This window comes from Anolis sagrei, chromosome 8, assembly GCF_037176765.1.
Source record: "Anolis sagrei isolate rAnoSag1 chromosome 8, rAnoSag1.mat, whole genome shotgun sequence".
Lineage (NCBI taxonomy): Eukaryota > Metazoa > Chordata > Lepidosauria > Squamata > Dactyloidae > Anolis > Anolis sagrei.
The window spans coordinates 2526439-2670617 of NC_090028.1; the positions used below are offsets into that span (position 1 = coordinate 2526439).

The 144179-nt window shown below is 43.9% G+C and overlaps 2 protein-coding genes across 2 annotated transcripts in view; both read right to left on the minus strand.

Moving 5' to 3' along the window:
* The window catches only part of PDCD2L (programmed cell death 2 like), a 20581-nt gene extending 20268 nt beyond the window's left edge, over positions 1–313 (minus strand). The window contains exon 1 of the mRNA XM_060787902.2: positions 189–313. Within this exon, the coding sequence (XP_060643885.2) occupies positions 189–290 (102 nt within the window). The 5' untranslated portion in view covers positions 291–313. The remainder of the gene's footprint in view (positions 1–188) is intronic.
* Positions 314–7275: 6962 nt separating this feature from the next.
* On the minus strand, positions 7276–45216 carry LSM14A (LSM14A mRNA processing body assembly factor). The gene is made up of 10 exons (XM_060787900.2): positions 44992–45216; positions 27967–28130; positions 23580–23712; positions 22719–22838; positions 21639–21818; positions 20136–20201; positions 15100–15279; positions 14821–14983; positions 12051–12324; positions 7276–8683 (listed from the first exon to the last, which is right to left on the minus strand). The coding sequence occupies exons 1-10, from the start codon at positions 45110–45112 to the stop codon at positions 8660–8662; spliced, it is 1425 nt and encodes a 474-aa protein (XP_060643883.2). The 5' UTR covers positions 45113–45216; the 3' UTR covers positions 7276–8659.
* Positions 45217–144179: the final 98963 nt, after the last annotated feature.

Below are 144179 nucleotides of genomic sequence, written 5' to 3' on the forward strand. Positions count from 1 at the left end.
AGGAAGCAGCCAGGCTTTGCAGCTGCAAGGCCATTCAATACTCACAAAGTTCTTTTTCCCACAGAGGATGCCTGCCATAGATGTGGGCGAAACGTCAGGAGAGAATGCTTCTGGAAGATAGCCAGGCAGCCCAGAAAACTCACCTCATGCCATTATTATTATGACTATGACGACTTCCTGTCCCTCACCGGAACCCCGCCCATCTTGCTGTGGCTCCCGCCTCCCTCGCAGGCCATTGGCGGGGCGGCGGCGTCCATCAGGCCCAGCAGAACCCTCGAAGCGGAAGACATGGCGCGTGTGGATGCGCCTGACACGCGTCCAGGGAAAGAAAGAGGCAAGAAACCGAAACCGGAAGTAGAGCCGCTGCTGCCACTTCCGGCACGGCTACGGCGAGCGAGGAGGGCCCAAACACTGCCTTAGGCGCGGCTGCGATGACGTCACGGGGAAGAGCCCAACAAGGAGATGCTTTGAATGGGGAGCTTGGGAGGGAAAGTCAATTGAGTTCAATGCAAAACAAGGTCATTAATGGCCATGGAATGAAAAGGCAGAAGGGTGGTGATGGGGTCTTTTGAGCCTTCCAGGATTCCCCCAGACAGCAGCCAGGCTTTGAAGCTGCGAGGCTATTCATTGCTAATCAGGGTGGCCAATGGCAACACTCACGCTTGCCTCCAAAAGACAAGAGTTCTTTCTCCCACCCTGGACATCACTCCACAGATATCTCAACCCCACTTGCTTAGTTCCTTGATCCTTGAAAACAGTGGAATTCCTGACATGGAACAATCAGGGCCAGCTAACACCTTCCAACAAAGGATTCTCCCAGGTAGGAATCAGCCAGTCTTTTGAGCCCTCCAGGATTCCCCCAGACAGCAGCCAGGCTTTGAAGCTGCAAGGCCATTCAGTGGCAATCAAAGTGGCCAATTGCAACATTGGCACCTGCCTCAAGCAGACAAGTGTTCTATCTTCCACCCTGGACATCATTCCACAGATACACACACACATATATCCCATTTTCCCAGTTTCCAGCAGATATCACAACTGAGTTGTAGGTTTTTTCGGGCTATATGGCCATGTTCTAGAGGCATTCTCTCCTGACGTTTTGCCTGCATCTATGGCAAGCATCCTCAGAGGTAGTGAGGTCTGTTGGAACTAGGAAAATTGGGTTTATAGATGTGTGGAATGACCAGGGTGGGACAAAGGACTCTTGTCTGCTGGAGCAAGGTGTGAATGTTTCAACTGACCACCTTGATTAGCATTTGATAGCCTGGAAGTGCCTGGAGCAATCTTTTGTTGAGAGGTAATTAGATGTCCTTGTGTTGGATTATGTTATACAATCATGCATGCATTTAGATACCCCTTTTCTCTGGTCACCATACTCTTGCTGAAAGCTAACACTCTAACATTCCAAACATTTTATTGCCCATCCTAAAGGTTGCATGCTGGGATATCAGAATCGACATTGCCTACATGCAAATGCTCAAGTAGATTCCCTCTTTGAAGTGAGAAAGTTATAAAAGGGACCTCCTAGTCCTTTGTCTTCCCAGAACGTGTTCTCAGTTAGAGTTAGCGGTAGTTATCTTCGTTATGTAACCATACTCTGCATCCTGATAGCGGCCTATCTGTAACACAGGCCTTAATGTAGTTCCTAGCTATATTTTGGATTACATGAAACTAAAATTTTTTACCTGTATGATGATCTTCATACATGATTTGTGAGTAAACTGTTTTATGTATTGTCGAAGGAATCACTAGGTTCTTGTGGGTTTTTTCGGGCTATATGGCCATGTTCTAGAGGCATTTCTCCTGACGTTTCGCCTGCATCTATGGCAAGCATCCTCAGAGGTGAGGTCTGCTGGAACTGGGAAAAAAGGGGTTTATATATCTGTGGAATGACCAGGGTGAGACAAAGGGCTTTTGTAAGTTGGGCTAGGTGTGAATCTTCCAACTGACCACCTTGATTAGCATACAATGGGCTGACTGTGCCTGGAGCAAACTCTTCTTGAAAGGTGATTTAGATGTCCCTGCCTGTTTCCTCTCTGCTGTTTTTGCTGTTGCAATTTTTGAATTTTTTTAGAATTTTTTAATACTGGTAGCCAGATTTTGTTCATTTTCATGGTCTCTTCCTTTCTGTTGAAATTGTCCACGTTTGTGTATTTCATTGGCTTCTCTGTGTCGTCTGACATGGTGGTTGTGAGAGTGGTCCAGCACTTCTGTGTTCTCAAATAATATGCTGTGTCCAGGCTGGTTCATCAGGTGCTCTGCTATGGCTGATTTCTCTGGTTGAAGGAGTCTGCAGTGCTTTTCATGTTCCTGGATTCTTGTTTGGGCAACGCTGCGTTTGGTGGTCCCTCTGTAGACTTGTCCACAGCTGCATGGGATACAATGGTAGACTCCTGCAGAGGTGAGAGGATCCCTCTTGTCCTTTGCTGAACATAGCATTGGTTGGATTTTCTTGGTGGGTCTGTAGGTGGTTTGTATGTTGTGTTTCCTCATCAGCTTCCCTATGCGGTCAGTGGTTCCCTTGATGTATGGCAAGAACCCTTTTCCTCTGGGTGGATCTTCATCTTGACTCTCATGGCTTCTTCTCGGTGGTCTTGCAGCTCTTCTGATGTCTGAGGTGGAGTCTCCATTGGCCTGGAGAGCCCAGTTGAAGTGGTTCATTTCCTCTTGGAGGAGGTGGGCTTCACAGATTCTTTTTGCACGGTCTGCCAAGGCTTTGATGGTGCTTCTTTTTTGACTTGGGTCAAAACCTCTGAGGATGCCTGCCATAGATGTGGGTGAAACGTCAGGAGAGAATGCTTCTGGAACATGGCCAGAGAGCACGGAAAACTCACAGCAACCCATTGGACTATTTGTTTGTAATTGTATGTTCTTTCTCTTTGTTTTAATGACTTGATCCAATTTTGTGCTTTACTTTGAATGAAATATATTACGGTCAAAAGATCAGACAAAACAAGTAGAACCAATCAAATAATATTAATAAACAGGCTTTTCATCATGGTAATATTCTAAAGCCTTTGACTGTGTGGATCATCATAAATGGTGGCAAGTTCTTGGTGGGATGGGCATCCCAAGCCCCCTTCCCTCTCTCCTGAGGAATCTGGACAAGGACCAAGGAGCAACAGTCAGAACTGACCACGGAACAGGAGACTGGTTCAAGATTGGGAAAGGCGTCCGGCAAGGCTGCATCCTCTCACCCAACCTTTTTAACTTGTATGCAGAACCCATCATGCGAGGATGTGCGGGGCTTGAGGAATGCAAGGCTGGGGTGAAAATTGCTGGAAGAAACATTAACAGCCTCATATATGCAGATGACACCACTCTGATGGCCGAAAGCGAGGAGGAGCTGAGGAGCCTTCTAATCAAGGTGAAAGAAGAAAGCACAAAAGCCGGGTTGCAGCTAAACGTCAAAAAAACCAAGATTATGGCAACAAGAATGATTGACAACTGGGAAATAGAGGGAGAAAATGTGGAGGTTCTGGATGCAGATGAACTACAACTCCCATCATCCTATCATTTCCCCTCCAAACACCGCCAGCATGTACAGTTGGTCATGGGAGGAGTGTGTGTGTGTTCAGAGTAGGGGATTGTGTCTGCGTTCAGACTGCCCTCTGGATCCGGGTGAACTACAACTCCTAACATCAAGGGTCAATCCAATCCCAAACCCCTCCAGTATTTAAAGTTGGTCATGATGGGTCGGTGTGCCAAGTTGGGTCCAGATCCATCGGCAGTTGAAAAATACATACATATAAACATAGATATTTTGACTTTTTATTCTAAACATAGATGGCTGCCATACTCTGCTCCGATGAGGGGTTGATCCCATACGTCCTAAACCAACATCACCTGGGAAATAAGGTAAACCCTGAGACGGCAAAGCCTGGGTTGTCTTGTATAACAAAGAAAACAACTTCCACAAAGACTGGTGTGGTTTTTTTTGTCCTTTTTTTAATTGAACAGTTTTTATTCTGGCTTAAAACAGAAGGCTCTCTTTTTTCCTGTGGCAAAGTACACCGAAGGTACGTCACACGCGCCGCGTTCGACATCCCGACTCGTAAACCCAAAGGGACTGGCAGGCCAAGTGAGAAAACCCATTCACACCACTGTCACAGCGGGTCTCACTCGGGTATTTACAACAGGTGTCATCGTTCGAAATATCAACCCGGGACACATTCAGACAGTACGCAAGAGTTACTGCGACAGTACAGCACTTTCTCTAGAAAACTAAAAAGGAAACGAACTCAAAAACAACGGCGGTTCAGTGTCATGATTGGTGGATTTCCCCAAAAGGCCTTGTTGTTGTTGACATGCAAAAATTAATAATAATAATAATTAAAAATAGTACTAAACGAGAGTATCTAATCCTCTACGGTTGAAACCAATGACAAAACACTTCCTTATAGTGCTAAACAAAACAAAAAGATATAAAATTATGCGTTGTTGTAGGTTTTTTTCGGGCTATATGACCATGTTCTAGAGGCATTCTCTCCTGACGTTTCGTGTTGTAGTAGAGCCTGTGAGTAACGTTACAAACAATAGCATGGGTGGGTTGTTGTAGGTTTTTTCGGGCTATATGGCCATGGTCTAGAGGCATTCTCTCCTGACGTTTCGCCTGCATCTATGGCAAGCATCCTCAGAGGTAGTGAGGTCTGTTGGAACTAGGAAAAAGGGTTTATATATCTGTGGAATGACCAGGGTGGGACAAAGGACTCTTGTCTGCTGGAGCTAGGTGTGAATGTTTCAACTGACCACATTGATTAGCATATAATGGCCTGACATTGCCTAGAGCAAACTTTTGTTGAGAGGTGATTAGATTTGTTTCCTCTCTGTTGTTGTGCTGTTGTAACTTTAGAGTTTTTTAATACTGGTAGCCAGATTTTGTTCATTTTCATGGTCATGAACAAAATCTGGCTACCAGTATTAAAAAAAACTTTAAAATTACAACAGCACAACAGAGGAAACAAACAAGGACATCTAATCACCTCTCAACAAAAGTTTGCTCTAGGCACTGTCAGGCCATCAAATGCTAATCAAGGTGGTCAGTCGAAACATTCACACCTAGCTCCAGCAGACAAGAGTCCTTTGTCTCACCCTGGTTATTCCATAGATATATAAACCCTTTTTCCTGGTTCCAACAGACCTCGCAACCTCTGAGGATGCTTGCCATAGATGCAGGCGAAACGTCAGGAGAAATGCCTCTAGACCATGGCCATATAGCCCGAAAAAACCTACAACAACCCAGTGATTCCGGCCATGAAAGCCTTCAACAATAAATAGTATGGGTGCCATAAGGGGAAAAAGGGTTACTCAGGACCAGGAATCTGATGATGAGCAGCAGAGGAAGAGGATCCGGGGCATACTTACAGCACCTACAAATGAGGAGTCGTTTGAGGGATTCTTTGGGGATGGGTCAATGAGCAAAGGAGGAGGAGGAGACACCATGGGGTGGACTAAGCTAAGAGAAGTGCAAGCTATTGTGAGGAGCCAACAACTAGTGATGCCTTTATGGGGTTCTCTGGGGGTGAAGACTGGCAATCAGGAGAGCCAACTGAGTCTTGAGGGGACCGAAGTCTTGACAGGAGATGGAAGACTTGGACGGAAGGACAAGGGAGTTCACGTGAAGAGCTGGGAGCAGCTGCGGGGGATAATGATGGGACGGTGGTCAGTTCATCTTCTGAAGATGAGTTGTAAATAAAAGTGGGTTCAGGGGTGAGGGGTCCTTGCAGAAGGCAAGGTGTTAATGGGCGTTCGTGTGTTGGGTGCTGTGTATTGGAAAAGATTCTTGTAGACTTGTTGCTGCGTGTTTCGTGTTCGGCATTGGTTTAGGATCTGCATCGTTCGCGTGTTATTGACCCGGATTTGCTTCTTGTGAATGTGGACTTCTCCCTTCCTGGACCGGTTTGACTAAAGACGCTGCTTCTGTGGACACTGGAGCAGCGCTGTTTCAGATCTCTCCCTCTTCGATCCTAGACTTCGCCTGACGATGCTTCTCTTTCTGCGGACCCTCCTTTCTTTGTCAACCAGTTGTGTACTGTGCCTTTTTGTTTTGCCTCAGAGCACCTTGTTTGATTCGTTTTTTCTTTCCCTATCCAGTTAATCTGGATTATATTTCTGTTAACCTTTTTGGACCAGGTCTGGTTTGTTTCTGGAGTTTTAGCCAGTGGCACTGCATTTAGTACCTCTGCGTCCTTTTTCCTTTGTTTTCATAAACTCTGTTTTGAAGCCACTTTTGAGTCTGGCCCTTTAAGGTGTCTGGATTCCAACATTTCACCTGAATCTATGGCAGCGTTTCTCAACTTGGGGGTGGGGACCCCTGGAGGGGTCGCAAGGGGGTGTCAGAGGCCATCAGAAAACACAGTATTTTCTGTTGGTCATAGGGGTTCTTTGTGGGAAGTTGGCCCTGATTCTATTGTTGGTAGGGTTCAGAATGCTCTTTGTTTGTAGGTGAACTGTAAATCCCAGCAACTACAACCCCCAAATGTCAGAGTCTGTTTCCCTCAAACTCCACCAGTGTTCACATTTGGGCATATTGAGTATGTGTGCCAAGTTTGGTCCAGAGCCATCATTGTTTGAGTTCACGGTGCTCTCTGGATGTAGGTGAACTACAACTCCAAAACTCAAGGTCAATGCCCACCAAACGCTTCCAATATTTTCTGTTGGTCATGGGAGTTCTGTGTGAAACGTTTGATTCAGTCCCTCATTGGTGGAGTTCAGAATGCTCTTTGATTGTAGGTGAACTATACATCCCAGTAACTACAACTCCCAAATGACAAAATCAATCCCCTCAACCCCACCAGTATTCAAACTTGGGCATATTGGGTATTTGTGCCAAATTTGGTCCATTGAATGAAAATACATCCTGCATATCAGATATTTACATTATGATTCTTAACAGTAGCAAAATTACAGTTATGAAGTAGCAACAAAAATAATGTTATGGTTGGGGGTCACCACAACATGAGGAACTCTATTAATGGGTCGTGGTATTAGGAAGGTTGAGAAACCCTGATCTATGGCGAGCATCCTCACAACCTCTGAGGATGCTTGCCATAGATGCAGGCGAAACGTCAGGAGAGAATGCCTCTAGAACATGGCCATATAGCCCGAAAAAACCTACAACAACCCAGTGATTCTGGCCATGAAAGCCTTCGACAATACATATAAAATTATGATTATGTCGCTTCAATATTTCCTACGTTTCCCTCATAGTGAAGTCGTCCACGTATGGGTTGCTACCGAACATGACGGAGAAACAAATTAAAGATTTAGAAAAGGATGTTAAAATCTTTGGATCCCTTTATTCCTGGATACAAAACATACTTGCTGCTTCCAATTACAACATGTCAAAAAAAAAGGAAGTCGTAACTAGTCGTTCGGAACTGGAAAACGCATACCGAAACCACTCTGGGGATACGTGTCGAAGGAGAGCGCCCCCCAAGCTACACTTCCATCCAAAGCTCAAGCAAGAAATGGCAAACACTAAGAAATCGTCACTTGTTTTATATCATAATAATAATAATAATAAAGAATAGGCCAACAATATTAAAACAGAGTCAACGCCTGAAAGGATCGACACATGGGAGACATTTCATTTGAACGCCAGGAACGTCACAACTTGGTGTGCCTTGCGCCTTTTTCCGGAGGGGGGAGAAATTTCACAAATACGAACTGTGAATTGTGCCACCAAGTGCTAACTAAGGTTTGTCCTCATTGGAAATTATCAGATCAATTTCTAAAACGACAACAGGAAAAAATTGAAAAAAATAATATTTTTTTTGTCTTAATTTGTGTAATGACGGAAGAACGTTTCACAGAGTTGCTTCAAAATCAAACCATTACAAAAAAAACAAAAAACTAATCCCAAACTGGAAAGCTACAAAAAGAAACTAACTTGTTTGTGTGTGTCTTTACGTGTGTTGCATGTCTTGTGTTTTAAGCATTCTCAGCGCAGCAATAGACTGAAAAAAGGTAGATTCTTACAAAATTAGTTGCTTTTTATACAGCTATACAAAGTCACTAGCGTTTCTTTGGCAATGGGGTAAAATCACAGAATTGTACAACTATAAAAAAGGGTTTTTTTGTTTTCCTTCCTTTGCCTAAGAAACAGCATTTTTTCCCCCCACCGTGTTTATATTTCAATTTTTGTGTGTGTTTTCTACCGTCCTATTATGACAAAAAAGGTACAGCTATCTCAAAAGGGAGATGACGGGGTTTCCAAAAACAAAACAACACACTCACAGTACTGACGGCCTTTTTTCCGCATACGATTAATTGTCTTTGCAGCAATTATCAAATACGGTTTTGGTTCAGAAAAAAAACAAACCCTCTCGCGACAGAAAAAAAATACTGAAGTACGGCTTTAGATTTGTGTAACTATAGGTAAGAAATTACTTCAGTCTTCTATCTCAAATATATTTAATGCTTGTTGCTTTTTCGGACAAATGGCCATTGGTTTTTTTTTCTTTGTATATATAATAATAATAATTCTTCTTCCCAAAAGGCTCCTGCTCTGTGAAATATTTTTTTTAATAATAAAAAAACAACAAACAGACCCCAGTGCTGGTGACAGGTTGGACAGGAAAAAAATTATTTCAACTCTTTCGCAAAAAAAAAGGCCGACACATTCTCCGTGAAGATCTCCGCAAGACCTCTCTTTTGCAGACTACGCGGCCACTTTGTTGTCTTTCTGCAAAACAGAAAAGGAAACGGGAAGCACCGTTAGTTGTGCTTCTTGTGGATCTGGAACAAAGTCAAAACAATCCCGGAAATACATCTAAAGGCCTAAAAACCAGGGAATGGAGTCGTGTATTTTTCCATATATTTTTCCATTCCAGGAATTCATCCATATTTTTTTTAATTTATTTATTATTTATTTATTATTCAAACTTCTATGCCACCACTCCCCTGGGGCTCGGAGCAGCTTACAAGAACAGGCTAAAATCTAACACAATTTAAAAACAATATCAAAGATCAAAGGCCTGTCGAAACAGGTATGTCTGACATGCCCTGCGGAAAGCTGATAAGTCCCGCAAGGCACAGACTTCAGGTGGCAGAGTATTCCAGAGTGATGGTGCCACTGCTGTAAAGGCTCTGCGTCTGGTTGCTGTTAGACGCAAGGTCTTGACACTGGGAATTTCCAATAGATCTTGGTCCTCAGAACAGAGGGATTTCTGGGGTTGGGAGGGGGTGAGGCGGTCCCTCAGGTCCATCAGCCCCAGACAATGCAAGGCCTTAAAGGTGAGTACCATCCCTCTGAAAGTGATCCGGCGCTCAATGGGTAACCAATGCAGCTGCAGTCATATTGGGGTGATGTGGCATCTCATCGCAATTCCCGCAAGAAGCCAAGCAGCTGCATTTTGTATCAACTTGAGCTTCCGGATCACCGACAGAGGAAAGCCAATGTAGAGGGTGTTACAGTAGTCCAGTCTTGAGATGACCGTGGACTGGATCACCGTAGCTGGGTCGTCCCTGGAGAGGGAGGGGGGCAGCCGTCTAGCCTGCCGCAGATGAAAGAAGGCGGTTTTGCTCACGGCGGAGACCTGGGCCTCCATCCTCAGCAGAGGGTCCAAAAGGACTCCCAGACTTGACCAACGATGATGGGCGTAGCGCCTCACCATCCAGGGTAGGCAGCTGGACGTCCCCACTGCCCGGTTGACCCAGCCATAGGATCTCCGTCTTTGCTGGATTCACCCTCAACCTGCTGGCACGCAGCCATCCAGTCACAGCCTCAAGGCACTGATGGAAATAATCGGGTGCAGAGTCTGGTCTGCCCTCCATCTTCAGCATCAGCTGAGTGTCATCATTATAATCCGGCCCTCCAACAGTTTGAGGGACTGTGACCTGGCCCTCTGTTTAAAAAGTGTGAGGACCCCTGGTATAGTACAATATAGTGGTGTATAATACTGATATTTTGCTATGGTAATAATATAATATATAGTATTCACATATTACTTGTACCCCACTCTGAGTCCCCTTCGGGGTGAGAAGGGCGGGATATAAATGCCGTAAATAAATAAATAATAAATAACGGGGCTGTCACAAACTAGGTGGAATTGCTCGAGACTCAGTTATGAGTTATTCATTGAAAGACTATAGCAAAATGTGCTTATAGCAGGATGTCCCTCCAGCAGAAACAAAGTCTGTGCATTTTAATAAACATTTATTTATTTATTTACTTATGACATTTATATGCCGTCCTTCTCACCCCGAAGGGGACTCAGAGCAGCTTAAAAGATATTTATACATACAATATCTTATATTATTAGCATAGTACGTCAGTATTATATATTACTATATTGTACTACACCACTATATAATAATAATATTAATAATATTGCATGTCATATAAAATATATAATGATAATATTGAATTATTATTAGTATTATATTGTATTACATTATAATATTATAAATATTACTAGCCGTGCCCTGCCACACGTTGCTGTGGCCCACATGGGGGATGTGTGTGGGAGGTTTGGCCCAATTCTATTGTTGGTGGGGTTCAGAATGCTCTGTGATTGTAGGTGAAATATAAATCCCAGTAACTACAATTCCCAAATGTCAAGGTCTATTTCCCCCAAACTCCATCTGTGTTCATATTTGGGCATATGGAATATTCGTGCCAAGTTTGGTCCAGATCCATCATTGTTTGAGTCCACAGTGCTCTCTGGATGTAGGTGAACTACAACTCCCAAACTCAAGGTCAATGTCCACCAAACCCTTCTAGTGTTTTCTGTTGGTCATGAGAGTCCTGTTGTGCCACGCTTGGTTCAGTTCCATCATTGGTGTTCAGAATGTTCTTTGATTGTAGGTGAAATATAAATCCCAGTAACTACAATTCCCAAATGTCAAGGTCTATTTCCCCCAAACTCCATCTGTGTTCATATTTGGGCATATGGAATATTCGTGCCAAGTTTGGTCCAGATCCATCATTGTTTGACTCCACAGTGCTCTCTGGATGGAGGTGAACTACAACTCCCAATGTCCACCAAACCCATCTAGTGTTTTTTGTTGGTCATAGGAGTCCTGTGTGCCCCGTTTGTTTCAATTCCATCATGGGTGGAGTTAAGAATCCTCTTTGATTTTAGGTGAACTATAAATCCCAGGAACTACAACTCCCAAATGACAAAATCATTTTTTTTTTGAGTGAAGGACATACATTGGGTTGTTAGGTGTCTTGTGTCCAAATTTGGTGTCAATTCTTCCAGTGGTTTTTGAGTTCTGTTAATCCCACAAACGAACATCACATTTTTATTTATATAGATATGTATGTACAATATATTATATTATTAGTAAAGCACAGAGCAGCAGTTGGTGCTGGGGCGGGGGGCTCCCAACTTATGAAACTTTTCCTACGTTCTCACCAATTAGGAAATGGCACTTATAACCCAGGAACCAAATCGTGTTACAGAGTGTAATTAGGAATTGTGGGAATTGAAGCACAAGACACCCAGAGGGCCAAAGTTGGTTTGTATCGGTTTGTATGAAATATTTTATGGGTTTTAATGGTTTTATTGGGTATGGATATGTTGTTCTGTTGTTGTTTGCTATTTTGCGCTATTGTGTTTTTATCATTGTTTATTTATTTATTTATTTACTTTACTTGTATACCGCAGTTTCTCAGCCCAACAGGCGACTCAACGCAGTTTACAACAAGGATAAAAACAATCAACGATATACAATTTAAACCCTAAGAGCATAATATATAATATTGACACAACAATAACAACACAATGCATCTCATAACTAGAGTCGTGATCCAATTCGTCGTCCATATTTCCATTCCTGTAATCATCACATTCATTGCACTGATTAACCGAATGCCCGTTCAAACATCCAAGTTTTATGTTGTATGTTACGGGCATCGAATTGTGCCTTGGATATGTAAGCCGCCCTGAGTCCCCTTTGGGGTGAGAAGGGCGGGGTAAAAGTAAACCAAATAAATAAATAAATAAATAAATAGTTTGCCCATGCCTCAAATAACTAAACTGTCGGTGAAATTGAGAGCCAGTGACCTTTGGCTGCAAATGATGAAGATTGTTGGTATACGTTACCCTGTATTCGAAGTCTGCAAACTCCCGTCCGCCACGGCTGCCCCGGTATCCGCCCCGGAAGCCTCGGGGGGCGCCACCGTAATTCCCCCTCATGCCGCCTCCACCGCCACCGCCTCCTCCTCCACGTCCTCTTCCGCCACGGAAGCCGCCACCACCTCCGCCGCCTCCCCCTCGGCCTCGGTAGCCCCCTCCTCGGCCGCGGTTCGAGCGCAAGGGGAGCCCAAAGGTCTCTGCGTTTAGCCTCCGCTCCTCTGCCCAGGTTGGTCTCCGGTCTCTGAAAACAGGCCAACAGGGACAAGAAAGTTGGACCTTGGGGGGCACGTGGCAAAACTGCAGTTTGTGCGAGAAAGAGCACTAAAGTTCCAATTTCCGCAATGCTCTGGTGCAGGCCGACTATTAGGAATTGTAGGAGCTGATATCCAAAACACACAGAGGGCCACAGTTTTCCCATGTCTGGGTCCCTCCTCCCCAGCTCTAATCCTGTTATAGGTATCTAAAAGTATTATAGGTATTTAAAACTATTTAATAGTTATAGGTATTTAATAATAATAGAATAATAGTATTCTGTTCTTTCCCTCTGTTTTAACCCTGCTGTACTCTGCCTCAAGCCACAAGGGGAGGCAGGTAATACAATGATTGCTGTTGAAGGCTTTCATGGCCAGAATCACTGGGTTGCTGTGAGTTTTCTGGGCTGTATGGCCATGTTGCAGAAGCATTGCCTCACAACCTCTGAGGATGCCTGCCTGCCATAGATGTGGGCAAAACGTTAGGCGAGAATGCTTCTGGAACATGGCCAGACAGCCCAGAAAACTCAAAGCAATTATTGTTGTTGTTATACAATTCTTTCACTCCTACGAATATCTCACCAAGCCTGCAGGCACATTGCACCAATTTTGGACTTCCACTATTTATTTATTTACAACATTTATATGCCACCCTACTCACCCCGAAGGGGACTCAGAGCGGCTAACAAGATATACATACACAGAATATATTATATTATCAGCATAGTACAATATCATTATTATATATTACTATATTGTACTATACCATTATATTGTAATATTATTAGTAATATTACATGCAATATAAAATATATAATTATAATATCATATTATTAGTAATAGTACTCTATTGTATTACATTATAATATCATAAATATCATATGTATATACATTATATTATATTATATTATATTATACTATACTATACTATACTATATTATATTATTAGCATCGCACAGGAGATAAGGTAGAACTATCCCCTGGTCCCCTTTCTCTTCACTCTGGCCCAGAGTGGCAATTGGTGCGGGGGAAAGTAGAACTGTGAATTGCCCACAAACCACACTATCTCTCCTAGTATGATACCTTCCTTTTAAGTCAGTGTTTCTCAACCTGGGGGTCGGGACCCCTGAGGGGGTCGCCAGGGGGTATCAGAGGGGTCACCAAAGACCATCAAAAAACACAATATTTTTTGTTGGTCATGGGGGTTCTATGTGGGAAGTTTGGCCGAATTCTATCATTGACGGAATTCAGAATGCTTTTTCATTGTAAGTGAACTATAAATCCCAGCAACAACCAACTCCCAAATGTCAAGGTCTATTTTCCCCAAACTCAACCAGTGTTCACACTTGGGCATATGGAGTATCCGTGTCAAGTTTGGTCCAGATCCATCATTGTTTGTGTCCACAGTGTTATCTGGATGCAGATGAACTACAACTCCAAAACTCAAGGTCAATGCCTAACAAACACTTCCAGTATTTTCTATTGGTCTTGTGCGCCAAGTTTGGTTCAATTCCATCGTTGGTGAGGTTCAGAATGCTCATTGATTGTAGGTGAACTATAAATCCCAGGAGCTACAACTCCCAAATGACAAAATCAATTCTCCCTCCTTACTTTACCTTACCCAATATGCCAGTATTGAAATTTGGCATATTGGGTAAGGTTAAGTAAAAGTTTTCCCCTGACATTAAGTCCAGTCGTGTCCAGCTCTGGGGGTTGGTGCTCAATTACTAGGCCAAAGAGCTGGTGTTGTCCATAGACACCTCCAAGGCTGACATGACTGCATGGAGCTCCGTTATTGGGTATTTGTGCCAAATTTGGTCCAGTGAATGAAAATACATCCTGCATTTCAGATATTTTCATTATGATTCATAACAGTAACACAATTACCGTTAGGTAGTAGCAATGATAATAATTTTATGGTTGGGGGGGTCATCATAACATGAAGTGCTGTATTAAGGGATCGCGGCATTAGGAAGGCTGAGAAACACTGTTTTAAGTGAAGGATCACATTTTTAAACGTCCCCCAATACATGATCCCCACATAATAGAACATTAGGAGAGTTAAGGAAGGACAGAGTTCACTAGTCTTCCATGCAAAAGTAGCTTATACAACTTGCATTGTGCTGAAACATTAAAAAAAATGCCGGCATGCAACAATGGCGTCGCTAATTCTACATCTGAGTGTGGAACAAATTCACTCTTGCACTGACTTGTGAAATACCCTTTTTGTGCTACACAAGGACAGCATGACGGTTCCGCATTTATCTGCCATGCTGCCATTCTAGGATTTATAGTTTGGGGTGAGATGTTCAGGATTCTTTGCCTCCCCAAACCTCATCCTTCCCTAAGAAGCATCAAGATTCAATTCCCAGGGTAATGAAATCCCAGCCTTCCCTCCTCCAAGAGAACAAAGCACTGCCCAAAGGAAAACTCCCAGTGGCTTAACTTTAGCAGGTCTACCAGGGCTAGAAGGACACATCTGGTACCTATTGTCATCACAGGAAATGTTGTCAAAGAAGGACTTGGTTTTGTCGTAGTAGCAGTTGGCCGCAAGAGACTCTTCCTCGTCGGCGTTGCCCTCGCTGTTTTGGGTGTCGACCCCCGAATCCCCTTTGTCTTCGCCGTTGATAGGTTTCTCTGGCTTGTCTTCTAGAAGATTGGAAAGGGAGGGGAGGAGAATTATTTCTTTATTTCCTATATTTATACCCCGCTTTTCTCACCCCCAAGGGGGGGGGGGACAGGACTCAAAGCAACAGTTGGCTCACCTTTCAGTTTTAGCTTGTTGTGAAATTCACGGTCGATCTCCTCCTTATTGAACTGGGCATTTGCGCTTTCAAAGTCAAAGTCCTTCTCAAACTTCATGGGGACATCCCGCCTGATGCCGAACCGTCCCCTGCCGCCCCGGTGGCCCCCGCGACCCCTTCGGGCTGTTGGGACACCTGGAACTGCAGGAAACAAATGTTGAAGCATCACTGTTCTCTCGAAGTGAATTTTCCCATTGTCCCCCAAACACCCAAAATTTTTGTTTTTTTAAAGAAATTTTATTAGATTTTATATAGAATACAACGAAAGAGTGAGAACAATAAGGTATAGAAAGTGAAGAAAAAAGAAAGAAAAAAAGAAAAAAAGGAGAAAAACAAACAAAAAAACCTTCTAGATAAACCCTTAAAAAAACTCTTAAAAATATAAACTACAAAAATACACCCAAACACACACACACACAAAAGGGATAAAAAGGTGACTTCAATTCCATCTTCTTGGATAATATTTTCTTATTACTACAAAATGTAAAAAGTTTTATTAAGCATAAAACTTGGCCACGGTGGTACACGCTCTGGTCACATCCCGCCTTGACTACTGCAATGCTCTCTACGTGGGGCTGCCCTTAAAGACGGCCCGGAAGCTTCAGCTAGTCCAGCGCGCGGCAGCCATGTTGTTAACAGGAGCAGGACGCAGGGAGCATACAACGCCCTTGTTGTTCCAGCTCCACTGGCTGCCGATTTGCTACCGGGCCCAATTCAAGGTGCTGGTGTTATCCTACAAAGCCCTAAACGGTTCCGGCCCAAAGTACCTTGCGGACCGCATCTCGGCCTATGAGCCCACGAGGACCTTGAGATCATCTGGGGAGGCCCTTCTCTCGATCCCGCCTGCCTCACAGGCACGTCTGGCGGGGACGAGAGAGAGGGCCTTCTCAGTGGTGGCCCCCCGGCTGTGGAACTCCCTCCCTGCTGACATCAGACAGGCGCCCTCCCTTATGGCCTTTCGCAAGGGCCTGAAGACATGGCTTTTCGAGATGGCATTCAACTGAGTGCTATGTTACTGGAAATGACAACCGGAATGGATTACGACTACGAGATTGGTTATGATTCCACGATAAGACGGAGCGGATTATTTTAGTGTAATTAGATGTTGTGTATTAGTGATATGTTAGTTTTGCTGTCTTGGTTTCACTGTAAATTGTCTTTTATGTGCTGTACACCGCCATGAGTCACCCTAGGGCTGAGAGCGGCGGTTAATAAATGCAAGAAATAAATAAATAAATAAAATAATAAAAAATTGTCTCTTTTTTTTTAATTTTCCCAAATTAACTAGATAGTTATGAAGATTGTCCCAATTCGTTCTTCTTATTATCTTGCCTGTATATTTTTTTCAACAAAAAAGTCAATTCGTCCATATCCTTTATTTCTTTAATTTTCTCCACCCATTCCTGTATGGGTGGGACTAAACCTTGCTTCCATTCTCTAGCAAAGACAATTCTAGCGGCGGTTGTAAAATATGTAAAAAGTTTGTCATCTTGTTCCGACAGTTGTAGCTCTAGATCTGTGAAACCTAACAAATAGTACTCTGGTTTTCTTATAAAAGTTCTTTTTAAGATCTTTTGTGTCTTTTCATGAATTACCCTCCAAAACTTTACTGCTTGTTTACAAGTCCACCACATATGGTAGAAGGAACCAACTTGTTCTAAACATTTCTAACACTTATCAGAAACCTATACACTTTAGCCAATTGTTTTGGTGTGGTATACCATCTGTGGAACATTTTTATCCAATTTTCTTTTAAATCCGTTGCATATGTATATTTTAATTTTTTGTTCCACATCTGCTCCCACTCTCTCATTTGAATTGGTCTTCTTAAATTTTGAGCCCATTTTATCATACAATTTTTAACCTGTTCTTTTTCAGTCAGCCAAGTAAGTAATATATTATAAATATTCAATATTACTTTCTGTTCCAATTTTAAGATTTTATCCCACCCTGTTTCCTCCCAGGAGAAGTCTAATTTTTTATCTTGATTGTAATAATCTTTAATTTGCATATAATGTAACCAAGTAATATTAGAGAATTTTCGTTTCAATTCCTCATAAGTCTTAATATTATTTGTACTCTTATTTAGCAGATCTTTGTAGGTTGGCCATTTTCTCCATCCTAAAGGTCTTCGCTGATTCGCCTCCATAGGAGAGACCCATAAAGGTGTTTTAGAATAAAAATGTCTTTTATATTTTTGCCATACTCTTAATAAAGATGCTCTCACAAAGTGGTTACCAAAGCTCTTTTCTTTCTTTTCCCTATCGTACCATAAATAAGCGTGCCATCCTACTCTTAGATCATCTATATATATAAATTTGTTAGGGGCATCCAACGAGGAAACAAAACTCAAAAACCCCCCAACGAAACTTAACCAAAATTCCCATGCCCATAACACAACCCACAAGGTACAAACATATCTACGCAAAATGAAAAACAACACAACAACACACTCACAAAACGGCAAAACAACAAAACTCAAAAATCCCCCAACGAAACTTAACCAAAATTCCCATGCCCATAACACAACCCACAAGGTACAAACATATCTACTCAAAATGAAAAACAACACAACAACACACTCACAAAACGGCAAAGCAACAAAACTCAAAAATCCCCCAACGAAACTTAACCAAACTTCTCATGCGCATAACACAACCCACAAGGTACAAACATATCTACTCAAAATGAAAAACAACACAACAACACACTCACAAAACGGCAAAACAACAAAACTCAAAAATCCCCCAACGAAACTTAACCAAACTTCTCATGCGCATAACACAACCCACAAGGTACAAACATATCTACTCAAAATGAAAAACAACACAACAACACACTCACAAAACGGCGCACACACACACACGCAACCCCACGCTCCATCACTCTCCCCGCCGCCGCACACACACACGCAACCCCACGCTCCATCACTCCCCCCGCCGCTGCACACACACACGCAACCCCACGCTCCATCACTCCCCCACCCCAATCTTACCTCCTTTTACTTCACGCCACCTCCAAACCCCGCCCCGCCCTTCCCGCCCTGTCAAAATCTAGGAAAGACAGGAAGGAAGGAAAGAAGGAAGAAAGAGAAAGGGAGGTAAAGAAAAAGGGGGAAGGAAGGAAAGTTAGAGAAAGAAGGAAGAAGAAAAGGAAAGAAAAGGAAAGATGGAAGGAAAGAAAAGAGAGACAGCAGAAAAGAAAGAAAAAGGGGGAAGGAAAGAAAGAGATAGAGAAAGAAGAGGAGAAGAAAAGATGGGAGGGAAGGAAGGAAGGAAGGAGGGAAAGAAGAAGAGAAAGAGGGAAGATTGGCCACAGCAACACGTGGCGGGTAAAGGTTGTTATTTCTATTATTATTATTATTATGCTATTGTTCCTCTGAGACCCTTTTAGGGGGAATGGGAGAGGTGTCAGGTCCCAGAGGCAATGCATTGCATTATTGTTATTGTTATGATGGTGGTAAAATAAAAGGAAATAAAAAGTGAAAGAAGGAAGCAAACAGGGAGGAAAGAAAGGCAAAGGAAGAAAGGGGGAGGGAATGAAGGAAAGAGAGAAGGATGAAACCAAGTAGTGAAAGAAAGAAAGAGGTAGAGAAGGAAGAAAGGAGAGAAAGGGGGAGGAAAAGGGAGAAGGAATAGGTAGGGACCTCTCTTTCATAATAGTCCAGATATCTACCTCAACTTTGATAAGTTTTACTATAGGCCACAGCAACGCGTAGCAGGGCACAGCTAGTTTCCTTCTATATTTAAAAATTCTTCTTTGTTCAACAATATCCAGTCCTTTACCCATATCAATGCACAAGCATCATGATATGCTTTGAAGTCTGGGAGGCCCAAACCTCCTCTATTCTTCTTATCAATCAAATTATCATATTTTATTCTTGGTCGTCCTCCAGCCCATATAAATTTTAGTATCTCTTTTTTTCCATTTTATAAAAAGTGTTTGATTTCTAATTATTGGGAGGTTTTGGAAAAGGAACATCAACTTTGGTAATACATTCATTTTAATCAAAGATATACGGCCTAAAAGTGACAGCTTCAGATATATCCACTTTTGCAAGTCTTTTTGTATTTTTTTCCAGACTTCTTCATAATTGTTCTTTAATAGTTGTCCATTTTTTGTCGTGATACCTACTCCTAAATACTTGAGTTTCTTAACTATTTCCAGACCACCCCCATTTTTTGTTACGTGTTTTAAAATAAGAAAATGTACTTTATAAATAATGGATAAGGCATAAATGCACACTCATAATAATAATAATAATAATAATTATTATTATTATTATTATTATTATTTATACCACGCCACCATCTCCCCAATGCGGACTCGGAGCAGCTTACATGGGGCCAGGCCCGGACAACATATTACATATTAAAACATAAACAACAAGCATGGAACAATACAAAGATCAGCTTTAAAAAGGTAGAAGCACAAAGTTGTGGCAAGGAAGCACAAAGGGAAGAGGCAGACACATCCTTTTCTTCATGCTGTACTCATTCCAACCTCCCTCCCTCTCTTGCTGTCTTTCTCCCTCTCTTTCTTCATGAAGCTAAACAAACCAGGAATAAAAACCACACAAATCAACTAACACAAAGTTCCTCAAAGCGGTCAAGAGCAAAGCAGACAGCAATAAACTGGCCAAGAGCATGAGGCCCAGAGGATGCTCCCTTGAAGCCCTAAAGCCCTGTACTCTCACACTAAGATTCCCTCTGGCACTCACTCTTAACTGAAAATGCTGCTTGCATGTCAAAGCAAAACCAGGGTGAGTGACAGCTCTTAATTCAAAACACTCTTAAGTTGGGGCTCTCTTAAGACAAGGTCTAACAGTATTTGGCAACGGCCACATCAAACATAAGTGGCCCAACTCTGACCGATTCCCTATTGCATTCTGTTGAAGGTGCAGAGTGATCAGGAGAGCTCCAGGGATTTTTCAGCAAATCCTAAATGTATATACTATACTCTACAAGCAGACACGCTGAGGGGGAGAAACAACTCACCCATTTGACGTTTGTTCTCGTTTCTGAGATGCTCTGCTTCATTCCTTGAGACCTTATGCATTTCAACTAGGAAAGAAGAAGGCAGGAGGTGTTATTTCTACCCTATAAGAGTATGTATGCAACAAGTGGGCCCTGACACTGTTTCTGGGGGCCAGTTCTCTGCCCCGAGGACACTCCCAGGGCTGCACAGATTGCCAAACTGTTCTCCAAACAACAGTAAGAAACATTTATTTATTTATTTATAACTTTTATATGCCGGTCTTCTCACCTCCGACAAGGGACTCAGGCCAGTTCACAACAGAGGATTCATACACAATAGTTTAAAACATCACATCCCATAATACACTAATATAAAAACACATTAAAATACAATCATATAATTACATAAGGCCAAGTCGTCAGAATGAAATCACAATTCATCACCATCCATCCGTGTGGTCAAGGATTATTGACTCACGCATCAAATGCCAAATTCCAGAGTCAATTTTTCACCAGCTTTCTAAAGGTCAGGAGAGAAGGGGCAGTTCTAATCTCCAATGGGAGAGAGTTCCAGAGCCGAGGGGCCACCACCGAGAAGGCCCTGTCCCTCGTCCCCACCAGACGCGATTGCGAGGGTGGCGGGACCGAGAGCAGGCCCCCTCCAGAAGATCTTAACAACCTTGATGGTTCATAGGGGAGAATCCGTTCGGACAGGTAAACTGGGCCGGAAGGACATGGGAACATGGGAAGGAAGGCAGAGCTTTCCAAACATTTCATGCTGGGAAGACACTTTTTAGACATGAATCATTTTACGACACAGTAATTGAGTTTTCGCCAGCAAACCAGAGGTTAAACCAACCCCTTATAAGAGATATGGAGACATATATCAATTGTAGCAATGACATATATGGGGACATAACATATCTCATGAAAACCTTTCTCATACACACACACACACACACACACACAAATATACTAGCCATCCCCTGCCACGCATTGATGTGGCCCAGTTTGTGTATATGTGTTTTCTCTGTGTGTATATGTGTCTATATATTTGTGTATATATGTAGGGTTTTTTTATATGTAGTTTTGAGCATGTGTTGTAATGTATTTTTTGTTTTGTTTTGGGGCTTTTAAAGTATTTTCTGCTGTGTTTTTCAGTGTTTTTACGAATGATGGTCACTTGTTGGCCTGACTGGTGTATTGTGTCCAAATTTGGTGTCAATTTGCCCGGTGGTTTTTGAGTTATGTTAATCCCACAAGTGAACATTACAATTTTATTTATATAGATGACTGACTGCTTATTTCCCCCAGACTATAAGGTTTCACATTACATTTGTGTGACACATCTACACAAAGGTGTCACGACACACCATTTGGAAAGCTCTGCTATCAAGGCATCGTGAGAATAATAACTACCAGTCAACCTGAAACAAAAGACTCTGGGTTTCAGTGAGGAGAAAAACTTGCAGAAAAGGACCCAAGGGGATCCAAAGTGAGCCACGGTCAAAGCTCCAAGCCTACCTCTTCTGTGCTCATGATGTTCTAACGTTTTTTGGTTGGCTCCTCCTCCCAGGGGTCTGGCCGAGAGAGGGCTCCTCCTCCCAATGGGCGCCGAAGCAGCTAAGTGGGTCGGGGCCGTCTGCACCGCTTGCTCCAAGGTCGGGCTCTTTCTCAAATGGTCCAACGGGGGACTTGAACGCCCTGAAAGAAAGATGGAAATAAAGGATGGCATCCTCAGCCCAAGCTGAGCTTTCCCATGACTTTGACACTTATTATTTATTATTTATTTATTTAAAAGTTTCGTATACCGACCTTCTCACCTCTCTTGAGAGACTCAGACCGGTTTCTAACCATAATATCACATACAGTCAATAAAACATCACAATTCATATTACAATAAAACAGCAATTACATACAATAACTACAATGGTCAGTCGTCACACTAAAATCGTTGTTCATCATCCTCCATCCATATCTCAGGCTCATTCGTCGAATGCCTGGCTCCATAACCAGGTCTTCACCTGTTTCCTAAATGTCAGGATAGAAGGGGCGGTTCTGATCTCCAGTGGGAGAGAGTTCCAGAGTCGAGGGGCCACCACCGAGAAGGCCCTGTCCCTCATCCCCACCAGACGCATTGCGAGGCCGGTGGGAGCGAGAGCAGGGCCTCTCTCCAGACGATCTTAATAATCTTGATGGTTCAGAGGGGAGAATACGTTCGGAGAGGTAAACAGGGCCGGAGTCGTTTAGGGCTTTAAAGGTTAACACCAGCACTTTGAATTGTGCTCGGAAGCTAATTGGCAGCCAGTGGAGCTGGTGTTGATCTTATTGATCCCTGACAGAGGAAAATTGCTTCAGCGCTTTTAGACCCAGGCATGGGTGTTTTGGACTTCAATTTCCACAATTCCCAACAGCCTACCGAAGAAGGGGCTCTCTCTGTACCTCACCATTGCCTGAAACGGTATGGCCTTCAGGACACGATGCATACATTCCCAAAATGCACACTAACTCTGTTTTACTGATTTTAAGGCAAATGATATGCTCCATTAGTTCATCCTCCGGCAAACCCAAAATGGTGAGGAATCAATCGACACCAGTTTTTACCTTGTGAGAGCTGGGTTTTTAAAGATCTTGCATCCGTTGTAAAAGTCGAACCCACTGCGTTGCTCTGGGACAAATTAGCACCGGATGACGTTTCCGTTCCAAACGATGTCAGCGAACTTCCTGCGTGGAGACAGATTGTGTCAAGCTCTGCCTTTCGGACACAGCAACAACAACAACAACAACAAAAAAAAACTTTATTTATACCCTGCGACCATCTCCCCAAAGGGGACTCGGGGTGACTTACATGAGGCCGAGCCCAGAAATACAATAAAATAAAACAAAACAACAAAACTAATATCACAATAAGATGTCGGAGGTGTGAATTCATCCCAATGTTTTTAATTCCCAGTTCCAGGAGAAAGGTGGCACATAAATGAATGAACATACATACACATGGAGCACATTTTTTGGAATGAAGTTCACCCATGTTTACATTTGTGCCCTGAAGCAAGAAGCATAAACCTGTTTTTCACAGCTTTTTTAAAAAAGCTAGTATCTCCCAAATCTGTACTTTCATGTGGAAACACAGTATTCATAGCCTAAAGTTCAGCCAAAGTAAATAAACATGCTAAAGGGATTTCAGGGAATTGCCCACGCTCCCCTAGAAAAAAAAAACATCCTGCACTCCACGTGGTGCATGAAAGCACCGTTGATTCATGATTAACAGGGCTTTCAAAGGAGAAATTAAGGCAAGATGCTTGCTACGTCTAGCCTCCATGTGGACCGGCCTCTTCCATAAGTTCACCTCAATTTTCAGAACAAATAATATATTTCACAGCATGGGAATAGTATGCACTTGCAATTTTTTCTTTCAGTTGCTTGCCAAGAGCAAAAAAAAAATATGTTTAAATGCAAACATACCAACACCAACAGCTCCAAACTGCTGGCCCACTAGCGGACTTGGACTAAACTGGCTGTAGGCTGGCATCCTGCCGAAAGGACCATAGGATCCCACAGACTGGAATGAAGAAGTAGAAGACGACCCTAGAGAGGACTGAAGAAAACCACAAGCGTGAAAGACGCCATCAGAGCGAGAGAAAAGTCACATGAAAAAAGGAAGGAAACATCTTTATGCCGCACATTACAAGTCAGTAATCAAAGCAGACTCTGAAAACTCTTTTTATCAGAACAATGGCAGACAGGACCAGCTGTGGACTTGCAGAAACACACAAAATATCCACGAAATGTGGTCTAACATACAATTAACGGTTTCAGATTCCGGACTATGTCATCATATAGATTTGTACACATGGAATAATGTTTCTATTTAAACATTATTAAACATCACTTCTCACACGAGAAGTGACTTGCAGTTTCTCAAGTCGCTCCTGACATGACAAAAAAACAAAAAAACAAACAAAAAACAAAACAAGATGACATGGCCACAATTCACAAAATCATTAAATATTCCATCTGTCGTAAGTATTCGATCAAATACAAATGTGCACAACTTATTGGGTGCTTATGTTTTCCAGCAATGCTGTACAGGTTGTACAGAGCAATGTAAGCTTAAAGGCATTGAAATTGTCTTTCTTTTTGAATTTTACAAATATCCATGTTGAAAAAGTCTGAAGTTAGGGAGAATAATAATAATAATAATAATAATAATAATAATAATAATAACAACAACAATAATAATAAATAAGTAGTAGTAGTAGTAGTAGTAATAAATAAGTAGTAGTAGTAGTAGTAGTAGTAGTAATAATAATAATAATAATAATAATAACAACAACAACAACACTTTATTTGTACCCCGCTACCATCTCCCCAAGAAACAACATCATACGAAAGCTGACTGGCACAACCTGGGGATCACAACCAGACACAGTGAAGACATCTGCCCTTGGGCTATGCTACTCTGCTGCTGAGTATGCATGCCCAGTGTGGAACACATCTCATCACACTAAAACAGTGGATGTGGCTCTTAATGAGACATGCCGCATTATCACGGGGTGTCTGCGACCCACACCACTGGAGAAATTACACTGCTTAGCCGGTATTGCACCACCTGACATCCGCCGGGAAGTAGCAGCCAATAGTGAAAGGACCAAGGCAGAGACATCTCCAGCTCATCCCCTGTTTGGGTATCAGCCAGCATGTCAACGACTTAAATCAAGACATAGTTTTCTTAGAACTACAGAGACACTCGCTGGAACATCCCAGCAAGCAAGAGTCCAAAAGTGGCAGGCCCAAACCCAGCACCTCAATTCATGGGTGATACCAGATGAGAGACTCCTCCCTGGGCACTCAGAAGACTGGGCGACTTGGAAGGCGCTGAACAGATTGCGCTCTGGCACCATGAGATGCAGAGCCAACCTTCAGAAATGGGGCTACAGGGTGGAATCCTCGGCATGCGAGTGCGGAGAAGAACAAACCACTGACCACCTGCTGCAATGCACCCTGAGCCCTGCCACATGCACAATGGAGGACCATCTTGCGGCAACCCCAGAGGCACTCCAAGTGGCCAGATACTGGTCAAAGGACATTTAACCAAATACCAAGCTTGCAAAATGTGTGTGTGTGTTTTTTTCCCTTTTTCTTTTTAATCTGTGTGTTTGTTTTGCTTTGTTAGAATTGTAATACAATGGTTGCTGATGACACGATAAATAAATAGGAGACAAAAATAAAGATATTATTTTTAATTATCTAATTACAGCAGCCAGGATTGTTTACGCCAAGAGATGGAGGAAGAAAGAAATACCACAAATAGAAGAATGGCAAAGTAAGATACTAGAAATAATGAACATGGATGAGCTAACATACTGGCTGACACCGAATGAAGGAAAACCGAAAAAACACACAAACTGGGACTTGGTGAAAAATTATTTTAAACAACAAAAAATAGAGGTCGTTCCTTGATACCTAATAACACATAATACAAATAACTGTATCACAGGAAAACATATTGGACTACTTAAAATGAATGATATTTTTTTCATTTTCATTTTTTCTATATACCATGTTTTTGGTTTTTTCAATACAAATATAGAAGATCTTCAAAGAACAGATGGAAGTCCACCCCTTCTTTCTTCTTTTTTTTCTTTTTTATTTTTTTTAATATTGGACTTTTAAATTATTTTCTATTTTTTGTATCTTTCCCCACAACACTCTATGTTTATTATCATTTCCTACATTTCTCTCTCCTTCACAATTATTCCCACACTTTCCTTGTAACTACACTAAAACGCAATAAAAATGATTTAAAAACATTAAAAAATATATAAATGTGCACAACTTATTAGGTCCTTATGTTTTCCAACAATGCTGCACAGGTTTGTAGAAAGCAAGGTAAGCTTAAAGGCATTAAAATTGTCTTTCTTTTTGAATTTTACAAATATCCATGTTGAAAAAGTCTGAAGTTGGGGAGAATAATAATAATAATAATAATAATAATAATAATAATAATAATAATGTAGTAGTAGTAGTAATAATAATAATAATAACAACAACACTTTATTTGTACCCCGCTACCATCTTCCCAAGGGACTCAGTGCGGCTTACACAAGGCCAAGCCCAAACACAACAATACAAGCATTAATAACAACAATACAAGCAATAAACAATAAAATACACAACATTATCAATAAGACAACACACAATTAAAAACAGTAGTAGTAGTTGTTGTTGTAGTTGCTGTGAGTTTTCCGGGGTTTCAGGCTATGTTCCAGAAGCATTCTCTCCTGATATTTCGCCCACATCTATGGCAGGCATCCTCAGAGGTTGTGAGGCCTGACCACTCTAACAACTACCATGTCAGACAACACAGAGAAGCCACTGAAATCCACATGAAGCAATAGAAAGGAGGAAACTATGAAAATGAACAAAATCTGCCCCTTGTATAAAAAAACCCTCTAAAATCGGGACAGTAAAGAAAGAATGATACGCAAAAGGCATCAGAATTCCAGACAAAAGAATCAATCAGCTAACACCTCCCAACAAAGGATTTCACCAGACAGCAACTAGCCAGACTTTGAAGTTGCAAGGCCTTTCAGTGCTAATCAAAGAGACCATTTGCAACATTCATACTTGGCTCAAGCAGACAAGAGTTCCTATTACCACTCTAGACATTATTACACAAGTATATAAACCCCACTTGCCTAGTTTCCAACAGAACCCTCAACCTCTGAAGATGCCTGCCATAGATGTGGGCGAACGTCAGGATAGAGGGGTAGCATGACTTCCCTGGATCTAGACACTATGCTCTTATTGATTTTGGCCTACATCAATAGGAGCATAGTATCTAGATCTAGGGAAGTAATGCTCCCCATGCTCTATTCCGCCTTGCTTAGACCACACCTGGAATATTGTGTCCAAATCTGGGCACCACAGTTGAAAAGAGATATTGACCAGCTGGAATGTATCCAGAGGAGGGTGACTAAAATGATCAGGGGTCTGAAAAACATGCCCTATGAGGAGCGGCTTAAAGAGCTGGGCATGTTTAGCCTGAAGAAGAGAAGGCTGAGTGGAGACATGATAGCCATGTACAAATATGTGAGAGGAGGCCACAGGGAGGGGGGAGCAAGCTTGTTTACCGATGCCCTGGAGACTAGGAAGCGGAACAATGGCTTCAAACTGCAGGAAAGGAGATTCCATCTGAACATGAGGAAGAACTTCCTGACTGGGAGAGCCGTTCAACAGTGGAACTCTCTACCCCAGAGTGTGGTGGAAGCTCCTTCTTTGGAAGTTTTTAAACAGAGGCTGGATGGCCATCTGTCGGGGGTGCTTTGAATGCAATTTTCCTGCTTTTCAGCAGGGGGTTGGACTGGATGGGCCAAGAGGTCTCTTCCAACTCTATGATTCTAGGAGAGAATGCTTCTGGAACATTACCAGACAGCGTAGAAAACTCACAGCAACCCAGTGATTCCAGCCATGAAGGCCTTCGACAACACATAATAACAATACTTTATTTATACCCCACCCCCTCTCCCCAAAGGCACTCAGGGTGGTGAATGTTCAGAGCTTAGTTGATGTTTTCCAAACACAATCTAACAACTGCAGAGAAAAACATAACTTAAGCTAAACAATCATCAGTATTAGGGAAGGCCCAGGTTTGCAGACCACTCAGGTACACACTTTACATGAACTCAATGAGCTAGGTGTAAAGGTTTGAGAAGACCAAAGGTTTGGAACCAGGAGACAGAGTTGTCCACTGGACAGAAACTGTACTTATTCAAACATAAATACAAACATATTTACCACATTACACACCTAAGTGAAGCTACAGTGACTTCTGATTATGTGACTGTACCTGAACAATAGCCGGGTCCTGAGGCAGAGAACATTGTGGTTTGGGTGGTTCACAAACAGTCAAATCCTTAATATCGCTGCCACGGAATATAATGTACTCAAATACTTCATCGCGAGGCGGTATGGGCCGATCCGTTGGTCTGTCTTCTGTACCGAAGGAACGAACTGCAGAAGACAAATATACATGTTATTATGCATCTATATAAATAAAAATGTAATGTTCGTTTGTGGGATTAACAGAACTCAAAAGCCACTGGATGAATTGACACCACATTTGGACACAAGACACCTAACAACCCAATGTATGTCCTTCACTCAAAAAAAATTGATTTTGTCATTTGGGAATTGTAGTTGCTGGGATTTATAGTTCACCTGCAATCAAAGAGCATTCTGAACCCCACCAACGATGCAACTGAACCAAACTTGGCAAACAGTTCTCCCATGACCAACAGAAAATACTGGAAGGTTTCGTTGGGCAGTGTTCTTTGGTTTTAGAGTTGTAGTTCACCTACATCCAGGGATCACTGTGGGCTCAAACAATGATGGATCTGGACTAAACTTGGCTCGAATATTCCAAATGCCCAAATATGAATACACCTGGAGTTTGGGGGAAATAGACCTTGATATTTGGGAGTTGTAGTTACTGGGATTTATAGTTCACCTACAATCAAAGAGCATTCCAAACCCCACAGACGATAAAATTGGGCCAAATCTCCCACACAGAACCCCCATGACCACCAGAGTGGGCCACAGCAACGTGTGGCAGGGGACAACTAGTTGTTCAATATTTCTGAACTATGGCTAGTAACAACCATGTGTGAATGAGCAAGGATCTTGTTCTAATTGACCATAGGATGGTACAGAATATTTATCTCAGCTGTTAAACCAATCTCTTAGGAAAACGACCTCTCAAGAATTAAATACAAATGTATTGTCGAAGGCTTTCATGGTTGGAATCACTGGGTTGTTGTAGGTTTTTTGGGGCTATACGGTCATGTTCTAGAAGCATTCTCTCCTGACGTTTCACCTGCATCTATGGCAAGCATCCTCAGAGGTTGTGAGGTCACAACTTCTGAGGATGCTTGCCATAGATGCAGGTGAAATGTCAGGAGATAATGCTTCTAGAACAGTGCTTCTCAACCTGGGGGTCGGGACCCCTGGAGGGGTTGCCAGGAGGTGCCAGAGGGGTCACCAAAGACCATCAGAAAACACAGCATTTTCTGTTGTTCATGGGGGTTCTGTGTGGAAGGTTTGGCCCAATTCTATCATTGTTCATAATGCTTTTTGATTATAGGTGAACTATAAATCCCAGCAACTACAACTCCCAAAGGTCAAGGCCTATTTTTCCCACACTCCACCAGTGTTCACATTTAGCATACTGAGTTTGGTCCAGATCCATCATTGTTTGAATCCATAGTGCTCTCTGTAGGTGAACTACAACTCCCAAACTCAAGGTCAATGCCCACCAAACCCTTCCAGTGTTTTCAGTTGGTCGTGTGCATTCTGTGTGCCAAGTCTGGTTCAATTCCATCATTGGTGGAGTTCAGAATACTCTTTGATTGTAGGCGAACCATAAATCCCAACAACTACAACTCCCAAATTATGTTTCATAACAGGAGCAAAATTATAGTTATGAAGTAGCAAAAGAATGTTATGGTTGGGGGTCACCACAACATGAGGAACTGAATTAAGGGGTTGCGGCATTAGGAAGGTTGAGAAACACTAGGTTCTTGTGGGTTTTTCGGGCTATAGAGCCATGTTCTAGAGGCATTTCTCCTGACGTTTCGCCTGCATCTATGGCAAGCATTCTTAGAGGTATCCTCACTACCTCTGAGGATGCTTGCCATAGATGCAGGCGAAACGTTAGGAGAAATGCCTCTAGAACATGGCTCTATAGCCCGAAAAAACCCACAAGAACCTAGTGATTCCAGCCATGAAAGCCTTCGACAATACGTTGAGAAACACTGTTCTAGAACATGGCCATATAGCCCGAAAAACCTACAACAACTCAGTAAATACAAATGTACTGATATAATTGGAGAGCTCAGCAAATCACTTTTTTAAACACATTTCAACAGTCAATACTGAAATTGAGCCCATGTCCACAACTTGAAACAGAACAGCGAAACAACAATAGCTGAAAAGGATCAGAAGCACGGCTTGAAACAAGGTCCCCAAGGCTTGTTTAATAATGTATCTGCTTTTTAAAAAGAAAATAGTTTACAGGTTCCCTGTGTGATCACCTGTAGGCCGGTCTGATTTTCCATACGTGACCCCATGGCTATGTTGAGCCTTACTCAAAGCAGAAAGAGAGAAAACCTGAAGGAACACAACTGAGAGAGAAGGGAAGACAAGCAAAGCAGCGCTTGACCTCGTCTGCGCCTGGGAGAAGCTTGTTAGCGAAGCCATTGTGGGATGGCTGTCCTTTATCACTGCAGCCTTTGTTTGAAGGGAACCGAAGCCTGACCTCTCTCAATAGAGCAGCAACACTCCTCGAGAAAAATACTCTCTGGAAGGTTTGTTTTATCAAATGAGGGGGCCTCAACAAAGCTTGTGGAGCAACCACATTATCTTCTGGGCATATGACAGAAAAGCACCCTTGTGTCACATTGTGGGGGATTCTGCACACTTGTTTCAAGGCAGTTCCAAAGGAGAATTCTGTCACATATGCAGCCACTTCACTGCCACAGGCTGAGAGACAAGAGTAGGGTTTTTGAAAGGATTTGCTAAAGACTCTTATTTACCCAAAAATAGCACTCACAGTCAATCATTGTTATCGCTATTATCGCTGAACATAGGAATTGGTATAAAGGATTATGATTACGGATTCTGATTCTGATTTGTCTGCTGAGGCACACGTCTATGATAATGTTTGTTTTGACTTGATATGTTTGTATAATGTGTTTTTATTGCCTTTTTGATACTGTTGCGTTTACTATGTAAACCGCCTTGAGTCGCCATTTCGGCTGAGAAAGGCGGTATAGAAGTAAAGCAAGCAAATAAATAAATAAATATTATTTCTATTATTTCTAGTCTGAACCAGGATAGTTCAGACTAGAAATAATAATAAAACTTTATTTATACCCTGCCACATCTCCCCAAGGGGACTCGGGGCGGCTTACATGAGGCCAAGCCCAACAACACATTAGTAAACAACAAAGCAGCAAGCAAATAAAACAGTACAATTAATATAACTCACATATAGCAATAACACAAAAATTTAAAAAACCTTATGGCCGGGCCAGATGTGATAGATTAAAATTTTAAAGTAAACACTGGGCATGAACAGAGGTAGGATGTATCTAAGCAGGAGGGTTTTAAAGGATAATGTAGAGAGACCAACCCAATGTTAAGATCTTCCAGAGAGGCCCTGCTTTCAGTTCCACCACCTTCGCAAGCGCGTTTGGTGTGAACGAGAGACAAGGCCTTCTCTGTGGTGGCCCCTCGGCTATGGAACTCTCTTCCGAGCGAGATTAGATCTGCCCCCTCCTTCTTGTCCTTCAGGAGGCTAGTGAAATCCTGGTTATGGAACGAAGCATTCCCAGAATAATGGCTGAGACTGGTTACAGAGCAAAGTGAGTGACCACATATGCGGATTGAGTTGAACATGATTTTACCTTGGTGATTTGGTATATAGGTATTTTATCTATATGAATTTTAATCTTGTATTGTTGTATGATGTTTTAACTTATTAGTAGCATTGAATCCTTGCTGTAAGCTGGTCTGAGTCCCTCTACGGAGATAAGAAGATCGGGATATAAAAATTTTAAACAAACAAACAGGTAGTCAGGCTCCTCCTAAAGACTGCCAATGTGGGGGCTTGTCTGATATCCTTGGGGAGTGAGTTCCAGAGTCGGGGGGGGGGGCACCATATCCTTTGAAAAGTTCAGCTCAGGTGCCATTTTACCAGGCAAATGTAGTAGCAGTTCTGTGTTTTCTGCTCACATGAAAAATATACCCCTGGGTTGTTTTTCATCAACACCAAATAATATATAATCAGTAATGAAAACTTGGGCTGACAAGCTGTAATTTTAAGATTAGTAAAAGAATCTAATGTGTTTCTAAGTAGAGGAATGCTAGTATGCATATTCTGGAGAAACTGAAAGCAGAGATCTGTTGCCCATGCTCCAATGCTGGCAAAACAAAGGGTGTATCACCAGCAGACAAGTATGGCCCTTGGATGCCACTTTATCCACCATGTTTCTTGGGATCTGTAGTTTGATAAAGGTTGAAGCGGGGATTTGAACCTCAGCCCCATCGAGTTCTAGTTCAACATTCAATCATTATGCTACACTGGCATTCTAACCAATGCTTTATTTACTGTATATATTCGAGTATAAGCCAACCTGAATATAAGCCGAGGCACCTAATGTTATCACTAAAAACTGGGAAAATGTATTGAGTTGAGTATAAGCTGAGGATGGGAAATGCAGCATCTACTGGTAAATTTCAAAATAAAAATAGATACCAATAAAATTACATTAACCGAGGCATCGGGGATTGTGGTGCAGCTGGCTGAGTGTCAGCGCATTAAGATCACTCTGATCAAAAGGTCATGAGTTCGAAGCCAGCCCAGGTTGGAGTGGGCATCCAACCAATTGTGTGTAGCCTGTTGTCGACCTTTGCAACCCGAAAGACAGTTGCATCTGTCAAGTAGGAAAATTAGGTACCACCTTGTGTGGGGAGGCTAAATTAACTAAGTTATGAGGCCATAAAAAAGACTCCAGCAAAGCACGCTAGGTCGTGCTATTTTACCAGGTTTTTGAATCTAGCGGCCAGAAAAAGTTCAATAGCCTCTGTGTATGTCTGTATACGTTGTGTGTCAAAATTGGCATTGAATGTTTGCCATATATGTGTTCATTGTAATACGCCCTGAGTCCCCTGCGGGATGAGAAGGGCGGAATATAAATACTGTAAATAAAATAAATAAATAAATCAGTAGATTAAATATTTACATAAAACTGTAATTTAAGATAAGACTGACCAACTCTGATTAAACCATTATTCTAACCTTCTTTGATGTAAATGTGCTTACGTATCCTTCCAATAATAATAAAGAGTAAAATAATAAATGTAATAATAATAATGGAAATGTAAAAATACCAGTAATAATATCATAAAATAATAAATGTTATAACAATAATAAATATCATAAAATAATAAATGTTATAACAATAATAATAGAGTAAAATTATAAATGTAATAACAATAGAGTAAAATTATAATTGTAATAAAAATAATAACAGAGGAAAATAATAAATAACCTTGACTCAAGTATAAGCCGAAGGGGACTTTTTCAGCCTAAAAAAGGGCTGAAAAACTAGGCTTATACTCGAGTATATACAGTATTTTGTGTCAAAAGCATTGCATAAATAAGTATAAAACTGATACAAAATAGAAGCACTAGCAGCTAAGTAATTTTTGACCAAAAATGGGCAACAACAACTGCATTGTCTTTAGCCTTAAACAATTCTTCCTCTGTGCATGACGCAGGGCGCTGTGGGCAAGCATACAGGTGCGGAGTTGTTTGTTCTGCTCCACAGTCGCACCAGGTGGAGGATTCTTCTAGGTTGTGCTATTTTGCCAGGTTGTTTTTGGATCTGCCCACTCCACTTCTGAGTCTGTTCAGGGACTTCCAAGTGGCCCATTCTTGGTTTGGCCCTAGAAAAAAGATCCCCGTGGGGGGCCATCCCATTGGAATTGCCTGGTTTAGCTGCCCAGAGCGATTTTTTTGCTGTTGCTGGGGGATCAGCAACTGATAAACACTGGTCAACATACATTTTGGTGCCTCAAATGTTACACCAATTTCTGTTACTAGATCAAAACAAAGGGTTTTTTTGGGGGGGGGCTGTGTAGGTAGTAGCATTAGGGAAGAGCTCCTTCGGAAAAGCAGAGATTTGCTCTTCACTGTGTTTAGGGATTGCAAAATAAGATAGTAACTTCCCAATCTTCCCCAACCAAAGTCAGGAAAACACAAAGAAACGTTATGGTTATTGATTCAATTTTTAGTATCATGGAAATACTACAAAATTGACTAAAAGTATGCAGAGAAAGTACACAGGATTCACAGGATTGGATCAAAACACTGTAATAGGAAACTCACTTGAAATTGGCTAGTAAGGAGAGCAGATTACTCTTCTGAGTAATTTAACAGAACAAAATTAAGATTACAGAACTGAATAGTTTCAGAACAAAAATGAGAGGAAAAATATTTGTAATAATTAAATTTAAAATGTAATGGCCATTTGTCAGGGATACTTTGTGCTTTTCCTGCATGGCGGGAGGTTGGACTAGATGGCCGGATGGTCTTTTCCAACTCTCTTATTCTATGATTCTATGAAAATAAATATACAACACGTCTTCCCAGAAAAAATATATAAGAAACATATAACAAAAATATAATCATGAAAAAATGAAATAAATCAAAGGAATTAAAATAAAATGAGAGGAAAAATGAATAAATATAAAAATACTATTAAATAAAAAAGACGAAATAAAAGAAAAATTCATATCCAACTCATGTTTTCAGCAGAAATAGAATATGAATGTATGTATGTATGTATGTGTGTGTATATATATATATGTATGTATATGTATATATATATAAAAACAAAGAAATGTAATCATTAAAATAATATCAAATAAACAAAAGGAATTCAAATAAAAATAAGAAAGAAATGAATAAATGTTTAAAATATAAAACAATATTTAATAAGAAATATAAAATAAAATAGATGTCTAACTCCCATTCCCTGAAGAAATATAATCAAGAAATATATACTGAAGAAATTTAAGCATAAAAAATCAAATAAACCGAAGGAAACAATATTTTGTTAAAAAAATGACAGCAACAATAACATTAAAAATAAAATAATATTAAACTAGCCGTCCCCTGCCAAGCGTTGCTGTGGCCCAGTCTGTGTATACATGCTTTGTGTGTGTATATATTTGTGTATGTGTGTATATATGAGTGTTTGTGTATATTTACAATATGCATTTTAATGTGTTTTTTTTTTAAAAAAGGCTTTTAAAGTCTCTTTTGCTGTGTTTTTCGGTATTTATGAGTGATGGTCACTCGTTGGCCTGAGACGTGTATTGTCTCCAAATTTGGTGTCAATTCATCCAGTTGTTTTTGAGTTATGCTAATCCCACAAATGAACATTACATTTTAATTTATATAGATAAGAAATATATTATAAAGACTCTTAATCTTACCCTACCCAACCTTAATCTTAACAAAGACTCTTAATCTTACCCTACCCAACCCCCCCTTCCAGGCCTCATAGACAATCATTGACACTTACAAAAAGAGGCCTCATTACATGCCTTTTGACTCTTGGGCCCCTGGTCGCCAGCCAAAGACTCAGACTCTGACTCTACCGTAAGTGGGAGACTCTGAAACAGATGCCTGCATTCCCTACCTGCAGCCTACCTGGACTGTACAAGTGGAAGCTCCCCCTCGAATTTCCTCTCCCCCTCCTACCCCTTTCACCTGCCTATCCCCCTCCCATCCCTCACTAAAATGTTTTGCTAGCCCTTAATTTATATAACTCCATTAGATTGCTAAAGACTAATATTGGACTACTACTAAACAATTGACAGAGAAAGAAGGAGATTGGATCTTTCAGGAGGAGGAGACTACTCCCCCTCCCTTTCTCAATTTCCCCTTATTCCTTTATTTTTTTCTTCTCCCTCTTTTCTCTTCCTTTCTTTCTCCTCTCTCCTTCCTCCTCTATTCCCTTCTTTTCTCTTTGTTCTTACCCCTTTCCTCTCCCCCCCCCTCTCTTTCTCTTTTTCTTTTCTCCTTTTCTCTTCTCTTTCTTTTTCTTCTCTCCTTCCCCATTTCCCCTCTCACTCCCATCTCATCAGGACTGTATGATGTTACATTACTGAATATCCGAGTGGGATACTGATTTTGACATGGTCTGAAGCTAAATGTTGTAATCCACTGTTCTATACCTTACTTAGTTGACAGTACAAATTATAAAAGCTTGTATAGAAACATATATATTTTTTAAAAAAGTGGGATATAATGTCCAGTGTCTGGGAGATGCTGTATTGCATAATATTGTTGTGTTTTGCTATGTAATGCTTTAAGTAAGATTATTAGAGATTTGAGAGTCCAAGAAGGAAAGAAAGTTAGTCACCACAGTAAATAGCAAATAATAAACACGAGAATCAAACAGTCTAGAATTAGACCCCGAACCCCAACAATACCAAAACAAAGCAAGGAAGCATGGCAACCCTTCAAAAAGGGAAGCAGGAAAAAAATAAAGACAAAGACAAGGATAAAGACAAAGAACAAGATAAAGAACTAGAGAAAAAGATTCAGCTTAGTGCGAGGAAAGCATCTCTACCCGAAGAACCTACAATCAAAGACCTTATGAGAGAAATACTGAAAATACAGACAGAAATAAAAACGATACAGAACAACCAAAATAACCAAGACGCACAAGGAAAAGCAATACAAAATGAAATGGAAGTAATAAAGAAAGACATGAAAAACATGAAAGAAGAACTACAATCAGTATTCAAAGAAGAAATGAATTCAGTTAAAAGCGAAGTTGAGAAGTTGAAACAAGAAAATACAGAATTACTCAAAGAGAACACCACAATTAAAACTCATCAAGAGGTTATGAAGAAAAAAATAAAGAACTTAGAAGAGACAGTAGATCAAGTCAAAACTCAACAGGAAGCGTCCGAGACCAGAGAAAAAGAATTCCAATTAAGGTTTAGAAATGTAAAAGAAGAAGAGGAAGAAAATATAAGAGAGGTAATAGTAGACATGATAGCACAACTAACGAACAGAAGCATAACTGAAACCAATCCCGAGGTAGATAGGGTTTTCAGAATACAGACTACGCATTCGAGAAAATTCAAAACACCTAAAGATGTAATAGTCCAACTGGCAAGGAAAAGCACTCGTGATGACATATTAAAAGAACACTCCAAGTCTCCCATTCAACATAAAGGTAACAAAGTCGCAATTATGAAAGAAATCCCATCATCGGTACTACAAAAAAGACGCAAATATTATTTTCTAACTGACGAGTTAAAAAAGAGAAATGTTAGGTTTAAGTGGGAGAAGAGTGAAGGATTGATGGTGACCTGGAATGAAAATAAGCACTGGATAACATCTGAAGCCAAAGCAAGAAGCTTCTGGGACAAGTATCTGAGCAAGAAAAGGGAGGGAGGACACGACTGGAGAGAGGAAGAAGACAGAGGAAGATTGCCTCCCTACAATAGGGAAAGGGAAGATAACATAGTAAAGAAACTAACCCTCTCCGACGAAGATGAAGGCGAGAGAGGAAGAAAGAGAGCGAGGGAAATATCCCCGAAAGATTATACTGTCCAAGAGGGAAAAGCGAAAACAGATCAGGACTACCCTGGAGAAAAACTTAGAAATAATGGCAGGGAAAATTAGATTGTACTCAAATAATGTAAACGGGATGAACAACCCGGGTAAAAGAAAGAAAATATGGCATAATTTAAAGAAGTGTAAATATGATTTAATTTTATTGCAGGAAACTCACATTACCAATAAACACATATCACATTTAGAACAAAAAACGTTGGGAAAATGTTATTATGCGTCGTGTTCTGAAAAGAAAAGAGGTCTTGTAACATATGTAAATGAAAATATCGCCTCGAAACTAGTATTTAAAGATAACGAGGGCAGAATGTTAGGGGTATCAATAAGGGTGGAAGAAAAGAACATCTTGATTTGTAACATATACGCACCCAACAACACCAAAGGAAAATTCATCAAAAAACTGAGGAAAAATATAGCAGATACAGAATATGATGACCTGTTACTCATAGGTGACTTTAACGGGGTCATAGATGTAAATAAGGACAGATCGGCGCAGTTACAAAAAATAACACAGAACAAATCAGGGGCACTCCCTAAATCATTCATGGATCTGAAAGAAGAACTAGGATTAACAGACCTATGGAGATACCATCATGAAAAAGAAACTGATTTCACCTACTTCTCCAACAGACATTGCACATGGTCGCGCATCGATATGGCATGGGTGACCAACACAATTATACCGAGAACAACGAAGAGTAAAATACTTCCCATGCTAAACTCAGACCATGCACCCTTAGAAATAACAATACAAAATCAACTAGAAAGGGGAAGATTCTTTAAGTGGCGCCTAAATGACAACCTAATTACAGCTCAAGAAGAGATAGAAAAGAACAAAGAACTACTGAAGGAATACTTCAACTTAAATACAGAAAAAGACACTTCAATACAAACCATATGGGATGCGCACAAAGCTTTCATAAGAGGCCATCTAATAGAACAGGCCGCGAGGAAAAAGAAAAGAAAAATCGAAGAATTCAAAAAACTAGAAGGAGAAATCATAAAAGTGGAGAAGCAGTTAAAGGAAAACCCGAAAGACAAGAAAGCTCACCAACATCTAGAATTACTAAAGAGAAATATGAACACACTACAATTAGAAGAGATGGAAAAGAAATTGAAGTACGCCAAACAGTACCACTTTGAAAATGCGAACAAAATAGGGAAAGCCCTAGCAAAAAAGATTGCAGTTAAAAAACAGAACAGGCAAATAACAAAAATAGTTGACGGAGGGAAGTGCCTCTACAAAACAAAAGAAATTATAGACCAATTTGCAGTCTTCTATAAAAAACTTTACGAAGATGAAAAAATTCCAAGAGAAAAAATAATGCATTATTTAGGAAAACAAAATGTAGAAAGGCTGACAGATGGCCAAAGAGAGAACTTAAACAAACCAATTTCTAAAGAAGAAATTCACAAGATCATCCAAAATCTCCCGGCAAACAAAACTCCAGGCCCAGATGGCCTCACAGCAAAATATTATAAGATTTTTCAAGATATATTAACACCACAACTCCTCAAAGTTATGAACAGAGCTATGGAGCAAGGAGTACTTCCGGATACCTGGAAACATGCAACAATTTCATTAATACACAAGAATAATACAGATAGCACGTCGGTTAAAAACTATCGCCCCATTTCCTTACTCCAAACGGACTACAAGATATTTACAGCAATACTTGCTTCAAGATTAACGGAACTGGCAACATCAAGAATTGAAGAAGATCAGGTGGGATTTCTTCCAGGACGACAGCTAAGTGATAACATCAGAACCGTGATCAATGTGATAGACTACTACGAGAAGAATAATCAGAAAAAAGCAGCCTTGATGTTTTTGGACGCCGAAAAGGCGTTCGACAACGTCAACTGGAATTTTATTACAGATCTATTAAGAGAAATGGACATAGGACATCAATATCTAACTGCAATCAGGGCCATTTATACCCACCAACAAGCCACAATAACAATAAACGGTCAACAATCCGAATACATAACAATACAGAAAGGGACCAGACAGGGGTGTCCCCTATCACCAATACTCTTCATCCTAACATTAGAAGTTCTCCTTCAGAGAATATCCAGAAACACAGAATTAAAAGGGCTTAAGATCAAGAAACACTCATTTAAAACCAGAGCTTTCGCGGACGACGTGGTCTGCTTCATAGAAGATCCGCTAGAGAACATAAATAAGTGGCTAACGGAAATAGGCGAATTTGGAGATGTCTCGGGATTCAAAATTAATAAGGACAAGACGCAAATAATTGCGAAAAATATAAAGAACGAAGACAAACTAAAACTACAGGAAGCATCTGGGATCAAAATAGCAAAAGAAGTAAAATACCTCGGGATAAATATAGCTGCAAACAATGCACATTTGATCAAAAACAACTACGAGAAGAAGTGGATAGCAATGAAGAAGAAAATGACCTCATGGGACTCTCAAAATCTTTCCCTGTTAGGCAGGATCGCCTCGGTTAAAATGAACATTCTTCCAGACGCGTTATTCCTGTTCCAGACACTGCCTGTTCTAAAATCTAAAACTCTAATTAACAAGTGGCAAAAAGAGATCTCCAAATTTGTCTGGAAAGGCAAAAAGCAGAGAATCAACCATAAAAATCTAATAGACGACAGGAAAAGAGGGGGCCTAGCCCTCCCGGACCTACAACTTTATTACGAGGCAGCAACTCTACGCTGGACAAAAGATTGGATGACGTTGACTAAAAGGAAAATACTGACTTTGGAGGGCTTCGACCTTTCACAGGGATGGCACGGATATCTGTGGAGGGGAAAGGCGGAGAAGGAAAGAAAGTTCAGAAATCACCCAACGAGAGCCTCCCTCTTGCAAGTTTGGATCAGATATAAAGATAGATTCTACAACAAGACCCCCCTCTGGTTCGCACCTAACGAAGCACTCCACTTAAGAGAACTACCAAGAGAGTATTGGTTAACGTACGCCCAATTACTAAAGACAAACTCGCAAGAAACCAAATTGAAAACCCAGGAGGAACTGAAACAAATAGATCAAACCATTTCATGGTTTCAGTACCAGCAAATATTAGAAAACTTTAGGATAGACTCGAAAAGAGGATTCCAAACCAAAGAGACATTCTGGGATAAGATAATGAAATCGGAAAAGAAGTTAATTAAAAAAATTTACCAACAATTGCTAATGTGGGCTACCGAAACAGAACAAGTAAAAGGGGTCATGATACACTGGTCAAGAGATGCAGGAAGATCAATCCATATGTCAGAATGGGAGGATGTTTGGCTTTAAAAAATAAAATATACTTATGCAGTAGAAATGAGAGAGAACTGGTACAAATCCTTTTACAGATGGTACCTTACGCCCGACAAAATATCCAAGTTCAGTAGAGGTAAAATTAAAAATACATGTTGGCGATGCGAGAAACAAAAAGGTAACTATATCCACATGTGGTGGAAATGTAAGAAGATCAAGCCTTTCTGGCGAGAAGTTAAAAAAATAATGGAAGCAATTCTAAACGAAAAGATAGAACTAAAACCGGAGGTAATGCTGCTGGGAATCACTGATTCCATTAAAGATAGAAACTCAGAAAGACTTTTTTTTTACTTTACCACTGCCGCACGAACAGTGGCAGCCAGAATATGGAAATCTAAGGAAACACCAACAGTGGAGCAATGGTTACTGAAAATGTGGGATATTATGAATATGGATATCTTAACTCAAAAAATGTCGCAGAGCATAGCCAAATCTCCGAAAACCAACTGGGAGAGCTTTCTAGAATACATAAAAGGACAATACGAAGAAATATATATCAGTTCTCTACATTAAAGAAGCTCGAAGGTACTACAGCGCGAAGCTGGCGAAGGTGTGATTACCAATTCAAACAAGGGAAAATAAAAAGGGATATTAGTACAGAATAATTCCCAGAGCCTGACCAATAAAACTTGGAAGTCTTTTTAAACTCACTGGGGGGAATATATGTTGGTAACGGTAAATGTTGTGGTGGTTAAATGTTCAAATGTTTGTCTAGTTGTTTGTATGCCTGTCTGTACCGTACATTTGTTTGTACTGTCTTTTGTTCAAATCCACTTTCTCAAGAGTAAATAACGCAAATAAACACATATTTAAAAAAAAAAAAAAGAAATATATTATAAAATAAAATAAAGTGACAACAAAATGTAAAGAAAGAAAGACACAGTTCAAATAAGAAAAGGCACACTTTGTGAAGAAAAATGCTATTGCAGAGCTATCAACTATATGTCTTCATGCATATACTAGGAGTTACTCTTGTGTAACTTTGCAGCCTTGCAGGTTTAACTGAAACAGAACTATGCAGAAACAGGATTTGGAAGTATGCAAACAAAACAAACTGCATATGTTGAGAAAGACTGAGGTGGAGAGGAGCATAATAAACTTGTATGTTGACTAAAGACTCTGCCCAGTAAACACAGCAGCACACAGAGGAGAAAGGTTGGCTCACAGAGAAAAACAGAAGGGAAGATGTTTGTAAACCAAACATTTCAATGCAGTCTATGTCTAGGGATATTTTACTCCAGAAGCCATCAATAAAAAGAACAGAAAAGTTAATTGTTGCTGAACAGAGGCCCACTGTTTACAGTTTTAGCAGATGTTTTTACATCATTTTCCTTATGTTGATGACACAACAATCCTAAACTTCCTTCTTACTTCTGCAAATTATGGTTCGTACTTCCGCAAATATGTATTAAGGAAATATACACATACAAATAGCATGTATCAAGTTGCCTTATTCCACATCAGAGTTATTGGTCCACCCAGCTTCCCTACCATACTTTTTTGAGATCTTTTTGAATAGATGGTTTAAAGAGAGGGGCCATGAAGGCAGTTCCATCTTGTCTCCTGCACTGTACTTATAATATAATATAACTAGCCATCCCCTGCCACGCGTTGCTGTGGCCCACATGGGGGTTCTGTGTGGGAGGTTTGGCCCAATTCTGTCATTGGTGGGATTCAGAATGCTCTGATTGTAGGTGAACTATGAATCTCAGCAACTACAACTCCCAAATGTTAAGATTCTATTTTCCCCAAACTCCACCAGCATTCACATTTGGACATACTGAGTATTTGTGTAGAGTTTGGTCCAGATCCATCATTGTTTGAGTCCACAGTGATCTCTGGATGTAGGTGAACTACAACTCCAAAACTAAAGGACATTGCCCACCAAACCCTTCCAGTATTTTCTGTTGGTCATGGGAGAACTGTGTGCCAAGTTTTGGTTCAATTACATTATTGGTGGGGTTCAGAATGCTCTTTGATTGTAGGTGAACTATAAATCCCAGCAACTACAACTCCCAAGTAACAAAATTATTATTTTTTTTTTTAGTGAAGGACATACATTGGGTTGTTAGGTGCCTTGTGTCCAAATTTGGTGTCAATTCGTCCAGTGGTTTTTGAGTTCTGTTAATCCCACAAACGAACACTACATTTTTATTTATGTAGATAGAAGATTTTATATATAAACAAAGTTTGGACATTTCCCCTTTAAACATATGTTATGCAGTTGATTTCTGACTTCCTCTCTAGCCGCTCCCTGTGGTTCATCACAAACGCCACTGTCATCAGATTTCCTTTTCTTAATTCGAAACTTATCCATTGTCGTTGCTGCAACTCAATCAACAAATTGTGCAAATTATATGCTAGAACAGCAACAACTCCTGAACAGAACCAACACTCCACTTCTATAGAGATTAAACATCTCTGGACGTTTCTTTTAAACAGAGGCTGGGTGGTCATCTGTTGGGAGCGCTTTGGTTGTGCTTTTCGTGCCTGACTGAAGGGGATTGGACTGGATGCCCTTTGGTGGTCTCCTTCCATGGAGTCTCCCCTGTAGGTTTTTGAGCCCAATCAAAGCACTCCTGACAGATGACCATGCAACCTTTGGTCAAAAACCTCCAAAGAGGTTCAATCCTGACAGAAGTGGAGTGCTGGTGTTGTTCAAGCGTAGGTACCATAATAACTTCATAGTTTGCACAATTTGTTGATTGAGTTGCAGCAATTAAAATTGAAAAGTTTATAATTAAGATAATAAGATATGTTGACAATGATGTTTGTGATGAATTACCGGGAGTGCCAAGTCAGGAACCAACTGTAGAACAGAGACAGGAATGACATATAAAGGAAAGCTTATATGTGGTATGAAATTCATGTAGGGAGTTGGTCTAACCTCAGTTTGCTAGTAAAACCGAATCCCTGTGTCGTGACAGGATGCAGGTCTACGAAGCATGTCATTAATAGGAAAAGTTTGGAAAGCGCTGCTCAAGATGGTGGAATTGATAGCCTTGGAGCCAATTGAGCTGCCATGGCTCTTCCTTGCTGTGGGATCTTGGGAGTTATAATTTGACAAGGCCTAACCCTTCTTCTCTAGCAAAGGAAGATATCATCTGCATGGTGTCTGCCAAACTCTCATGTCCCATATACACTGCCATATAATCCAGAGTATCAAAGTACATAATCCACATTATATGGCTGTGTGGACTCATATATTCCTTTTCAAAGGAGATATTGTGCATTTTCTGCCTTGACATTCTGGGTTATATGGTTGTGTAGAAGAGCCTTGCATCCACACTGCCATATATTACAGTTCAAAGCCGATAATCCACATGAACTGGATTAGACAAATCTATGGTCCCTTCTACACAACTGTATAAAACCCCACATTTTCTGCTTTGAACTGGGTTATATGGCAGTGGGGACTGACTCAGATACATGGCTGCATTGAAGGGCTCTGAGTCCACACTGCTATATAACCCAGTTCAAAGCAGATATTGTGGGATTATCTGCCTTGTTATTTGGGTTACATGGCTGTCTGAAAGGGCCCTGAGTCCACAATGCAATATAACCCAGTTTAAGGCAGATATTGTGGGATTACCTACCTTGTTATTCTGGGTTACATGGCTGTCTGAAAGGGCCCTGAGCCCACACTGCTATATAACCCAGTTCAAAGCAGATACTGTGGGATTATCTGCCTTGTTATCCTGGGTTATATGGCTGTCTGAAAGGTCCCCAAGTCCACACTGCCATATAACCCAGTCCAAAGCAGATATTGTGGGATTATCTGCTTTATTATTCTGGGTTATGTGGCTGTGTGGAAGGGCCCTGAGTCCACACTGCCATATAAGCCAGTACAAAGCAGATATTGTGGGATTATATGCCTTGTTATTCTGGGTTACATGGCTGTCTAAAAGGGCCCTGAGTCCACACTGCCATATAACCCAGTTTAAGGCAGATATTGTGGGATTATTTGCCTTGTTATTCTGGGTTATATGGCTGTCTGAAAGGGGCCTGAGTCCACATTGGTATATAACCCAATTCAAAGCAGATATTGTGGTATTATCTGCTTTATTATTCTGGGTTACATGGCTGCGTGGCAGGGCTCTGAGTCCACACTGCTATACAACCCAGTTCAAAGCAGATATTGCGAGATTATCTGCTTTGTTATTCTGGGTTATATGGCTGTCTGAAAGGGCCCTGAGTCCACATTGCTATATAACCCAGTTCAAAGCAGATATTGTGGGATTATCTGCCTTGATATTCTGGGTTACATGGCTGTCTGAAAGGGCCCTGAGTCCACACTGCTAGGATAATCCAGATCAAAGCAGGCAGCCTGGGCTTTCTACGTCGAAGGCGGGCCTTACCTTTGGCCAGGGCCACGGTGGAGTTCTCGGTGTCGATGGTGTAGAGGATGCCCTCGTAGCGGATCTCGGCCTTGGAGATGAGGCTGATCTTGCTCCCGATGTACGGCGTGCCCCCGCTCATCGTGGCCGGCGCTCCGGGCCTCAGGCCTCAGGCGAGCGACTAGGCCGCGACTAGGCCGCAGCCGGGCCTGGACTCGAGTAGCTTCCCTCCCCGCTCCCCTCGCCTTCCTTTCCCCGCAAGGCCTCCCTCAGCAAGGCCCAGCCCTCTTCCTTCTCCGCCTACAGCCGCTCCGACGCTCCCAACATGGCGGCCGCCGCTCCGCCGAAAACCTCTTTTTTCCCCCTTCAGCCGCCGCCGCCGCCGCCACGAAATGGATGCCGGGAACAAGAAGCAGCCAAGTCTCGCGAGAGTTCGGGGCGGGGACAAGAGAAAAATAGGGAGACTGGGAGGAGGAGGCGGGGCGAGAGCTCAGGTCAGACCGCTAGGGGGACGCGAAGGACTCCATTTCCCGGCATGCCTCGACATTGGCTGGAGTGCCGAAGGGATGCTGGGAGTCGTAGTCCAAATGAAACTAGGGCATTTCCATGCTGTTGGGTCACTGTTTTTAGTGGAAAGGGAGCACAATGGCCCTTTCTGGACTTTGGAGAAACTCAAAATCAATATTTGCTACAAACACACACACATATTTTATTTATTTATTTACTTTGCTTATATACCGCTGTTCTCAGCCCGAAGGCGACCCACAGCGGTTTACACCCAATAAAAACAGCAATAATTCAATGCACATATAACAATTGACCACTTAACACATTATCCACTTAATAAACAACAAGCAATTACACTAAACAATTATTACAATAACCAACCCAATCGTCTCATCATCCAAGCGTAGTCCAGGTTCGTCGTCCATTGTTCCATTCCTATGTTCAATTACCAATATTGCACTAGATTACTCGAACGCCTACACAAACATCCAGGTCTTCAACTTTTTTCAGAATGCCATGAAAGATGGTGCCTGCCTAATGTCCGTAGGAAGGGCGTTCCACAGCCAAGGGGCCACCACCGAGAAGGCCCTGTCTCTCGTCCCTGCCAGGCGTGCCTGTGAGGCAGGCGGGATCGAGAGCAGGGCCTCCCCGGACGATCTCAAAGTCCTGGGGGGCTCATAGGCCGAGATGCGGTCGGAGAGGTATCTTGGGCCGGAACCGTTTAGGGCTTTGTAGGCCAACGCCAGCACCTTGAATTGAGCCCGGTAGCAAATCGGCAGCCAATGGAGCTGGTACAACAAGGGCGTTGTATGCTCCCTGCGTCCCGCTCCTGTTAGTAACATGGCTGCTGCACGCTGGACCAGTTCAAGCTTCCGGGCCGTCTTCAAGGGCAACCCCATGTAGAGAGCGTTGCAGTAGTCTAAGCGGGATGTAACCAGAGCGTGGACTACTGTGGCCAAGTCAGACTTATATAATAATAATAATAATAATAATAATAATAATAATCTCAGCCGGCAGATCGGCAGCCAATGGAGCTGGCACAACAGGGGGGTCGTATGCTCCCTGCGCTCTGCTCCTCATATACACACATATATACATATACAATATACCACATCAAAGTTATTGGTCCATATCCAATATACATAACATATATGACATATACTTATATGTTATACATATATAACACACACACATATACATAAATGCACATGATATATACTATACATATATGACATACACATACATGTATGATATACATATGTAATTAAAATACACATATAATACACATGCAATACAGAAGACATACATATATGATATACATGTATAACACACATATATACATAAATGCTCATGATATAATATATATGTATGATATACAGATACACATATATTATATACACATATATGTATGATATACATATATAACACACATTTATCTATACATTAAAATACACAATACATCTATAATATACATAAATGTACATGATATACATATATAACACACATATACATAAATGAACATGATATATACTATACATATATGATATACACATAAATGTATGATATACATATGTAATGTATATAGACATTAAAATACACATATAATACACATGCAATATAGAAGACATACATATATGATATACATGTATAACACACATAAATACATAAATGCTCATTATTATTTTATTTATCATGTCATCAGCAACCATACCATTGTATTACATTTCTAACAGAACACAACAAACAAACAGAAAAAAACCCACAAATTTTGCAAACTTGGTAGTTGATTAGATGTCCTTTGACCAGTATCTGGCCCCTTGGAGTGCCTCTGGTGTTGCCGCAAGGAGGCCCTCCATTGTGCATGTGGCAAGGCTCAGGGTGCATTGGAGAAGGTGGTCTGTGGTTTGCCTTTCTCCACACTCGCATGTCGAGGATTCCACTTTGTGGACCCATTTCTGAAGGTTGGCTCTGCATCTCGTGGTGCCAGAGCGCAGTCTGTTCAGTGCCTTCCAAGTCGCCCAGTCCTCTGTGTGCCCAGGGGGGAGTCTCTCATTTGGTATTCTGGGTTTGAGCCTGCCACTTTTGGACTCTCGCTTGCTGAGGTGTTCCAGCGAGTGAATCTGTAGATCTAAGAAAACTATTTCTAGATTTAAGTCATTGGCGTGCTGGCTGATACCCAAACAGGGGATGAGCTGGAGATGTCTCTGCCTTGGTCCTTTCACTATTGGCTGCTACTTCCCGGCGGATGTCAGGTGGTGCAATGCCGGCTATGCAGTGTAATTTCCCCCGTGGTGTAGGGCGCAGACACCCCGTGATAATGCGGCATGTCTCATTAAGAGCCACATCCACTCTTTTAGCGTGGTGAGATGTGTTCCACACTGGACATGCATGCTCAGCAGCAGAGTAGCATAGCGCAAGGGCAGATGTCTTCACTGTGTCTGGTTGTGATCCCCAGGTTGTGCCAGTCATGACATGAGAGACATGAGAGAAGCCTCCTCGCAGGATTGCAAGACATACGGGCGTCCCCTGGGCAACGTCTTCGTAGACGGCCGATTCTCTCGATCCAGAAGCAACCAGAGACAAAGTTTGATTAAAGCCTGACATTTCAGCATTGCTTTTTTATGTTTCAAACACTATTGCATTGCACTCAAAATTTTGCACCTCTGACATGATGTTGAATGGGCCGGTGCTGCCACCAAGTGTTTTGTAGGGGCTTTGCTCCATCTTCGCGCAGATTATCTGCTTTGAACCGCATTATATGACAGTGTAGACCAGTGGTTCTCAACCTTCCTAATGTCGCAACCCCTTAATATAGTTCCTCATGTTGTGGTGACCCGCAACCATCACATTATTTTCATTGCTACTTCACAGCTGTCATTTTGCTACTGTTATGAAACGTCATGTAAATATCTGAAATGCATGATGTATTTTCATTCACTGGACCAAATTTCACACAAATACCCAATACGTCACATTTGAATATTGGTGGGCTTGGGAGGGTTTTTTTGTTTTTTGGGGTTTTTTTTGGTAATTTGGGAGTTGTAGTTTCTATGATTTATAGTTCACCTACAATCAAAGAGCATTCTGAACTCCACCAACAATAGAATTGAACCAAATGTGGCACACAGTTCTCCCACGGCCAACAGAAAATACTGGAAGGGTTTGGTAAGCATTGACCTTGAGTTTGAGAGTTGTAGTTCACCTACATCCAGAGAGCACTGTAGACTCAAACAATGATGGATCTGGACAAAACTTGACACGAATATTCCATATGCCCAAATATGAACACAGATGGAGTTTAAGGGAAATAGACCTTGACATTTGGGAGCTATAGTTACTGGGATGTATAGTTCACCTACAATCAAAGAGCATTCTGAACTCCACCAATGATTGAATTCATCATTGTAATGTTAGTTCGTGCTACCATCAGAACATGGCATACAGGACTTCCATGACCAACAGAACACACTGGAAGGGTTGGTGGGCATTGACCCTGAGTTTGGGAGTTGTAGTTCACCTACATCCAGAGAGCACTGTGGACTCAAACGATGATGGATCTGGACAAAACTTGACACAGATACTCAATATGCCCATACATGGACATGGTGGAGTTTGGGGGAAATAGACCTTGACATTTGGGAGTTGTAGTTGCTGGGATTTATAGTTCACCTACAATCAGAGCGTTCTGAATCCCACCAACAATAGAACTGGGCCAAACTTTCTACACAGAACCCCCCATGACCAACAGAAAATACTGTGTTTTCTGATGGTCTTCAGTGACCCCTCTGACACCCCCTCGCAACCCCCTCAGGGAAACACTGTTGTAGACTCATACAATCCAGTTGAAAGCAGATAATCTGGGTCATCATCTTTGATAATATAGATTACATGGCAGAGTAGCTCCAGAATGTGTTATTGAAAAATCTAAGATGTGCCAAGTTTGGTTCAATTCCATCTTTGTGTATATATGTAAAGAGTTCATAGAGCTCATTGATTGCAAGTGAACTATAAATCCCAGTACTGACAACTCCAAAATGTCCAGGACAATTCCCCTCTAAACCCACAGGTATTCAAATGGGGGCCTATGAGGTATGCGTGCCAAATTTGGTCCAGATCCATTATTGTTTGGGTTCATGTTGTTTCTTTGTCAGTGTTGATGTGGAGATTGTCTGGTTTGCCTACTCTGGAACATGCAACATATCATAGTCCAAATCAGGGGTCCCTTTCAAATCTATGATACTATATCTCTCTCTGTGTGTGAATCATATCTATCTATCTATATTTATGACTGGATGGCTCTCTGTCAGGAGGGCTCTGATTACGTTTTCTTGTCCTGGTGGAGGGAGTTGGACTGGATGGCCTTGAGTATTTTCTGTTGGTCATGGGGGTTCTGTGTGGAAAGTTTGGCCCAATTCTGTCGTTGTTGGGGTTCAGAACGCTCTTTGATTGTAGGTGAACAGTGAATACCAGTAACTACAAACCCCAAATGTCAAGATCTATTTCCCCCAAACTCCATCTGTGTTCATATTTGGGCATATGGAATACTCGTGCCAAGTTTGGTCCAGATCCATCATTGTTTGAGTCCACAGTGCTCTCTGGATGTAGGTGAACTACAACTCCCAAACTCAAGGTCAATGTCCACCAAACCCTTCTAGTGTTTTCTGTTGGTCATGAGAGTCCTGTTGTGCCACACTTGGTTCAATTCCATCATTGGTGGCATTCAGAATGCTCTTTGATTGTAGGTGAACTATAAATCCCAGTAACTACAAATCCCAAATGTCGGTGTCTATTTTCCCCAAACTCCATCTGTGTTCATATTTGGGCATATGGAATACTCGTGCCAAGTTTGGTCCAGATCCATCATTGTTTGAGTCCACAGTGCTCTCTGGATGTACGTGAACTACAATTTCCAAGCTCAAGGTCAATGTCCACCAAACCCTTCTAGTGTTTTCTGTTGGTCATGAGAGTCCTGTTGTGCCACGCTTGGTTCAGTTCCATCATTGGTGTTCAGAATGCTCTTTGATTGTAGGTGAACTATAAATCCCAGAAACGACAACTCCCAAATGTCGGTGTCTATTTTCCCCAAACTCCATCTGTGTTCATATTTGGGCATATGGAATATTCGTGCCAAGTTTGGTCCAGATCCATCATTGTTTGACTCCACAGTGCTCTCTGGATGGAGGTGAACTACAACTCCCAATGTCCACCAAACCCATCTAGTGTTTTTTGTTGGTCATAGGAGTCCTGTGTGCCCCGTTTGTTTCAATTCCATCATGGGTGGAGTTAAGAATCCTCTTTGATTTTAGGTGAACTATAAATCCCAGGAACTACAACTCCCAAATGACAAAATCATTTTTTTTTTGAGTGAAGGACATACATTGGGTTGTTAGGTGTCTTGTGTCCAAATTTGGTGTCAATTCTTCCAGTGGTTTTTGAGTTCTGTTAATCCCACAAATGAACATCACATTTTTATTTATATAGATATGTATGTACAATATATTATATTATTAGTAAAGTAATTATTCATGCATTGTGTAGACATCACAATGTGCGTCACAAACTTCTACTTTTACATTGACTTCAATAGCATATTTTCAAACTCAACACCTTGTCAATCTTTGTTAGTGTTCTATCTAAAGAGTGACTATTAATGAACACCAGCGCCAGAATGTCTACTGGACCTGATAGCGAGTGTCTCCATCCATCCTAAGATAAGGTCTTCCTGAAACTTCTTAATGGACACTTCATTAGTCAAGCTTACGATAAGGTGCCTGGTACCGTACCTTATCGGCCTCTTGAAATGCCAGGCACCACATTCCTTTCCTAGATGCCGGCGTTTCTAATTTTGCAGCTTTTAAGAAGTCAAGTGAAATGGCCATGCATGCATACATTTCTCTTAGATATTTTCTAACTCCTATTTCTAATATGGTTACATCAAATATATTTTCCAATATGTGTATTATGTATTTTCTAGGGCTGGGCGGTTTCGTTTCGTTAATTCGTAATTCGTTAATAATTCGTTAATTTCGTTGATTACGAAGCGATAACAAACCATTCTGGAGCAATTTTTTTAAAAAACAAAATTTTAAATGCATTTTGTAAATGCTTCGTAATTCGTTATGTATTCGTTTCGTTATCGTTTTGAGGTCGTTTCGTTATTATTTCCGCATGTCTGGGGCAAGTTTTATAGTTGTTTTTTGTTTAATTAGTGAAAAAAATTTGAATATCACACCAACAGTCAACAACAGCGGGAGAGGGAAGATTCAGAAGTTCCCCCTGTCCCGTTTGGAGGTTTTTTAGCGTATTTCGCGGTTGCGTCCGCCATTAACGAATCGATTCGTTATTGTTTCGGAAATCGTTTCGTTAATGTTTTGTAACTTTTTCACATTTACGAAATTTCGTAAATATCGAACATTTTAAAAGGAAAATTTTGTAATTATTTTAAATAACGAAACGCAAAAACCCCCAAAAAACGAATCGATTTTAGAAACAAATTTTTCCGTTGTTACCCAGGCCTAGTATTTTCATCAAGGCTTCATCACTACAACTCCAGAACCAAAGGACACTGCCCACCAAAACCCTTCCAGTATTTTCTGTTGGTCATGGGAGAACTGTGTGCCAAGTTTGGTTCAATTCCATCGTTGGTGGGGTTCAGAATGCTCTTTGACTGTAGGTGAACTATAAATCCCAGCAACTACAACTCCCAAATGACAAAATCAATATTTTTTGAGTGAAGGACATACATTGGGTTGTTAAGCATGTTGTGTCCAAATTTGGTGTCAATTCTTCCAGTGGTTTTTGAGCTCTGTTAATCCCACAAACGAACATGACATTTTTATTTATAGACTAGCCGTCCCGTGCCACGTGTTGCTGTGGCCCAGTCTGTGTATATGTGCTTTGTGTGTGTACATATTTGGGTATATGCGTATTTATGTGTGTTTGTGTTTATATATGTGGTTTTGCACATGCGTTGTAATGTATTTTTTATTTTTTTGGCTTTTTAAGTCTCATTTGCTGTGTTTTTCAGTGTTTTTATGGGTGACTAGCTTTACCCGCCACGCGTTGCTGTGGCCAGCCTTATCTCCCTCTTTCTCTGCTTCCTTTCTTCCTTCTCTACCTGTTTACTTCCTTCCTTAGCTGTTTGATTTCATCCTTCCTTCTCCTTATTTCTTTTCTTCCCTGCGTCTTTCTCTCCTTCTTTCTCCTTTTCCTTTGCTGCATCTTTCCTCCCTTCCCTTTTTTCTTTCCTTCTCTCCTCCTTCCTTCTGTACGTCTTTCCTTCCTCCTCCCTTTTTCTTTTCCTTCCTCTTTGTCTCCTTTCTTCCCTCTCTTTCTCTTTTCTTCCTTCCTTCGCTCTGTAGTTCCATACTTCCTTTTTTTCTTTCTTTCTTTCTTTCTTTCTTTCTTTCTTTCTTTCCTTCCCTCCCTTTCTCTTCTTAATTTCCTTTCTTTCCTCCCTTCCCTTTTCTTCTGTCCTTTCTTCCTTCCTTTCCTTCGTTCCTACACCTTCCCTTCCGCTCCTTTCTTCTTCCTTCCTTCCTTTCTCCCTTGTTTCCCATGCTTCTACTCTCTTTCTTCTTTCTTTCCTACCTTTCTTCCCTCATATACTTTCCCAACTTCTCCTTCCTTCCTTTTTTCATACACCTTCCCTTCCCCTTCCCTCCTTTTGTTTATTTCCTACCTTTCTTCTCTGATATACCTTCCATCCTTCCTTCCTTCCTTCCTTCCTTCCTTCCTTCCTTCCTTCACCTTCCCTTCCCCTTCCCACTTTTCTTCTTTCTTTCCTTTCTTCCTTCCTTCCTTCCTTCCTACACCTTCCCTTCCTCTTCCCACTTTTCTTCTTTCTTTTCTTCTTTCCTTCCTTCCTTCCTTCCTACACCTTCCCTTCCCCTTCCCACTTTTCTTCTTTCTTTCCTTCTTTTCTTCCTTCCTTCCTTCCTTCCTATTTACACCCCTTCCCCTCATTTCCATCCTTCCTTCCCTCACCCGCTTCCTTCCCTCCTTCCCGTTCCTCATCGTCCCCGATGGTGGCGTCCTTCCTTCCCTGGAGCCAGACGCCGGTGTGCGGGGGCGGTTAGGCATGGGGGAAGGGGCGGGGCAGCGATGGGAGGGGGCGTGGCTTGCACGGAGGGGGCATGGTGCGGCCATGTGCGCGTGCCAGGCGACTCGTGCTGGGATTCCTCTGCGCATGCTCCGTTTTGTTGTGTAATTTGTTGTTATGTTTTTTTGAGTTGTGATAAGTGTTCTGCATACCTTGTGGTTTGAGGTATGCGTAGGCCAAGTTTGGTGATTTTTCGTCCGGGGGTTTTCGCGTTTTGCAGCCCCTAACGACGCCCTTTTGGATTTTATATATATAGATGGACACTCGTTGGACTGTGAGGTGTCTTGTGTCCGAATTTCATGTCAATTCGTCCAGTGATTTTTGAGTTACGTTAATCCCACAAACGAACATTACATTTTTATTTATATAGAAGATCATTATTGCTTGGAGTGTTACAATAATATCCACCAGTTCACCTAAAGGTGCGCTTGAGGGTTAGGCCCCCAAATACGAATTGGAAAAGGGACCCCTGTACCTTTAAAGGGGTGCAAATGAGGGGATTTTAGCAAATCTTGGTTGTAAAGGGAATTGAAATCCCCTCTATTTGCACCTCCTTTAAAAAAGGTCAGGAGCCCTCCCGAGTTTGACCTCTAGCAACCCCAATGAGGCATGCACAAGGCTTGGGTGATGTGCCATGTCTCCGACTGTGATGCGCCAAAGGTTCTATGGCAGTTAAGGCTGCAGCTGGAGACCAGGGAGCAGAAGTTGCCCTCATCTGTTGGGCACAAAGGACCCCGAAAGGGCCAGAAAGGGACTTCCAACCTCCAGAAAAGAGAACAAGAAGAAGGATTTCCCATCATCAGGTAAGTGAAGCAGAGGATTGATATCTTATAACCAGGTAAGAGAAGAGGAGGAAGGATACCCAACTGTCAGGTAAAGGATGAAGAGGAAGGACACCCAATTAACAGGTAGGAGAAGAGGAAGGCCACAGAATGATCAGGTAAGGGATGAAGAGGAGAAATACCTAAGACTCAAGGTGGTGAACCTCCGCCTCCTCCTGAGAAAAATGTATAATATCACAAAGGACGACCTCCTCACCCGCCTCATAGGAAACCTGCTACAAAACAGGAGCTTTTTTGTTGAGTTCCAGGGCCAGAGAAGCAGATGGCGGAAACAGAAGAACGGCCTGCCTCAGGGGAGTGTGCTTGCTCCATCCATGTTCAACATCTACACAAATGACCGACCACTGCCAGAAGGGACAGAGAGTTTCATCTATGCTGATGATCGTGCCATCACCGCTCAAGCAGGGAGCTTTGAGATGGTAGAACAGAAGCTCCCCAGAGCTCTAGGTGCTCTTACTGCCTATTACAGGGAAAACCAGCTGATCCCCGACCCATCTAAAACACAGACATGTGCCTTTCATCTCAAGAACAGAGAAGCATCCCGAGCTCTGAGGATGACCTGGGAAGGAATCCCACTGGAGCATTGCAGCGCACCCAAATACTTGGGAGTTACTCTGGACCATGCTCTGACCTACAAGAAGCACTGCCTGAACATCAAGCAAAAAGTGGGTGCTAGAAACAACATCATACGAAAGCTGACTGGCTCAACCTGGGGATCACAACCAGACACAGTGAAGACATCTGCCCTTGCGCTGTGCTACTCTGCTGCTGAGTATGCATGCCCAGTGTGGAACACATCTCACCACGCTAAAACAGTGGATGTGGCTCTTAATGAGACATGCCGCATTATCACGGGGTGTCTGCGCCCCACACCACTGGAGAAACTACACTGCTTAGCCGGTATTGCACCACCTGACATCCGCCGGGAAGTAGCAGCCAATAGTGAAAGGACCAAGGCAGAGACATCTCCAGCTCATCCCCTGTTTGGGTATCAGCCAGCACGTCAACGACTTAAATCAAGAAATAGTTTTCTAAGATCTACAGAGACACTCGCTGGAACACCTCAGCAAGCGAGAGACCAAAAGTGGCAGGTTCAAACCCAGAACCTCAATCAATGGCTGATACCAAATGAGAGACTCCCCCCTGGGCACACAGAAGACTGGGCAACTTGGAAGGCGCTGAACAGACTGGCACCACGAGATGCAGAGCCAACCTTCAGAAATGGGGCTACAAAGTGGAATCCTCGACATGTGAGTGTGGAGAAGAGCAAACCACCTACCACCTGCTGCAATGCACCCTGAGCCCTGCCACATGCGCAACGGAGGACTTTTTTGTGGCAACACCAGAGGCACTCCAAGTGGCCAGATACTGGTCAAAGGACATTTAATAGATTATTATTATTATTATTATTATTATTATTATCTTTATTTGTACCCCGCTAGCATCTCCCGAAGGACTCGATGCGGCTTTCAAAGGCCAAGGCCTCAAAACACAACATAGAATACCAAGCCTGCACACTTTGTGTTTTATTTGTTTGTTTGTCTGATTTTTAATGAAATACAACTGGTTTGGTTTGGTCCTGACACGATAAATAAAAGGTAAGTGACGAAGAGGAAGGACACCCAAAAATCAGGTAAGAGAAGAGGAAGGCTGCAAAAAATATCAGGTGAGAGAAGAGGAAGGACACAAAATGATCAGGTAAGGGATGAAGAGGAGAAATACCTAAGACTCAGGTAAGAGATGAAAAGGAAGGACACCCAATAATCAGGTAAGAGAAGATGTTCCGTCTTCCAGGAGCTTGGTTTGCATTGCTTTTCGGTTGCTTGCGATAGCATCCCTTTGCATTTTCCCTTTGGGTCTGGGGACCGCCTTTTTTCCTAGGGATGAGATCTCCATTTTGGAATCTTCCCTGCCTTCTTCAGTATAGAAAAAGCCTCAGATGTGCTGGTGGCCAGCTAGGCAAGTTCGGACAAGCCATAGTGAGTACGATTGAGATTGAGATTAGGGTCGAGGTTACCCTCTCGCCTTTGAAACTGGCATTGAGCTCAGATAGAGAAAGACCTGCTCTTTCTAGAAGACAGTAGCTCATTGCTGGGGTAGGGAATATCTCCAGATTTCTCTGCCATTACTTCATCTCCAAAACTAATCTTGAGCTTAGATAGGGGAAGACCTGCTCTTTCTGAAAGATAACAGCTCAGGGTTAGGGTAAAAGATCCCAGGATTTTTTCTACCATTGGGGATAGTAACTGAAGGAAAAAGGAAAGAAAGAACATCTATATGTTCTTGTGGGTTTTTTCGGGCTATAGGGCCATGTTCTAGAGGCATTTCTCCTGACGTTTTGCCTGCATCTGTGGCAAGCATCCTCAGAGGTAGCGAGGTCTGTCTGTTGGACAATGGGTTTATATATCTGTGGAATGGCTGGGGTGGGGCAAAGAGCTCTTCTCTGCTAGAGCTAGGTGTGAATGTTTCAACTGACCACCTTCATTAACATTTGAAGGCCTACCTGAGCCTGGGAGAATCATTTGTTGAGAGGTGTTAAGATGTGTCAAGGAACATGAAAGGCACTGCAGACCACTTCAACCAGAGAAGTCAGCCATAGCAGAGCACCTGAGGAACCAGCCTGGACACAGCATATTATTTGAGAACACAGAAATGCTGGACCACACCAACAACCATCATGTCAGACTACACAGAGAAGCCATTGAAATCCACAAGCATGTGGACAATTTCAACAGAAAGGAAGAGACCATGAAAATGAACAAAATCTGGCTACCAGTATTAAAAAAACTCTAAAATTACAACAGCAAAACAGCAGAGAGGAAACAACCAGGCACATCTTAACACCTCTCAACAAAAGATTTTCCCAGGCTCAGGCAGGCCTTCAAATGCTAATGAAGGTGGTCAGCTGAAACATTCACACCTAGCTCCAGCAGAGGAGAGCTCCTTGCCCCACCCCAGCCATTCCACAGATATATAAACCCATTGTCCTACTTCCAACAGACCTCACTACCTCTGAGGATGCTTGCCACAGATGCAGGCGAAATGTCAGGAGAAATGCCTCTAGAACATGGCCCTATAGCCCGAAAAAACCCACAAGAACCTAGTGATTCCAGCCATGAAAGCCTTCGACAATACATTGAACATCTATATAGTTTTCCAAATTGATTGTTTTTATTTGTAACTTCATCAAGCTGTGCTAAGTCTGCCAAGGACTTTGTAAAATAAATGTTCTGTTGATGTTCAATTCTGGACTGGCCTCAGTTGCTGAGAATCTGGAGCTTCTAAGAAAGGCACCCGCAGTTCACCCAGATAAAGAGAGAAGCACATCTTAGTTTTAACTTCATTGTGTCTGGGTGTGATGGCAAGGAAGAGGAGGAAAGATACCCCACTGACAGGTAAGGGAAGAAGAGGAAGAATAGTCAACAATCAGGTAAGAGAAGAGGAAGAAAGATACCCAATGATCAGATAGGAGAAGAGGCCTGATTTCCAATCCTAGGTATTTCTAATCTCCGAAGGCGTTCGAAGAAAGCCTCATGTTATGTAGCCAAGATAGTCTTCCGTGGATGATGGAGATGTGCCCTGGAGAAGATGGAAAGAGGGAGCATCACCCTTCATTTGTTGGGAAAGGAAAGGGAAAGGAAAGGAAAGGAGAAAAGAGAAAGGAGAAAGGAAAGGAGAAAGGAGAAGAGAAAGGAGAAAGGCGAAGAGAAAGGAGAAAGGAGAAAGGAAAGGAGAAAGGAGAAAGGAAAGGAGAAAGGAAAGGAGAAAGGAAAGGAGAAAGGAGAGAGGAAAGGAGAAAGGAGAAAAGAGGAAGGAAAGGAGAAAGGAAAGGAAGGAGAAAGGAAAGGAGAAAGAAAAAGAGAAAGGAAAGTTCTTTTCTTTCCTTCTCTTCTTTTCTTTCTTCTCTTTCCTTCTCTTCTTTTCTTTCTTTCCTTCTCTTTCTTTCTTTCTTTCCTTCCGTTCTTTTCTTTCTTTCCTTTCTTACCTTTCCTTTCCTTCCTTCCTTCCTTCCTTTTCTTTCTTTCCTTCCTTCAGTTCTTCCCTTCCTTCCTTCCTTCCTTCCTTCCTTCCTTCCTTCCATCCTTTCCTTCCTTCCCTTCTTTCTTGCCTTCCTTCCTTCCTTCTGTTCTTCTCTTTTTTCTTTTTTTCTTTCCATTCTTTCCGTTCTTTTTTTATTTATTTCTTTCTTTTCGTTCTTTTCATTCTTTTCTTTCTTTCCTTCCGTTCTTTTCTTTCTTTCTTTTTCTTTCCTTCCTTTCTTTCCCATGGCTATGCCTGCTAAGTGTGGTCCCTGTGGTTTCCTCCAACTCTATTATTCTATGATTTCAAGGCAAGCTGAGCTTTTCAAAACAACCCCAACCCCAAATGTGCTTGTCTGTGTGTTTATGTGAGTAAAATTCATTGGAAAAGAACGGGGATCACCATGCCGGCGAAACAGAAGAACACCTTCGAAAGCGCTGTCATTTTTCGCGCAAGGATTTGCATTTTTGTAAGACAAAACACAAAATATCAAAAGCCACCCATCGGTCCCTTTTCCTTCCTGGTTGCTGTAATTATTTCCACTGATTTCCAGGATCAGAGAAGAAGGGAAGAAAGGAAGGTGCCGGAGAGTTCGCTTCTGAAAGAGAAGAAGAAGAAGAAGAAGGCAAGAGCCTCTCTGTTTCATGATGCCGAGGATGGCCCTCAGCTTTCCTTGAGAGTGGAATCAAGAGTGTTGTTTTCCACTTTGAAAGTTGGGGGGGAAAAACACAACAGCCGAAAGAAGGGAGACGTGTTCTGATGTGCGGTGGCGGTTTTTGATGCGTTCCTCCCAGGAAAAGAAAAAGACGGAAGACGAGACCCTGGCTGACAGGTGAAGAACGCTCCGGGCGACCAAAACATACCTGGCCAAGCCTTTGAAGAGCACATTTTAGGTGAGTTTCTGTAGCAAGGGTGGATGGGAGAAACTAAAGCAGAGTTGCTTGGCTTTAAAATATATTCTGTGCATCTGTTGGGCATAATCGTTTGCTTTCGTTTGCATGATATTTGGCATGGTCAGCCCTATGAAGGTGCTTTGCTCCAGATGTGGTCCCTTTCGGGTGCATCTACACCGGAGATTAAATGCATTTTTACACTACTTTAATTATCACGGCTCCATGCTATTAAATAATAGGAGTTTGAAATTAATTTTAAAACTTTGGATATGTTTTAATGGATTTTAATTATGAATTGTTTATATTTTAATAATAATAATAATAATAATAATAATAATCTCAGCCGGCATTTGGAAACAATAAACATCGACAAAATCACAATCTGTCAACTGCAACAGGCCACCTGACTTGGATCTGCATATTAGGGCTGGGCGGTTTCGTTTCGTAATTTCGTAATTCGTTAAAAATTCGTTATTTTTTTGGTTACGAAGCGATAACGAACCATTCAGGAGCATCTAAAAAACAAAACGAATTTTTCAATTCGTTTTGTAATTGCTTTGTATTCGTTTCGTATTCGTTTCGAAATCGTTTCGAAATCGTTTCTTTATTATTTCCGTATGTCTGGTGCAAGTTTTATAGTTGTTGTTTGTTTTATCAGTGATAAAAAAATAAATTATCACACCAACAGTCAATAACAGAGGGAGAGGGAAGCTTCAGAAGTTCCCCCTCTCCCATTTGGAGGTTTTTTAGCGTATTGCACGGTCGCGTCCGCCATTAACGAATCGATTCGTATTCGTTTTGTATTCGTTTCGTATTGTTTTGTAATTTTACGAAATTTCGTAAATATAGAACTTTTTGAAAGAAAAAATTCGGAATTCTTTTAAATATTGAAACGCAAAAAACCCCAAAAAACGAATCGAGTTTAGAAACAATTTTTTCCGTGGTTGCCCAGCCCTACTGCACATACATCACACAGTCCTAGACGTTTGGGAAGGGTTCTGAAATGGCAGGGAGAAGGTTTGAGGAAAAGAGACAAAAGAGAGATCCTGAGAACTGGAAAGCACGGCCTTTGTTCTCGGTTGGCGCCAACCGGATATGGACCCTCCTGGTAAGCCAGGAAAGAAGGGTACAGAACAAAGGAAAGGCTTGGTTTATATACCTTTTGAAATAATTATGCATGCATCATATAGACATCACAATGTGAGTCACAAAATTCTACTTTTACATTGACTTCAATAGCATATTTTCAAACTCAACACCTTGTCAATCTTCATTAGTGTTCCTTGCTTTCTTGCATGCTGGTCGCTTCTGTGGCGAGAGAATCGGCCATCTACAAAGACGTTGCCCAGGGGACGCCCGGATGTCTTGCAATCCTGCGAGGAGGCTTCTCTCATGTCCCCCAGTATGCATGCCCAGTGTGGAACAAATCTCACCACGCTAAAACAGTGGATGTGGCCCTTAATGAGACATGCCGCATTATCCCGGGGTGCCTGTGCCCCACACCACTGGAGAAATTACACTGCTTAGCCGGTATTGCACCACCTGACATCCGCCGGGAAGTGGCAGCCAATAGTGAAAGGACCAAGGCAGAGACATCTCTAGCTCATCCCCTGTTTGGGTATCAGCCAGCACGTCAACGACTTAAATCTAGACATAGTTTTCTAAGATCTATAGAGACACTCGCTGGAACACCTCAGCAAGCGAGAGTCCAAAAGTGGCAGGCTCAAACCCAGCACCTCAACCAATGGCTGATACCAAATGAGAAACTCCCTCCTGGGCACACAGAGGACTGGGCGACTTGGAAGGCGCTGAACAGACTGCGATCTGGCACCACGAGATGCAGAGCCAACCTCAAGAAATGGGGCCACAAAGTGGAATCCTCGGCATGCGAGTGTGGAGAAGAGCCAACCGCTGACCACCTGCTGCAATGCACCCTGAGCCCAGCCACGTGCACAATGGAGGACCTTCTTGCAGCAACACCAGAGGCACTCCATGGGGACAGATACTGGTCAAAGGACATTTAACCAACTACCAAACTCACAAGTTTTGTATTTTTCTGTTTGTTTGCTTTGTTCTGTTAGAAATGTAATATAATGGACTGGTTGCTCTGACACGACAAATAAATAAATAAATTAGTGTTCCTATCTAAAGAGTGACTATTAATGAACACCAGCGCCAGAATGTCGACCGGACCTGATAGCGAGTGTCTCCATCCATCCTAAGATAAGGTCTTCCTGAACCTTCTTAATGGACACTTCATTAGTCAAGGCTACAATAAGGTGCCTGGTATTGCACCTTATCGGCCTCTTGAAATGCCAGGCCTCAGGACATTCCTTTCCTAGATGCTGGCATTTCTAATTTTGCAGCTTTTAAGAAGCCAAGTGAATTGAAGGAAATGCCTACATTTCTCTTTGTGAACTATATATTTTGAACTATATAACTATATATGCATCAAGAGGAGCCTAGTGTCTAGATCTAAGGAAGTCATGCTCCCCATGCTCTATTCTGCTTCGGTTAGACCACATCTGGAATATTGTGTCCAATTCTGGGCACCACAATTCAAGAGAGATATTGACAAGCTGGAATGTGTCCAGAGAAAGAGGGCGACTAAAATGATCAAGGGTCTGGAGAACAAGCCCTATGAGGAGCGGCTTAGGGAACTGGGCATGTTTAGCCTGAAGAAGAGAAGGCTGAGAGGGGATATGATAGCCATGTACAAATATGTGAGAGGAAGCCACAGGGAGGAGGAGGGAGGGAGCTTGTTTTCTGCTTCCTTGGAGACTAGGACGCGGAACAATGGCTTCAAACTACAAGAGAGGAGATTCCATCTGAACATGAGGAAGAACTTCCTGACTGTGAGAGCCGTTCAGCAGTGGAACTCTCTGCCCCGGAGTGTGGTGGAGGCTCCTTCTTTGGAAGCTTTTAAGCAGAGGCTGGATGGCCATTTGTCAGGGGTGATTTGAATGCAATATTCCTGCTTCTTGGCCGAATGGGGTTGGATTGGATGATGGCCCACGAGGTCTCTTCCAACTCTTTGATTCTATGATTCTATGATTCTATGATTCTAACACCTATTTCTAATATGGTTACACCAAATATATTTTCCAATATGTGTATTATGTATTTTCATCAAGCCTTCATCAGTTCGACTTGTGATTTTGTGATACGAAATCCAGCACAGAGATCTCGTTCTCTGTGACGTACTGTGTTTTTGTGTCAATAATAATCTATATAAATAAAAATGTACTGTTCGTTTGTGGGATTAACAGAACTCAAAAACCACTGGGGGAATTGACACCAAATTTGGACACAAGACACCTAACAACTCAATGTATGTCCTTCACTAAAAAAATATATGATTTTGTCATTTTGGAGTTGTAGTTGCTGGGATTTATAGTTCACCTACAATCAAAGAGCATTCTGAACCCCACCAACGATGAAATTGAACCAAACTTGGCACATAGTTCTCCCATGACCAACAGAAAATACTGGAAGGTTTTGGTGGGCAGTGTCCTTTGGTTTTGGAGTTGTAGTTCACCTACATCCAGAGATCCCTGTGGACTCAAACAAGGATGGATCTGGACTACGAAGACTCAATATGCCCAAATGTGAACACTGGTGGAGTTTGGGGAAAATACGAGGGGTATTTTTAAAGTAAGGTCCGTTGGAACATAAGTACACAACGAAAGTTTATTTCAAAAAAGTAAATTTATTTTCAGAAAGTACATACTTCACTCTATTTTTGGACATAGTTGCCAAGTTTGTTCAAACACTTATCATACCTCTGAACCAATTTTGAAATACCCTCTTCACAAATTCTCGCTTCAACTGAAGCCACCAAATCGTCTGTAATCAAAGAAGGGCGACCGGAGCGGTCCTCATCGTGGACGTTGTCACGGCCATCTTTGAATTGTCGTCCCCACGTACACACTTTGCTTTCACTCATAACAGTATCACCGTAGTATCACCGTAGTATCATCTGTCGATGAATTCACAGTATCATCACAGTATCATCTGTCGATGAATTTTGTCAGGTTCCTTGCTGACAAAAACCATATCACTGAGCGAACCTCACATGTGGCGCGTGAGTTGATAGTCTTAAACATTTTTAAAGCACAGAACAGAACCGTACAGGTGAGCTACAGAGCGGAAACTGAGCACAGTTGTTCCCGAGGCATGCCGGTACACAACACACGCGCTCGTTGCGGTATGCGCACGAACTACTAGTGTCTACAACAAAACGGACCTTACTTTAAAAATACCCCTCGTAGAATTTTGACATTTGGGAGTTGTAGTTGCCGGGATTTGTAGTTCACCTACAATCACAGAGCATTCTGAACCCCAACAACAATAGAATTGGGCCAAACCCCCAAACAGAACCCCCATGTGGACCACAGCATCGTATGGCAGGGGACGGCTAGTAATATAATATTTATTATTATACTATGTAACACGGAATTCGTTCCAGGGTCATTAATGTCATCTCCTAATTGGTTCTATCATAAAAACATGAGAAAAGATGGTTAAACTGCCAAAACTTTGTTTTTGTAGTCTGCACAAAAGGTTTAAAAATGGCAGCACAAAAATGAAGTTTTTGGAGTAGAACAACTACTTCGAAAGTAAGGACCGCACGATGAAACAGGAAATAACATTTCTAAACCAGGAACAGAACCGTTTGTCACTTATTCGTATTATTATGTTTATTTATACCCCCATTTTTCTCCCCTCCATAACCCTGCTGGGATAATCCCTTGAGACAGAACGGTCGGGCAAATCCCTCTGGCCATTTCCCAAGCCAGACAATTGCCAAAATTCAGGATTCTGTGCTATTGAGCCATGGCAAAGTGGTGCCAAAGTGCTTGGCAGTGTCGAGATGCACCCTTATGAGTTCCTCCCTTCTGTTAAACATACATTCCACAGCAGGATGTATATGGACTTCCCATAAAGAGTTCATAGAATAGCAACAATCCAGGAGAGAGATGGGGAAACCCGTTGGTTGGAGAATTCATTCAGTGGGAAGAGCTTGGCCAAACAGCGGCTCAACAGGGGACACGGGGAATGGCAAATATTTTAAGGAGATTAAACATCAAAGCCAGAGGATGAATTATTTAGAGTGGTCCAAGGGAGTTATGCAGGGAACAGTGGGATGGAATTAAGTAAAGCGGAAGCAAGGGAGGGAGGCAAGAGCGAGAGAGAGATATGCTGCTGATAGTGATGCTGTGTGGGGGGATCCTTCTCCTCCAAAGGAAGGAAGGGAGGAAGGGGGGAGGGGAGAGGAAGGGAAGGAAAAGGAAAAGGAAAAAGGGAAGGGGAAAGGGAAGGGAGGGAGGAAGGAAGGAAGGAAGAAAGAGGAAGGATGGGGAAGAAGGAAGGGAGGGTAGGGAAAGGCAAGGAAGGGGAAAAAGGAAAGAAGAAAGGAAAGAAGGAAGGAAGGAAAAGTGGAAGAGGAAGGGGAAAGGGAAGGGGAGGCAGGGAGGCAGGATGGGGAAGAAGGAAGGAAGGGGAAGGGTAGGGTAGGGAAGGGGAAGGAAGGGGAAGGGAAAGAAAGAAGGAAGGAAGGAAAAAAGGAAAGAAGGAAAAGTAGGGTAGGAAAGGGGAAGAAGGAAGGAAGGAAGGAAGGAAGGAAGGAAGGAAGGAAGGAAGGGAAAGTAGGGGAGGGGAGGGGAGGGGGAAGAAGGAAGGAAGGGTAGGGTAGGGAAGGGGAAAAGTAAAAAGGAAGGAAGGAAGGAAGGGGGCAGGGAGGGGATAGGAAGGTAAGGAAGGAAAAGGAAAAGGGGAAAGGGAAGGGAGGGAGGAAGAAAGAGGAAGGATGGGGAAGGGGGGTTAGGGTAGGGAAGGGGAAGGGCAAAGAAGGGGAAAAGGAAAGAAGAAAGGAAGAAGGAAAGGAAGGAAAAGGGGAAGAGGAAGGAGAAAGGGAAGGGAGGAGGGGAGGAAGGAAGGGGAAGAAGGAAGGAAGGGGAAGGCTAGGGTAGGGAAGGGTGAGGGGAAAGAAGGCTAGGGGGAAGAAGAAAGGAAGGAAGGAAGGAAGGAAGGAAGGAAGGAAGGAAGGAAACAGGGTAGGGAAGGGGAAGGGGAAGAAGTAAGGAAGGGTAGGGTAGGGAAGGAGATGGGGAAGGGGAAGAAAGAAGGAAGGAAGGAAGGAAGGAAGGAAGGAAGGAAGGAAAGAAGGAAGGAAGGAAGGAAGGAAGGAAGGAAGGAAGAAAAAGTAGGGTAGGGAAGAGGAAGGGGAAGGAAGGGGAAGAAGGAAGGAAGGAAAAAGAAGAGAAGGGAAAGAGAAGAAAGGAAGGAAGGAAGGAAGGAAGGGGAAGGGAAAAGAAGAGAAGGGAAAGAGAAGAAAGGAAGGAAGGAAGGAAGGGGAAGGGAAAAGAAGAGAAGGGAAAGAGAAGGAAGGAAGAAAAGGAGGGAAGGGGAAAGGGAAAAAAAGGGGGAGGCGAAGGGAGGACGGAAGGAAGGGGAAAGAAGGGGAAGAAGGAAGGGTAGGAAAGGGAGGAAGGAAGTGAAGTGAAGGGAAGTGAAAGAAAGAAGGAAGGGGAAGGGAAAGGAGGTGAAGGAAAAGGAAGGAAGGCAAACCCTGGAAGCAAATCTTTGTTGGGGAGAACACTTTCATTGATCTTTAGGAAGGCTTTGGTCCAGTGTTTTCCAACCTGGCGAATAATCCATCAAAGGTATATTATGTCTATATGTATTTCTGTATATAGTCACCATAGGTCAACAACAGGCAACTTAGCTGGATTATACGGCAGTGTAGATCCAGCCTGAGTCTACACTGCCATATAATCCAGTTCAAAGCAGATAATTTGGATTTAATATCACAGTGTAGATCCAGACTGTATTGTTGAGTTAATGCAGTTTGGCACAGCTTTAATTGCCTTGGCTCAATGCTTTGAAATAATGGGAGTTACAGTTTTGCAAGGTATTTAGCCTTCACTTCCAAATGACAACTCCCTTGATTGCCTAGCATTGATCTAGGGGAGTTAAATTGGGCTGGAACTGCATTAATTTGGCAGTGCGGATCCGCCTTAGGAGATGTGTGGGGCAGAGACACCTTTGCACCGCACATCTCTTCCCTTGGATCATTTCTGGTGCGGCTTGATGCCAGGCGGCTGCTCCTTTAAGCCCGGCACCGGCTGACAATGTGAATCTTGATGACGCCAATGCGACCCTACAAGGGGAAGCGCATGGTGAGTTAATGCTGCCAGTTTGCATGATGGCTGGAGCTTGAGATGACATTTATCTTCTGGAGTGAGCCTCCTGACATTATCCCAAGTGGCAGAGCCACTAGTGGACTGGCAAGTGTTCACTCAGGAGTGAAGAGGAAGGCCCGATCGGAGGAACGGCCCAAAAGGGACCCTTTCTTCCTTCATCACAATAGTCACATGCACAAAAGGAAACATTAATAATAATAGTAGTAGTAAATTGCTTCGAGTGCAAAAGACAAAGAGGGAATACCGTAAAAACACAATCCAGAAGAGAAGAGAAAACTGACGAAAGAAGGCTCTCTATTAGGGCTGGGCAACCACGGAAAAAATTGTTTCTAAACTCGATTCGTTTTTAGGGGGTTTTTGTGTTTCGTTTTTTAAAAGAATTCCGAAATTTTTCTCTAAAAAAGTTCAATATTTACAAAATTTCGGAAATTACGAAACAAATACGAAACAAATACGAAACAATTACGAATCGATTCGTTAATGGCGGACGCGATTGCGCAATACGCTAAAAAACCATCTCCAAACGGGACAGGGGGAACTTCTGAAGCTTCCCTCTCCCTCGGTTGTTGACTGCTGGTGTGATAAAACAAACAACAACTATAAAACTTGCACCAGACATGCCAAAATAATTACGAAATAATTACAAAATAATTACGAAATAATTACAAAATAATTACGAAATAATTACAAAATAATTACGAAATAAATTGAAAAAATTGTTTCGAATCTAATTTACTCCTCACACTATTCCTGCATGGCTCAATATTGGATCGTAAGCTAATTTAAATACGAATTAATAACGAATTACGAAATTAACGAACGAAACCGCCCAAGCCTAGTAATCACCTTTAAGGCCTTGCATGGTCTGGGGCTGATGTACCTGAGGAACCGCCTCACCCCCTCCCAACCCCAGAGATCCCTCCGTTCTGAGGACCAAGATCTATTGGAAGTCCCCAGTGTCAAGACCTTGCGTCTAACAGCAACCAGATGCAGAGCCTTCACAGCAGTGGCACCATCACTCTGGAATACTCTGCCACCTGAAGTCTGTGCCTGGCGGGACTTATCAGCTTTCTGCAGGGCAGGTAAGACATACCTGTTTCTCTAAAAAAGTTCAATATTTACGAAATTTCGGAAATTACGAAAATTACGAAACAAATACGAAACAAATTCGAAACAATTACGAATCGATTTGTTAATGGCGGACGCGATTGCGCAATACGCTAAAAAACCATCTCCAAATGGGACAGGGGGAACTTCTGAAGCTTCCCTCTCCCTCGGTTGTTGACTGCTGGTGTGATAATTTATTTTTTTATCACTGATAAAACAAATAACAGCTATAAAACTTGCACCAGACATACGGAAAGAATAACGAAATAATAACGAAACAATTTTGAAACAATTTCGAAACAAATACGAAACAATTACGAATCAATTATGAAACGAATTGAGAAATTCGTTTCGATTTTTAGTTGCTCCAGAATGGTTCAATATCGCTTCGTTATATATATAAAAAATAACGAATTAATAACGAATTACGAAATTATCGAACGAAACCGCCCAGCCGTACTTTCTATGGACAGTTCCTGGGAAATATTGAGAGCCGAATTGACAAAGAAAAAACATGGCTGTGGCTCACAAATGGGACTCTGGAAAAGGAGACAAAGGAGGGCCTGATTCTGGCAGCCCAAGAACAAGCCATTCGAACCAAGCCCATCCAAGCCAGGATTGAAAAGTCAAGGACAGGTCCCAAATGTAGACTCTGCAAGGAAGCAGAAGAAACGACAGATCCCATCCTGAGCTGCTGCAAGAAGACTACAAGCAGAGGCACAACACCATTGCTCAGATGATTCATTGGAACTTGTGCTGTTAGAGACTGGGAATTTAGGGTGACAGGCCCAGAGTGCAGGGAGGAGATGAGATTCCGGGACATGGTACCGAGACAGCCCTGGTCGCCTTAGTGGATGATCTCCGCAGAGAGCTCGACAGGGGGAGTGTGTCCCTGTTGGTCCTGCTGGATCTCTCAGCGGCCTTCGATACCGTCGACCACGGTATCCTTCTGGGACGCCTTGCGGGAATGGGCCTTGGTGGCACTGTTTTACAGTGGCTCAGGTCCTTCCTAGAAGGTCGTACCCAGAAGGTGTTGATGGGGGACAGCTGCTCGTCCTCACAACCTTTGTCTTGTGGGGTCCCGCAGGGTTCAATACTGTCCCCCATGTTGTTTAACATCTACATGAAGCCGTTGGGAGAGATCATCCGGAGTTTCGGGGTGCGGTGTTATCTGTACGCAGATGATGTCCAACTCTGTCACTCCTTTCCACCTACTTCTAAGGAGGCTGTCCAGGTCCTGAACCGGTGCTTGGCTGCTGTGTCGGACTGGATGAGGGTGAACAAATTGAAGTTGAATCCAGACAACACAGAGGCACTCCTGGTCAGTCGAAAGGCCGAACGGGGTATAGGGTTACAGCCTGTGTTGGACGGGGTTACACTCCCCCTGAAGACGCAGGTTCGCAGCTTGGGTGTGACCCTGGACTCATCGCTGAGCCTGGAGCCTCAGGTCTCAGCGGTGGCCAGGGGAGCATTTGCACAGCTTCGGCTCGTGCGCCAGCTGCGCCCGTACCTCGGGAAGTCGGACTTGGCCACGGTAGTCCACGCTCTGGTCACATCCCGCATAGATTACTGCAACGCACTCTACGTGGGGCTGCCCTTGAAGACTGCCCGGAAGCTCCAGATGGTCCAGCGCTCGGCAGCCAGGTTGCTAACAGGAGCAGCTCTCAGGGAGCATACCACTCCTCTGTTGAGCCAGCTCCACTGGCTGCCAATTCCCTACCGGGCACAATTCAAGGTGCTGGCATTAGCCTACAAAGCCCTAAACGGTTCCGGCCCCACCTACCTCTCCGAACGCATCTCCTCCTATGAACCGACACGGACATTAAGATCGTCCGGGGAGGCCCTGCTCTTGGTTCCGCCTGCGTCACAGGCACGGCTGGCGGGAACGAGAGACAGGGCCTTCTTGGTGGTGGCCCCTCGGTTATGGAATGCCCTACCAAGCGACATCAGACAGGCCCCTTCGTTGCTGGCATTTAGGAAGAAGCTCAAAACCTGGCTTTTTGAGCAAGCGTTTGGCTAATCAGCGCAATGGTACACAGAATGACGGTAAACTGAACATAGGAACGGTATAAGGATATGAGACTGGATCATGTTTGCGATCGAGGCATTGTATGAATGGTTGTGTGTTTGTTATTGGGTATGCTGTGTTTTAACTGTTATTGTTGTGGTAATTAATATTGTGTAAACCGCATTGAGTCACCTATTATAGGTTGAGAAACGCGGTATAGAAATAAAGCAAATAAATAAATAAATAAATAAATTCCGATGAGGTTTTTCAGCAAGGCTTTTATTTCAAGTTGATCAACATGAGATGAATAGTAGGCCTGGGTAACAACGGAAAAATTTGTTTCTAAAATCGATTCGTTTTTGGGGTTTTTTTGCGTTTTGTTATTTAAAATAATTACAAATTTTTCCTTTTAAAAAGTTCGATATTTACGAAATTTTGTAAATGTGAAAAAAATTACAAAACAATAACGAATCGATTTCCGAAACAATAACGAATCGATTCGTTAATGGCGGGCGCGACCGCGAAATACGCTGAAAAACCTCCAAATGGGACAGAGGGAACTTCTGAAGCTTCCCTCTCCCTCTGTTGTTGACTGTTGGTGTGATATTATAATTTTTTTTTCACTAATTAAACCAAAAACAACTATAAAACTTGCCCCAGACATGCGGAAATAATAACGAAACGACCTCAAAAACGATAACGAAACGAATACATAACAAAATACGAAGCATTTACAAAACGTGTTTAAAAATTCGTTTTTTAAAAAAATTGCTCCAGAATGGTTCGTTATCGCTTCGTAATCAAAAAAATTAACGAATTATTAACGAATTACAAATTAACGAAACGAAACCGCCCAGCCCTAATGAATAGCTTTTGACCATTCCCGGTCAAGGAACAAAAAACTATTCACACTTTGTGGCGCACTTAACAATGTTTTGTAATCAAACTTGTAAAAACAACACAGAAGCCACTTCTGATTGGTTGTTCTGTCTCTAACGTCAAAGCCTATTTTATTTATTTATTTATTTATTTGGGGTTCTTGTACCCCGCCCTTCTCACCCCGTAGGGGACCCAGGGCGGCTTACAACAGCAAGGCACGCCTAGATGCCTGGCACACAAAACAATCATCACAAAAATACAACAATTCATAGTTCCCACAATTTATTTATTTATTTATTTATTTGGTTTACTTTTACCCCGCCCTTCTCACCCCGAAGGGGACTCAGGGCGGCTTACACATCCAAGGCACAATTCGATGCCCATAGCATACATAATACACAATAATAAGCAATAAAACAAAATAACAAATTAGCAACAACAACAACAACAATACATTGCATCTAAACCCGTTAAAACCAATAAAACCAGTAAAATTTCATACAAACCGATACAACCACTTCTTCCTTCTTGCCAGTCAGTGTTCGCTATCTCATGGTTCAGAGTTTTCTTCCACATTTATCAGTCCAAATATATCAGTCCTGCCGGTCCTAATTGCCTGGTTGTCCTATCTAGTTAGCAGACTGCCCAAAGGCCTGGTCCCACAACCACGTCTTTGTCTTTCTCCTAAAGGACAGGAGTGATGTCGATGCCCTGATATCCACTGGGAGTGAGTTCCACAGGTGGGGGGCCACCACTGAGAAGGCCCTGCTCCTCGTCCCCACCAGCCTTGCTTGAGAAAGCGGTGGAGTCGAGAGCAGGGCCCCCTCAGATGATCTTAAATTCCGTGGTGGGACGTAGAGGGAGATACGTTCGGACAGATACGCCATTATCCCAATAATTATCCCAATAATTATCCCAACAGATACGCCATTATCCCAAGCCATTATCCCAATAAAACAATAAAATCAATAAAAACAATACAAACCTAATTCTTCCTCCTACCCTATTAGTGTACACTAACTCAAAGATCTGTTTTTGCTTCCACTTCGACAATCCTGCTGATCTTGCACATCTGATTGTCTTATTTAGTTGTCTTATTTAATTGCCTGGTTGCCCAAAGGCCTGGTTCCACAACCATGTCTTCACCCTCCTCCTGAAGGAGAGGAGGGATGGTGCTGTTCTGATTTCCCCCGGGAGTGAGTTCCACAGGTGAGGGGCCACCACTGAGAAGGCCCTGCTCCTCGTCCCCGCCAGCCTCACTTGTGAGAGTGGTGGGGTCGAGAGCAGGGCCTCCCCAGATGATCTCAAACTCCGAGGTGGGACGTAAAAGGCGATACGTTCGGACAGATACACTGGACCAGAACCGTACAGGGTTTTGTAGGTTAAAACCAGCACCTTGAATTGTGCTCGGAATTGAACCGGCAGCCAGTGGAGCTGGCATAGCAAGGGGGTGGTGTGCTCCCTGTATGTCGCTCCAGTGAGCAATCTGGCTGCCGCTCGCTGGACTAGTTGAAGTTTCCGAACAGTCTTCAAGGGCAACCCCACGTAGAGCGCGTTGCAGTAGTCTATTCGGGATGTAACAAGAGCATGGACCACCGTGGCCAGATCAGACTTCCCAAGGTACGGGCGCAACTGGTGCACAAGTTTTAATTGCGCAAAAGCTCTCCCGGCCACCGCCGAGACCTGGGGTTCCAGGCTCAGCGATGAGTCCAGGATCACTATTAATGATCCTGTTGAATGTCTGACCCTGAGCTGCAAGTTTTGCTTACCCACTGCTGAAAGAATTTCTTTTTAGGGAGTGTGGGAGTGTATCTGCTTGTGTCTGACTGAACAAGGAACACAGAAAATAATTTCTCTATCAGCAGCAGCCCTTGGCAAGCAAGGTTTTCTCTATGGACAGGGATTCTGGGACATTTATTTTTCTTAATCATGTTCCTATAGTGCCACAAATGCCATCTGTGTGTGACAAAGAACTGGTGGGATCACAAGCCGGCAAAAGTTACATAAAATGAACACGTCAAGCTACTCTGGGACTTCCGGATTCAGACAGACAGAGTTTTGGAGCATAATACTCCTGTCCTCATGATCATGTTAAAAAACAAGGTATGGATCGTCGATGTTGCCATCCCAGGCGACAGTGCGATTGCAGAGAAACAACCGGGAAAGCTGACACGATGTGAGGATTTAAAGATTGAACTGCAAAGACTCTGGTACAAGCCAGTCAAGGGGGTCCCAGTAGTGATTGGCACACTGGCTACAGCGCCTCAAGACCTTGGCCTGCACTTAAACACAATTGGCACTGACAAAATTACCATCTGCCAGCTGCAAAAGGCCACCTTACTTGAATCTACACGCATTATTTGCCGATACATCACACATTTGGGAAGTGTCCGACGTGTGATCCAATTCAACAGCCAGCAGAGTGTCTGCTGCGGACTCATCTTGTTGTGTTTCAAATAATAATAATAATAATAATAATAATAATAATAATAATAATAATAGACACTTGGGAAGAGTCCAACGTGTGATCCAATTCAACAGCCAGCAGAGTGTCTGCTGTGGACACATCTTATGTTTCAAATAATAATAATAATAATAATAATAATAATAATAATAGTTCGGCTTGTGATTTTGTGATGCGAAGTCCAACATATAGATCTCGTTTGCTGTGACATACTGTGTTTTTGTGTCAATAATAATAATAATAATAATAATAACAATAATTAATTCAGTACCTGCCTCTCTTTATAGCTCAAAGCGGGATCCGGCATACACATCTATATAAATAAAAATGTCATGTTCGTTTGTGGGATTAACAGAACTCAAAAACCACTGGACAAATTGACACCAAATTTGGACACAAGGCACCTAACAGTCCAATGTATGTCCTTCATTCAAAAAAAAATATGATTTTGTCGTGTGGGAGTTGTAGTTGCTGGGATTTATAGTTCACCTACAATCAAAGAGCATTCTGAACCCCACCAACGATGGAATTGGGCCAACCCCCCCACAGAACCCCCATGTGGGCCACAGCAATGCATGGCACGGGACGGTTAGTCTATAGAAATAAAAATGTAATGTTCGTTTGTGGGATTAACAGAACTCAAAAACCACTGGACGAATTGACACCAAATTTGGACACAAGACACCTACCAAAGCAATCTATTCACTCAAAAATTGATTTTGTCATTTGGGAGTTGTAGTTTGCTGGGATTTATAGTTCACCTACAATCAAAGAGCATTCTGAACCCCGCCAACGATGGAATTGAACCAAACTTGGCACACAGAACTCCCATGACCAACACAAAATACTGGAAGGGTTTGGTGGGCAGTGTCCTTTGGTTTTGGAGTTGTAGTTCACCTACATCCATACATCACTGTGGACTCAAACAATGATGGATCTGGACCAAACTCTACACAAATACTCAATATGCCCAAATGTGAACACTGGTGGAGTTTGGGGAAAATAGAATCTTGACATTTGGGAGTTGTAGTTGCTGGGATTTATAGTTCACCTACAATCACAGAGCATTCTGAACACCACCAACGATGGAATTGAACCAAACTTGGCACACAGTTCTCCCATGACCAACAGAAAATACTGGAAGGATTTGGTGGGCATTGACCTTGGGTTTTGGAGTTGTAGTTCACCTACATCCAGAGATCACTGTGGACTCAAACAATGATGGATCTGGACCAAACTCTACATGAATACTCAATCTGCCCAAATGTGAACATGGTGGAGTTTGGGGAAAATAGAATCTTGACATTTGGGAGTTGTAGTTGTTGGGATTTATAGTTCACCTACAATCACAGAGCATTCTGAATCCCACCAGCGATAGAATTGGGCCAAACCTCCCACATAGAACCCCATGTGGGCCACAGCAACGCATGGCAGGGGACGGCTAGTATTGCATAAAATGCTCATTATAACAATTGCACATGAAATTGAAACATGAATAACACTATGCATCAAAATTTGAAAAAATGTTCTGTTCCTGGTTTGAAAGTGTTGTCTTCCTGTTTCATTGTGTGGTCCTTACTTTGAAAGTAGTTGTTCCACTCCAGTAATTTGTTTTTGTGGCTTTACTGAGTCCTTTCCCAAAATCGTTGCGGCAACTTGGGTGGCCTTTGTATGGTCAGACTAGAACTGGATAATCATCTTACAACTGTATAATGCATTATGTTTGAATGGCATTATATGGTTGGTGTAGAACCATATAACACAGCCCCAGGGACTTTTTTCTTTCATGTGTGCAGGTCTTCACACTTATGAGGATGCCTGCCATAGATGTGGGCGAAACGTCAGGAGAGAATGCTTCTGGAATATAGCCGGGCAGCCCGGAAAACTCACAGCAACCCAAAGAATGAAATACCTTATTTTTGAAAAAGTGCCTGACACCAGAGGGCAGTGTTTTGATAGTAATTATTATGAAGGTTCTCTCTCTTATGCGCTTGGGCTGAGTGAAAGTGCACATTTATTTTCCCTAAAAACAGATTATGAAAAGCTACATAGTCCAGGATCTACCATATCATGCACTTGCATGATATGGTCAGAGTAGACCCATAAAATGCAGTTCAATGCAGTTAACTGTAGACCCATAGAATGCAGTTTGGTGCAATTCGACTCTTATAATGCAGTTCAATGCAGTTAGTCCCATATAATGCATTTACACCCATATAATGCACTTTGATGCAATTAGGTCTATATAATGCAGTTCAATGCAGTTAGTCCCATATAATGCATTTACACCCATATAATGCACTTTGATGCAATTAGGTCTATATAATGCAGTTCAATGCAGTTAGACCTATATAATGCAGTCCATTCAGTTAGACCCATATCATGCAGTTTGGTGCAATTAGGCCAAAATAATGCATTTCATGCAATTAGACCTATATAATGCAGTTTGGTGCAATCAGACCCATATAATGCAGTTAGACCCATATAATGCAGTTTGGTGCAATTAGGCCAAAATAATGCATTTCATGCAATTAGACCCATATAATGAAGTTTGGTGCAATTAGACCCATATAATGCAGTTCAATGCAATTAGGTCAAAATAATGCATTTCATGCAATTAGACCCATATAATGCAGTTTGGTGCAATTAGGCCAAAATAATGCATTTCATGCAATTAGACCCATCTAATGCAGTTCAATGCAATCAGGCCAATATAATGCATTTCATGCAATTAGACCCATATAATGCAGTTCAATGCAATTACACCCATCTAATGCAGTTTAATGCAGTTAGACCCATATAATGCAGTTTGGTGCAATTAAACCCATATAATGCCGTTCAATGCAATTAGGCCACAATAATGCATTTCATGTAATTAGACCCATATAATGCAGTTTGGTGCAATTAAACCCATATAATGCCGTTCAATGCAATTAGGCCACAATAATGCATTTCATGCAATTAGACCCATATAATGCAGTTTGGTGCAATGAGACCCATCTAATGCAGTTCGATGCAGTTTGACCCATATAATGCAGTTTGGTGCAATTAAACCCATATAATGCCGTTCAATGCAATTAGGCCACAATAATGCATTTCATGCAATTAGACCCATATAATGCAGTTTGGTGCAGTTCATGCAATTTGGCCAATATAATACAGTTTGGTGCAATTAGACCCATATCATGCAAGTTCAATGCACTTAGACAATGTGCACCCAGACACCCATGGCATTGTGTGAGCCATTCCTCTTCCATAAGTTTGAACTTTCATGATTTGCAATGCAATTCCACGCTGGCTGAGAGATGCTGGGATTTTGCTGTCCAAAAAAGCACCACATCCCCCAAGTTCCTTCTCTCGAGGAATGCCCCATAAAAGCGCTCTCTCATGTATTTATTAAAGGCCAGTAACAACAAAGAGATGCCCCCCAAACGGGTGCTGAAGCATCAGAAATCTCCGCCAGACGCTCTCTTGGGGGGATCCCTTTCCAGACAGAAACGCTTCCCGCTTCTCCGAAAGTCGAAAGCCCTTCAACTCGGCAGGAGGCCAAAGCCTTGGGAAAAGAGAAAAGTCTCACTCAAAGGCGCCTCTGGTTTGGTGCTTTGTAAAAAGAGCGCGCCCTGGGAGGCATCTGCGCCCCAGAACGAAAAAACCTATGGGAGTTGCAGTTTTGCAAGGCCTTTGCCTGCCAAAGAAGGCTGGCACCTCACCAAACTACAACTCTCAGGATTCCATAGATTCAGACTGGATCTACACTGCCATATAATGCAGTTTGGAACTGCGCTATATGCTCAATGTGGACTCATATAATGCAGCTATATAATGCAGTTTGGAACTGTATTATATGCGCCATGTGGAGCTATTATATGGGTCGACATTGGCCATATAGTACAGTTAAAAACCACATTATATGGTCAATATAGACCCATATCATGCAGTTCAATGTAGTACAGTTCAGACCTATATAACGCAGTTCATTGCAGTTCAGACTATATTCTATGGGTCTACGCTGGTCACAGAGGTGGCCCTAGGTAATTTTCAACGGTAAGCAAACAGTATTTTGGTGCCCTCCCCCAACCAATCATTGATATATATTTTCTGTTCATCGTGGGAGTTCTGTGTGCCATATTTGGTTCAATTCCATCATTGGTAGAGTTCAGAATGCTCTTTGATTGTAGGTGAACTATACATCCCAGTAACTACAACTTGCATATGTCAAGGTCTATTTTCCCCCAAGAGCGCCTCAAGAGCGCCCCTGGGCAACATCAACTCTACCACGAATGCTTACTTTGCGTAATGGTTGAGCCGCCCCTGCCTGCCCATGCCAGTACTGCCATCTGTTGAGGAGTTACGAAGGTGGAGGCATTACTTTTCATTCAACCCTCGTATTATAGTCTGAACTGCATTGAACTGCATTCAATGGGTCTGAACTGTACTGCATTGAACTGCATGATATGGGTCTACACTGACCATATAATGCAGTTTCAAACTGTCCTATATGACCAGTGTATACCCATGTATTAAAGTCTGAACTACACTGAAGTGCGTTCTATGGGTCTGAACAGTACTGCACTGAACTGCATTCTATAGGTCTACATTGGCCATATAATGGCGGTTTCAAGCTGTGTCATTGTCGACCTATATAATGCAGCCTGAACTGCATTGAACTGCATTCAATGGGTCTGAACAGGGGCGGCTCGTCCATTACGCGAAGTAAGCGGTCGCAGAACACATTTGTTTTGCCAGGGGTGCAGAGGCGCCTCTGTAAATGCCCCTCGACCGCCACTTGAGGAGTGCCCCCTCTGCTCACAACAGCCCTGGCAGTCCGGGGGGAGACTCGGCTTTCTTGGGATCCTCTTCCCAACGGGGCCGGGCCCTTGAGCCTCGCCTAGCCCCTCTCGTTCCTGCTCCACCCGGCCACCGGGTGCGCGAGCAGAGCTGGCGCTCAATCGTTCTCCGCGTTTGATCCCTTCCCCATGACCGGCTCCCTTTCCCGATCCCCCGGCGCTCCACCCGCCTCCTCTCCTCTCCCCAATCCGCGGGTGGGCCAAGGGGCGGAGCCGCCACACCTGGCCCGCTTTGGGTCTGGAGGTGTGTCTGAAGACTCCAGCGTGCGCACCAAAAGTCGCCTCTTCTCCTGACTTTCCCTTCAGCCATTGGGACCAAGAGAGAGAGAGAGAGAGAGAGAGAGAGAGAGAGCCCCTCCGGCTGGAGGTATCTCCCACCTCCGCTCCCTCCTTTGTTTTTGCGCCTACCTTCAGGAAAGGTGGGCATCTCCACCTCTCTCTCTCTCTCTCTCTCGGTCCCAATGGCTGAGGAGAAAGTCAGGAGAAGAGGTGACTTTTGGTGCACACGCCAGGGTCTTCAGGCACGCCTCCGGACCCAAAGCGGGCCAGGCAAGGGAGCAAATGCGGCAAGTGTAGTGTGCGGCGTGTGCATCAAAAGTCACCTCTTCTCCTGACTTTCTCTTCAGCCATTGGGACCAAGAGAGAGAGAGAGAGAGAGAGAGAGAGAGCCCCTCCGGCTGGAGGTATCTCCCACCTCCGCTCCCTCCTTTGTTTTTTGCGCCTCCCTTCAGGAAAGGTGGGCATCTCCACCTCTCTCTCTCTCTCTCTCTCTCTTGGTCCCAATGGCTGAGGAGAAAGTCAGGAGAAGAGGTGACTTTTGGTGCACACGCCGGGGTTTTCAGGCACGCCTCCGGACCCAAAGCGGGCCAGGCAAGGGAGCAAGTGCCGCAAGTGTAGTGTGCGGTGTGTGCATCAAAAGTCACCTCTTCTCCTGACTTTCTCTTCAGCCATTGGGACCAAGAGAGAGAGAGAGCGCCCCTCCGGCTGGAGGTATCTCCCACCTCCGCTCCCTCCTTTGTTTTTGCGCCTACCTTCAGGAAAGGTGGGCATCTCCACCTCTCTCTCTCTCTCTTTCTCAGTCCCAATGGCTGAGGAGAAAGTCAGGAGAAGAGGTGACTTTTGGTGCACACGCCGGGGTCTTCAGACACGCCTCCGGACCCAAAGCGGGCCAGGCAAGGGAGCAAGTGCGGCAAGTGTAGTGTGCGGCGTGTGCATCAAAAGTCACCTCTTCTCCTGACTTTCTCTTCAGCCATTGGGACCAAGAGAGAGAGAGAGCGCCCCTCCGGCTGGAGGTATCTCCCACCTCCGCTCCCTCCTTTGTTTTTTGCGCCTCCCTTCAGGAAAGGTGGGCATCTCCACCTCTCTCTCTCTCTCTCTCTCTCTTGGTCCCAATGGCTGAGGAGAAAGTCAGGAGAAGAGGTGACTTTTGGTGCACACGCCGGGGTTTTCAGGCACGCCTCCGGACCCAAAGCGGGCCAGGCAAGGGAGCAAGTGCCGCAAGTGTAGTGTGCGGTGTGTGCATCAAAAGTCACCTCTTCTCCTGACTTTCTCTTCAGCCATTGGGACCAAGAGAGAGAGAGAGCGCCCCTCCGGCTGGAGGTATCTCCCACCTCCGCTCCCTCCTTTGTTTTCGCGCCTACCTTCAGGAAAGGTGGGCATCTCCACCTCTCTCTCTCTCTCTTTCTCAGTCCCAATGGCTGAGGAGAAAGTCAGGAGAAGAGGTGACTTTTGGTGCACACGCCGGGGTCTTCAGACACGCCTCCGGACCCAAAGCGGGCCAGGCAAGGGAGCAAGTGCGGCAAGTGTAGTGTGCGGCGTGTGCATCAAAAGTCACCTCTTCTCCTGACTTTCTCCTCAGCCATTGTAGGACCTACAATCCAAGAGCATTCTGAACTCCACCAATGATGGAATTGAACCAAATATGGCACACAGAACTCCCACGATGAACAGAAAATATATATTAATGATTGGGGGGGGGGGGCAAAATACTGTTTACTTACCGTTGAAAATTACCTAGGGCCGCCTCTGAGTGTGCACCCACACAACGTCATTCAGACTACATTATATGGGTCTGCACTGAACAGATACACTTTCCAACTGCGTTATACAGCAGTGTCATGATAAAATATGCTGTATGGTTTGAGTGAGATTTTATGAAAGGTGTATGAATGTAGCCCAACTGGGCTGAAGATACCATTCTAAGGAATGAGGCCTGGAAACTACAAGACAGAGGCAAAGGACTTGTGGACTAATTAAAAATTGCTGATGAGATTTGAGAACTGTTGACATCCTGACTTGATTAACTCTTGGTGGAAAAACAACTTGTTTACATTGCCAAAGACAATGGTTCTTTTAAGTAAGGAAGTCAACACTGTGGCTCCTTACAGAAATGTTTACAAGGCTCCTGGATGAGGAAAGCCAATCAATCAGAATCAACATCTGTTCAAGAACTGATGGAATCTGTCTGTCAATAATCTACAACTTTCAGAACCACATCAACAGGAAAAACTACATAAAAGGACCCTTCTCTCTCAGAGAGTGTGTGTCAGATCAACTGAACACCATTTCTGAACGCCATCGTGAACTGCTGCCTCCTCTCAAGAAGCTGATCATCTTCAGCAAGAAGAATGGTAAGAATGCTTGATGAATGAATGGATGATGAATGAATGACTGAATGTTAGAGTATATGTGTAAATGTTAATGCAATATTCCCCTTTTTCTATGTAACCAATATAATTATTATAAAACCTAGTACTGGAGTCTGTGTCTATTTTTTTCTCTGAAAGTGCCTAATGCAACCTGTCTCACTAAAAGCGGAATAAAAGAACCTATTTAATGTTTTTAAAAGTACTTATGACAGCAGTATAGATCCAGTCTGGGCCACGGCGGTTCAAGTGGTGCCAAACTGCACTAATTCAGCCGTGAAGACGCTCAGGAAGGACCTTGCAAAGCCGAAACCCCGAACTCCTTGCAAAGGAGAGAGAGAAAGGCTCTGAAGCCCGTGAAGGGAGCAGGCTGCCACAAAGTGCCGGGGGCCCCAATGGATTTGATACACAGCCTTCCTATTTTTCAAAACCCGGCTTGAGAGGAGCCGCCTGGCCCGGGGCGGCGGAGGCCTTCATGCTGGGAATGTGGCGGGGAAATGCGTCAGCGTTGGGGGGATTAATACAGATTTCCAGTTCTCTGCCTTTAGGGTTCAAGGCACGGCCGCCTTCGCTGGGGCCCGCCGGGGAAAAGGCCCCGGGCCCCAAATGCAAATCACGCACGGCTTTTATCGGTGCCGGGCTTGATCTCTCCTCCTTTGGCTGTTCTAATCCTCCCTTGCAATGTTTTGGGCTTATTCAAACACCATTGGAAGCGGGGAAAACAAAACAATGGCTCCCAGTTTACTCTCCAGAGCAAAACAACGACAGCTTATTTTTCCAATTATTGATTTGTCAATCGGGCCCCCCGGCATTTGCTTCTTCTCCCCACGGGAAAGTTTGATAACACCGTGTAACAACAATTGTTGTTCCCGGGTTATAAATGCCATTTCCTAATTGGTTCCATCATAAAAAACCATAGGGAAAGTGTATTAAACTGCACAAACGTTGGGTTGTTGTAGGTTTTTCCGGGCTATATGGTCGTGTTCTAGAGGCATTCTCTCCTGACGTTTCGCCTACATCTATGGCAAGCATCCTCTGAGGTAGTGAGGTCTGTTGGAACTAGGAACAGCACAACAACAGAGAGGAAACAATCAGGGACATCTAATCACCTCTCAACAAAAGATTGCCCCAGGCACTGCCAGGCCATCAAGTGCTAATCAAGGTGGTCAGTTGAAACATTCACACCTAGCTCCAGCAGACAAGAGTCCTTTGATGTATTGTCAAAGGCCTTCATGGCCGGAATCACTGGGTTGTTGTAGGTTTTTTCAGGCTATATGGCCATGTTCTAGAGGCATTCTCTCCTGACGTTTCGCCTGCATCTATGGCAAGCATCCTCTGAGGTAGTGAGGTCTGTTGGAACTAGGAACAGCACAACAACAGAGAGGAAACAATCAGGGACATCTAATCACCTCTCAACAAAAGATTGCCCCAGGCACTGCCAGGCCATCAAGTGCTAATCAAGGTGGTCAGTTGAAACATTCACACCTAGCTCCAGCAGACAAGAGTCCTTTGATGTATTGTCAAAGGCCTTCATGGCCGGAATCACTGGGTTGTTGTAGGTTTTTTCAGGCTATATGGCCATGTTCTAGAGGCATTCTCTCCTGACGTTTCACCTGCATCTATGGCAAGCATCCTCAGAGGTTGTGAGGTCAGCTCATCACCTCCCAACAAAGGATTCCCCCAGGCAGTAAGAAGCCAGACCTTGAAACTACCAAGCCATCAAATGCTAATCAAGGTGGTCAGTTGAAACATTCACACCTCGCTCCAGCAGACAAGAGTCCTTTGATGTATTGTCGGAGGCTTTCATGGCCGGAATCACTGGGTTGTTGTAGGTTTTTTCAGGCTATATGGCCATGTTCTAGAGGCATTCTCTCCTGACGTTTCCCCTGCATCTATGGCAAGCATCCTCAGAGGTTGTGAGGTCAGCTCATCACCTCCCAACAAAGGATTCCCCCAGGCAGTAAGAAGCCAGACCTTGAAACTGCCAAGCCATCAAATGCTAATCAAGGTGGTCAGTTGAAACATTCACACCTAGCTCCAGCAGACAAGAGTCCTTTGATGTATTGTCGAAGGCTTTCATGGCTAGAATCACTGGGTTGTTGTAGGTTTTTTCAGGCTATATGGCCATGTTCTAGAGGCATTCTCTCCTGACGTTTCCCCTGCATCTATGGCAAGCATCCTCAGAGGTTATGAGGTCAGCTCATCACCTCCCAACAAAGGATTCCCCCAGGCAGTAAGAAGCCAGACCTTGAAACTGCCAAGCCATCAAATGCTAATCAAGGTGGTCAGTTGAAACATTCACACCTAGCTCCAGCAGACAAGAGTCCTTTGATGTATTGTCGAAGGCTTTCATGGCTGGAATCACTGGGTTGTTGTAGGTTTTTTCAGGCTATATGGCCATGTTCTAGAGGCATTATCTCCTGACGTTTCGCCTGCATCTATGGCAAGCATCCTCAGAGGTAGTGAAGTCTGTTGGAACTAGGAAAGTGGGTTTATATATCTGTGGAATGACCAGGGTGGGACAAAGAACTCTTGTCTGTTGGAGCTAGGTGTGAATGTTTCAACTGACCAACTTGATTAGCATTCGATGACCTGGCAGTGCCTGGGGCAATCTTTTGTTGAGAGGTGATTAGATGTCCCTGATTGTTTGCTCTCTGCTGTGGACAATTTCAACAGAAAGGAGGAAACCATGAAAATGAACAAAATCTGGCTTCCAGTATTTAACAAACTCTAAAATTACGACAGCAAAACAACAGAGAGAAACAATCAGGGACAGCTAATCACCTCTCAACAAAAGATTGCCCCAGGCACTGGCAGGCCATCAAAGCTAATCAAGGTGGTCAGTTGAAACATTCACACCTAGCTCCAGCAGACAAGTGTCCTTTGATGTATTGTTGAAGGCTTTCATGGCTGGAATCACTGGGTTGTTGTAGGTTTTTTCAGGCTATATGGCCATGTTCTAGGGGCATTCTCTCCTGACGTTTCACCTGCATCTATGGCAAGCATCCTCAGAGGTTGTGAGGTCTGTTGGAACTAGGACAATGGGTTTATATATCTGTGGAATGACCAGGGTGGGACAAGTAACTCTTGTCTGTTGGAGCTAGGTGTGAATGTTTCAACTGACCACCTTGATGAGCATTTGATGACCTGGCAGTGCCTGGGGCAATCTTTTGTTGAGAAGTGATTAGAGGTCCCTGATTGTTTGCTCTCTGCTGTGGACAATTTCAACAGAAAGGAGGAAACCATGAAAGTGAAGAAAAGCTGGCTTCCAGTATTTAACAAACTCTAAAATTATGACAGCAAAACCACAGAGGTTTCCTAATTGGTTCTGTTGAAATAGAGAGATGTAAAAGAACCACAGATAGTGAGATCCGGGCTGTGGATAGTGAAACCCGAAGTGCGGATGCCGAGTTCTGATAAGCGCGCCGCCAGTGGATCTGTGCGCCTGGCGAGATGAAGAAGCCACCAAGATATTTTATTCAAGTGAACTGAATCATAGAATCCTAGAGTTGGAAGAGACCTGGTGAGCCCTCCAGGTGTTTTGGACTTCAACTCCCACAATTCCTAAGGTGGGAGTTGAAGTCCAAAACACCTGGAGGGCCCAAGTTGGCCCATGCCTGGTCTTTAGGGCAATTGTGCCAAACAGGGAGTCTCCTGCCACAGGATGGCGTCTTTGCTCCACAAAATCCTTGCCAGAAGCTGTTTGAAGCTCCAGAAAAGATTGCATCCTTTTGCTCACTCAGCTTCATTGGGTGCCAAAGCCAGATGTTTTTGCAGCCAAAATATAGGATCCAAGACCCACAGAACGAGCATTTTTTGAAACCTTACCGCTCATCCTTATGATGCAACATGGGGAGGGTTGCTTTCTCAAGTTCGGAGCCCGTCTTGACTTCCAGGAGATTGCAAAACACAGCTTAGCGCTCCCATCTCCTGCCAGAAAATGCTCAAAGGTGAACCTTGAAAGCATATCTTCTTGGAGCCAAACCAGCTGAAGCTCTACTGCTGACTGGTCCTTCACTCTTGACTAACTACTACTACTACTGCTACTACTACTTTAATTATACCCCAATGCTCAACTGTCCTTCTCCCCTCCCTACCAATCCTGGAATGGATCCTAGCCAGCTTCTTTTCTGATCAATCAGGAATAAAGGAGGGGGGGGGGGGGGAAATCAAACTTAGACAACATTAATGAATGGTAGGTGCAAAGATGAGTGCAGATGCAGACTGTGGCCAGGAAATCAGAAGACGCTTCCTTCTTGGGAGGAGAGCAATGTCTAGTCTTGATAAAATAGTAAAGAGTAGAGACATCAGACTGGCAATCAAGATCCATTGCCCAGTCAAAGCCATGGTCTTCCCTGTAGTAGTCACCTACGGAGGTGAGAGCTGGAAGATTGCATCCTGAGCGAAGGAAGAAAGATGCTTTTGAGCTGTGGTGTTGGAGGAAAGTTCTGAGAGTGCCTTGGACTGCGAGAAGATCCAACCAGTCCATCCTCCAGGAAAGAAAGCCCGACTGCTCATTGGAGGGAAGGAGACTAGAGACAAAGTTGAAGTCCTTTGGCCACATCATGAGGAGACAGTAAAGCCTAGAGAAGACAATTATGTTGGGGAAAGTGGAAGGTAAAAGGAAGAGGGGCTGACCAAGGGCAAGATGGATGGATGGTACCCTTGAAGTGACTGGATTGACCTTGAAGGAGCTGGGGGTGGTGATGGCTGACAGGGAGCTCTGCTGTGGGCTGGTCCATGAGGTCACCTAGAGAAGACAATGATGCTGGGGAAAATGGAAGGAAAAAGAAAGAGGGGCCAACCAAGGGCAAGATGGACGGATGGCATCCTTGAAGTTACTGGATTGACCTTGTAGGAGCTGGGGGTGGTGACGGCCAACAGGGAGCTCTGGCATGGGCTGGTCCAGGAGGTCACGAAGAGTCGGAAACAACTGAATGAATGAACAACAACAACAAGCTATGGATGTGAGAGTTGGACCATAAGGATGGCTGAGTGAAGGAAGAGAGACGCTTTTGAGCTGTGGTGTTGGAGGAAAGTTCTGAGAGTGCCTTGGACTGCGAGAAGATCCAACCAGTCCATCCTCCAGGAAATAAAGACTGACTGCTCATTGAAGGGAAGGATAGTAGAGATGAGAGGCCAAGATGAAGTCCTTTGGTCACATCCTGAGGAGACAGGAAAGCTTAGAGAAGACAATGATGCTGGGGAACATGGAGGGGAAAAGGAAGAGGGGCCAACCAAGGCCAAGATGGATGGATGGCATCCTTGAAGGGACTGGATTGACCCTGAGGGAGCTCGGTGTGGTGACGGCCGACAGGGAGCTCTGGCCTGGGCTGGTCCAGGAGGTCACCAAGGGTTGGAAATGACTGAATGAATGAACAACAACAAGAAGAAGAAGAAGCTGTGGATGTGAGAGCTGGACCATAAGGATGGCTGAGCGGAGGAAGATACGACACTTTGGAACTGTGGTGGTGGAGTAAAGTTCTGAAAGTGCCTTGGACCGCGAGAAGATCCAACCAGTCCATACTTCAGGAAATAAAGCCCGACTGCTCATTGAAGGGAAGGATAGTAGAGGCCAAGAGGAAGTATTGAGAAGAAAGGAAAGGAAAGCTTGGGGAAGACAATGATGCTGGGGAACATGGAAGGAAAAAGGAAGAGGGGCCGACCAAGGTCAAGATGGACGGATGGCATCCTTGAAGTGACTGGATCGACCCTGAAGGAGCTGGGGGTGATGACGGCCGACAGGGAGCTCTGGCCTGGGATGCTCCAGGAGGTCACCAAAGGTTGGGAAAAATGGAAGGAAAAGGAAGAGGGGCTGACCAAGGTCAAGATGGATGGATGGCATCCTTGAAGTGACTGGATTGACCCTGAAGGAGCTGGGGGTGGTGACGGCTGACAGAGAGCTCTGGCCTGGGATGGTCCAGGAGGTCACCAAGAGTTGGGAAAAACGGAAGGAAAAGGAAGAGGGGCCGACCAAGGTCAAGATGGATGGGTGGCATCCTTGAAGTGACTGGATTGACCCTGAAGGAGCTAGGGATGGTGACGGCCGACAGGGAGCTCTGCCCTGGGATGGTCCAGGAGGTCACCAAGGGTTGGGAAAAATGGAAGGAAAAGGAAGAGGGGCCGACCAAGGTCAAGATGGATGGGTGGCATGGTTGAAGTGACTGGATTGACCCCGAAGGAGCTGGGGGTGGTGACGGCTGACAGGGAGCTCTGGCCTGGGATGGTCCAGGAGGTCACCAAGGGTTGGGAAAAATGGAAGGAAAAGGAAGAGGAGCCGACCAAGGTCAAGATGGATGGGTGGTATTCTTGAAGTGACTGGATTGACCCTGAAGGAGCTGGGGGTGGCGACGGCCTACAGGGAGTTCTGGCCTGGGATGGTCCAGGAGGTCACCAAGGGTTGGGAAAAATGGAAGGAAAAGGAAGAGGGGCCGACCAAGGTCAAGATGGATGGGTGGCATCCTTGAAGTGACTGGATTGACCCTGAAGGAGCTGGGGGTGGTGACGGCTGACAGGGAGCTCTGGCCTGGGATGGTCCAGGAGGTCACCAAGGGTTGGGAAAAACGGAAGGAAAAAGAAGAGGGGCCGACCAAGATCAAGATGGATGGGTAGCATCGTTGAAGTGACTGGATTGACCCTGAAGGAGCTAGGGGTGGTGACAGCCGACAGGGAGCTCTGGCCTGGGATGGTCCAGGAGGTCCCCAAGGGTTGGGAAAAATGGAAGGAAAAGGAAGAGGGGCCGACCAAGGTCAAGATGGATGGGTGGCATCCTTGAAGTGACTGGATTGACCCTGAAGGAGCTGGGGGTGGTGACGGCCGACAGGGAGCTCTGGCCTGGGATGATCCAGGAGGTCACAAAGGGTTGGGAAAAATGGAAGGAAAAGGAAGAGGGGCTGACCAAGGTCAAGATGGATGGATGGCATCCTTGAAGTGACTGGATTGACCCTGAAGGAGCTGGGGGTGGTGACGGCTGACAGAGAGCTCTGACCTGGGATGGTCCAGGAGGTCACCAAGATTTGGGAAAAACGGAAGGAAAAGGAAGAGGGGCCGACCAAGGTCAAGATGGATGGGTGGCATCCTTGAAGTGACTGGATTGACCCTGAAGGAGCTAGGGATGGTGACGGCCGACAGGGAGCTCTGCCCTGGGATGGTCCAGGAGGTCACCAAGGGTTGGGAAAAATGGAAGGAAAAGGAAGAGGGGCCGACCAAGGTCAAGATGGATGGGTGGCATGGTTGAAGTGACTGGATTGACCCCGAAGGAGCTGGGGGTGGTGACGGCTGACAGGGAGCTCTGGCCTGGGATGGTCCAGGAGGTCACCAAGGGTTGGGAAAAATGGAAGGAAAAGGAAGAGGAGCCGACCAAGGTCAAGATGGATGGGTGGTATTCTTGAAGTGACTGGATTGACCCTGAAGGAGCTGGGGGTGGCGACGGCCTACAGGGAGTTCTGGCCTGGGATGGTCCAGGAGGTCACCAAGGGTTGGGAAAAATGGAAGGAAAAGGAAGAGGGGCCGACCAAGGTCAAGATGGATGGGTGGCATCCTTGAAGTGACTGGATTGACCCTGAAGGAGCTGGGGGTGGTGACGGCTGACAGGGAGCTCTGGCCTGGGATGGTCCAGGAGGTCCCCAAGGGTTGGGAAAAACGGAAGGAAAAGGAAGAGGGGCCGACCAAGATCAAGATGGATGGGTAGCATCGTTGAAGTGACTGGATTGACCCTGAAGGAGCTAGGGGTGGTGACAGCCGACAGGGAGCTCTGGCCTGGGATGGTCCAGGAGGTCCCCAAGGGTTGGGAAAAATGGAAGGAAAAGGAAGAGGGGCCGACCAAGGTCAAGATGGATGGGTGGCATGGTTGAAGTGACTGGATTGACCCCGAAGGAGCTGGGGGTGGTGACGGCTGACAGGGAGCTCTGGCCTGGGATGGTCCAGGAGGTCACCAAGGGTTGGGAAAAATGGAAGGAAAAGGAAGAGGAGCCGACCAAGGTCAAGATGGATGGGTGGTATTCTTGAAGTGACTGGATTGACCCTGAAGGAGCTGGGGGTGGCGACGGCCTACAGGGAGTTCTGGCCTGGGATGGTCCAGGAGGTCACCAAGGGTTGGGAAAAATGGAAGGAAAAGGAAGAGGGGCCGACCAAGGTCAAGATGGATGGGTGGCATCCTTGAAGTGACTGGATTGACCCTGAAGGAGCTGGGGGTGGTGACGGCTGACAGGGAGCTCTGGCCTGGGATGGTCCAGGAGGTCACCAAGGGTTGGGAAAAACGGAAGGAAAAGGAAGAGGGGCCGACCAAGATCAAGATGGATGGGTAGCATCGTTGAAGTGACTGGATTGACCCTGAAGGAGCTAGGGGTGGTGACAGCCGACAGGGAGCTCTGGCCTGGGATGGTCCAGGAGGTCCCCAAGGGTTGGGAAAAATGGAAGGAAAAGGAAGAGGGGCCGACCAAGGTCAAGATGGATGGGTGGCATCCTTGAAGTGACTGGATTGACCCTGAAGGAGCTGGGGGTGGTGACGGCCGACAGGGAGCTCTGGCCTGGGATGATCCAGGAGGTCACCAAGGGTTGGGAAAAATGGAAGGAAAAGGAAGAGGGGCTGACCAAGGTCAAGATGGATGGATGGCATCCTTGAAGTGACTGGATTGACCCTGAAGGAGCTGGGGGTGGTGACGGCTGACAGAGAGCTCTGGCCTGGGATGGTCCAGGAGGTCACCAAGAGTTGGGAAAAACGGAAGGAAAAGGAAGAGGGGCCGACCAAGGTCAAGATGGATGGGTGGCATCCTTGAAGTGACTGGATTGACCCTGAAGGAGCTAGGGATGGTGACGGCCGACAGGGAGCTCTGCCCTGGGATGGTCCAGGAGGTCACCAAGGGTTGGGAAAAATGGAAGGAAAAGGAAGAGGGGCCGACCAAGGTCAAGATGGATGGGTGGCATGGTTGAAGTGACTGGATTGACCCCGAAGGAGCTGGGGGTGGTGATGGCTGACAGGGAGCTCTGGCCTGGGATGGTCCAGGAGGTCACCAAGGGTTGGGAAAAATGGAAGGAAAAGGAAGAGGAGCCGACCAAGGTCAAGATGGATGGGTGGTATTCTTGAAGTGACTGGATTGACCCTGAAGGAGCTGGGGGTGGCGACGGCCTACAGGGAGTTCTGGCCTGGGATGGTCCAGGAGGTCACCAAGGGTTGGGAAAAATGGAAGGAAAAGGAAGAGGGGCCGACCAAGGTCAAGATGGATGGGTGGCATCCTTGAAGTGACTGGATTGACCCTGAAGGAGCTGGGGGTGGTGACGGCCGACAGGGAGCTCTGGCCTGGGATGATCCAGGAGGTCACCAAGGGTTGGGAAAAATGGAAGGAAAAGGAAGAGGGGCCGACCAAGGACAAGATGGATGGGTGGCATCCTTGAAATGACTGGATTGACCCTGAAGGAGCTGGGGGTGGTGACGGCTGACAGGGAGCTCTGGCCTGGGATGGTCCAGGACGTCACCAAGAGTCGGAAGCGACTGAACGAATCAACAAGAACAAAGCCTTCTTCTCCTTAAAGTCCCTTGTCTTTGTATGTGAAGAAAGACCAACTTGGTTGATGTAGGTTTTCCGGGCTATATGGCCATGTTCTAGAGGCATTTTCTCCTGACATTTCGCCTGCATCTATGGCAAGCATCCTCAGAGGTAGTGAGGTCTGATGGAACTAGGAAAAGGGGTTTATATATCTGTGGAATGACCGGGGTGGGGCAAGGACTCTTGTCTGCTGGAGCTAGGTGTGAATGTTTCAACTGACGACCTTGATTAGCCTTTGATGTCTTGGAAGTGCCTGGTGGAAACATTCCCACCTAGCTCCAGCAGACAAGAGTCCTTTGTCCCACCCTGGTCATTCCACAGATATATGAACCCATTTTCCTAGTTCCAATAGACCTCACTACCTATGGGGATGCTTGCTATAGATGCAGGCGAAATGTCAGGAGAAAATGCCTCTAGAACATGGCCATATAGCCCGGAAAACCTACAACAACCCAGTGATTCCGGCCATGAAAGCCTTCGACAAAACAAGACCAACTTCATTTCTCAAGCCTTCTTTTGTGAAAAACAACCCCAAAACACGCGTGAGCCTCTTCCCCTTTCTTTCTTTCTTTCTTTCTTTCTTTCTTTCTTTTTTTCTTTCTTCCTTTCTTCCCCATCATTTCCTTTTTCCCTTCATCAACTTGTCGGGCTGGAGAGGCTCAGTTATTTGTCTATTTCACTCGAGCAGCTGTAGCTTATGATTATTTGTAACTGGGGCCCTGGGGCTGCTTCTGACATTACCTTTAGCGGGAGGGAAGGAAAGAAGGAAGGCTGGCCTGGAAAGCAGGAGAAGGGGAGAAGAAAGAGCAGGAAGAGGAGAATGAGAAAGAACGTGTGCGTGTGCATGTATGTGTTGCCTTCGCTTACTCCCAGGACTCACCTTTGCCCCGTCTGGAACCCAGGACACACCTGGCGGGGCGAGGAAAGAGGGCGAAAGGTGGGAAAGGGGAGCCCACCTCAACATTAGGAAGAACGTCCTGAGAGTAAGAGCGGCTTGAGAAAGGAAGGATGCTCCTACCTTAGAGTCTGGGGGTTTCTCCTGCTCTAAGGCCAGAGGGTCATCTGTCGGGAGGGCTGTGGCTGTGCTTTTCCTGGGTGGCCTTTAGCTGTATCTTTCAATTCTAGGACTCTATGGCTCTATATTAATATGAATAATAATAAGCTGGCGGGCCATCTGTTGGGAGGATTTTGATGGTGTCCACACACAAAGTAGAATGGGGTGGACTAGATGACCTTTAGGGGTCTCTTCCAAGTCTAGGATTCTATGATTCTATATTATTATTATTATTATTATTATTATTATTAAACAGAGTCTGGAGGTACATCTGTCAGGAGGGCTTTGATGGTGTCCACCTGCAAAGCAGAATGGGGTGGACTGGGTGACCTTTAGGTCCATCTGTCAGGAGGGCTTTGATGGTGTCCATGCGCAAAGTAGAATTGGGTGGACTGGATGACCTTTAGGGGTCTCTTCCAAGTCTAGGATTCTATGTTTCTATATTATTATTATTATTATTATTATTATTATTATTATTATTATGCAGAGTCTGGAGGTCCATCTGTCAGGAGGGCTTTGATGGTGTCCACCTGCAAAGTAGAATGGGGTGGACTGGATGACCTTTAGGGGTCTCTTCCAAGTCTAGGATTCTATGGCTCTATATTAATAATAATAATAATAATAATAATAATAATAATAATAATAAGCTGGCAGGCCATCTGTTGGGAGGATTTTGATGGTGTCTACCTGATAAGCAGAATGGGGTGGACCGGGTGACCTTTAGGGGTCTCTTCCAAGTCTAGGATTCTATGATTCTATATTATTATTATTATTATTAAGCAGAGTCTGGAGGTCCATCTGTCAGGAGGGCTTTGATGGTGTCCACCTGCAAAGCAGAATGGGGTGGACTGGATGACCTTTAGGGGTCTCTTCCAAGTCTAGGATTCTATGATTCTATATTATTATTATTATTATTATTATTATTATTAAGCAGAGTCTGGAGGTCCATCTGTTTGGAGGGCTTTGATGGTGTCCACCTGATAAGCAGAATGGGGTGGACTGGGTGACCTTTAGGGGTCTCTTCCAAGTCTAGGATTCTATGATTCTATATTATTATTATTATTATTATTATTATTATTAAGCAGAGTCTAGAGGTCCATCTGTCAGGAGGGCTTTGATGGTGCCACCATGCAAAGCAGAATGGGGTGGACTGGGTGACCTTTAGGGGTCTCTTCCAAGTCTAGGATTCTATGATTCTATATTATTATTATTATTATTATTATTATTATTATTATTAAGCAGAGTCTGGAGGTCCATCTGTTTGGAGGGCTTTGATGGTGTCCACCTGCAAAGCAGAATGGGGTGGACTAGATGACCTTTAGGAGTCTCTTCCAAGTCTAGGATTCTATTATTCTATATTATTATTATTATTATTATTATTATTATTATTAAGCAGAGTCTGGAGGTCCATCTGTTTGGAGGGCTTTGATGGTGTCCACCTGCAAAGCAGAATGGGGTGGACTGAATGACCTTTAGGGGTCTCTTCCAAGTCTAGGATTCTATGTTTCTATATTATTATTATTATTATTATTATTATTATTATTATTATGAAGCAGAGTCTGGAGGTCCATCTGTCAGGAGCGCTTTGATGGTGTCCACCTGCTAAGCAGAATGGGGTGGACTGGGTGACCTTTAGGGGTCTCTCCCAAGTCTAGGATTATGTTTCTATATTATTATTATTATTATTATTATTATTATTATTATTAAGCATAGCCTGGAGGTCCATCTGTCAGGAGAGGTTGGATGGTGTTGTCCTTCCTGGAAAAAAGGGGATCGGATTGGATGGACTTTAGCGGTCTCTTCCAACTAGGATTCTATTCTTATTCTTATTGATATTATTACTAAGTAGAGGCTGGAGGACCATCTGTTGGGAGAGCTTGGATGGTGTCCTCCTACTTGATATCTAAAGGGAAACTACCAGCAAGGAGAGAGTGTTTCTGGCTGTTTTCTGGGAAGCGAAAGGAGGCATCCGCACTCACCCTGCAGACTGAATCGCTTTGCAAAAAAGGAGGTCATTAACGGATTATTTTCAGCACGGAAAAAGACAAGAATCCAGATTCAGAATGACTGCCCAGGGAGACAAAAGCAAGGCCAAACCCAAGTGGCATGACAAGTGCAATCAGGACCAAAACCAATGTTGTCTGAGCCATTTCCTCTTGAACCCCAGCCCTGGATCTTTCCGTTTCTGCTTCTTCTGCTCCTGTGAAGGCTGGGGTTGTGCATACACTCTGCCCATAGTTTTGATGGATGTGGCGCACCTGTAGTTTTGATGGATGTTGCATTTGCACCAAGAAGAGCCTTTGCAACCAAGAAGAGCAATAACTTGACTATTATGCATTATTATTATCCTTATTATTAATTAAGCCATCTGTTGGGAGGGCTTTGATGGTGTTCACCTGCATGGCAGAAGGGGTTTATATGTTTATGTTTACAGACATCGCTTGTAAATATAAACATAGATAGACAAATACATTATATACTACATTTATATCTGGTATCTTTCCTCGCGTGCTATCTTTTGCTCTTTCCTTTCCATTCCCTCCTTTCTTCTTCCTCTTCTTTTCTTTCTTTTCTTTTCTTTCCTTCCTTCCTTCCTTCCTTCCTTCCTTCCTTCCTTCCTTCCTTCCTTTCTTTCTTTCTTTCTTTCCTTTCTTTCTTTCTTTCCTTTCTTTCTTTCCCTTTCTTTCTTTCTTTCTTTCTTTCCTTCCCTTCCTTCCTTCCTTCCTTCCTTCCTTCCTTCCTTCCTTTCCTTTCTTTCTTTCTTTCTTTCTTTCCTTCCTTTCTTTCTTTCTTTCTTTCTTTCCTTTCTTTCTTTCTTTCCCTTTCTTTCTTTCTTTCTTTCCTTCCCTTCCTTCCTTCCTTCCTTCCTTCCTTCCTTCTTTTCTTCCTTTCCTTTCCTTTCCTTTCCTTTCCTTTCCTTTCCTTTCCTTCCTTCCTTCCTTCTTTCCTTTCTTTTCATTCTTTCTTTTCCTTCTCTCTTTCTCTCTTTCTTTCTCCCTTTCTCCCTTCCTTCCTTCCTTCCTTCCTTCCTTCTCTTTTCCTTTCCTTTCTTTTCCTTCTTTTTCTCTTTGTTTCTTAACTTCTTTCCCCTCATACAATGTCACCCTTCTTTCCCAGTGACATCACAGAGGGCCACTTCACCTAGCAACAGCCAATTCCCTTCACATAGCAACAGCCAATCCAGTGAGTTCACAGAGCGTCACTTCGCCTAGCGACAGCCAATCCAGTGACATCACAGAAGGCCACTTCAACCAGCAACAGCCCATCCAGCGACAACACAGGGCAACTTCACCTGGAAACAGCTCATCTAGTGACATAACAGAGGGCCACTGCACCTAGCAACAACTGATTCCCTTTACATAGCAACAACCGATCCAATGACATCACAGAGGGCCACTTCACCTAGAAACAGCCGATCCATTAACATCACAGAAGGCCACTTCACCCGGCAACAGCTGATTCCCTTCAAGCAACAGCAGATCCAGTGACATCACAGAGGGACACATCACCCAGCAACAGCCGATTCCCTTCATGTAGCAACAGCAAATCCAGTGACATCACAGAGGGCCACTTCACCTAGCGAAAGCCAATCCAGCGACATCAAAAGAGGGCATCTCAACCAGCAACAGCCGATTGCCTTCACCAAGCAACAGCAGATCCAGTGACATCACAGAGGGCCACTTCACCTAGAGACAGCCAATCCAGTGACATCACAGAGGGTCACTTCAACCAGCAACAGCCGACTCCCTTCACGCAGCAACAGCCAATCCAGTGACACCACAGAGGGCAACTTCACCTTGAAACAGCCGATCCATTAACATCACAGAGGGCCACTTCACCCAGCAACAGCCGATTCCCTTCATGTAGCAACAGCCAATCCAGTGACATCACAGAGGGCCACTTCAACCAGCAACAGCCAATTCCCTTCACCAAGCAACAGCAGATCCAGTGACATCACAGAGGGCCACTTCACCTGTTGGGGTTCAGCCTGAGTTTGAACTTGAACCCGATTCTCTGTTTGTTCCTCCTGATGCTAATGAAAATATATTTACTGATGCTAGTGGAAATGTACCTCTTGATGCCAATGCTCCTGAAATTAGTGAGGAAGAAGCTTCTGTAGGTTTGCAAAATGCCAATGTTCCTGAAATTAGTGAGGAAGGAACTTCTGTAGATTTGGAAAATGAAAGTACTAGTGTTCATGAGAATGTTTCAGAGGGAAGCCATGACCTTTCACTCCCTTCTGCACCTGGGAACCTTAATGAGAATAGAAGGGGCCAGATTTGGCAAGACAGGAGTAAATCACTCAGCTTGCAAAGGTCTTCCCGATTAAAAGAAATACAAACAACGGCTTCAAAGCAGAAGGGCGGTTCACGGAACCAATTCTTTGGCTTTAATTGCCTTCCGCCGGGCTGACTTTCTCAGTTCAGGCATCGTTTCAGAATTGATGAAGACCTTGGCAGTTCTCCCGGTTCCCTGGCCATAGTTTTGAAAGATTTCTAGGATATCAAGTACGGTTAGTGGATTGCTAACAGGTTCCAGTATTTTACAGTGTGGCTTTGGGTTTTATTCTTGTGCATTTAAATTCATGTTTGCTGATTTTGCTGTGGCTTTTGACTTGCCTTTTTCCTTTATTTTGTAACCATTTTTCTTCAATAAAAAAGGATTGTTTTTCACAGCCAAGTGTGCTGGATAGTTATCTTAGGGCCTCATTCCCTGCTCTGGATTGCAACATCACCCAGCAACAGCCAATTCCCTTCATATAGCAACAGCAAATCCAGTGACATCACAGAGGGCCACTTCATCTAGCAACAGCCGATCCATTAACATCACAGAGGGCCACTCCACCCAGCAACAGCCGATTGCCTTCATGTAGCAACAGCAATCCAGTGACATCACAGAGGGCCACTTCACCTAGCGAATGCCAATCCAGTCACATCACAAGGGTCACCTCAAGCAGCAACAGCCAAATCTCTTCATGTAGCAACAGCCAATCCGGTGACATCACAGAGGGCCACTTCATCTAGCAACAGCTGGTCCAGTGACATCACAGAGGGCCACTTCACCCAGCAACAGCCAATTCCCTTCATGTAGCAACAGCAAATCCGGTGACATCACAGAGTGCCATTTCATCTAGCAACAGCCTTTGTGGTGCAAACATACAAGCATGCATACATAATTTGACACACACACATATATGTATTTATTAGGGCTGGGCGGTTTCGTTCGTTAATTTCGTAATTCGTTATTAATTCGTATGTAAATTAGCTTACGATCCGATATTGAGCCATGCAGGAATAGTGTGAGGAGTAAATTAGATTCGAAACAATTTTTTCAATTTATTGTCTCAAAATTTGAAGCAGAAATAAAATTTGAAGAAAACGGCACTCTCTAACTTGACACTTTCCAAAAGTCTCAATTTATTTCGTTATTGTTTCATTATTATTTTGAAATTATTTCGTAATTCTTTTCGTAATTTTTTCATAATTATTTTCGCATGCCTGGTGCAAGTTTTATAGTTGTTGTTTGTTTTATCACACCAACAGTCAACAACAGAGGGAGAGGGAAGCTTCAGAAGTTCCCCCTGTCCCATTTGGAGGGTTTTTTTAGCATATTGCGCAATCGTGTCCGCCATTAACGAATTGATTCGAAATTAACGAAATTTCATAAAGTCTCAAAATTTCTGAAGTATTTAGAATTTGGAAACGCTAGCGCCCCCTGGAAACGAATCGAGTTTAGAAACAAATTTTTCCGTGGTTACCCAGCCCTAGTATATGTATATATGCATATGTGAGTGTGTAAATCAATAGAAAAAATATTTGAAAGCAAAAAATGCCGCAACATAAAAGCTACGAAAACGACAAAAGATTGGAGGGAAGGAGGAGTTCTCCGGCTGCATTCCAGGTATTCTCTTTCCTTGACACATTGGGCCGCTCGGACGTCTGTCGGTGGTTCTCCTCAAAATGGATTTTGAAGCCCGACCGTGGCTTTTCTATTTCTCGCAACGTATGAAATGCACCGAAATCAGGGAGGTGGGGGAAAAAAAGGAGAAGGGCTGGGTTACATTCCACCGTTAACGTTATTCATATTTAATAATTGCTCCAGTTTGAGAGAGAGCGAGCGAGCGAGAGAGGCTTTAAGGTTTGCCGATCCATTCGGCATTAGGAAGCTGCGCAACAGCCTCTCTCTCTCTCAGAAGTTGCCTCTTTCAAGTCCTCTGCCTTCCCTCCCCATTTCCCTTATTTTATTTTTCTCTGTCTTCCTGGAGACCGACTCCGAAAGAGAGAGCAGATGCTCGCCCGGCATTTTTGGCACAAGCCGGCAGCCAAATGCCTCCTGGCGGAAAGGGTTGCCTTCCGAAAATATTGTAGGATCTTATCTCTACAGCAAACTTGTTTGGCACCGTTCGGGTCCAAAGTTGGCTTTCAAGGAGAGAGAGAAAGAAGGATCGGAGAGGAATGAAGCCAAAAGCCTTTTGCACCATGCATTTAGATATTGGGATTTGTAGTTTGTAGCTCTCTGGGTGATCATTCTCCCAACCTTGAGAATCATAGACTCCTAGAGTTGGAAGAGACCTCATAGGCCATCCAGTCCAACCCCATTCTGCCAAGAAGCAGGAGTATTGCATTCAAAGCACCCCTCTCTTCTGAGAAGAGCAGGGAGATGGGCAAGAAAGGTGTATAAAAGGAAATGGTGGTGGGAAAAAGTCAGTAGTGTCTTTCTTTGCTGCAGAGATACATGCAGTATATCCATTTCAAAGCAAAATTGGCTTGTGAGTGGTCATTTAATATTGCTATATAGATCCTACAGTCTTACAGGCGGGATGGAAAGCAGGACCTCCCCGTGGGATCTTAATCTTCATAGGTTTGGGACCCACCTACCTCCATGACCATATCTCTCTCCATGTTCCAATCTTCGGGGAGGCCCTCCTTTCACCCCAACCAATCTCACAAGCTTGTCATGTGGGCACAAGGGAGAGAGCCTTCTCCTCTGTGGCTCCCCAACTTTGGAACTCATTACCTGGAGAGATCAGGAAAGCCCCTTCACTAGAAACATTAAAAAAGGACCTTAACACCCGGCTCTTCCGCTGCGCCTTTGGCGAGTAGGTGCACAACACGACATTACTGGATGCCTCAACGCTTTTGCCACTGGAGTACACACCCTCCAAAAGGGAAGTTTAGCTTGTTTTTATGAGTTCCCTGCAAATAACCTGCTCCTATTTTTATCTCATGATAGAATCATAGAATCAAAGAGTTGGAAGAGACCTCGTGGGCCATCCAGTCCAACCCCATTCTGCCAAGAAGCAGGAAAATTGCATTCAAAGCACCCCTGACAGATGGCCATCCAGCCTCTGTTTAAAAGCTTCCAAAGAAGAAGCCTCCACCACACTCCCTCTGGGGCAGAGAGTTCCACTGCTGAACGGCTCTCACAGTCAGGAGGTTCTTCCTCGTGTTCAGGTGGAATCTCCTCTTTTGTAGTTTGAAGCCATTGTTTCGTGTCCTAATCTCCATGGAAGCAGTAAACAAGCTTGCTCCCTCCTCCCTGTGGCTTCCTCTCACATATTTATACATGGCTATCATATCTCCTCTCAGCCTTCTCTTCTTCAGGCTAAACATGCCCAGCTTCTTAAGCCGCTCCTCATAGGGCTTGTTCTCCAGACCCTTGATCATTTTAGTCGCCCTCCTCTGGACACATTCCAGCTTGTCTAGAGGTGACTAAGGTGTGGACCACCTTGGCCAGATCCGCCTTCCCGAGGTACGGTCGCAGTTGGCGCACGAGTCTTAATTGTGCAAAGGCCCTCCCGGCCACCACCGACGCCTGAGCCTCAAACGTAAGTGAAGAATCCAGGAGGACCCCCAAACTGCAGACCTGTGACTTCAGGGGGAGTGCAACCCCGTCTAGCACAGGCTGCCACCCTATACCCTGGTCTGGTTTACAATCGGCCAAGAGGATCTCTGTCTTGTCGGGATTAATCTTCAGCTTGTTCGTCCTCATCCAGACAGCCACAGCGGCCAAGCACTCGTCCAGCTCCTGAGCGGCTTCCTTGGAGTTAGGTGGAAAAGAGTAGTAGAGTTGCGTGTCATCTGCATAGAGATGGCTCCCAACTCCAAATGTCCGGATGACCTCTCCCAGCGGTTTCATGTAGATGTTAAAGAGCATGGGAGACAGAATGGAGCCTTGCGGGACCGCACAGGTCAAAGGCCAGGGATCCGAGCAGGCGTCTCCCAGCTTCACCATCTGGGATTGACCCTCCAGGAAGGACCGGAGCCACGACAGAACCGAGCCTCCAAGGCCCATCTCAGAGAGGCGTGTTAAAGATAGTTCTTTAAAACATACGCTGCCACCATAAAGTTCTTGACTTCTGCTTAAAGCTGCTTTTAAACCTTTAAGCACAGAGGCACACTTGAGTCAGATGTAATGAACAATGAACAATAAAGTTTATTTAAAAGAACAGAAACAATTGAGGTCTTAAGCTTGGCTGTTACAGAGGTTTGTCTTGAAAGCGTGTGGTTACATAAACAGTTCTGACTTAGTTACACAAGAAACACTTCTTTCTCCCTCCACACAAGAATACTGGCAGGATAGTTTCTCTGACAATAATTCTCCACCAGCACAGATAGTCCTAACCTGGATCTATCTTACTGTTTCCCAGCTATCTTCCTAATAGCTGTAAACCTTCCACTAGCTAACCCTGCTAGCAACTCTGGCCAGTCTCAGGCCTCTTCCTAACCCTCTACAGCCCATCAAATGCTGTTTGGGAGTGATCCTGGACTCATCGCTGAGCCTGGAGCCTCAGGTCTCAGCGGTGGCCGGGAGAGCTTTTGCGCAATTAAAACTTGTGCACCAGTTGCGCCCGTACCTCGGGAAGTCTGATCTGGCCACAGTGGTCCACGCTCTTGTTACATCCCGTATAGACTACTGCAACACACTCTACGTGGGGTTGCCCTTGAAGACTGTTCGGAAACTTCAACTGGTTCAACGAGCGGCAGCCAGACTGCTCACCGGAGCGACATACAGGGAACACACAACTCCCTTGTTGTGTCAGCTCCACTGGCTGCCAATCCAGTTCCGAGCACAATTCAAGGTGCTGGTTTTGACCTACAAAACCCTTTATGGTTCCGGTCCAGCGTATCTGTCCGAACGTATCTCCCTCTACGTCCCATCTCGGAATTTGAGATCGTCTGGGGAGGCCCTGCTCACGACCCCACCGCTATCACAAGTGAGGCTGGTGGGGACGAGGAGCAGGGCCTTCTCAGTGGTGGCCCCCCACCTGTGGAACTCACTCCCGGGGGAAATCAGGACATCAACATCCCTCCTAGCCTTTAGGAGAAAGGTAAAGACGTGGCTATGGGACCAGGCCTTCAATTAGATATAGAATCCAGATGGATAGGACTGACAATGTGCGGAAAGTAGAACCTAAACTATGAGTCTGTTAAACGCTGACCAGCAATGAGGTTTGTATTGCTTTTATTGTTTTAATTGTTTTAATTGCTTTTATGGATTTTTTGGATGTTTTGCCGATAATAATGCTTGCTTATGTTCATTGTTATCATTGCTATAATTGTTATTGTTATTGATGTTATGTTTTTGTGTCATGTAATGCGGGCATCATAGAATCATAGAATCATAGAATCAAAGAGTTGGAAGAGACCTCCTGGGCCATCCAGTCCAACCCCATTCTGCCAAGAAGCAGGAATATTGCATTCAAATCACCCCTGACAGATGGCCATCCAGCCTCTGCTTAAAAGCTTCCAAAGAAGGAGCCTCCACCACACTCCGGGGCAGAGAGTTCCACTGCTGAACGGCTCTCACAGTCAGGAAGTTCTTCCTAATGTTCAGATGGAATCTCCTCTCTTGTAGTTTGAAGCCATTATTCCGCGTCCTAGTCTCCAAGGAAGCAGAAAACAAGCTTGCTCCCTCCTCCCTGTGGCTTCCTCTCACATATTTATACATGGCTATCATGTCTCCTCTCAGCCTTCTCTTCTTCAGGCTAAACATGCCCAGTTCCCTAAGCCGCTCCTCATAGGGCTTGTTCTCCAGACCCTGGATCATTTTAGTCGCCCTCCTCTGGACACATTCCAGCTTGTCAATATCTCTCTTGAATTGTGGTGCCCAGAATTGGACACAATATTCCAGGTGTGGTCTAACCAAAGCAGAATAGAGCATGGGGAGCATGACTTCCTTAGATCTAGACACTATGCTCCTATTGATGTAGGCCAAAATCCCATTGGCTTTTTTTGCGGCCACATCACATTGTTGGCTCATGTTTAACTTGTTGTCCACGAGGACTCCAAGATCTTTTTCACACGTACAGCTCTCGAGCCAGGCGTCACCCATTCTGTATCTTTGCATTTCGTTTTTCCTGCCAAAGTGGAGTATCTTGCATTTGTCCCTGTTGAACTTCATTTTGTTAGTTTTGGCCCATCATCTCTCTAATCTGTCAAGATCGTTTTGAATTCTGCTCCTGTCCTCTGGACTATTGGCTCTCCCTCCCAATTTGGTGTCGTCTGCAAACTTGATGATCATGCCTTCTAGCCCTTCATCTAAGTCGTTAATAAAGATGTTGAACAGGACCGGGCCCAGGACGGAACCCTGCGGCACTCCACTTGTCACTTCTTTCCAAGATGAAGAGGAAGCATTAGTGAGCACTCTCTGTGTTCGTCCACTTAACCAATTCCAGATCCACCTCACCGTAGTTTTGCCTCGCCCACATTGGACTAGTTTCCTTGCCAGAAGGTCATGGGGGACCTTGTCAAAGAAGGCCTTCCTGAAATCCAGACACGCTCCATCCACGGCATTATTCCCCGCATCTACCCAGCTTGTAACTCTATCGAAGAAAGAGATCAGATTAGTCTGGCATGACTTGTTTTTGATAAATCCATGTTGACTCTTAGCGATGACTGCATTTGTTTCTAAGTGTTTGCAGACCACTTCCTTCACAATCTTTTCCAGAATCTTGCCCGGTATCGACGTGAGGCTGACCGGACGGTAGTTGTTTGGGTCGTCCTTTTTTCCCTTCTTGAAGATTGGGACCACATTGGCCCTCCTCCAATCTGCTGGAACTTCTCCCGTTCTCCAAGAACTCTCAAAGATGGTTGCCAATGCTTCCGAAATGACTTCCGCATCGAATTGTGCCTTGTTGTGTAAGCCGCCCTGAGTCCCCCTCGGGGTGAGAAGAAATAAATTCTCTAACATAGGAGAGAAACAGCCTTCGGATGTCTTCCAAGATCTCATAATTTCAGTTCTAGCATCTCTGATCAAAACTATAATCAGCCCTTTACGTGGCGATTTTGCATTTGGTTTCTACCTGACATCCATCCTGCTTCGAAAAGCCAAACGCAACAGGTAAGCTCTTGCCTGAAAGATGCTTATTTTTTTTTCCAACAAGGAAGGATTTGGGCCCAACTGGCCTCCTTCCATTCCGTTTTCCAAGAGGAGTTGAGGGCCTTCTGTCTGCTTCCCTCCGAACAGTTGTTATTAGTTTAATGAATATTGAATCTGAGCATCCTGCCACCGCCGTTCCACTTGCTTCTTTATCAAATAGCGGCATATGTGTGTTTGAGTAAGCGGCGATGGCGGCTGCTTTCGCATTCCTAGCTTTGGAGGAAGTGGAAAATGGGGGTGCCCGTTTGTCCCCCTTTTGCTTAGCATGCATTTCCCCATTTTGAGACCTGAGGCATGCCACAGTGTTGTTGTGCTCAAAGGTATCCAATAGGCCTGGGCGATTTCGTTCGTTAATTTTGTAATTCGTTAAATATTCGTTAATTTTAGCAATTACAAAACGATTACAAAACTTTTTTTTAAACCCGGAAGTGTTTTTAAATATCGAAACGCATGCGCCAAAAAATTTTGTATTTCCGTCCATTTCGGAAATACGTAAGATGGCGGCTTGGCTAGATGCTTGCTGGGAGCTCTCCTCTCTCTCCTCTCCTTAGCCAGTCAGAGCCTGAAAGAGGAGGAGGAGGAGGAGGAGGAGGAGGAGGAGGAGGAGGAGGAGGAGAGGGCGGGGAAGGCGCCGGCTGAGCAAGCGAGCGAGCGAGAGGGCGAGCGACCCTCAGCGGGAAGGCGGCCCGTCCCTCCTTCCTCACCTTTGCGGTGGGTGTGCTTCGTTCTCCCAATTCCTTAGCGGAGGGCTGTGCTTCGTTCTCCCAATTCCTTAGCGGAGGGCTGGGCTAGATGGCCTTTGGGGAGCCCTTCTCCCAATTTCGCATTGCTTCGGAGGAGACGGCGGCAGCGCTTGAGGGCCCGCCAGAGTGAGTGAGTGCCTGCCTTCCCTCCTTAATAATAATTTCTCCTCCCTATTCTACTAAATTAATAATTAAATTAAAAAATATTGAAAAAAATATTGAAAAAATATTGAAAAAAAAGGGCGCCATCTTTACAAAATGTTTTGTAAATATTAACGAAATTTCGTAAATACCGAACTTTTTTAAGGGAAAATTTTGTAATTATTTTAAATATCGAAACAAAAAAAAAACCCCAAATACAAATCGATTTTAGAAACAAATTTTTGCGTTGTTACCCAGGCCTAGTATCCAATATATATTCCCTTCAGCTTGGAAATGTTACTTATTTGGACTGCGACTCTCGGAATTCTCTGAGATGGAGAATGACTTCCATGTTTTGGAAGTATTGATTCTTGCTATTGGTCCCTTAGCATGGGTTTGTTGTCTTTGATGCGTGAGTAATATCTTACCCTCCTTCTCTCTTGTAGTTACTTCCTTACTTACTTAGGTGATCCCTCGTTGTCCGAGTAGGATAGTCTTCCAAGATCGGTGTACTGGCGTTGGGTCTGTAGGTGACTGTGGAGCCCTCTTCTTGACCTGCATCTTCTCCCGCAGTTTCCAGGTGGAAGGCAGTTCCATTCGGGGTTGGCTTGATGTGCCTTCCTCTTGGAACGTTTCTCTTTTTTTGCCCTCCATTCGTGCGTCTTCAAATTCTACAGCACTGCTGGTCACAGCTGACTTCCAGCTGGAGCGCTCAAGGGCTGGGATTTCCCAGTTCTCAGTGTCTAAGGCAGAGTTTTTAAGGTAGGCTTTGAGCCCATCTTTCAATCTCTTTTCTTGCCCACCAACATTACGTTTTCTGTTCTTGAGTTCGGAGTAGATAATTGCTTTGGGAGACGATGGTCGGGCATCCGGACAACATGGCCGGTCCAGCGGAGTTGATGAAGGAGGACCATTGCTTCAATGCTGGTGGTCTTTGCTTCTTCTAGCACGCTGACATTTGTCCTCCTGTCTTCCCAAGAGATTTGCAGGATTTTCCGGAGGCAGCGCTGATGGAATCGTTCCAGGAGTTGCATGTGATGTCTGTAGACAGTCCACGTCTCGCAGGCATATAGCAGGGTTGGAAGGACAATGGCTTTATAAACAAGCACCTTGGTATCCCTACGGATGTCCCGGTCCTCAAACACTCTGCTTCATTCGGAAAAATGCTGCACTTGCAGAGCTCAGGTGGTGTTGTATTTCGGTGTCAATGTTGACTTTGGTGGAGAGGTGGCTGCCGAGGGAGCGGAAATGGTCAACATTTTCTAATGTCACAGCATTAAGCTGTATTTCTGGCATTGCAGAAGAATATGGAGCCCCCAGTGGCACAGTGGGTTAAACCCTTGTGCCGGCAGGACTGAAGACCGACAGGTCACAGGTTTGAATCCGGGGAGAGGCAGATGAGCTCCCTCTATCAGCTCCAGCTCCTCATGCGGGGACATGAGAGAAGCCTCCCACAAGGATGATAAAACATCAAATCATCTGAGCATCCCCTGGGCAACGTCCTTGCAGACAGCCAATTCTCTCATACCAGAAGCGACTTGCAGTTTCTCAGGTTGCTCCTGGCACGACAAAAGAAAAATTGGAGAGGGATTGACTGGTGACGGCTGGAAGAGCGCTTCGCTTTTCTCGATGTTCAGTGACAGGCCGAGCTTCTCGTATGCTTTTGTGAAGGCATCTAGAATGGCTTGTAGGTCTTCTTCTGAATGCGCACAGACAACGTTGTCATCAGCATATTGGAGTTCTATAACTTGGTTTTAGCTTTTAGTCTACAAAGAACTTTCTTTCCAGAAGGGGAACGGTTCAGCAGGAGAACTCTCTGCCTCAGATTCCAGTGGAAGCTCCTTCTTTGGAGGCTATTAAACAGAGACTGGATGGCCATCTGTCAGGAGGGATTACATGGTGCCCTTTTCTGCTAAATAGCTTGCCATCTGTACAATAGATGATTTCCACTTTGGTTTTCTCGATGTTCAGTGACAGGCCGAGTTTCTTGTATGCTTCTGCGAAGGTGTTTAGAATGGCTTGTAGGTTTTCTTCCGAATACGCACAGACAACATTGTCATCAGCATACTGGAGTTCTATAACAGATGTTGTTGTAACCTTGGTTTTGGCTTTCAGTCTACAAAGAACTTCCTTTCCATAAGGGAACGGTTCAGCAGGAGAACTCTCTGCCTCAGAATCCAGTGGAAGCTCCTTCTTTGGAGGCTTTTAAATAGAGGCTGGATGGCCATCTGTTAGGAAGGATTACATGGTGCCCTTTTCTGCTAAATAGCTTGCCAGCTGCACAATAGATGATTTCCACTTTGGTTTTCTCGATGTCCAATGACAGGCCGAGCTTGTATGCTTCTGCGAAGGTGTCTAGAGTGGCTTGTAGATCTTCTTCTGAATGCGCACAGACAACATTGTCATCAGCATATTGGAGTTCTATAACAGATGTTGTTGTAACCTTGGTTTTAGCTTTCAGTCTACAAAGAACTTCCTTTCCATAAGCGGAAGAGTTCAGCAGGGGAACTCTCTGCCTCAGAATCCAGTGGAAGCTCCTTCTTTGGAGGCTATTAAACAGAGGCTGGATGGCCATCTGTTAGAAGGGATTACATGGTGCCCTTTTCTGCTAAATAGCTTGCCATCTGTACAATAGATGATTTCCACTTTGGTTTTCTCGATGTTCAATGACAGGCTGAGCTTCTCGTATGCTTCTGCGAAGGTGTTTAGAATGGCTTGTAGGTCTTCTTCTGAATGCGCACAGACAACGTTGTCATCAGCATATTGGAGTTCTATAACAGATGTTGTTGTAACCTTGGTTTTGGCTTTCAGTCTACAAAGAACTCCCTTTCCAGAAGGGGAACAGTTCAGTAGGGAAACTCTCTGCCTCAGAATCCAGTGGAAGCTCCTTCTTTGGAGGCTTTTAAACAGAGGCTGGATGGCCATCTGTCAGGAGGGATTACATGGTGCCCCTTTCTGCTAAATAGCTTGCCATCTGTACAATAGATGATTTCCACTTTGGTTTTCTCAATGTTCAATGACAGGCCGAGTTTCTTGTATACTTCTGTGAAGATGTCTAGAGTGGCTTGTAGGTCTTCTTCTGAATGCGCACAGACAATGTTGTCATCAGCATATTGGCGTTCTATAACAGATGTTGTTGTAACTTTGGTTTTGGCTTTCAGTCTACAAAGAACTCCCTCTCCAGAAGGGGAATGGTTCAGCAGGGGAACTCTCTGCCTCAGAATCCAGTGGAAGCTCCTTCTTTGGAGGCTTTTAAATAGAGGCTGGATGGCCATCTGTTAGGAGGGATTACATGGTGCCCTTTCCTGCTAAATAGCTTGCCATCTGTACAACAGATCATTTCCACTTTGGTTTTCTCAATGTTCAATGAAAGGCCGAGTTTCTTGTATGCTTCTGCGAAGGTGTCTAGAGTGGCTTGTAGGTCTTCTTCTGAATGCGCACAGATGACATTGTCATCGGCATATTGGAGTTCTATAACAGTTGTTGTTGTAACCTTGGTTTACAGGGGAATCTCCTCCTGGGTGAAAGTTCAGCTTCAACCCAAGGATTTCCTTAAGAGAAGCATTGGCAGAGCGAGCAAAGAAGCCAGCAAGAGCCCTGGGATCATCATCCGGACCCATCGCTTGACGTTTCTGTTAAAACAGTCTGAAACGGGTGACACTCTGAATACACATTTCAAGTCTCTGGCGTGATGTGGGAAAATGCGAGAGCCCATCTCTCCTCCCGACGCAGGAAAACATGCATTGAGGCAGACAGGGCTGCTCGGGAAGCCAAAGAAGGGCCGAGCCAACGCTGCAAGTTGTAGTTGCTGGGATGTATAGTTCACCTACAATCACAGAGCATTCTGAACCCCACCAACGAAGGAATTGAACCAAACTTGGCACACAGTTCTCCCATGACCAACAGAAAATACTGGAAGGGTTTGGTGGGCAGTGTCCTTTGGTTTGGGAGTTGTAGTTCATCTACTTCCAGAGATCACTGTGGACTCAAACAATGATGGATCTAGACCAAACTCTAAAAGAATACTCAATATGCCCAAATGTGATCACTGTTGGAGATTGGGGAAAATAGAATCTTGACATTTGGGATTTATAGTTCACCTACAATCAAAGAGCATTCTGAACCCCACCAACGAAGGAATTGAACCAAACTTGGCACACAGTTCTCCCATGACCAACAGAAAATACTGGAAGGGTTTGGTGGGCAGTGTCCTTTGGTTTGGGAGTTGTAGTTCATCTACTTCCAGAGATCACTGTGGACTCAAACAATGATGGATCTAGACCAAACTCTAAAAGAATACTCAATATGCCCAAATGTGAACACTGCTGGAGTTTGGGTGAAAATAGAATCTTGACATTTGGGAGTTGTAGTTGCTCGGATATATAGTTCACCTACAATCACAGAGCATTCTGAACCCCACCAATGATAGAATTGGGCCAAACCTCCCACACAGAACCCCCATGTGGGCCACAGCAACGTGTGGCAGGGGACAGCTAGTATATATATATATATATATATATATATATATATATATATATTAGCCATCCCCTGCCACGCATTGCTGTGGCCCAGTCTGTTGATTTGGAAAATAAAGTAATGGGAAAGTGTTGGTTTCTAATCTATGTAATGCCTTGATGCTTGTGGGTAAACAGTATTTCTTGCTGTTTCTTTGTCCGTGTTAATGTGGAGAGTGCCTGGTTTGCCTACTCTGGAACATGCAACATATCATTGTCCTTCTTTAAGGGTCCCTTTAAAATCTATGATACTATATCTCTCTGTGTGTGAATTATATCTATCTATCTCTATCTATGGCTGAATGGCTGTTTGTCCCCCTCACCCGCCTCTCGTCCTCGCCGAATGGCGAAAGCAGGAGGTGGGCGAGAAGGCTTGGTGCGACACTAGACCGCGTGCCGAGTCCCCCTCACCCGCCTCTCACCCTTGCCGAATGGCAAAAGTGGGAGACGGGCGAGGAGGCTTGGCACAATGCTAGGCCTCGCGCCGAGTCCCTCTCGCCCACCTCTCCCCCTTGCCGAACGGCGAAATCGGGAGGTGGGCGAGGAGGCTTGGGGCAACGCTAGGCCTCGCGCCGAGTCCCTCTCGCCCGCCTCTCACCCTTGCCGAATGGGGAGGTGGGCGAGGAGGCTTGGCGTGACACTAGGCCTCGCGCCGAGTCCCTCTCGCCCACCTCTCGCCCTCGCCGAATGGTGAAAGCGGGAGGCAGGCGAGGAGGCTTGGTGCGATGCTGAGCCTCATACCGAGTTCCCTTCGCCTGCCTCTCGCCCTCGTTGAATGGTGAAAGCGGGAGGCAGGCGAGGAGGCTTGGCGCGACGCTGGGCCTCGTGCCGAGTTCCCCTCACCCGCCTCTCGCCCTTGCTGAATGGCGAAATCGGGAGGTGGGTGAGGAGGCTTGGTGCAACACTAAGCCTCACGCTGAGTCCCCCTCACCCGCCTCTCACCCTTGCCGAATGGCGAAAGCGGGAGGTGGGCGAGGAGGCTTGGTGTGACGCTGGGCCTCGTGCCGAGTTCCCCTCGCCCGCCTCTCGCCCTCGCCGAATGGTGAAAGTGGGAGGTGGGCGAGGAGGCTTGGTGTGACGCTGGGCCTCGTGCCAAGTTCCCCTCGCCCGCCTCTCGCCCTCGCCGAATGGTGAAAGCGGGAGGTGGGCGAGGAGGCTTGGTGCGATGCTGAGCCTCATGCCGAGTTCCCTTCGCCCGCCTCTCGCCCTCATTGAATGGTGAAAGTGGGAGGCGGGCGAGGAGGCTTGGCGCGATGCTGAGCCTCGCGCCGAGTTCCCTTTGCCCGCCTCTCGCCCTCGCCGAATGGTGAAAGCGGGAGGCGGGCAAGGAGGCTTGGCGCGATGCTGACCTCACGCCGAGTTCCCTTCGCCCGCCTCTCGCCCTCGCCGAATGGTGAAAGTGGGAGGTGGGCGAGGAGGCTTGGCGCGATGCTGACCTCACGACGAGTTCCCTTCGCCCGCCTCTCGCCCTCGCTGAATGGTGAAAGTGGGAGGTGGGCGAGGAGGCTTGGCGCGAGGCTGAACCTCGCGCCGAGTTCCCTTTGCCCACCTCTCGCCCTCACCGAATGGTGAAAGTGGGAGGCGGGCAAGGAGGCTTTGAACGAAGCTGATAGGAAGAGATTCAACTCATTTGAAATGTGGCGTTGGAGAAGCGTGAGAGTTCGCGGCAGGCGAAGGAGCCCTCACCTGTCCTGCACTCTTGGGGCGGGGCCAACGGAGGCGAAATCGCGACCCCTCCGAAATGGCCAGGCGACCCCCCTGGGAGTCGCGACCACCAGGTTGAGAACCTCTGTTATACAGGGAAGTCCATTCTACAAGGCATTGCCATGCAGAAAAATTGTATGCAGAAAATTGTATGCAGAAAATTCACAACGAGTTTGCACTGTATTCTATATCTTTCTATCCAGATCTATATATTAATCTATATGTGTGGATGGAGGGGGGCCTTTCCCCTTTGTGTTGCCTCCTCCTTCCTGCCTGGGGGGGGGGGCTCCCTGCAGCGCCCCCTGTTGGCCAGAGGCCGCACGCTCCACTTTCCTTCCCGGTGATTGACGGAAGGCAGCACACAGCTGACATAAAGCCAAGGGTGATCCGGAGGAATGCCACTTTGGCTTACATCACATCATCAAAATAACAGAAGTGGATCTCAATTTAAAAGCCCCGTCCGCCTGCTCCGCTTTGCCCCCCCGACCAGCCGCACGGAGGAAATATGGGGGAAATGGGAAAGAGGGGGAAATGAAGGGGGAAAAGGTCTGATTTTGACACTCCTGTGCATATCTTTGAATGGGTCCATAGGTAAGGAATGAGACCGTAGTTTTAGGTAGATAACACTGGGTGTACAATGCCATTTCCTAATTGGGTCGATCATAAAAACACAGGGAAAGGTTTATTAAACTGCAAACACTTTGTCTTTGATGGGACATCCTCAGAGGCGGCCCTATGTAATTTTCAACGGTAAGCAAACAGTATTTTGGCGCCCCCCAACCAATCATTGATATATATTTTCTGTTTGTTGTGGGAGCTCTGTTTGTCATATTTGGTTCAATTCCATCATTGGTGGAGTTCAGAATGCTCTTTGATTGTAGGTGAACTATACATCCCAGTAAGTACACTTGCCGCACTTGCTCCCTTGCCTGGCCCGCTTTGGGTCCGGAGGCGTGCCTGAAGACCCCGGCGTGTGCACCAAAAGTCACCTCTTCTCCTGACTTTCTCCTCAGCCATTGGGACCGAGAGAGAGAGAGAGAGAGAGAGAGAGAGAGGTGGAGATGCCCACCTTTCCTGAAGGTAGGCGCAAAAACAAAGGAGGGAGCGGAGGTGGGAGATACCTCCAGCCGGAGGGGTTCTCTCTCTCTCTCTCTCTCTCTTGGTCCTAATGGCTGAAGAGAAAGTCAGGAGAAGAGGCGACTTTTGGTGCGCACGCTGGGGTCTTCAGACACGCCTCTGGATCCAAAGCGGGCCAGGCACGGTAGCTCCACCCCTTGACCCACCTGCGGATTGGGGAGAGGAGAGGAGACAGGTGGAGCGCCGGGGGATTGGGAAAGGGAGCCGGTCATGGGGAAGGGATTGAACACGAAGAATGATTGAGTGCCGGCTCTGCTCGTGCACCCGGTGGCCGGGTGGAGCAGGAACGAGAGGGGCGAGGCGAGGCGAGGCTCAAGGGCCCGGCCCCTTTGGGAAGAGGATCGCGCGGCAGCGAGGCAAGAAAGCCGAGGCTCCCCCCGGACTGCTAGGGCTGTTGTGAGCTGAGGGGGCGCTCCTCAAGTGGCGGTCGAGGGGCATTTACAGAGGCGCCTCTGCACCCCTGGCAAAAAAAAGTGTTCTGCGACCGCTTACTTCACGTAATGGACAAGCCACCCCTGGACATCCTACTATCACACATGTTGTTCTAGTTTTGCAACCAATATCTCATCGTTGAGTCTCAACCAAGTCAACCTAGTCTAGTGTGTGGTAGCCACAAAAACAAAGTTTCACAAATTTTGAAAGCCTTCAAACCCCATTGCATTATAAAATTTGACAGACAGGCAGATAACAATAATAATAATTGTAACAATAATAACAATAATAACAATAATAATAACAATAATAATAATAATAATCCATACAAAGTATGGATCGTCGATGTTGCAAGATGACATGAGATGAGGATTTAAATATCAAACTGCGCAATCCAGTCAAGGGGGGTCCCAGTGGCGATCGGCACACTGGGTGCAGTGCCTTAAGTCCTTGGCCTGGACTTAAAAACAATTGGCGCTGACAAAATCACCATCTGCCAGCTGCAAGCCACCCTACTCAGATCCGCACGCATTATTCGCTGATACATCACACAGTCCTAGACACTTGGGAAGTGTCCGATGTGTGATCAAATACAACAGCCAGCAGGGTGATCTTGTTTGCTAGGTACTATTCTTGTTGTGTTTCTAATAATAATAATAATAATAATAATAATAATAATAATAATAATAATAGCTTATGCAATACGAGGATTTAAAGATCGAATTGCAAAGACTCCAGCACAAGCCAGGCAAGGGGGTCCCAGGGTGATCGGAACGCTGGGTGCCAATGCCAGCGATACAGCTTAATGGTGTAACATTAGAAAATGTTGATCATTTCCGCTCCCTTGGCAGCCACCTCTCCACCAAAGTCAACATCAACACAGAAATACAACGCCGCCTGAGCTCTGCGAGTGCAGCATTTTTCCGAATGAAGCAGAGAGTGTTTGAGGACCGGGACATCCGTAGGGATACCAAGGTGCTTGTTTATAAAACTATTGTCTTCCCAACCCTGCTATACACCTGCGAAACGTGGACTGTCTACCGATGTCACATGCAACTCCTGGAACGATTCCATCAGCGCTGCCTCCGGAAAATCCTGCAAATCTCTTGGGAAGACAAGCGGACAAATGTCAGCGTGCTAGAAGAAGCAAAGATCACCAGCATTGAAGCGATGGTCCTCCGCCATCAACTCCACTGGACCGGCCACGTTGTCCGGATGCCCGACCACCGTCTCCCAAAGCAGTTGCTCTACTCCGAACTCAAGAATGGAAAACGTAATGTCGGTGGGCAGGAAAAGAGATTTAAAGACGGGCTCAAAGCCAACCTGAAAATCTCTGGCATAGACACTGAGAACTGGGAAGCCCTGGCCCTTGAGTGCTCCAGCTGGAGGTCAGCTGTGACCAGCAGTGCTGCAGAATTTGAAGAGGCACGAATGGAGTGTGAAAGAGAGAAACGTGCCAAGAGGAAGGGCCTGTGCATAAGACTGTAGACAGGACATAAATTCCGTGTGCCCAATGGGACGCCGGGGCTGCCTCAGATTAAAGGCCTTTGGATTTCCTTAAAGCAGAGTCTTTAGATTGTTTAAAGGTTCACCAATGTTCTTTATTGATGAAAACAAACAGGTTCTTTAAAGCTTTCTTAACAGTCTATTGACTCTCTCTCAATCTTGTCCACAGGGAACAGGCACTATCTTCTTAACTGTATACTAACTAATGGGGAAATCCTTAACCTCTTATCTGGGCAGTCTGTCTTTGCCTCTGTTGGCGTGGAGCCCCTGCACCCGTTACCAACTGCTTCTGGCTTCCGCGAGTGACCCTTACCAAGCAGAGCTTTGTAGACTTCCAAGGGAAAAGGAGTTCAGGTTTCGGTGATGGCTGGCTGAAGTCCCTCAGCAAAGGAGATGTAGGGCTGTATAACCCCGGACAAGCTGTGGGCTGTATATCTCCCCGGCCAAGCTGTAGAAGACGAAGCTTTCTACAGGAGCTCTTGGTTTTATGTCCTGCATGGAAAGCTTCTCTGTGTGGACTGAACTCAAACTGGCTCTTATTCCCTCCAAAACCCAAAAAGGGGGCAGGATCAGGGAACCTAACTATAATTGACAGGTGGCTTGCCCTATGATTGCAGCCAAAAGAAGCCACCTATCTGCAGATTCCCTGAAACTTAGGACTGCAACAAACATTCAATGCAAAGCAAACAAAATTGCCTTCTCAAATTATGAACAAGAAGAATGCAAACTCCTTGGGTTTGCAAAGGCTCCTCATCTTATTGAAGAAATATGAGAACAAAAATAGAGGAAATATGCAAGATAAAAAGCCACAGTAAAAATCAGCAACAAGAAATGTCCACGAACAAGATCAAAAACCCACAGTAACACTGCTAAATCCTGGAACCTGTTAGCAATCCACTAACCGTACTTGAAGCAACGAGGAAGCCTCTTAGGAATAAGGCCACTGGAATCAGGAGACCTGCCAAGGATGATGCTTGAACCTGGAATGATGCCTGGTCTGAAGATACATCCAGGCGCGAGGTACGTAAGTTCGAGAAATTTATTACGTGACACGCCTGCAGGCTTTGTTTTCATTTCTCTCAATCTAGCTGACCTTCGTAAACTTTGAGATTCTCCCCTGCTCTGCCAAATCTGCCCTCTCCTATCCTCATTAGAGAGACCAGGTGTCAGATTCTCTGGAGAGCTAAAACTGGGAGGAAATGGGAGTGAAAGTTCACCACTTGGCTCTGAAACATTCTCATGGGAATTTGGACTTCCACTTTCCAAGGCTGCAGGAATTAAGGCTGCAGGAGTTTCACTACACAAACCGTCATCTTCTACATTGCCCTCAGAATCAACATCTTCATTGGCATCAGGAAATGCAATCAGAGAATCAGGTTCAGGTTCACACACAGGCTGAACCCCAACACAAACAAGGACATCTAATCACCTCTCAACAAAAGATTGCTCCAGGCACTGCCAGGCCATCAAATGCTAATCAAGGTGGTCAGTTGAAACATTCACACCTAGCTCCAGCAGACAAGAGTCCTTTGTCTCACCCTGGTCATTCCACAGATATATAAACCCTTTTTCCTAGTTCCAACAGACCTCACTACCTCTGAGGATGCTTGCCATAGATGCAGGTGAAATGTCAGGAGAGAATGCCTCTAGAACATGGCCATATAGCCCGAAAAACCTACAACAACCCAGTGATTCCGGCCATGAAAGCCTTCGACAATATGATAATAATAAACTTTATTTATACCCAGGGGCGGCTCATCCATTACGCAAAGTAAGCGGTCGCAGTACACTTTTTTTGCCAGGGGTGCAGAGGTGCCTCTGTAAATGCCCCTCAACCGCCACTTGAGGAGTGCCCCCTTGGCTCACAACAGCCCTAGCAGTTCGGGGGAAGCCTCGGCAACCCATTACACAAAGTAAGCATTTGCAGTATAGTTGATTTTGCCCAGGGGCACTCTTGAGGCGCTCTTGGGGGAAAATAGACCTTGACATATGCGAGTTGTAGTTACTGGGATGTATAATTCACCTACAATCAACTCCACCAATGATAGAATTGAACCAAATATGGCACACAGTACTCCCACGACGAACAGAAAATATATATCAATGATTGGTTGGGGTGTGTGTGTGTGTCAAAATACTGTTTGCTTACCATTGAAAATTACCTAGTGCCGCCTCTGTTTATACCCCGCCACCATCTTCCCCAAAGGGGACTCGGAGCAGCTTACATGGGGCCAAGTCCGAACAACAAATTACAATACAAAATACAAATTGCAATAAAATAAACAACATAACAATAAAGTATAAAACATCAAAGCATATAAACAATATACACAGAACAGATCCCAAAAGCGGTGGCCGAAAACCATGTCCCTTGTTGCAAGGATTTAATTTTTGTCCCTGGGATGGTGTTCAGGCGACGGAGAAACTCGGCTGAACTTCCCCAGCCGAAGCCTGCTCTCAGCAGAAGGGAGAGAACGAAATGGCCTTTGGCAGGGACATCCCTTTGGAATCCGACAATCCAATATCTCCTTCTCTGCAAGGGGAATTGGATTGAAGAGGAGTCAGAATTGAATCGGTGGAAGGGAATTTCCACCCAGCGTGACATTATTTTGCGGCTCTGCGAAGGCAAGTGCTTCCCACTCTGCATTGACAGATAGACAGATCACTTCATTGCCTTTTAGTTGCACGTTTTGTGCCTGCAAATGTCGACTCCTGACTGTGTATTGGATTAGGGCAGTGGTTCTCAACCTTGCTAATGCTGTGACCCCTTAATGCAGTTCTTTATGTTGTGGTGACCCCCCCCCCCCCCCCAACCATAATATTGTTTTCGTTGCTACTTGATACTTGTCATTTTACTACTGTCATAAATTATAATGTAAATATCCAATATGCAGTATGGATTTTCACTCACTGGACTAAATTGAGCACAAATACCCAATATGCCCAAATGTGAATGCTAGTGGGATTGTGGGGGAGGATTGATTTTGTAATTTGGGAGTTGTAGTTGCTGGGATTTATAGTTCACCTACAATCAAAGAGAATTCTGAACTCCACCAGCGATGGATTTAAACTGAACTTGGCACACAGAACTCCCATGACCAACAGAAAACACTGGAAGGGTTTCGTGGGCATTGACCTTGAGTTTGGGAGTTGTAGTTCACCTATATCCAGAAGAGTGCTGTGGATTCATGCAATGATGGATCTGGACCAAACTTGGCACAAATACTCAATATGCCCAAATGTGAACACTGGTGGAGTCTGGAGAAAATAGACCTTGACATTTGGGAGTTGTAGTTGTTGGGATTTATAGTTCACCTACAATCAAAGAGCATTCTGAACTCGACCAAGAATAGAATTGGGTCAAACTTCCCACACAGAATCCCAATGACCAACAGAAAATGCTATGTTTTCTGATGGTCTTTGGCGACCCCTTTAACACCCCCTCATGACCCCCTCAGGGGTCCCGACCCCCAGGTTGAGAAACACTGGATTAGGGTTTCTCCCATTTTTGGAGGCAGAAATGAAACGATGGGGATGATGTAGGAGTCATTTTAGAGGGGAAGACTTGCCATTGCACACAGGGCCAGCCCTAGGTAATTTTCAAGTGTAAGCTTTGAGGTGGTTGAAAAGAAGCTCTCCGAAGCTTTAGGTGCTCTTACTGCCTGTTACAAGGAATACCAGCTGATTCCTAATCCACCTAAAATACAGACAAGTGCTTTTCACCTTAAGAACAGACAAGCATCTTGAGCTTTGAGGATCACATGAGAAGGAATCCCACTGGAGAACTGCAGCACACCCAAATACCTGGGAGTCACTCTGGACCGTGCTCTGACCTACAAAAAGCACTGCAAAAAGTGGGCACTAGAAACAATATCCTACGAAAGCTGACTGGCACAACCTGGGGATCACAACCAGACACAGTGAAGACATCTGCCCTTACACTTTGCTACTCTGCTGCTGAGAATATATGCCCAGTGTGGAATACATCTCACCACGTTAAACAGTGGATGTGGCTCTTAATGAGACATATTGCATTATCACAGGATGTCTACGCCCTTCACCGCTGGAGAAATTATACTGTTTAGCTGGACTTGCACCATGTGATATCTGTTGGGAAGTAGCAGCCAATAGTGAAAGGACCAAGGCAGTGACATCTCCGGCCCATCTTTGTTATCAGCCAGCAAGTCAATGGCTTAAATCAAGAAATAGCTTCCTAAAATCTACAATGATACTCACAGGAATACCTCAGCAAGCGAGAGTCCAAAAGTGGCAGGCTAAAACCCAGAACCTTAATCAGTTGCTGAGATCAGTTGAGAGACTCCCTCCTGGGCACACAGAAAACGGTGATTTGGAAGGTGCCGAACAGACTGTATGCTGGCACCACGATACACACACGCACACACAACCTTCTCATGACGTTTTCTTGCAAGATTTCGGGCATTGAATGTTTGCCTTTTATGTTTGGAATCAGCCCTGAGTTTCTTTGGGGAGATAGAGCGGAATATAGATAAAGATTATTATTATTATTATTATTATTATTATTATTATTATCCAGGAGAGGAATAATAACAATAATTAAAAATACTCTGCTTTCTTCTCTTAATCAGACTCAAAGTGGCTCAGATGATATATGGGATATATACCTGTATTTACTCGAATCTAATGCGCACCTCTGAAGCAGCTTTCCCTTTTGCTTTGGTGCAGCGTCCGAATTTTGGTGAAGTCATTTAGCCAGGGAGCATTAGATTTGAGGAAATACAGTATATATATCTCCTTCGCATCACCATAAGTTGAGAACGACTCGAAAGCACACAACAATAACAACAACAACAACAACAACAACAACAACAACAGCATCATAACAGAGTACTCTCTTCTCCTTTTCGCCGGTGCCTTTGCGCATGTCGCTTTGCCGTCCTCGGCCTGCTTTGGAGGCTGTTTGTTCAAAACTCCCCAAAGGAACGCCGTGAAAGATCTGTGGTTCTGGGGGAAACCCGGGCTTTGAGTCTGTGGCAGACATGTCCTCGGGGAGCGGCGAGCGACGCGCAACAACACATACGATTTGGCAGGTAACACAAAGCTGACTGTCCTGGCTGGCTGTTGCGGCAGATTCCGCACGTACGTAAGTGGAGAAGAGGAGAAAGGGATGGGGCGGAAAGAAGGATGGAGACGAATGAAAGAGAAGGACCCCCCACACAAAACAGACAAGGTGTTGTTGAACGCCTTCACGGTTGGAATCACTGGGTTGCTGTGAGTTTCCCAGGCTGCCTGGCCATGTTCTTAGCAGCATTCTCTCCTGACGCTTTGCCTGCATCTGTGGCAGGCATCCTCAGAGGTTGTGAGGTCTGTTGGAAACTAGGCAAGTTAGTTTTGTATATCTGTGGAATGATGTCCAGAGTGGGAGAAAGAACTCATAGATGTGGGCAAAACATCAGAAGAGAATGCTTCTGGAATATGGCCAGGCAGCCCAGAAAATTCACAGCAACCCATGGAAAATGATGTTGGGGGAATAACACATCCTTGTTTGACACCTGATCCAACTTTACATGGGTCACTTTTGGAGCCGTCCAACACTGTACACCACTCTAAACACCTTTGCAGAAGCATACGAGAAGCTCGGCCTGTCATTGAACATTGCAAAAACCAAGGTGCTGTTCCAGCAGACACCAGCCAATCCCTCTCCAATGCCAGAAATACAGCTTAATGGTGTCACATTAGAAAATGTTGACCATTTCCACTACCTTGGCAGCCACCTCTCCACCAAAGTCAACATCGACACCGAAATACAACACCGCCTGAGCTCTGCGAGTGCAGCATTTTTCCGAATGAAGCAGAGAGTGTTTGAGGACCGGGACATCCGTACGGATACCAAGGTGCTTGTTTATAGATCTATTGTCCTCCCAACCCTGCTCTATGCCTCTGAGACGTGGACTGTCTACAGACGTCACATGCAACTCCTGGAACTATTCCATCAGTGCTGCCTCCAAAAAATCCTGCAAATCTCTTGGGAAGACAAGCGGACAAACGTCAGCGTGCTGGAAGAAGCAAAGACCACCAGCATTGAAGCAATGGTCCTCCGCCATCAACTCCGCTGGACCGGCCATGTTGTCCGGATGCCTGACCACCGTCTCCCAAAGCAATTGCTCTACTCCGAACTCAAGAGTGGAAAACAGAATGTTGGTGGGCAGGAAAAGAGATTCAAAGATAGGCTCAAAGCCAACCTTAAAAACTCTGGCATAGACACTGAGAACTGGGAAGCCCTGGCCCTTGAGCGCTCCAGCTGGAGGTCAGCTGTGACCAGCAGTGCTGTAGAATTCGAAGAGTCACGAATGGAGGGCGAAAGGGAGAAGCGTGCCAAGAGGAAGGCACGTCAAGCCAACCCTGACCGAGACCGCCTTCCACCTGGAAACCAATGTCCTCACTGCGGAAGAAGATGCAGAGCATGAATAGGGCTCCACAGCCACATACGGACCCACAAGAATACTGGAAGACAATCCTCCTCGGAAAACGAGGGATCACCTAAGTAAGTAACTAAGTAAGCAAGTAAGTAAGTAAGTAAATAAGTAAGTGGGATTATGTAAATGCTTAGAGTGTGGAAGGGCTCTGCCATTTAACCAGAGGCAAACGAATTCATTTGAAAGAGTTATAGGTAAAGGTAAAGGTTTTCCCCTGACATTAAACAATAAACCCTGGCCAGCTTGAGGGCTTATGCAATCGCTGGGCCATTTTGCAAACATTAGTCATTTAAACCAGTCAACTGGACATTTCTTCATTGTTTTCCTGTTGCCCGCCTCCCTTCCACCCCATTGGCTGAGAGGCCAAAGCAGAGCTCAGGCCACCATTGGCTATCCTGCTGGCTTGCCAACGTCACAGCCAATCACAACGAAGCTGGCTCAGGGAGTGGACATGAAAACTTTTGAATCTGAAATCTATATATTCTGTACTTACCTGCCTAGCAGACATGTTGATTTGTTTGGCAGAATTACTGCAATCATCATCCTTTCCAGCTGGAATGCAATAAACATCTCGGTGGCTTCTGCTTCAACTTGGTGAGATTTATTTTGCAATATTGGCTTATCTTTTCTCACCAGGCAACCCACAATTGGGCCTAATCCACAGCCATTCTAAATTGCTCTACAACAATAGGTTAAGGTAAAGGTTTTCCCCTGACATTAAGTCGAGTCGTGTCCAACTCTGGGGCTGGTGCTCATCTCAATTTATAGGCCGAAGAACCGGCGTTGTCCATAGACACCTCCAAGGTCATGTGTGTTGGGGTTCAGCCTCTGTGTGACCCTGTACCTGCTTCTTTCATTGTATTTCCTGATGCCAATATAGATGTCAATGATTATTCTGAGGCCAATGTAGATGGTAATACTGATGGTGGGTTGAACAGTGAAAATCCTACACCCTTGGAAAGTGAAAGTCGAAGTTCCCATGAGAACATTCATTCCGAACCGAGCGGAGAGGTTTCACTTCCTTGCGGAGAAGTTTCACTCCCTTTTTCTCCCAGCCTTAGTTCCCCAGAGAATCTGACACCTGGTCAGCCTAATGAGGGAAGGAGAGGGCAGATTTGGCAGAGCAGGGGAGAAGCACAAAGTTTACGGAGGTCAGAAACAAAAACTTCAGGTGTGTCTCGTAATAGATTTCTCTCCTTTAAGAGTGCCGGGTCTGAAGCTGCCTTCAGACCAGGCATTGTTCCAGTTCCAAATGCAAGCCTGTGGAGGCCTCCTGATTCAAGTGGCTGGGTTTCTTGTAGTTTCTCAAGTTGTTCCAAGCGTCGTTAGCTGAGAGCTAGCAGATTTCAGGATTCATCAAGGGTAACTCACTCTTTGCTGTGGTTGTTATGGACTTGTTCATGGACATTGCTGTTTTGCTATGGTTTTTATTTACCTCTAATTCTTCCTCTGCTTTGCATTCTATGTTCTTCAATAAAAAGGATTGTATTTCTATAGTCAAGTGTGGTGGATTGTTGTCAAGAGGGTCCACTTTCCTGCTCTGGGTCGCAACAATGTGGCCACTGGCATGACAGCATGGAGCAGCGTTACCTTCCCGCCTGAGCGGTACATATTGATCTACTCACATTTATTTATTTTATTTATTTTATTTATTTTATTTATTTTATTTATTTTATTTATTTACTTTACTTTATACCGCAGTTTCTCAGCCCAACAGGCGACTCAACGCGGTTTACAACAAGGATAAGAATCAATCAACGATATACAATTTAAAACCATAAAAGCATAATATACAATATTGACACAACAATAGACAACACAATGCATCTCATAACTAGAGTCGTGATCCAATCCGTCATCCAAATTTCCATTCCTGTAATCATCACATTCATTGCACTGTTTAACCGAATGCCCGTTCAAACATCCAAGTTTTTAATCTTCTTCAGAACACCATTAGCGAGGGGGCTGATCTTACCTCCATAGGAAGGGCGTTCCACAGCCGGGGGGGCCACCACAGAAAAGGCCCTGTCTCTTGTACCCGCCAGCCGCACCTGTGAAGCAGGCGGGATAGAGAGCAAGGCCTCCCCAGAAGATCTTAGGGTCCTGGCGGGCTGATAGGCCGAGATACGTTCGGATAGATAGGTTGGGCCAGAACCGTTTAGGGCTTTAAAGGCCAACGCCAGCACTTTGAATTGAGCCCGGTAGCAAATCGGCAGCCAGTGGAGCTGGTGCAGGAGAGGAGTTGTATGCTCCCTGCGCTCCGTTCCTGTTAGTATCATGGCTGCCGAGCGTTGGACTAGCTGGAGGTTCCGAGCCGTCTTCAAAGGCAACCCCACGTAGAGAGCGTTGCAGTAGTCTAGATGGGATGTAACCAGAGCGTGGACTACTGTGGCCAAGTCAGACTTCCCAAGGTACGGGCGCAGTTGGCACACAAGTTTTAACTGTGCAAATGCTCCCCTGGACACTGCCGAAACCTGGGGTTCCAGGCTCAGCGATGAGTCCAGGATCACACCCAAACTGCGAACCTGCGTCTTCAGGGGGAGTGCGACCCCATCTAACACAGGCTGTAACCCTATACCCTGTTCGGCCTTACGACTGACCAGGAGTGCCTCTGTCTTGTCTGGATTCAGTTTCAATTGGTTCGCCCTCATCCAGACCGTCACAGCGGCCAAGCACCGGTTCAGGACCTCAACAGCCTCCTTAGTAGCAGGTGGAAAGGAGTGACAGAGTTGGACATCATCCGCGTACAGATTTGCTTGTTTTCAAACTGCTAGTGTGCTGTCATGTGCTGGGCCTATAGCAGTTGGCTTTTGAACAGGACGTGCTCTTTGTGCCCAGCGGGAAGCCGGGGTGCCTCGAGTGAGAGGCCCTAAGGATTTTCCTGTACAGAGTCTTTAGAAGCTTGAAAGGTTTAACAAAGTCCTTTATTATTGCTTAAGTCTTCAACAAACAATCAAATACTTCTTAGATCTTCAACAAATCAAACAAATGCTTCAAGGCTTTGAATCAACTGGTGGCTTTCTTAATCTTGTCCACAAGGGACAGGCAACTGGCTTCGTGAACTGTTTCTTTTCTTTAAGAGGAAAACCCTTTTTAACCCCTCCTTGGGCAATGTACTTTCTAAACTTTGCTGGTGTGGGCTCTACTCCTGGCTCCAAACTGCTTCTTGGGTCCCGAGTAGACCTACCAGTCAAGGCTTTGTAGATTCTCCAGCTAGAGTCCTTTAGAACTGTTTCCCCCCGGAATTTTTCCTGGATGCTGTTTCCCCCGAACGCTGTTTCCCCCGGATGCTGTGAGAAACGAAGCTTCTCTACAGGTGGAGCTAATCCACATCCTGTAGCTAAGCTTTCCAATGCAAGACTGACCTAAAATGGCTCCCTCTCTTCCCAGAGCCCTGGGGAAAGGGGCGGAACCAAAACTTAACAATGATTGATGGGTCATTGGTCCTATAATTGCAAACCAAGGAAAGACACCTTATTGCAAAATGCATGGAACTTTGGAATACATGCAAAAACTCAATCACAATCAAATACTTCTTAGATCTCTAACAAATTAAACAAATGCTTCAAGGCTTTGAATCAACTGGTGGCTTTCTTAATCTTGTCCACAAGGGACAGGCAACTGGCTTCGTGAACTGTTTCTTTTCTTTAAGAGGAAAACCCTTTTTCACTCCTCCTTGGGTGATCTACTTTCTAAACTTTGCTGGTGGGGGCTCTGCTCCCGGCTCCAAACTGCTTCTTGGGTCCCGAGTAGACTTACCAGTCAAGGCTTTGTAGATTCTCCAGCTGGAGTCCTTTGGAACTGTTCCCCCCCGGAATTTCTCCCGGATGCTGTTTTCCCCAGATGCTGTGAGAAACGAAGCTTCTCTACAGGTGGAGCTAATCCACGTCCTGTAGCTAAGCTTTCCAATGCAAGACTGACCTAAAATGGCTCCCTCTCCTCCCAGAGCCCTGGGGAAAGGGGCGGAACCAAAACTTAACAATGATTGATGGGTCATTGGCCCTATAATTGCAGACTAAGGGAAGCCACCTTATTGCAAAATGCATGGAACTTTGGAATACATGCAAACACTCAAAGAAAGAAAAGGAAGCTGGAGCTTTCGGTACAGCCGTACCAGCACAGCTAGGTTGGCAGAAGCTTGGGCAAACACCGGGTGCTCACCCTGCTCCCCGATTTGAACCTGCAACCTTTCGGTCAGCGAGTTCAGCAGTTCAGCGCTTTAACCCACTGTGCCACCGGGAGCTCCCTGGAGCGGAATACATAGGATTAATGCAGCAATGGTGTTGGAGTTCAGCCTGCGTGTGAACCTGAACCTGATTCTCTGATTGTATTTCCTGATGCAACTGAACAGGCTACTGAACATGTTTTTCCCCCGGATGGTTTGGAAACTGTTGATTCTGAGGTCAGTGGCTTGGAAAGTGAAACTACGCATCCTGATGGGAATGTTTCAGAATCAAGCGGTGATAGCTCTCCAGAGGAGCTAGCACCTACCTTTTTTAATGAGGATAGAAAAGGACAGATTTGGAAAAACAGGAGTGAATCGCAGAGTCTGCGAAGGTCAAGCAGATTAAAGGAAAGGGAGGCACAAGCTTCAAAGCCTGGAGGCATGTCCTGAAACAGTTTCTTTAGTTTAAAGCAGTGGTTCTCAACCTTCCTAATGTCGCGACCCCTTAGTAAAGGTCCTCACATTGTGCTGACCCCCAACCATAACATTATTTTTGTTGCTACTTCTTTAATTTTGCTACTGTTATGAATCGTAATATAAATATCTGATATGCAGGATGTATTTTCATTCACTGGACCAAATTTGGCACAAATACCCAATAGGTCCAAATCTGAATACTGGTGGGGTTGGAGGGGATTGATTTTGTCATTTGGGAATGTTGGAGTTGCTGGGATTTATAGTTCACCGAAAATCAAAGAGACTTTTGAACTCCACCAATGATGGAATCGAATCAAACTTGGCACACAGAATTCCCATGGCCAAGAGAAATACTGGGAGAGTCTAGTGGACACTGACCTTGAGTTTTTGGAGTTGTAGTTCACCTACATCCAGAGAACACTGTGGACTCAAACAGTGATGGATCTGGATAAAACTTGGCACAGATAATCAATATGCCCAAATGTGAACACTGATAGAGTTTGAAGAAAATAGGCTTTGCCATTTGGGAGTTGTAGTTGTTGGGATTCATAGTTCACCCACAACGAAATAGCATTCTGAACCCCACCAATGATAGAATTGGACCAAACTTCCCACACAGAACGCCCATGACAAAGAGAAAATACTATGTTTTATGATGGTCTTTGGTGACCCCTCTGACACCCCCTCACGACCCCCACAGGGGTCCCAACCCCCAGGTTGAGAAACACTGGTTTAAAGTGTCTCTCCCCGGGCTGTCTCGTTAGATCAAGCATCGTTTAGACTGAGGCAATACTTTGGCAGATTTCCCATTTCCCATGGCCTGCATTCCCAGAGGCTTCTAGTTTCCAAGTACAGTTAGTGAAATGCTAACAGGTTCCAGGTTTTTATAGTGTTACTTTTGGAATTTTGATCTAGTTCAGAGATATTCCCGATTGCTGAATTTTACTGTGGCTTTTTGACTTTGTCTTTTCCTCTATTTTGTAACCATTTTTCATCAATAAAAAAGGATTGTTTTTCCCCACAGGCAAGTGTGGTGGATTAATATCTTATGGTCTTGTTTTCCGATCTGGGTTGCAACAAATGGATCCCTCTTCCTAAATGAGCCATATATGCCAGGCTTGGGTAACCACGGAAAAAATTGGTTCTAAACTCGTTTTGTTTTTAGGGGGCCCTTGCGTTTTGTTTTTTTAAATAATTCCGAAATTTTCCTTTAATTTACGAAATTTCGGAAAATTACGAATCGATTCGTTAATGGCGGACGAGATTGCGCAATATGCTAAAAAAACCCCTCCAAATGGGACAGGAGGAACTTCTGAAGCTTCCCTCTCCCTCTGTTGTTGACTGTTGGTGTGATAAAACAAACAACAACTATAAAACTTGCACCAGACATGCGAAAATAATTACGAAATAATTACGAAATAATTACGAAATAGTTACGAAATAATTACGAAATAATTACGAAATAGTTACGATATAATTACGAAATAAATTGAAAAAATTGTTACGAAATAATTACGAAATAATAACGAAATAATTACGAAATAATTACAAAATAGTTACGAAATAATTACGAAATAAATTGAAAAAATTGTTTCGAATCTTTATTACTCCTCACACAATTCCTGCATGGCTCAATATTGGATCGTAAGCTAATTTAAATACGAATTACGAAATTAACGAACGAAACCGCCCAAGCCTAATATATGCGTCTATAGGTGGCATGCCACTGACAGCTTCACTTCTTTTTAATTTCCAACCGTTTCCTTCCTACTTTTTCCATCATCCGAACGACACCCATAGCTGAGTCAGTCCTATAACTTTGGCTTTTAATTAAAAGCAGTTCGGCGGGCGACATGAAACGCGTTTGCCTTGCGCGGCCTTTGTTAATTTTGTTCTAAAGTGTAAATGGGAAGCAACATTGCTGAAGGTCACAGCCCCCTGTTCAAAGTCAGGAGGAGGACCAAAGGGAGCCGACGTCGGGACACCGTTCCTTTTTCCATTGGAAAAATATTGCCATTGAAGAGAAATAATTAACTGCCTGCCTTGGCGGAGAGCTTCATTTTCCCCGAACGGATTGCAACGAGAAGGACGGAACCGTTTCTCTGTATCTGCTTTTTAATGAAAGCCGATGGAAGCCCTTGAGTGAGAATCTCTCTTTCGGGGGATTTGCAATATGACGCAGATTGACTCTCTTTCTTCCTCCGAAATGCTTGGGACCAGGATTTGGGATTTGGTTCAGATTTTGGAATATTTGCAAATGCGTCGTGAGATATCTTGGAGATGGGACTCAGGCCTCAAACACAAAACTCATTTATGTTTCATAGACACCTTCCTAACGCACTTAGCCGGAAGGTAATTTTATGCACAATATTTCTAATAGTTTTGTGCATGAAACAAAAAATGTGGGGACGTTGAACCTTCATAAAACAATTATAATTGGCAACAACAACAGCTTCAGTGACACTGGGGACCCCTTCAGGAACAGGATGGAAGGAAATTTTAAAGGAAATACAAAAACTTTCCGAAAAACAAGATGAACTGAAAAAGGACTTTGAAACAAGGGCAATTAGACACGAAGAACAGCAGAAACTAATAAGAGAAGAGATGGTGGGAATTAAAAAAGACTTAAAAGAAGAATTGGAGAAAATGAGTAAGGACATAAATGATCTCAAAAAAGAGAAAATAAAAATTGAGAAATCCCAAATAAAAATACAAAAAAAAGTAGAATATCTAGACAACAAAAACACAAAATTAGAGAAACTTCAGGAGAAACTTGAACAAAACGAAATGGAGTACCAGTTAAGATTTAGAAACATTGCAGAGACAGAAAATGAAAATATTCGAGACATAATAATCGGCTTAACAGCAAAGCTACTGGAATGTACAATACAAGAGATGGATATGGAAATTGACCGAGTATTTAGGATACAAACAAATTATGCAAGGAAAAATAAAACCCCCAAGGATACAATTGTAAAATTTGTGCGAAAAAAAATACGAGATGACATACTGAAACAAAGTAACCTAAAACCAATCCTCTTCAGTGACAATAAAATAACCATTTTAAAAGAACATCCACCCTCAACCCTGAATAAACGAAGAAAATACTTCTTCTTGACTGATGAACTGAAACGATTAAACATACGATTTAGATGGGAAAGAGGAGAAGGAATCATGACTACATTTAAAGGCGAAAAGTTTTGGCTGACAACAGAAGAGAAAGCTAAAGAATTCTACAAAAGATTAGAAAAAGAGAAATTGATAAGAACAACACCAAAATCGATAGAGAAGGGGAAAAAACCAAAACGGAAAAGATCAACATCACCAGACCTAAGAGGAGCCACCGCGAGCATGCAATCTACCAACGAAGACGGCGATGACGAGGAAGACGGAGAAGAAACAGATGGAGAACCAACAGAAGATTAATATGGCAGAGTTTACTCATCAACTAAATTGTTTTTCAAACAATGTAAATGGACTAAATTCACCTAATAAAAGGAAAAAACTGTACAACCAATTGAGGCGTGGAAAATACAATATTATTGCACTCCAAGAAACTCACATTAAACAAAAACATATATCATATTTAGAACAGAAGCAACTAGGAAAATGTTATTATTCATCAGCGGCAGAGAAGAAAAAAGGGGTAGCCCTATACATAGATGAACAATTTTACTCAGAATTAGCTTTTCGGGATCAGGAGGGGAGGACTGTAGCAGCTAAAATAACTCTAGGAACGGAATCTATTTTGGTATGTAACATATACGCACCGAACGGTCCGAAATCCAAATTTGTAAAAAATCTGAAAGAAAAACTGCTAGACCAACAAGTAAACCATATAATTATATTTGGAGACTTTAATGGTACTATGGATAAGAAAATAGACTCCACGAAATACCAAAGGAAGCACCATAAGGCCAACCAAAGTACACTACCGAAAAACTTTTTGTCACTCAAAGAAGAATTTGACTTGGATGACACATGGAGGGTACACCACCCACAAGAGAAAGATTTTACCTATTACTCTAACAGACATGTAAGCTGGTCCCGGATTGACATGGTGTGGACAACTAAATCGCTAACAGTTAAAGTAGATGAAATAAAAATCTTAACAAGAGATATCTCTGACCACTGCCCTTTGAAAATGTCTATTAACTATAAAAGACCAATGAGGAGATGGAGGCTTAATGAAAACTTGCTAAAAACACAAGAAGATATAAACAATTACAAAACAAAATCAAGAGAATACTTTGAGCTAAATGATATAGGGGATACTACAATACAGACAGTTTGGGATGCCTATAAAGCTGTAATGAGGGGCTTACTGATCCAACAAAACGCGGAACGCAATAGATGTAAAAATCTGAAACAAAAAGAAGTACAGAAGAAAATCACTAATAAAGAGAGAGACTTAAAAAGAGACCCAGAAAATCGTAAATTAGATGAAGAACTGAAATTACTTAAGAAAGAGAAGCATAACATAGAGCTAGAAAATATAGCAAAACAACTAAAATTCGCTAGACAAACAACCTTTGAAAACGCTAATAAAGCTGGTAGGTGGCTGGCAAGGAAATTAAGGAAAAAGAAACAAGCTCAAATTATCAATAAGATTAAAATAGAAGGCCGAAGTATTTTCAAAGAAAATGAAATCATAAAGGAATTCCAAAAATATTACCAAAATCTTTTTTCGAAAGAAAACATTGATAAGGAGAAAATCACAAACTATTTAAGCAAATACAAATTCGAAAAAATTACAGAAGAGCAAAGGGAAAAATTAAACAGACCTATCTCGGCCCTAGAAATCAAAAAAGCTATACAAAATTTGAATAATAACAAAGCGCCAGGGCCAGACGGCTTCTCAGCTGCTTTTTATAAAACAACACAAGAAGAAATCACCCCAATGCTTCAAAAAATAATGAATAGGGCGCTCTCAAACCGGGAAATACCAGATACATGGAAAAGTGCAGATATAATACTAATTCATAAAGATGGAACTGATGTGGAGGACATGAAGAACTACCGCCCAATTTCGCTTCTAAATTCGGATTACAAAATTTTTGCGAGTATTCTGGCCAATAGATTCAAAGAGTTTTTGACAGATTGGATTGGAGAAGACCAAAACGGCTTTTTACCAAATAGAAATATCAAAGATAATGTGAGAACGATTATAGACGCTTTAGAATATTACGAACACTACCACCAAAAAGAACTAGCACTCCTTGCTGTCGACGCTGAGAAAGCGTTCGACAACATGAACTGGGACTTTTTTAAGCTACTATTCCGCGAAGTTGATATAGGCTTCCACTTTCAGAATGCAATAGAGGCGATCTATGAAGATCAAAAAGCTAAATTGATAATCAATGGGAATATTTCAGAGGAAATAACAATAGGAAAGGGTACGAGGCAAGGATGTCCCCTATCCCCTCTGGTGTTTATATTCGCGCTCGAGGTGCTATTAAAAGGCATTAGAGAAGATGAAGCTTTAAAAGGACTTAGAATAGATAAACAAGAATATAAGATTAGAGCCTTCGCAGACGACTTAATTTGTATAGTCGAAAACCCAAGAGACAATATCAAGAAATGGCTCCAAAAATTAGAAGATTACGGGGAAGTGGCTGGCTTTAAAATAAACAAAACTAAAACAATGATATTAACAAAAAATATTTCAGGTAAAAACCAAAATTATCTCCAAGAAACATCAGGTATAAAAACAACCACAAAAATTAAATATTTAGGCATTTGGATAATGGCAAGGAATCTCCACCTTCTGGAAAACAATTATATAAATAAATGGAAAGAAATTAAAAAAGACTTGGACAATTGGAGAAGCTTAAATTTATCACTGCTAGGCAGAATTGCGACGATTAAAATGAACGTATTACCAAAGATGCTCTATCTTTTCCAAAACTTGCCAGTAATCAGAAGCAATAATATCTTCAAAACTTGGAACAAAGATATTAGTAAATTTATATGGAATAATAAAAAACCGAGAATTAAATGGATAACAATGACAATGCCTAAGGACAAAGGTGGATTTGGTGTACCAGACTTGAAGTTGTATTATGAAGCGGCCGTACTGTCTTGGATTAGAGACTGGTGTAACTTAACTAAGATCAAAACCTTGACTTTGGAAGGGTTTGACTTGCGAAAAGGGTGGCACAACTATATATGGTATGAAGGGGAAAAAAAAGAAAAAAACTTTGGGAATCATTTTGTCCGGTCATCATTGATGAAGGTCTGGAAAAAATATAAAAATCACTTATATCAAAAGACTCCGTTATGGGTTTCGCCCTTAGAAGCGAACCAAAGACGTTTACTAGGATGGAATGTTTGGCCGAAGTATGGAGACATATTGGAGAAAAAGGGGGACATATATACTTTGAAGAAACAGGAAGAAATTGCAACTAAATTTAGAAACGTATCATGGTTTCAATATGCTCAAATTAAAGAAGTATATAATTTAGATAAAGATAAGGGTTTTGGAGACAAAGATGGTTTTTGGGAAAATATTTTGGGAAGTGGAAAAAAGGTTATTACAAAAATTTACAATAGACTATTAAATTGGGCAACAGAGTGTGATGTAATTAAAGATACAATGATTAAATGGGCGAGGAATATTGGAAGAACTATTATGCTAGAAGAATGGGAAATAATATGGAAAAAAAGGCTAAAATATACATATGCATCAGACCTACAGGAAAATTGGTTGAAAATGATACATAGATGGTACATGACGCCAGAAAAATTGGGAAGAATGTATAAAGATATGAATAACAATTGTTGGAAATGCAAAGTGCACGAGGGGTCCTACTATCACATGTGGTGGTCCTGTACAATGGCAAAAAAATTCTGGAAAATGATTCATTTAGAATGTGAAAAAATCTTAAAGATAGAAATCCCACTGAAACCAGAGATATACCTTCTGGGAATGTGGGAGGTCGATTTCCTTAAAGATCAAAATAAGGAAAAACTTTTTACCTTCCTTTCCACAGCCGCGAGAATGGTGTATGCCAAAGTATGGAAGCAGGAGGAAATACCCAAGAGAGGAGATTGGATTGGAAAAATAATGGACATTAAAAATATGGATGAGCTTACATACTGGTTAAGACAACATAATGGACGAGCAGCTAACCCAACAGATTGGACAATAGTACAAGACTATTTAGAGAATAAGTAACGGCAAGTTGTAGGACAAATGAGAGGTAGTTAGAACACTATGTTTACTTTCCCTCCAAATAAGTTAGAGATAGTTGTAATATAGTTTGGTAAGGAGAGAAAGGAAACCAAATTGGGTAAATGGGCAAAGTAAGAAGAATGGAGGTCACGGTGTAGGGGACATTAAGTGGTGATATTTCTTTTTCTGTTATTTTTGACTTTTTCATATGTTTGTGTGCTTTTTTGTATATTTGTGATTTATGTGTTTTTTTTTTCTTCTCCTTTGTTGCTTTCTTCTTTTTATTAATAATGTATGTTAAAAAACCAATAAAAATTATTATAAAAAAAAAAAATAAAACAATTATCTCAGCTGCTGATGTGGACAATTGGGGATTTTGGAGCCCTTTAAGACCCTCAGTCATTATTATTATTATTATTATTATTATTAATTATCTATATTAATACAAATGTAATGTTCGTTGTGGGATTAACAGAACTCAAAAACCACTGGATGAATTGACACCAAATTTGGACACAATGTACCTATCAGGGCAATGAGTGACTATCACTCATAAAAACACTGAAAATGTCGGAACTCAGATGCCTTAACGAGCCAGACACAGGAGTGTATTCAAAACAACAGTTTATTAAATCAAAGCAAACAGGACTCAGAGACACTTGCTTCAGTGTCTCTGGTCAAAACTCAAAGTTTGCAGCAATTTGCAGTTTGAAAAATGAACTTGGATTAAACTGGCAAAAAATCCAGATTAAACAGGCGTCTCTTCAAAACACATCAAAATCACACAGCTCAAAGATAATGGTCAAACAAAGAGCTGTGACGAGAAGCCATCGTCCAAAAGCAGTCCAAAGTTGAAGAAGTCCCAAATAAAGATACCAAAATCCAAAAGGCAGCGTCGTCGTCAGAAACAGTCCGAAGTCAAGGAGAGGAAAAGTCCGCACTTACGAGAATCCAAGCCAGTCGATACATGAAGGAAACAGCAACCTGCAGTTCCAGGACCCAAGCCCAACAAGAGAAACGGCAGTGACAAGACCCAAGGCACGAAACCAACACCTTGCCTACTGCAAAGTTGTATCACTCCAGTGCCTTCATTTATCTTACAACTCATCATCCGTTGATGAATTGCCCTCCGCCCCATCCTCATCGCTGCCAGCTGACTTAGCCTCTACAGCTGAATGTCAACGCCCATCCCTCCAACTCTTCCACCTCTTGTCAAGACTTAGGTCTCCCCACGATTCCATGGTATCACCAGATTGCCAATCCCCAGTAGAAAATCCCTCAAAAGTATCACTGGACGTGGGTTGTGTACACACATTCCTGATCTCCTGAACTTGTGTCCAATCCACTGGTTCCTCTTCATCCTCACTACTCCCAGACCCATTACTTCGAGTAAAACCCATGAAATCCTCTTCCTCTGTGGGAGCAGTAAGTATGTCCCGGATCCTCTTTCTCTGGCGCTCCTTGTTTGACTCTTGCTCTCGAGTAATTCTCTTAACACTCCTTCCTCCTTTTCACTCATTTCACTCTCAGAGAAACCTTTGAAGGATTCTTCATCTGTCGGTGACATAAGTATCTCCCGAATTCTCTTCCTTTGCTGCTCTTCATCTAACACCTGGGCACCTCGTTTCCCTCCTCTACTATTCCTACTATCAGTTGTAACGTTGCCAGCAGACTCTACTACAACAGAAAACACAGCAAAAAAGACTTTAAAAGCCATTTTTTAAAAAATACATTACAACACATGTGCAGAACCACATACTTTCTTTATTAGATCATCCCCCTTCCAATGTGGGTAAAACAACAACAACACCAACACCAACAACACCAACAACATCACCACCACCAACAACAACACTATGTAACACGGTGTATGTTCCTGGGTTGTTCCTTTAGATTAAATTCACTCTCTGATTGGTCTGGAAAGCCATCCAACATCACCAGCTTATAGGGAAGTCTATGGTTTGTCCATTATGGCTGGCACTCTTGAGACCATCCAGTCTGTCCTACTTTTGAACATCAGGTTATTATTATATTGGGAACTATTATTTTCTTTCCTTGCAAGTTGAACTTCCAGTTCAACCCTCAATCTTGAAATCCTAAATGTGGCAGGAAAGCCAAATAATTTGCTAATAGTAAGATAATAAATAATAAATAAATAATAAATAATAATAAAACTGTATTTATACTCTGTTACCATCTCCCCAAGGGACTCGGTGCGGCTTACGTGAGGCCGAGCCCACAATACACCTGATCTGGCCGGGGTGGTCCATGCCTTGGTCACCTCTAGATTGGACTACTGCAATGCACTCTATGTGGGATTGCCCTTGAAAATGGCTCGGAAATTCCAACTGGTCCAACGGGCAGCAGCCAGGATGTTAACTGGTGCTCCTTACAGAGAGAGGTCAACCCTCCTGTTTAAGGAGCTCCACTGGCTGCTGTTTATCTTCCGAGCCCAATTTAAGGTGCAGGTGCTCACCTACAAAGCCCTGAACGGTTTGGGACCACCCTACCTGCGTGACCGCATCTCCGTCTATGAACCCACGCGTTCACTCCGGTCATCTGGAGAGGCCCTGCTCGTGATCCCGCCCGTGTCGCAAGCGCGCTTGGTGGGGACTCGAGACAGGGCCTTTTCTGTGGTGGCCTCCTGACTCTGGAACGCCCTCCCAAAAGATCTTAGACAGGTCCCTACACTGGCAGTCTTCCCTGTAGCTCACTGGCTTACAGACTGCCACTTTCAAACAGCTGCCCCGTGAAGTGACAGTTGGCTCCACCCCCGCTGTTATGGCAACTCTGCTCAAGCCAAACCAGCCACCATCTCTAACAAAATATAATCCTACATACTTACCATTTATTAACTACTGTTTAAACAACACATAACCATAAGAATAAAAGTTACACATCGTCACAGCGTACATCACTAATAAGGTGCAATTAGGGACATATTGTTGGGAGTTTCCTTATTCTGGGAAGGCACACTGGAACAACCACATTTTCAAGCTCCTCCTAAAAATTGCCAAAGTTGGGGTGTGCCTGATATTCTTGAGGAGTGAGTTCCAGAGTCGGGGTGGCCACCAATGAGAAGGCCCTCTCCCTTGTCCCCACCAATCGCGCCTGCGATGGAGGTGGGAGCATGAGCAGGGCCTCTCCAGATGGTCGAAGAGATCGTGTCGGTTCGTACACAGAAATGCGGTCACGCAGGTAGGTGGGTCCCAAACCGTTCAGAGCTTTGTAGGTAAGAACCTGCACCTTGAATTGGGACCGGAAGATGAACGGTAGGCTTGGTTGATCAAGAAGAAATTTGGTTCTAAACTCGTTTCGTATCAAGGGGGCGCTTGCGTTTCTAATCTGAGAGGATTTCCGAAATTTCAAATTTCAAAACTTCAATATTTACGAAATTACGTAAATATACGAATCGATTCGTTAATGGCGGACACGATTGCGCAATACGCGAAAAAAACCTCCAAACGGGATGGGGGGAACTTCTAAAGTTTCCCTCTCCTTCTGTTGTTGACAACAACAACTATATTATATTATATTATATTATATTATATTATATTATATTATGTTATATTATATTATATTATATTATATTATATTATCAAAAAACTGTCCCAAGCCCAGAGCACGTCCAAAAGCAGAAGATTAAGTCAGAATGAGATGTCCATCCAAAAACAATCCGAAGTCAGAACGGAGTCCGCACTTACAGGAATTCAGTCTTTAAAACGCTTTAAAACGGCTTGTCTTAACCCAGCTAAACGTCTTCCTGGCCCAGCAGCTTAAAACTATTATTATTATATTATATTATATTATATTATATTATATTATATTATTATTAAGAATAGATGGCCATCTGTCAGGGGTGCTTTAATACACAATTATATTAATATAATATAATAACATACAATTATAACATATAATATAATAATAATATAATATAATAATATACAATTATAATAATATAATATACAACAATAATATAATATAATAATACATACAAAAATAATTACGAAAATTGGAAAAATTGTTTCGATTCTTAATTATTCCTCACACTATTCCTGCATGGCTCGATATTGGATCGAAAGCCAATTTAAATACGAATTCATAACGAGTTTAGAAACTAATGAACACGATCAACCAAGCCTAATGAACGGCAGCCAGTGGAGCTCCTTAAACAGGAGGGTTGACCTCTCCCTGCAAGAAGCACCAGTTAGTAACCTGGCCACCACCCGTTGGACCAATTGAAATTTCCGGGCCGTTTTCAAGGGCAGCCCCACGTAGAGTGCATTGCAGTAGTCCAATCTGGAGGTGACTAAGGCATGGACCACCCTGGCAAGATCCTCCTTCACGAGGTACAGTCGCAGTTGGCGCACAAGTTTCAATTGTGTGAAGGCCCTCCTGGCCACCGCCGATGCCTGAGCTTCAAGCGTAAGTGATGAGTCCAGGAGGACACCCAAACTGCAGACCTGTGGCTTCAGGGGGAGTGTAACCCCGTCCAACACAGGTTGCCACCCTATACCCCGATCCAGTTTACGATTGACCAGGAGGACCTCTGTCTTGTTGGGATTGATCTTCAGCTTGTTCCTCCTCATCCAGATGGACACAGTGGCCAAGCACTCGTCCAGCACTCGAGGGGCTTCCTTGGAGTTCGGTGGAAAAGAGTAGTAGAGTTGAGTGTCATCTGCGTAGAGATGGCACCCAACTCCAAAACTCCGGATGACCTCTCCCAGAGGTTTCATGTAGATGTTAAAGAGCATGGGAGACAAAATAGAGCCTTGCGGGACCCCACAGGTCAAAGGCCAGGGGTCCGAGCAGGCGTCTCCCAGCTTCACCATCTGGGATCGACCCTCCAGGAAGGACAGGAGCCACGACAAAGCCGTGCCTCCAAGGCCCATCCCAGACAGTCGTCCCAGAAGGATACCATGATCGATGGTATTGAAAGCCACTGAGATGTCCAAGAGAACCAACAAGGTCACACTCCCCCTGTCCAGCTCCCTACGGAGGTCATCCACCAAGGCGACCAAAGCCGTCTTGGTGCCATGGCCAGGTCTGAAGCCAGACTGTGACTCTCTCTGATTGGAAAGCCAATCAGAAAGCCATCTGGAAAGCCATCCAACATCACCAGCTTATAGGGAAGTCTATGGTTTGGCCATCACGGCTGGCGCTCTTGAGACCATCCAGTCTGTCCTACTTTTGAACATCAGGTTATTATCATATTGGGAACTATTATTTTCTTTTCTTGCAAGTTGAACTTCCAGTTCAACCCTCAGTCTTGAAATCCTATATGTGGCAGGAAAGCCAAATAATTTGCTAATAGTAAGAGAATCTTTGCGGAATATATTCTCTTGGAGTCCATTTTTCAAGGCTGATGGCCATCTGTCGGGAGGGATCGAATTGTGTTTTTTTGCCTAGCAAAATAGGGTCAGGCTGGATGGCGTTTGGGGGCCCCTTCTCACTCTAGGATTCTCCCATGCCGCCCGACGAAATAAAAAAGGCCTCCCTCGAATGGAAATGAAAACATAATGTATGGAAATAACACACTCACGAAACCTCCTTAGGCTCCCCATGTATTAATGTATTAGTTGGCAAACATTAAGATCAAAGGCAAAGCAACAAATACATCCTAAAAAAAAGTTTTTTTCCCCCCGTCAGATTTTTATTAACGATATACAGGGAGCAAGGCATAAAAAATTAATATGCTCAAGCCTTGAAATGTCATGTGTAATGATCTCTGTTTCGACTTTACCTCCTTCGCCTTTTTTTTGTTTCTGTCTTCTAGCTGGAAGGGCCTTTGCGCCTTGGGCTCCTTCGTGCGAAAGAGAGAGAGAAAGAAAGAAAGAAAGAATAAAGGAGAAAGAGAGGAGGAGGGAAAGGTTAACAGAGGGTTAAAACATCCCTGTTGCAATGAGCTTTTCCTTCAAAATAAAGAGATATACCAATGGGAAGAGGATTGGAATTAATGGTGTCATTGTTGGAGTGCTTACAATCATAGAAGTGCCATTTTAAGCCTTGGGTGCATCTACACGGCAGAATTAATGCAGTTTAGTACCATCGCCTCCGGTAGCACAGTGGGTTAAACTGCTGAGCTGCTGAATTTGCTGATTGAAAGGTTGCAGGTTCAAATCCGGGGAGCGGGGTGAGCTCCCACTGTTCTACCAACCTAGCAGTTTGAAAACATGCAAATATGGGTAGATCAATAGGTACTGCTCCGGTGGGAAGGTAACGATGCTCGGTGGAGTCATGTTGCACTCCAGAACAGGAATAACCCTCTGACTTTGAACGCCACACGTTGAATAGGAAAAAAAATCCTTTTATTAAAGATAAATGAAAAGCAGCAAAGTAAAAAAGCACTTTCAAGAAATAGGTAAATCCAATTAGGTAAGAAGATGAGTATATCAATAGGTACTGCTCCGGGAAAGGTTAAGAGAGGGTTAAAACATCCCTGTTGCAATGAGCTTTTCCTTCAAAATAAAGAGATATACCAATGGGAAGAGGATTGGAATTAATGGCGTCAATGTTGGAGTGCTTACATTCATAGAATGGGTGCATCTACATGGCAGAATTAATGCAGTTTAGCACCATTGCCCCCGGTAGCACAGTGGGTTAAACCGCTGAGCTGCTTAACTTGCTGATTGAAAGGTCGCAGGTTCAAATCTGGGGAGCGGGGTGAGTTCCCGCTGTTAGCCCCAGCTTCTGCCAAACTAGCAGTTGGAAAACATGCAAGTGTGAGTAGATCAATAGGTACCGCTCCAGCGGGAAGGTAACGACGCTCCATGGAGTCATGTTGCACTCCAGAACAGGAATAACCCTCTGACTTTAAACACCACACGTTGAAAAGGAAAAAAAATTCCTTTTATTAAAGATAAATGAAAAGCAGCAAAGTAAAAAAGCACTTAAAAGAAATAGGTAAATCATAAACTTAAGAATCAAAACTCACTCGATACTTTTTCATTGTTGTAGCCTGGTTAGATTCTGAGTTCTCAGAAGATGAGGAAGGGGATGCTGGGATATATTTAGAGGACCCAGAAGAGGATAGAAGTGACCTGGAGAGAGTTGTTTTAGAAACCTGCCAGAAGTGCTGGCTGAGAGAAATGTGGGAGATGAATGTTTGTCCAGATAAAGGTGCGTGGAACTTTGGAAGCAGAGCATATAACAGAGACAGACTCGCCTTTCCCAATGGCTTAGAGATAAGGAGAGGAAAAACAGGTGTGTGAGGAATGATGTCATGAGAAGGATTCCTGTGTTATCAAATAATATTCTGTGCTCGCCATTCAAAAGCAGAACTCCAGACAGCAAACAATTAAGGGCCCCGCTAACACTTCCCAAACAGAGGATGCCTCCAGGCAACAACACCCAGGCTACCTATATGCAGATACCTTCATTGATTGACTTTGCAGCTCTAAGGCTACTCAATGTATATCAAGCTTGCTAACTGCAACATTCACACTTGCTTTAAACAGACAAGAGTTCTTTCTCCCGCCCTGGATATCATTCCACAGAGGGTGCCTCCAGGCAACAACAGCCAGGCTACTTCTATGCAGATACCCTCACTGACTGACTTTGCAGCTGCAAGGCTACTCAGTGCTATTCAAGCTTGGTAACTGCAACATTCACACTTGCTTCACACAGAAATTGGTTCTTTCTCCGACCTTGGACATTATTCCACAGATACACACACTCCACTTGCTTGACTCACATCAGATCCTATTGAAGTCGAACATGACCCCCCTCCCCATAAATTGATTGCTAAGGACAAGGGCATTAGACTGGATAATAAGGGTTAAGCCTTGGTCAATTTGCCAAGACACTAACAATAAGGACCCTTCCCATGTTAGATAGTGTGTACATTAAATCTAGGTTTTATGCCCTAGGTTTCATATATAGCAGAAGGTAGCATATTTATTACTGAGAGACCACCTCCCTTTACACTGATGTGCTCTCTTGAACTTCTATGGGACTGGTGGGAGGGATAAGTGGGCATGTTTTCTATAACATGATTTCTAGATTTCTATGTTTCTCCCTGCGTGCCTGACCTTTTCCTGACCCTTTTGCCCAATTCCCCTTTATTGAAAAATGTATAAAAATACAAGGCAGCCACCCCTGCGTGACACTGGAAAGGGGGAAATCTTCAGTTTAAAAAGACCCTTATCAAAAGACACTATTTGCATGGACAATAACAAAGGATTGTGACTTCTGGCCTCGGAGTTGGCCCCCCAGAGGAAGCGGACACTTGGTGTTTATGATCATACCTCAATAGGACAAAGGGAGCCTTTGGAAAGCCGCACCTTGTCCTAATCTGTTACTGATTCAACTTTTATCCACTGAAACCACAGCCAAAATTCCCTCATTGTTCCTCTCTCAGCACTGGAAAAATCCGGATCATGGCAGGCTTGCCAGACAATCAACGTTTATTGCAGCCACTCAATGACAATAGGAAAGGCTGGCTTGAACCCCCCCCCCCCAAGACTCGCTGGCCGCATGGACATTTCCTATCTCCATAATCCTCTCAAGAATACATTGTTTCCCTCTTGTCCCACCTCCCTCTCTCCTGATTCGTCAGGACACCGAGGTGGCAGAAGCCCAGCGATTGGCCCAGGCCCTCAGGAGGTGGCCAAGCCTCCCCCCAGCTGTTGAGTGCCAACCAATCATCGTCGAGCCAGCAGAGGGGCGGGAATGGGAGATTCAAACCTGGCAACTCTGTTTCTGTATAAAAGAGGCTTTTATTTGTACACATGTTATGCTCAGCTTGGCGAAATATTGCTGCTTTGCATCCTTTTCAGCTGAATCGCAATAAAATCATCTCAGTGGCGCTTCCTTCGACTTTGGTGAGATTTCTTTTGGGAACTTAGGAAAAACCTTTTAAATTGGGCTTCTCTTTGCTCACACTATTTGCATGGACAATAACAAAGGATCGTGACCTCTGGCCTCGGAGTTGGCCCCCCAGAGGAAGCGGATACTTGGCGTTTATGATCATACCTCAATAGTACAAATGGAGCCTTTGGAAAGCCACACCTGGTCCTAATCTGTTATTGATTCAACTTTTATCCACTGAAAGCACAGCCAAAATTCCCTCATTGTTCCTCTCTCTCAGCATTGGAGAAATCTGGATCATGGCAGGCTTGCCAGACAATCAACGTTTATTGCAGCCACTATTCTTCTTCTTCTTCTTCTTCTTCTTCTTCTTCTGCTTCTTCTTCTTCTTCTTGTACAAAGCAGATTCTGACCCCCCCCCCCCCAGGACTCGCTGGCTGCATGGACATTTCCTACCTCCATAATCCTCTCAAGAATCCATTGTTTCCCTCTCATCCTGCCTCCCTCTCTCCTGATTCATCAGGATGCCGAGGTGGCAGAAGCCCAGCAGTTGGCCCAGGCACTCAGGAGGTGGCCAAGCCTCCTCCCAGCTGTAGCGAGCGCTCTTTGGTGGGTCCGCAGGGTCTCTCCTTCAGGGCCAGACCCTTTTAAATTCCCCCATGATTTCACTATTTAAGATGCTATTAGCCACGGATGCAGGCCATACATCAGGATAGAATGCAGCTGGAACATGGCCATACAGCCTGGAAAACTCACAACAACCCAGTGATTCTGGCCATGAAAGCCTTTGACAACACATGTAATATTATACACGTCTTCCTACCGAAACCCCTTATGTTAGTTTTGGCCTAGTCCTGTAATCTGTTAAAGGTCATTTTGGATTCTGATCCTTCCCTCTGTTTGGACTAAAATCCAGAACGGCAGCGCAACATCTGTTCGTATAAGAGAGTCCCTTCCATGTCGACACACAGCATCCAAATAAAACTCTTGCAAAAAGGGAATATTTGTCAAAGCGGCTCGACAGACCTCAGATCTCTCTTAAAACCATTACTTAGACTATCAAGGATGAAAGGCATCGGCGCCTGTTTGTGTTTAAATAGCTGATGTGCAAATGAATAAAATAAGAACTATGATAAATATATGATGATGAGCACAACACTATCCAAACACAGTATGGCAGACAAGCAACAGTCTTGCTTACCAGGTTCTCCTTCGCAATTACGGGATTTTGAATGGGATTTGTGATGAAGGGAGCGATGTGTAGTATTCTCTTCCATAGATCACCAAACTACAAATCCCAGGTTTCCACAGGAACCGAAGTAGTGTCGAAGTAGTATAATTATGGAATGTCCGAATGTTCCTTCCACATTTAATGGATGATGCAAAAGTGGCTTAGAAACTCCTTTAGGAGAAAAAAATGAGGAAAATAAACATAAATACAAACACTAATAATAATAATAATAATAATAATAATAATAATAATAATTCATAGGGCAGAATCTGCTTTGTACAACAGCAGCAGCAGCAACAACACTTTATAGGTTAGAATCTGCATTGTGCTACAACAACAACAACAATCACAACAACGACACTTTATAGGTCAGAATTTGCTTTGTACAACAACAACAACAATGACAACAACGACACTTTATAGGTAAGAATCTGCTTTGTACAACAACAACAACAACAATGACAACAACAATCCGTAGGTCAGAATCTGCTTTGTACAACAACAATGACAACAACAATTCATAGGTCAGATTCTGCTTTGTACAACAACAACAATTCATAGGTCAGAATCTGCTTTGTACAACAACAACAACAATGACACAACAATTCATAGGTCAGAATCTGCTTTGTACAACAACAACGACAAAAACAATTCATAGGTCAGATTCTGCTTTGTACAACAACAACGACAATTCATAGGTCAGAATCTGCTTTGTACAACAACAACAACGACAATGACAACAACAATTCATAGGTCAGAATCTGCTTTGTACAACAACAACAACAATTCATAGGTCAGAATCTGCTTTGTACAACAACAATGACAATTCATAGGTCAGAATCTGCTTTGTACAACAACAACAACAACAACAATGACACAACAATTCATAGGTCAGAATCTGCTTTGTACAACAACAACAACGACAACAACAATTCATAGGTCAGATTCTGCTTTGTACAACAACAACAACAATTCATAGGTCAGAATCTGCTTTGTACAACAACAACAATTCATAGGTCAGAATCTGCTTTGTACAACAACAACAACAACAACAACAACGACAAAAACAATTCATAGGTCAGATTCTGCTTTGTACAACAACAACGACAATTCATAGGTCAGAATCTGCTTTGTACAACAACAACAACGACAACGACAACAACAATTCATAGGTCAGAATCTGCTTTGTACAACAACGACAATTCATAGGTCAGAATCTGCTTTGTACAACAACAACGACAATTCATAGGTCAGAATCTGCTTTGTACAACAACAACAACGACAATGACACAACAATTCATAGGTCAGAATCTGCTTTGTACAACAACAACGACAACAATGACAACCACAATTCATAGGTCAGAATCCGTTTTGTACAACAACAACGACAACCACAATTCATAGGCCAGAATCTGCTAATAATAATAATAATAATAATAATAATAATAATAATAATATACTAGACCAGAATCTGCTTTGTACAACAACAATTCATAGGTCAGAATCTGCTTTGTACAACAACAACAACGACAACAATGACAACCACAATTCATAGGTCAGAATCCGTTTTGTACAACAACAACAATGACAACCACAATTCATAGGCCAGAATCTGCTAATAATAATAATAATAATAATAATAATAATAATAATAATATACTTCCTAGACCAGAATCTGCTTTGTACAACAACAACAACAACAACAACAATACTCCATAGGCCAGAATCTGATTTGAATAATAATAATACTTCATAGGCCAGAATCTACTTTGTTAGTCCAACCTGGAGTGGATCCATAACGGTAATTGCTCAATGGTCAGTCAACATGTCAGGATGCATCTACATTGCAGAGTTAATGCAGTTTGACACCACTTTATTTGCTATGGCTCCATGCAATGGAATCCTGGGGTCCCCTTTCTTTGGGTGCATCACTTTGCCAATGAAAAAAGTCAACTCCTGAAATTGTGATGCCGAAAGCTGCCAGATTTTTTGTGACGCTGGTTCTGATGATGACATCCTTCTGAGAATGACAAGGCGCAGCCTTCATCCCGCTCTTTCCTTTTGCTTAAACCCCATTAACCTATTAACAAGGGAAGCCATGTAATCCTCGCCCCGGCTTCGGAAAAGAGCATTGTTGCGTCAAGGGGAATGCGCTCAGCCGAAGCCTTTTGTGTCTCGGAACACAATGCCGTTCTCAGAAATCCTAATGACGGATTAACAACTGCATTGCCTTCTGTGTTAGCCAGGCCCAGGGGATTATTCACCTGCAGCAGGAAGGCCAAAGCACAGGTGAGGCACGCAGGTGACAAAACGAAAGGGGGAACCAAACTGTCCCCTTCAGATGACAAAACCGTGCCAAATGCCGAGTTATAATCGCACAATGGAGAGCTTAGTGCTCCCTTAATAAGATTAGTTGTTGTTGCTGGGTGCCTTTGAGTTATTTCTGAGCCAAATGCATCACAGGGTTGGATTCGTTAAGAAGATATTTGCTATGGTGTTCTTCTGAGGCTGAGAGAGTGTGACCAACACTAATCCCCCTCTTGAATTTCTATAACCAAGCAGAGATTGGATCTCCATAGTTGGAAGTCTAATGTTCAAACTATATTGGTGGTGTCAACACTGCCCGATCTCTGCGAGTGCAGCATTGAAGCGATGGTCCTCCGCCATCAACTCCGTTGGATTTTTTCCGAATGAAGCAGAGAGTGTTTGAGGACCGGGACATCCGTAGGCATGTTTATAAAGCTATTGTCCTCCCAACCCTTCTATATGCCTGCAAAACATGGACTGTCTACAGACGTCACATGCAACTCCTGGAACGATTCCATCAGCGCTGCCTCCAGAAAATCCTGGAAGACAAGCGGAGAAATATCAGCGTGTTGGAAGAAGCAAAGACCACCAGCATTGAAGTGATGGTCCTCTGCCATCAACTCCGTTGGACTTTTTCCGAATGAAGCAGAGAGTGTTTGAGGACCGGGACATCCGTAGGGATACAAAGGCACTTGTTTATAAAGCTATTGTCCTCCCAACCCTGCTCTATGCCTACAAAACATGGACTGTCTACAGACGTCACATGCAACTCCTGGAACGATTCCATCAGCGCTGCCTCCGGAAAATCCTGGAAGACAAGCGGAGAAATATCAGCGTGTTGGAAGAAGCAAAGACCACCAGCATTGAAGTGATGGTCCTCTGCCATCAACTCCGTTGGACTTTTTCCGAATGAAGC

What these genes read in the sequence shown, in the direction of transcription:
- LSM14A (XM_060787900.2), bottom strand. Translation starts at nt 45,112, where the DNA reads ATGAGCGGGGGCACGCCGTACATCGGGAGCAAGATCAGCCTCATCTCC. An exon ending in AGGACCCGGCTATTGTTCAG is followed by an intron (nt 23,713 to 27,966) that starts GTACAGTCACAT and finishes GGTTTTCTTCAG; the next exon opens with TCCTCTCTAGGGTCGTCTTC. An exon ending in CAACAAGCTAAAACTGAAAG is followed by an intron (nt 14,984 to 15,099) that starts GTGAGCCAACTG and finishes CCAATCTTCTAG; the next exon opens with AAGACAAGCCAGAGAAACCT.